The following is a 121,974-nucleotide window of genomic DNA, read 5'->3' on the forward strand; positions in this document are numbered from 1 at the left end:
GTCACTTACTGTCAAATGTCTTTGTGCTGAGGCGTTAAGCCAAGACCCCAAGAAGAACATGGAAGATGCGTGGCATTATTCTGAAGAAGAACACGGCAGATAGTTCAGGTGCCCGGGCCAATACTCCTCACAAGATTACCAGGTCTGATTAGTATCACCTTGCCTTTTCTAGGAGCTAGCTGAGCATAAAACCATCCAGCTACGTTCCTGTAACAATAATCTCCCTCGTTCCCAAACGCCTCATTCCCTGCGGTTTGGGTGGATGATTTGATTCTAAAAGACACTGTGGAAATTCATCTGTTTTTTCTTCCTAATAAAATATGTTCAAATAACTATTTTTGGTCGCGTTTTGTGATTATATTTGACTGCATTGGGCAAGCATTCAACACTACACAAACAAGTAGAACTTACTGCAATCAAGCACTAATTCGCTTCTAGACACAGAGTGCTGGAGTAACTCATCGGGTCAGGCAGCATCTGTGGAGAACATGGATAGGTGACGTTTCACAGAGTGCTGGAGTAACTCAGCGGGTCAGGCAGCATCTGTGGAGAACATGGATAGGTGACGTTTCACAGAGTGCTGGAGTAACTCAGCGGGTCAGGCAGCATCTCTGGAGAACATGGATAGGTGACGTTTGACAGAGTGCTGGAGTAACTCAGCGGGTCAGGCAGCATCTGTGGAGAACATGGATAGGTGACGTTTCACAGAGTGCTGGAGTAACTCAGCGGGTCAGGCAGCATCTCTGGAGAACATGGATAGGTGACGTTTCACAGAGTGCTGGAGTAACTCAGCGGGTCAGGCAGCATTTGTGGAGAACATGGATAGGTGACGTTTCACAGAGTGCTGGAGTAACTCAGCGGGTCAGGCAGCTGGAGAAAAAGCATTGGTGACATTTCGGGTCGGAACCCTTCAGCATCGGAGATACTGCCTGACCCGCTGAGTTACTCCAGCACTAAGTTTCTATCTTTGGTATAAAGCAGTATCTGCAATTCCTTCTGGCACACATTCACTTCTCTCATGCAATCCTATAACTGAGACATTCACCCAATCAGTCACCACTCCTTCAAGCCCTGATCTGCCCAGACCAGCCCAGGTTAGTTAAGCACACTAGTCTATGGGCGACTGTCCTGATGACTGTAATTACTGGGCTGTAATCAACAGTTCTCACACGCTTGCTTAAAATTGCTGTTGATGAATGTTTTCCCCAATCCTTTGGGAAGAAGCATGACAGGGCCTGACACGTTTGGAGAGACATCAAAGACTGAGAGGAGGAGGTGGAGTAACCTACACATTCCTGAACTGTATCTGATGCAACACAACTAACCCACGCGCAACATAAGCAAAGATCTCCAGATGCTTTACAGTGACATTACCGGACAAAACTTGATGCAAGCAGTGCAGTTCGGTGCAGTTTAGTTAGTTTATTGTCACGTGTACCGAGGTACAGTGAAAAGCTTTTGTTGCGTGCTAATCATTCAGCGGAAAGACTATACACAATTAAAATGGGAGTCAAGGGTTATGGGGAGAAGGCAGGAAAATGGGATTAGGAGGCAGAGGTCAGCCATGATTGAATGGCGGAGTAGACTCGATGGGCCGAATGGCCTAATACTACTCCTATAGCTTTGGAACTTGTGAACTTATGATCACAATCGAGCCATTTATATTGGACCAGGAAGAAGAAGCGGGCGTCATTCAACAGTTTAGAGAAAGGACAAGAGTTTCAAGAAAGAATTCAGGAGTTCACATCATAGCATCACAGTCATACAGCAGAGAAACAGGCCTTTCGGCCCAATATGCTCATGCTGATCACAACGCCTCATCTAAGCTAGTTCCGTTTGGCCCACGTCCCTCTAAACCTTTGCTATCATTTACCTGTCCAATGTTGTGGTTATAGTCCCAGCCTCACCTGGAGTACTGTGTGCAGTTTTGGTCTCCAAATTTGAGGAAGGATATTCTTGCTATTGAGGGCGTGCAGCGTAGGTTTACTAGGTTAATTCCCGGAATGGCGGGACTGTCATATGTTGAAAGACTGGAGCGACTAGGCTTGTATACACTGGAATTTAGAAGGATGAGAGGCGATCTTATCGAAACATATAAGATTATTAAGGGGTTGGACACTTTAGAGACAAGAAACATGTTCCCAATGTTGGGGGAGTCCAGAACCAGGGGCTACAGTTTAAGAATAAGGGGTAGGCCATTTAGAACGGAGATGAGGAAAAACTTTTTCAGTCAGAGAGTTGTAAATCTGTGGAATTCACTGCCTCAGAAGGCAGTGGAGGCCAATTCTCTGAATGCATTCAAGAGAGAGCTAGATAAAGCTTTTAAGGATAGCGGAGTCAGGGGGTATGGGGAGAAGGCAGGAATGGGGTACTGATTGAGAATGATCAGCCATGATCACATTGAATGGTGGTGCTGGCTCGAAGGGCCAAATGGCCTACTCCTGCACCTATTGTCTATTGTCTACCTCCTCTGGCAGCTCGTTCCATACACCTACCACCCTCTGTGTGAAAAAGTTGCCCCTCAGTTTCCCATTAAAAAAATTCCCCTTTCACCTTAAACCTATGGCCTCTGGTTCTTGTTTCCCCTACTCTGGGTAAAAGTTTGTGTGCATTCACCCTGTCAACTGTCCTCATGTTCTTCCAGACTCAGTTCACCCCTCAGCCACCATCACTGCAAGAAATAAAGTCCTGGCCTGACCAACCCCCCACCCCCCTGCAGCTCAACCCTTCGAGTCTTGGCAACATCCTCGTAATTCACTGTGGAATGGCCGTCAGCCAGTATAATTCTCCTGCCTTCTCCCCATAGCCCCTGACATCCGTACTAATCAAGAATCTATCTATCTCTGCCTTAAAAATACCCATTGACTTGGCCTCCACAGCCTTCTTTGGCAATGAATTCCACAGAGTCACCACCCTCTGACTAAAAGAACGTCTTTATATCTGAGGCTGTGTCTTCTGGTCCGAGACTCTCCCACTAGTGGACACATCCTCTCCACATCCACTCTATCCAGGCCTTTCACTAAGATCCAGTGAGTACAGGCCCAGTGCTGACAAACGCTCATCATAAGTTAACCCGTTCATTCCTGAGTATAAAATCTGAAGAAGATTGTGTCTCTTAGAAGGTGAAAGCAGTGCATTCAAAAGTCAAAAATTGAAACATTAAAATGTCACATCAATAATTACCCTGAATTTCATGGATGTTTTATTTAACACGCACACTAATGTGACACGATTGCCATGATATAAATGTCAACGTGATCAAGTTTTCGGCTTAGACAAGGTGCAGACCGCCAAGCATTAGATCATTAAATAGTAGATAGCACATTGACATTTCAGGCAGGTCTCTGATGAGAGATGATTTACACCTCGCGCTGCCTCGGCAAGGCCAGCAGCAGAACCAAGGACCAGTCTCACCCTAGGCACTCCCTGTCCCCCCCCACTCCCATCAGGCAAGAGGTACGGAAGTGTTAAAACGCACACCTCCAGATTCAGGGACAGTTTCTTCCCAGCTGTTATCAGGCAACTGAACCATCCTACCACAACCAGAGAGCCGTGCTGAACTACTATCTACCTCATTGGAGACCCTCGGGCTATCTTGTATACACTGGAATTTAGAAGGATGAGAGGGGATCTTATCGAAACGTATAAGATTATTAAGGGGTTGGACACGTTAGAGGCAGGAAACATGTTCCCAATGTTGGGGGAGTCCAGAGCAAGTGGCCACAGTTTAAGAATAAGGGGTAGGCCATTTAGAACTGAGATGAGGAAAAACTTTTTCAGTCAGAGAGTTGTGAATCTGTGGAATTCTCTGCCTCAGAAGGCAGTGGAGGCCAATTCTCTGAATGCATTCAAGAGAGAGCTGGATAGAGCTCTTAAGGATAGCGGAGTCAGGGGTATGGTGAGAAGGCAGGAACGGGGTACTGATTGAGAATGATCAGCCATGATCACATTGAATGGCTCGAAGGGCCGAATGGCCTACTCCTGCACCTATTGTCTATTGTCTTTGATTGGACTTTGACTTTACCTTGCACTGAACGTTATTCCCTTTATCCTGTACACCAGACGGCTCAATTGTAATCGTGTATCGTCTTTCCGCTGACTGGTCAGCACGCAACAAAAAGCCTTTCACTGTACCTCGGTACACGTGACAATAAACTAGACTGAACTGACACTGATTGACCCGAGAGGTTAATTGACCGACTGACCGTGGGGTTCCTTGCTCCAGACCACCGACATCTGCCGTCGATCACAGACTGAGCCCTGACCGGGAACTGCCGAAGGGATAGACGTCCATCCCGAGTGCATTCACGTCAATGACAGCGGCTAGAATCTTGTGCAACCCGTCTGACAGACACTGGAAATATACAATAGACAATAAGAGCCTTGAAGAGGCCATTCGGCCCTTCGAGCCAGCACCACCAACCAATGTGATCATGGCTGATCATTCTCAATCAGTACCCTGTTCCTGCCTTCTCCCCATACCCCCTGACTCCGCTATCCTTAAGAGCTCTATCTAGCTCTCTCTTGAATGCATTCAGAGAATTGGCCTCCACTGCCTTCTGAGGCAGAGAATTCCACAGATTCACAACTCTCTGACTGAAAAAGTTTTTCCTCAACTCCGTTCTAAATGGCCTACTCCTTATTCTTAAACTGTGGCCCCTTGTTCTGGACTCCCCCAACATTGGGAACATGTTTCCTGCCTCTAACGTGTCCAACCCCTTAATAATATTAAATGTTTCAATAAGATCCCCTGTCATCCTTCTAAATTCCAGTGTATACAAGCCTAGTCGCTCCAGTCTTTCAACATATGACAGTCCCGCCATTCCGGGAATTAACCTAGTAAACCTACGCTGCACGCCCTCAATAGCAAGAATATCCTTCCTCAAATTTGGAGACCAATACTGCACACAGTACTCCAGGTGCGGTCTCACTAGGGCCCTGTACAACTGCAGAACGACCTCTTTGCTCCTATACTCAACTCCTCTTGTTACGAAGGCCAACATTCCATTGGCTTTCTTCACTGCCTGCTGTACCTGCATGCTTCCTTTCAGTGACTGATGCACTAGGACACCCAGATCTCGTTGTACGTTGTAAACCATGTACTTTGTGTTTGCAGAAAGTTCCAGAAGAGAGACAATTGCAGCTTCTCCATTAATCAGCCACAGTGTCACATTAAACTCGCATTAGATCACCTTTACCCTTGTGAATGGTGTTTTATATTGGAGCATCATAGGGCAGTGAATAGGGCCAGGAACTGATGTCACAGCTAGTGCCAAGCTGCATCTCCAGAGGTTCTGCACATCATCATCATCAGTGGAACCTCAAGGGCTGGAGGAACTCAACAAGTCAGGCAACATCTGTGGAAGGAATGGACAGGTGGCACCTGATCAGGACACCTTCTTCAGATGAAAGATCAACCTGAAGAAGGGTCATAACCTGAAACGTCACCTGCCCATTTCCTCCACAGATGCTGCCTGACCCTCTGAAGTTCCTCCAGCACTTTGTGCTTTGCTCCAGATTCCAGCATCTGCAGTTCCTTGTGTCATCAGTCAAACCTTGTTCCTATTTCTCCCCTTGCATGTATCTAGCTTCCTCTTCAACACACGTGTACGATTCACCTCGGGTGGGCCCTGAGGTTTGAAGTTCCCTATTTTAGCATGGGGTGAGGAGAGGTTAGGAGAGGAGGGGAGGAGAGTAGAGGAGAAGGGAGGGAGGAGGAGGGGGAGGAGGGAGGGGAGGGGAGGCAATGGGGTTGAGGGGGGCAGTGAGATTTGTAAATAACTTTTCCAACACTTCAGTTCATACTTTGGTTACAAAATCATCTTCAAAGCTCAAATATCCTAAACAATTTTTTTTTAAACTGCCTCAAACTACCAGTCACAAGAGAATCACAAATGTTGAGGAAGGTTATTCAATGCATTTGAGAAATACAATTGGCAATGGCTCACGCGACAGGGTGTGATCCTGGGGTTGGGACTCCCCAGTGTGAGTGTGTGTGTGTACATACATGCGTACATGCGTGTGTGAGTGTGTGTGTGTGTACATGTGTGTGAGTGTGTGTACATACATGTGTACATGCATGTGTGAGTGCGTGTATGCACATGTGTGTGTGAGTGTGTGTGCGTGTGTGTGTACATGTATGTGTGAGCGTGTGTGTGTACGTGTTTGTGAGTGCGTGTATGTGTGTGTACATGCATGTGAGTGCATGTGTGTGTACATGCATGTGTGTGTACATGCATGTGTGAGTGCGTGTGTGTACATGTGTGTGTGAGTGTGTGTGTGTACATGCGTGTGAGTGCATGTGTGTGTACATGCATGTGTGTGTACATGCATGTGTGAGCGTGTGCATGTGTACATGTATGTGTGAGCGTGTGCGTGTGTACATGTGTGTGTGAGTGCGTGTGTGTACATGTGTGTGTGAGTGTCTGTGTGTGTGTACATGTGTGTGTGAGTGTGTGTGTACATGTATGTGTGTACATGTATGTGTGTGCGTGTGTGTGTGTGTACATGCATGTGTGAGTGCGTGTGTGTGTGTGTGTGTGTGTGTGTGTGTACATGCGTGTGAGTGCAGGACTTCAGGCCCACTTAGAAGGGAACGTGGAGTATTTGGTTTGTGTTTCGTTGGCGGGCTCTGCTCATCCCTTCGAGAAATTAATTTGGAGCAAAGGTTTGATTTAGATTTAATGACTAGTTATGTTTGCTCCAACTGTTCTGACATGCAGGTGAGCAATACATTTTACCTCTGGCAATGATAAATGTTCCCCACATGAAATGCTACTGGAGAAAGCGTGAGTTATGTATCTTGAAAGTTAAAAGGTGCTCCAACACTTGGAAGAGATTGCACCATGTTGGCTCGGAGCGCTTGTTGATCCAAAACATTCACCGCCCCTCTCTCTCTCTCTGTCTCTCTCTCTCGTTAGATGCTGCCTGACCTGCTGGACAATTACAACATTCCCTGTTTTTATTTCATATTACGACAGTATCTTCACTGTTTATTTTCTCTCTGGTACTACCTTGATGTACACATATGTAAACATAATATTAAAAAAACATTAAAATAGGTGCAGGAGGAGGCCATTTGGCCCCTCGAGCCAGCACCGCCATTCATTGTGATCATGGCTGATCATCCACAATCAGTAACCCGTGCCTGCCTTCTCCCCATATCCCTTGATTCCACTAGCCTCTCGAGCTCTATCTAACTCTCTTTTAAATTCATCCAGTGAATTGGCCTCCACTGCCCTCTGTGGCAGAGAATTCCACAAATTCACAACTCTCTGGGCGAAAAACTTTTTTCTCACCTCAGTTTTAAATGGCCTCCCCTTTATTCTTAGACTGTGTGGCCCCTGGTTCTGGACTCCCCCAACATTGGGAACATTTTTCCTGCATCAAGCTTGTCCAGTCCTTTCATAATTTTGTAGGTCTCTATAAGATTCCCTCTCATCCTTCTAAACGCCACTGAATACAAGCCCAGTCTTTCCAACCTTTTCTCATATGACAGTCCCGCCATCCCGGGGATTAACCTCGTGAACCTACGCTGCACTGCCTCAACAGCAAGGACGTCCTTCCTCAAATCAATGTAGTATTCTTTTATATTAGTTTTAATGTCGTTTAGTATATTATTGTAACAAGGTACAATGAAAATCGTTTGTTTTCCAGCTATCCATTCGTTTTTTTCCAGCTATTAGTTTATTGTCATGTTCCACATGGATGGGTGATGTTTTGGGTCGGGACCGTACTTCAGATTGATTGGGGGGGGGAGCTGGAAGAGAGGAAGGGCAAGTAATAGGGGGATAAAGGTGAGGAGGGGGGTTGATGGGTGGATGGTTGGACAAAGGCCAGAGATGGAAGAAAAGGATTAGTTTAGCTTAGAGATACAGCTTGGAAACAGGCCCTTCGGCCCACCGAGTCCCCACACATTAACACTATCCTTCACAAGGACCATTTACACTTACACCAAGCCATTAACCTTCAAACCTGCACGTCTTTGGAGTGTGGGAGGAAACCGAAGATCTCGGAGAAAACCCACGCAGGTCACGGGGAGAACGTACAAACTCCATACAGACAGCGCCCGTAGTCGGGATCGAACCCGGGTCTCTGGCGCTGCATTCGCTGTAAGGCAGCAGCTCTACCGCTGTGCCACCCTAAGAGGTGTGAGACGAAAGGATTGAAGTGTTGAGAATTGGGAATCCCGAGGAAAGCATGTCGGGGGAGGGAGGGATAGGCGCCGATGCAGGTGGGGTACATTGGGGGGGGTTTGTTAGAAGTTCGCTAAACTGGGAGTATTCAATGTAGGGTTACAATAAATGCGGCCACTTTAATGCATCGGTCCCCTTCACCCCCACAACTCCCTGTCACCTGGAGCCCCACATTCCCCATGCTCTCTAGGCAAGGAGGGTCCTTGTGAATTTCCTGTTGGATTTCAGATGACGTAAACAGATGAGAGGAGATCTTATCGAAACATATAAGATTATTAAGGGGTTGGACACGTTAGAGGCAGGAAACATGTTCCCAATGTTGGGGGAGTCCAGAACCAGGGGCCACAGTTTAAGAATAAGGGGTAGGCCATTTAGAACTGAGATGAGGAAAAACATTTTCAGTCAGAAAGTTGTGAATCTGTGGAATTCTCTGCCTCAGAAGGCAGTGGAGGCCAATTCTCTGAATGCATTCAAGAGAGAGCTAGATAGAGCTCTTAAGGATAGCGGAGTCAGGGGGTATGGGGAGAAGGCAGGAACGGGGTACTGATTGAGAATGATCAGCCATGATCACATTGAATGGCGGTGTGTACAGGCTCGAAGGGCCGAATGGCCTCCTCCTGCACCTATTGTCTATTGGGATCGCCGGTCGGTGCGGACTCAGTGGGCCGAAGGGCCAGTGGGTGGGTGGAGGGAGGGAGGTTAATTGATCTGCGGGCTCTCTCTCTCTCTCTCTCGTCTGTGCAGTGCTCCAGTTATCTGTTGTTGCTGCTCTGAGCCGAGGCAGATGGGAAACACCAGCAGCTGCAGATGAGTGCGATCGGAGGAAGCAGTGGGAATAAAGGTGGTTGTAAATTAACCCCACGCTGCCCAAACTGCCAGGCATGTTGCCCGATGTTCTCCTGCTCAGTCCCTCCCACCTCTGTCTCTCACACCATCCCTTGTCAGACCTGCTTTGCCAGTTGCAGAGGGTTTAACGTAACCCCAGCCAACAGCGACGCCACTCTCTGGAAACATACAACACAGAGGAGACCCTTCGGCCCATCATGTCTGTGGCTAGATAGACACAAAATACTGGAGCAACTCAGCGGGACAGGCAGCATCTCTGGAGAGAAGGAATGGGTGACGTTTCGGGTGGAGAACCTTCTTCAGACTAGCTTCCATTGATTGCATCTACACCTCACGCTGACTCAGCAAGGCCAACAGTATAATCTAGGGCTGGGCTCACCCTGGCCACTCCCTCGTCACTCCCTCTGTCTGCCTGTCCCGCTCAGTTACTCCAGCATTTTTGTGTCTATCCTCGGTTTAAACCAGTGTCTGCAGTTCCTCCCTACACATTATGTCTGTGGATAGGACAGGTTTGGAAGGATCTGGGCCAAATACAGGCATGTGGGGGGGGGGACCAGTGTGGCTGGGACATGTTGGTGGGACCAGTGTGGCTGGGACATGTTGGTGGGACCAGTGTGGCTGGGACATGTATGTATGACCAGTGTGGCTGGGACATGGTGGTGGGGCCAGTGTGGCTGGGACATGTTGGTGGGGCCAGTGTGGCTGGGACATGTTGGTGGGGCCAGTGTGGCTGGGACATGGTGGTTGGACCAGTGTGGCTGGGACATGTTGATGCGTGTGGGAGCACGGAGCACGGGCCTTTTCCACACTGCATGACTCGATGACACAAGTTGCGAGCAGCTGTACCTTGGTTTGGCGGAGAGAGGACACCACCCTGTGGGAAGCTACACAGGGCGGGCGTGACCTAAACCAGCCCGGAGATAGCTAGCTACCGGCACCATCCAAAGCCAACGTGGTTATTTGCTTGGAATTATTTAAGGCTAGCTGCCATCCGTCAGAGTCACAAAGCACAGAAACAGGCCCTTTGGCCCACTTTGTCTCTGCCGACCAACACGCCCCATCTACACTAGTTCCACCTGCCCACATTTGGCTCATATCCCTCCAAACCTGTCCTATCCATTTACCTGTCCAACTGTGTTGTAATGTTATTCATTTACCTGCCGCAACTACCTCCTCAGGCAATTTGTTCCACAAACCCACCACCCTCTCGGTGAAACCACTTCATGCACAGAAACTGATGGCGGGCAGCCCTGGCCAGTCCACCCTTTGAAGAGGTGAATTGGGGGGCTCAGCCAAAACACGTCCAGAAAAAGACAGTGCTGGAGTAACTCAGCGGGTCAGGCAGCATCTAGAAGGATGAGAGGAGATTGTATCGAAACGTATAAGATTATTAAGGGGTTGGACACGTTAGAGGCAGGAAACATGTTCCCAATGTTGGGGGAGTCCAGAACAAGGGGCCACAGTTTAAGAATACGGGCTAGGCCATTTAGAACAGAGATGAGGAAAAACTTTTTCAGTCAGAGAGTTGTAAATCTGTGGAATTCTCTGCCTCAGAAGGCAGTGGAGGCCAATTCTCTGAATGCATTCAAGAGAGAGCTGGATAGAGCTCAGGGGGTATGGGGAGAAGGCAGGAACGGGGTACTGATTGAGAATGATCAGCCATGATCACATTGAATGGCGGTGCTGGCTCGAAGGGCCGAATGGCCTCCTCCTGCACCTATTGTCTATCTCTGGAGAACATGTATAGGTGACGTTTCACAGAGTGCTGGAGTAACTCAGCGGGTCAGGCAGCATCTCTGGAGAACATGGATAGGTGACGTTTCACAGAGTGCTGGAGTAACTCAGCGGGTCAGGCAGTATCACTGGAGAACGTCTTGTCCAATGGTGAGATATTGCCCCAATCTCTACCCTCGGTGTCCTGACTGATGCAGTCCAGCGAGCTCAGGAAGATGGCGATTAGAAAAATCTGCTTTATGACCAGACGAGATTGTTAAGCGCGTTCCCTTTGCGGAGACAGGGGACAAAGGAGAGGCTGCAGCTGTGCAAACAGCACCCTGGGGAAGAACAAACAGGCTGTTGTGAGTGAGGGGGCATGTCCCACCCGGCCCACCGCCCTCACACACCCCATGGCCACGTTACCCAGTGCCTGCAAACATGGAGCTGAAGATTGGGCAATAAACACAACTACGTCCTTTAAATGAATGAACAATTGAAACAGAGTCATACAGCACCAAAACAGGCCCTTCAGCCCAACTTGCCTATGCCGACCAAGATACCCCATCTACACTAACCTCATCTGCCCCTGTTTGGCCCATATCCCTCGAAACCTTCCCTATCTATATACCTGTCCAAATGTCTTTTATATGTTATTGTACTTGCAACTACCTCTGGCACTTTGTTCCATGTACCCACCCCCCTCAGCGTGGAAAAGGGGTTCCCATTAAATGTTTCCCTTCTCACCTGAAACCCATGTTCTCTGGTTCGTGATTCCCTCAGTGAGGTAAAAAAAAACCCAGTGCATTCACTATCTATTCCCTTCATAACTATCGTTTTCTGAAGCCACACGAGAGACATGATCCACAGAGAGATACTGGAGCTATTCACTAGACTCGGGGCTGGTTTCTGGAATCCAATAACTGAAATCGGGAGTGAAAGATTGGAAAGACTGGGCTTGTATTCACTGGAGTTTAGAAGGATGAGAGGGGATCTTATAGAGACGTATAAAATCATAAAAAGACTAGATAAGCTAGATGCAGGAAAAATGTTCCCAATGTTGGGGGAGTCCAGAACCAGGGGACACAGTCTAAGAATAAAGGGGAGGCCATTTAAAACTGAGGTGAGAAAAAACTTTCACCCAGAGAGTTGTGAATTTGTGGAATTCTCTGCCACAGAGGGCAGTGGAGGCCAATTCACTGGATGAATTTAAAAGAGAGTTAGATAGAGCTATAGGGGCCAGTACCTAGATCAATTTAGTACCCCTGGGTACAATGACAATAAAGATATATTGTATTGTATTGTATTGTAGTGGAATCAAGGGATATGGGGAGAAGGCAGGCACGGGTTACTGATTGTAGATGATCAGCCATGATCACATTGAATGGCGGTGCTGGCTCGAAGGGCCAAATGGCCTCCTCCTGCACCTATTGTCTACGTTTCTATGCAAGACTTCAGCAGCATCTGTGGAGGGAATGAACATACGGCGTTTCGGGTCAGGACCCTGGGACGGCCATGGAGCACGGTTCCAACCTGCAAAGTTCAGCTTGCCTCAGCCTCCACAGATGCTGCCCGACCCGCTGAGTCTCTGCAGCAGAGGGTAACTAATGCTGAACACGAGATTCCCTGGCTGAGAGTTCCATCTAGTGGCATCTTACCCTCATGACAGTTCCACACAGAGCTCTCGCATCAGGTCAAGCGCAGAGGTATCAGAGGTGGTAAAAGAGGTGGAGGAGTTGCTCTCCTAGATCAGAGGAAATGTCACCGCAGCACTCGGACAGGACAACACAGGCGGGTTTATCCACCGGGTAGAACTCCAATTAAAACACGTGCAATGGCACTAATGGTTTACACCCACTCTTTACCTTCTGCATTGATCATTAACAAACCTCAGCCAAACCTGTGTAGACTTTTCTCTGCATAATGCAATTAATTTGCAACAGCAGCAACATCTGCACACATTCACTAATGACCTGGTTTACTGTGGTCACTCAATCACTGACCAGCACCTCCCACTGGTGCAACTCGACACAGTCTGCCAGGAGAAACCACGGAATGAATGCAAATATAAACATCAACGCAGTTGCTTTTTATTGGTGCATGTGGTTTTAGCAGTGAAAACAAGATTCTGACTTGGTCGTTGAGTTTATAAAAACATTCGTTTAAAACTTGAAGATGAAGCTCTGGTTATTTTGTATTAATTCCACAAGGGGGCAGGAGTGTGCAGGCCACCAGTGACAGGCCCACTGTGTTGTGTTTTGGTGGTGATGGATCAGAAGCTACTGAGTTATCCATCAACAACGGTGCCCAGGCCTGGCTTTGGAACCAGGGTGCTGGCAGCTCAGCACTGACAGACACACTGCAGTACAAGCAAGGGGGATCACACAAACCAACCTCCCTTCCATTGAAGATAGACTCAAGATGCTGGAGTAACTCAGCGGGAAAGGCAGCATCTCTGGAGTGAAGGAATGGGTGACGTTTCGGGTCGAGACCCTTCTTCAGACAAGCTTCCATCGACTCCATCTACACCTCACGCTGCCTCGGCAAGGCCAGCAGCATACTCAAGGACCAGTCTCACCCCAGTCACTCCCTCTTCTCCCGTGGGGCAAGAGGTACAGAAGTTTGAAAACACACACCTCCAGATTCAGAGACAGTTTCTTCCCAGCTGTTAACTGAATCATTCTACCACAACCAGAGAGTGGCCCTGACCTCGCATCTACCCCATTGGAGACCCTTGAACTCTAATTGGGAGTTTAAAAGCTAATGCTCAAGGCCAGAGGACCATCTTTGGGTTGAAAGGTGGACTTTCCCACTCCACAGATGCTGCCCGATTTGCCCACAATTTTTGTGGGGATTAAAATTTTAATCCACTTCTGAACAAAGCTGGCAAGTTCCCCTTTATACTTGAGCTTTTCCCTTGTTTGGTGAGCGGTTCTCAAAGTCCACCCTACTCCAGACGTTGTTGGAGCAGAATGCACCACAGCCACAATGTTCAGCCTGAATCCCTTCACATTCTGAGTCACTTTATATTTTAAATTCAGTTCCAGGAACTTGCCCTTGATTCCAGTAAGCAGTGTTGAAATACAGAGCGGAGCCAGAGTTCGCAGTTGAGGCAGAGGAGACAAATTAAGTGTGGATCCCCAGAGATACCGGCAAAGGGACTGTCTTTGAGATTCAATCCAGGAAAGTAGGGCAAGCAGGGCGAGAAACACCTTTAAATAGACAGAGTGCTGGAGTAACTCAGCGGGTCAGGCAGCATCTCTGTGAAACGTCACCTATCCATGGTCTCCACAGTGCTGGAGTAACTCAGCGGGTCAGGCAGTATCTCTGGGGGACATGGATAGGTGACGTTTCACAGAGTGCTGGAGTAACTCAGCGGGTCAGGCAGCATCTCTGTGAAATGTCACCCATCCATGTTCTCCACAGTGCTGGAGTAACTCAGCAGGTCAGGCAGCATCTCAGGACAACATGGATAGGAGACGTTTCACAAAGTGCTGGAGTAACTCAGCAGGTCAGGCAGCATCTCAGGAGAACATGGAGTGGTGATGTTTTGGGTCAGAAGCCTTCTTCAGACAATTTGAAAATCTTTAAATGATAGGTTTATAAAACCATGGTGGTATTAATAGGGTGGATGGTCTTTGTCCCAGGGTAGTGGAGTCTAAAACCAGAGGGCAGAGGTTTAAGGCAAGAGAGGCTATTTAAAGGGGTTCTGAGGAGAAGGTGCTTAGACAGAGGGTGTGGATACATGGAACAAGCTGCAAGAGATTCAGGGATATGGGCCAAATGGGATTTGTGGGGAGAGGCACTTTGGTCAGTGCAGAAGAGTAGGGCTGAAGGTCTTGAATCTAATGAAGATAGGAAGCAGAAACTGCCATGGTTTGATGGAGAACCAACACAGACAGTCAACACAGATATTTTTAGGGTTTGAAATAGTGATGGACGTTGTACCGATACCAGTCTCTTCCTCTGGAAGCTCGTTCCAGATACCCACCACCCTGTGGAAACACCAGACCCTCAGCTACACTATAAATCTTGCCCCTCTCACCTTAAACATGTCCTCTAGTTTTACACCCCAACCCTGGGGAATAAGCTGTCCAACCTCCCTAAGTCCTTCATGGTTTGTTATACCTGCCCAAGAGTGCAACATGTTCCTCACACTGCCTGCTTTGCTCTCCTGGGCTAATCCTGGCTTGGACACAGAACTGCAACTGTTGCATGGGGCCAGATGGTCAGTGTGGGCCAGATGGTCAGTGTGGGCTCGCCCGGCCAGCATGGGTGAGCCTGTCCCCACGCTGTGACCTGATCACGTGCTGCTGAATACCACCTCAGCCAGCAGTTAACACCTTCAGGTTAAGGAACAGAAGTTGTAAGGCCGGTGAGAACGTTCAAGTCCATGGCCATGTCAAGTGAGGCAAGGGTGGTCTGGGCATTTTCCAACCCCCCCCCCCCCAGTAACAGGAGCATTGGGGGAGGTTAAACCTCCTAAAGCACAACGCATTTCCTCGTCACCTTGCCCCCACAGTTGACGTCTGTGATGCAACTCAGCTGAAGGAGGCAAACACCACAGACCATGAGCTCCACACTCCCAACGTCATCATGAAACCTGCCCCCACAGCTCAGCGATGTTGCCATGACTGCACTTTCACCACCCTCGCTCACCCTGTCCTCCTCCTCTCCCCGACCTCAACCCGAATTACTCCGTTTTAACCGCTCTGGCAAAGGCACAGCCCCACAGAATGGATCAGTTTAGTTTAGAGATAAATCGCGGAAACAGGCCCTTCAACCCACCGAGTCCGTGCTGACCAGAGTTAGCTCTTAGGGCAAAGGAAATCAAGGGATTTGGAGAAAAAAACGGAACAGGGCACTGATTTTGGATGATCAGCCATGATCATATCAAATGGCGGTGCTGGCTCGAAGGGCCGAATGGCCTCCTCCTGCACCTGTTTTCTATGTTTCTATATAACTCGTACATGTTTGGAAAGTTGATGGACAAGGTGGGCAAGTCTGATCTTTATTTCTGAGCGAGGGCAGGACATGGTCAAACTACAAACACATTGAGCAATGTATTGGCAGGGTTAGCAGAGTTGCTGCCTCAGCACCATTGACACAGGTTCAATCCTGACCTCGGATGCTGCCTGTGTAGAGTTTGCATGTTCTCCCTGTGTTTATCGGTCGTGGTCAGGTACTCCAATTTCCTCCCATATCCTAGACAGTAGAGTTGTAAAGTTACTGGTTAGACCCACTCTAAACTGGGAATGTGGGGAGCACAAAACTGGGGCTGATGTCACATTAGGTTAAACGGTCAGCATTGGACGATGGTGTTTCTGTGTTGTCTCTAAGGCCATCAGGAGATAGGGGCTCTTTGGGAAATGGTTTCTGCAAATACAGGGGAATACACAAGGTCAACATGAAGCTAAATGCTGCAAATCCTCAGGTCAGACCCACCTGCGGCTGGAGAGGCAGAGTCCGTGCTTTGAATCAATCACCTCCCATTCAATCATCAACAACTGCTTTGATCTGTTTTCACACCTTACCCTTCCATATCTCTGGACTCCCTCTCCTCTGACACTCAGTCCGAAGGGTCTCGACCCAAAACGTCACCCATTCCTTTTCTCCCGAGATGCTGCCTGCCCCGCTGAGTTACTCCAGCATTTTGTGTCTATCTTTACCAAGTTACTCCAGCATTGCATCCATCTTTACTGAGTTACTCCAGCACTTTGTGTCCACCTGTCATGAGAGGTTGAGTGTGTGCGGTGTTGTGTTTAGTTTCAGGTTTCCAGAACCTGCTGCAGTTTACTTTTGGATTATAGTCAAAACTCAACATGTGACATGAATTTTCATAAAGCCTTTGATAAAGGTGCCACACACGAGGCTGCTAAACAAGATAAGACCCCATCGTATCAGAGGCAACGCACGAACATGGATGACTGGCAGAAGGCAAAGAATGGGAATACAGGTGCCCTTTTCTGGTTGGCTGTCAGTGTCTCGTGGTGTTCTGCAGAGGTCGGTGTTGGCTCCACAACTCTGCACGTTACACTTTGATAATCTGGATGAGGGCTTTGTGGCCGAGTTTGCAGAGGATACATACAGCAGAGCAGGTAGCATTGAGGAGGCAGGGAGTCAGCACGAGGGCTTGAACAGGTGGGGAGAGTGGGTAAAGAGGTGACAAACTGAATACAGCACAGCATGCACTTTAGTGGAAGGAATAAAGGCATTGACTATTTTCTAAATAGGGAATGAATTCAGAAATCTGAGATGCAAGGGGATTTGGGAGCGCTGGTGCAGGATTCCCAAAAGCTTAATTTGCAGAGTGACTCGGTGATAAGAAAGGCAAATGCAATGACAGCATTAATTTCAAGAGGACTAGCATATACACGCAAGGATGTAATGCTGAGGCTTTATATGGGGCTGGTCTGACCACATTTGGAATACACATCAGGGGAAGGATGTGCTGGTGTTGGTGGATCCAGAGGTGATTTACAAGAGTCTTCCCAGGGAAGGATTGGTTTAAAGTGCAGGGACCATTTAATAGCTCTGGGGGCTTGGATGAGGGGCATTTTTTAATTTAGTTTAGAGATACTTCGTAGAAACAGGCCCTTTGGCACACCGAGTCCACACCGGCCACCAATTCCCGCACATTAACACTATCCCACACACACTCAGGACAATTTAAACCAAGCCAATTAACTGACAAACCTGTACATCTTTGGATTGTGGGAGGAAACCAAAGATCATTGAGGAAACCCACGCAGTCACGGGGAGAACGTACAAACTCCATACAGCCAGCACCCATAGTTGGGATCGAACCTGGGACCCTGACGCTGTAAGGCAGCAACTCTACCATTGAACCAGCGTGCCAGGATCTCATTGAAAGTTACTGAATAATGAAAGGCATAGAGCGGATGTGGAGAGGATGTTTCCAGTAGTGGGAGAATCTAGGACCAGAGGGCAGTCTCAGAATAAACAGATGCACCTTTAGAAGAGAGAGGAGGAATTTATTCAGCCAGAGGATGGCGAATCTGTGGGATTCATTACCACAGACAGATGTGGAGGCCAAGTCTTTGGATATGTTTAAAGCAGAAATTGACAAGTTCTCGTTTAGCAAGGATGTCAAAGGTTATAGGGAGAAGGCAGGTGGTGAGGGAGAAATAGATTTTTTTAGATTTAAGATTTAGAGATACAACGCAGAAACAGGCCCTTCGGCCCACCGGGTCCGCGCCAACCAACGATCCCCGCACATTAACACTATCCTACACCCACTAGGGACAATTTTGTACATTTGCCCAGCCAATTAACCTACATACCTGTACGTCTTTGGAGTTTGGGAAGAAACCGAAGATCTCGGAGAAAACCCACGCAGGTCACGGGGAGAACGTACAAACTCCGTACAGACGGCGCCCGTAGTCAGGATCGAACCTGAGTCTCCGGCGCTGCATTCGCTGTAAGGCAGCAACTCTACCGCTGCGCCACCGTGCCGCCCGTGATTGAATGGCAGAGTAGAGTTGAGGGGCTGAATGGCCTGTGTCTTTTGAGTTTATGCTGACCCACCTTCAATTTGTGTCATGCTGACTTAGGATAAAAGCTGATTCACTGCAGTTACAAGAGAATGAACAAAACATCCAACAATTTGTCATCTTAATAGGTCTATTTCTCAACAGTGAAACCATTTACAAACTTTAATAAATATTTAACAAAAAATTGAGGATACACTGTACAAAAATCAAGAGCAATGAAACTGACCAGCAGCAGTTCTGTTTATCTCTCCCTACACTGTGCAATACATCAAAAGTTTAAGAATGACAATCTGCTTGCCCACAAAAGAAATTCAAGTACTATATTACACATATTCCATAAATTAAAGGTTTTTAAAATGTTCATCTTAATTTGACAAATAAAATACTATTTACAAAACCATTGTCTTCTTCCCTGAGAATGGGCTCAGTCACAACACACAGGTTTACAATACACACTCGGCTGATCAGAATGGCTTTATCTGTGTCCTTCCTTTTGTTTTTAATTCAAGTTTGGCAGGTTTATGTTGGCAAGCGATAGAGACAAAGTGTTGGCAAGAGGTATACAGCAGGAGATTTGGTATAGCCGGTTACATGTGGTAATCCATCGGGGTCTGTGGGAAGTTTTTGGTCAATGTTGTTCTGGTTATCTTGAGGTTGGCAAGAGAATAGCTCAAAGGAAGAGATGGATCCACTGTGGAGAGTACCCCAAGCTTACACAACAGAATACCAAGCTATGTCACACCAACTGATGCAGTGTTTCTGATACAGTAGGGTTGTTGAGCTTGTCGATAGCATCACTATTTGTAGCAAAGTGTAGATTGCTCCAGACATGTGGAGCTGCAGGACATGCACAAGAAGAAAACAAACCCTTAACCAGTGGGTCGGGCAAGAACAAAAGAAGAAACAGTGCCTGTTCCATTGTATAGTTACTGCACAGTTAGTTACACTTGATCGCACTTCAGGGAGTTATATCGTGAACACTTTAAGGGAACGTGGCCATATTTAGGGAAATGGTGGTTGGGAAGGGGAAAGGCTTCAGTTCACGGGCTCACACGCAGTCTAACAGGAAGCATTACCACAGGACATAACTTGGACATGAGCTGTTCAAACATAAATTCAAGAGAAAGGCAAAGTGGGTTGAACCTCGAGTAAAAATACTGATGAGTGAAACTCCAGCAGAGGTTGCTTGGGAATGGGTCATTGCATTTTGGCACGAAGTGTTGGCGTCGCTACCGAGCTGGATAATGAGGAGATGGATGAGAAGACAGCTTGTGTCACTCACGGTGCACGTTTGTCATCGAAGCCCGTTTAGACGGGCGCTGCCCTGAGCGTGGGCTTCGTGGCGAGGCCTCGGGAGTGGAGACTCAACGCTGCTCCAGCTGTGAAACACAGGCTCTCTGTTGAGGAACAGCAAGGTTTGCGGGAGACATGGAGTGGGGGGAAGGGATGGAGATCACACAGGACTGACCAAGCTCACGTGACACAGGAGAGTAGAGAATATCACAGCACGCCTACACAGTGACAGTCCCCACTTCACACCTTTTGTATAAAACAGGGGCCACATTGTGTTATAAATCATTTAACTTGGCCTCTTCCCACCCTCGCCCATTGAAACAGCAAGCCGGATAGCCCCCCCCAAATAGGGTGTGCAGTAGAAGGTGTCTTTACTAATAACCACACAATTAACTCCTGCCTGGGAAACGATTGGGGACCCTCAGCTGGAGTAACACGTATGTTTAGTATTGACAGTCCAGTCTGACCCCTTCCTCCTCCCCACTCCATTCTCAAGGCCAGAGGCTGGGGAGTCTGGACAGTGCCCATCACGGCTCGGACCAGGACTGAACCAGCTCTTCTCCAACATGTTGCACATGGAATGACTTCAGTTTTGGCTCTTTGCAGAAAGGAGTTCACTGGAACAAAGGAAGACTCAGGACCAGGAGGAAGCCTGGATTTCAGCCAAAACGTTCCCGAACCAGCATCATCAGCTTCTTCTTGCCCTTGTAAGTCTGTTTGAGGTTGTCGATGAACTGTGTGAATTGTATATGTCCGTCCTGAGCCATGAGGAAGGTCTCTCGAGCTTTGCTGAGGAACTCGATGAACTCCCCGTAGTGCCTGGGGCTGATGTGGGTCAGGCGGGAGTGCGTGGTGCTGACATAGGCATCGATGGTTGCGTTCAGCAGTTGGCAGAGGGGGGCCTTCTCGGTGGACATGAGTTTGCCGGAGTTCCTGCGGCCAGGAACGCCGGGCAGTCCAGGCGCGGACATGGTGCATCTGCGTAGGATGTCCGACAACACAGGGGCACACTGCACACTCTTGATGACCAGCGGCACGATGGCGGCCAGCTCGTTCTTGCCCAGCGAGTGGCTGAGAGAGCAGGCCCACAGCACGTCGGTGATGGCTGGGTGTGTGTCCTGGTTGTAGGCCACGCTGAGGTGGGACAGGGCCAGGCTGGCCATCCTGTAGGCGCGGATGGGGAAGCCCCTGTGCTCCATGTAGTGAGCGATGGTGAACAGGTGGGAGTAGCTCATCCCTGTGGAAGCAGAGTCCAGCACAATCTGGTACGCGGTTTCAAAGGCTACGTGGTTCTTCTCACAAAGGTTGAGGGCAGACAAGGCGCAGTTCTGAGGATCCTTCATGGTGCACTGCAGAGCCACAGTGCGGGCACAGCTGTCCAGCTCCTCTCGCTGGCTGTAGTCCAGGGTCAAGCGCAAGACCGTGGCGTGAGACGTGACCGTGGCAGCGACTATCGTAGTGGCCTCCGTCGGAGTGAAGAGCGAATACCAGTTCTGCATAATATTCATCAAGGCACAGACACCTGAAACACAACGTTGGACTCTTCAGGTTTGGACAACTCGTGCGCAGTTAAAGCAGAGGAAGGCTTTGTTACAAAATATTACTGAGTTTAGGTCCCATAGATAACTGGCTGCAACGGTTCACCGCTCTACCGCGGACACAGCAGCAGCTAACAACCCTCTCGCAAACACAGCAAGATCCCACAGAACACCGCATTTCATTCAGTGTTGGCCACCAAACCAAGCAAGCCTCCCATGCTTTGCAAAGTTACATTTGATCTTTTATATTTAGACTGAAAAAAGAGCAGAAGGGGGCTTGACTTTTGCAAATAATCCCCCCCCCCCGACTGCAGCACTCCCTCCCTCCCCCAGTGCTGCACGGAGGTGTCGGCCTGGGTTGGACAGCCCACACACAAACTGCAGCCCATGGGCCACACCTGGAGCTTCAGTGGCTTCTTCCATCCCCAGAGCAAGGCCATCAAGGCGAGTCAGGCTAACTATGGCAGTGGTGCTGGACGAGCAGGTTATACTGCGGCACCCTGAGGAAGCAGGTACTCTCACACGCGAGCTTGTACCAGCTTACCGACTTCTGTAGCACAGCTCACCAGCCAACGAACCATCTCCCGCCGACGCCAATTCATGGTGGACAAGGTCATTCTCATTACCTGCAGAGTAAACACATTCAGTCAAACCCCAGCACCAACATGAATGCAGTACTGACTCAAACAGAATTAAACAGGGTTTCTATTCAACTTGACACAACTGTGCTTTCCTAAGTGGAGCACAATAACAAGGGTTTGTCCAACCACGGTCTGGTCTCCATTCCTCACCAAGGGGACATCTTCTGCTCCTGGCCAGCCAAGGCCTGGAACAATTGTGCAAATTTCATTCCTCTGAACACCAAAGATTGCCAACTCAACCTCTCTCCTCTTAAACAAACAGTCTGCGAATCTTTGTCCCACTCCCTCTCTAGCAAGTATATCCTTTAGGAAGTGTGACCAAAACCGTACACAATAGTCCTGATGTGGAATCACCAGGTTTGTTACGTACAAATACAGTAAAACTTAGTGTTGTGGAATCAGAGTCCTAGTTATGCAGCCTGGACAAGGATGCCAACCCGGAATGTCACGGATCCATGTTCTCCGGAGATGCTGTCCGACCCAGCGAGATATTCCAGCCTCCATTGTGTCTTTCCTTGATAAACCAGCATCTGCAATTCCTCGTTCCTACAGAAGCAGCCTGTCCAGCCCATTCCATGCACTGATCCCATCTACTTGCATTAGGTCTCTAGACCACAATACAGCAGTAATCAAAGCATGATCATCAATGTAAAACATTGGGATTTATTTCCAATGAGGAAAAATTTATGAAATGTTTCAGAAAAATATAACCTCATTGTTTGGCTGCCGAGTTTTAATTTTCCTGAAACGTGACCTTCATTATCCTAGAATGCGCATTTTACTCTCTACACAAATAATTTCCTGCCTGGAGTCCCCACTTTATTCTGTGACTCAAATCTACTACTAACATACCAATTCCCATTTAAGAGTCTGAAGAAGGATCTCGACCAGAAACGTCACCCATTCCTTCTCTCCAGAGATGCTGCCTGTTCCACTGAGTTACTCCAGCATTGTCTATCTCCAATTCCCATCTCACTGTACGCTGCGCCTCACACCCCGACTGATGAAGAGGTTCCTACCTGCAGTCCGAGCTCCAGAGAGACGTTGAGCAGCGTGATGTCGGGTGCACAGTTGGGGGGTGTCGCTGTCTTGCAAGCATCCTGTGCCAGCTTGTAAATGAGGGATGGAGAATGGATGTTCTGTTGAATGGATTCCAACACCACTCGCAGCCACTTTGGGTCTCCTGCAACAATGGGAAGAACCAATCGATTGATGAAGCCACGCGTGTGGAAGTAGGTCGTTGCACACTCAAGCCCATAGATTTTTCACACAGCTCTTCACATCTGTAGCATTTCATACATGGCCTGACTGGAACCACTTGCCTAGTCGGCTCGACTAATCTGTGCCAACCAAGCTGCCCAAATACACCATTACCATTTTCATGCATTTGTGTAGACCATATCCGTTTGTTCCTTTCATATGAACCTCTCCAAGTGCTTGACTATACTCTCATCTACCACCTCCAACTGTGGTCTCAACTTCACATGAATAATTGAAAAATCTAAATAGCCTACCAAGGGGAAAAACTTACTTTTAAGTTTAGTATACTCAGGATATGGCTGGTGCCGAAAAGCAAGAATTATTGCCATCTTGAATATCCCCAACCTGATTTGTTGGGGTACTCCATGGGTGTTAAGAAAATGGTGTTGGCCTTTTAACACACCAAAATATCTGCATTTACTACCCAGAAACAAGGGTTTTTAAACAATTTCAATCACCAAAATGTGGGATTTGAAATTGAGTAACTGGATGAAAAGTACATGAAGGTATTACAAAATGCTGGAGTAACACAGCGGGTCAGGCAGCGTCTCTGGAGAGAAGGAATGGGTGACATTTCGGGTTGAGACCCTTCTTCAGACTGATGTTGGGGGGGGGGGGGGGGGGACGGGGGGGACAAAGAAAGGATATAGGTGGAAAGTACAGGTCAACTTGCATCTCATCCATTTTGCCACCATGACCTTAAATTGAGGTTTCAAGGTTGAGGTTTCATCACATGTACTAGCTAAGGTACAGTAACATTTGAGTTACAAGATGGATTCTAATAACCAGATGCTCTGACAAACGTTAAATGCAATGGTGGAAGTGATGAATAAACATTTACTGAAGGTAGGGAGCAAGTCCCAGAGAACTGGTAGATTGAGCGCGCTGAATTGTCTCCATGTGTTCCAATACTGCAGGATAATTAGAAGCACAACACTTGGACTATAACATGGAGACACTGTGTCACTGCCACACCTTCCTGATTAAGGTAGACACCACCCCAGAGGAAGGTGCCAGGCCATGTCCTGTAACTGGAATGGATTTGGCTGAAGTAACATTTGAAGACCATGAATCGCCTTCCACAGTTCTCTACAATGCAGAACGGTGCAAGGTGAGAACACCAATATTTTCTCAAAATATTAATCCCAAACACCCACAATGCACCTTAGCATTAAAAGCAGATGTTCAACCTTTAAATCATGCTATTAGTTTAAACAACTTCATAAGAGATTTAAATTAAAGGAAAACTATTTTCTTTATATATTGGCTTCTAAAACTGGAATAGGAAAATGGCCTGAACAGAGTGAATGTGGAACACAGCTGACATCACAGCTTTCCCTGCACAAAACCCCATGAATTACACCAACTGTTACAAAAACAAGACATGTACAGCAGGGATCTAGAGCTAGTTATGGTTTAGGGGGGGGACGACTGCTGGGAAAGAGATAGATGCATTAGGAGGACAGCAGATACTAATGAACATAGAACTCAGAACAGTGCAGCAGAAGAACAGGCCATTTGGTCCAGTCTGTGCTGAACAACACTAAGAACACCACTAATCTACCTGCACACAATGCATACCCCTCCATTTTCTGCATATCCATGCGCCTATCCAAAAGTCTTTTAGATGCCACTAACATGTCTGCTTCAATCCCCAGCCCCAGAGCACTCGCCTCCCTCTTAAAAACGTACCCCGCACATCTCCTTTAAACTTTGCCCCTCACCTTAAATATACCCGGTTATGCCTCAATTTCAGACAGTTCTATCAGGTCTCCCTGCAACCTCTGGCGATCCAGAGGAAACAAGCCGAGTCTGCCCAATCTCTCCTTGTAGCTAATATCCTCTAATCCAAGCATCATTCTGGTAAACCTCCTCTGCACCCTTTCCAAAGCCTCCATATCCTTCCTGTAATGGGGTGAGTGGAACAGCACGCAATACTCCAAATGTGGCCTAACCAAAGTCCTCTAAAGCTGCATCATCACTTCTTGACTGTTATACTCAATGACCCAAGCTATGAAAACAAGCATACCATTTGCCTTTACCACTCTCTGCTTGTGTTGCCACTTTCAGGGAGTTGTGAGCTTGGACTCCAATTAATTGCTATAAATATTGAACCATCAACATAATTTAACTGAATTGCTGAGTATCCAGTCTATTAGAGAGATGATTAATATTTTTAGCTAGAAATTACATCAGTTACTTTAAATCTGCATGCTCAATTTTCTTTATGTAAACATAATTGTAAAGTGCTGTTAGCTGATAATTGAACCTTGAGGAAAACTAGCAGCTACATAAGCAGCGTAACAAGTGGATGCGTGTTACTTCAAGCTTCTGCTTTTAAAATGTATCCTCAGCAAAAGCACGAGTCGACTTTCCTGTCAAGCGGTGGAACAGGAAGGAAAGAATCCACGAGACACTCCAGATTTAAAACTTGGTGACTTCATCCAAAAGCAAACTAGATATTAGTTGTGCACATTACCCTGGCTTCTGCTGAGGGTACAACCAGCTGAGCAGCCCATGGATAGGAAAATTAAAAACTAGATCCACCCAAACAAAAACTAACAATGAAAACAAGCACACCATTTGCCTTTACCACTGCTCTGCTTGCGTTGCCACTTTCAGGGAGTTGTGAGCTTGGACTCCAATTAACTGGACTCGGTCTGGGACTGGAAGTGAGTCCCAGACTGAGGGGGGAGGTTCTGCTGGAAGTGCAAGTACACGGTCTACAGCTCGAGCAGCCCTGGAATGTGGTGACAGCCTGGTCACAAGACGGAACAAAACATCATCTCCATAGCTGATGAAGCAAATTCAAACCTTGCCAAAAATGGAGTGGAAGAAAGGTTGGACAGACCGTAGAAACAAAGAGCTGCAGATGCAGGTTTATTCCAAAGGTAGACAGGTCAGACAGCATCTCTGAAGAAAGAGGTTGTGATGTTTCGGGTAAGGGCGGTTCTGATGATTTAGGATTTGAAGGGGTCCGACCTGAAACGTCACCTATCCATGTTCTCCAGAGATGCTGCCTGACCCGCTGAGTTACTCCAGCACTCTGTGAAACGTCACCTATCCATGTTCTCCACAGATGCTGCCTGACCCGCTGAATTACTCCAGCACTCTGTGAAACATCACCAATCCATGTTCCCCAGAGATGCTGCCTGACCCGCTGAGTTACTCCAGCACTCTGTGAAACGTCACCTATCCATGTTCTCCAGAGATGCTGCCTGACCCGCTGAGTTACTCCAGCACTGTGTCTATGAAAGGTTGGACAAGTTTGATTATCGCCCATCAAGCTTGTGAAATTGCAAAATCATGATCAACACGTGATATATTAAACCCCATTTCCCTTTGCCCACTGGTTTTACGCCCCTCTGTTAGGATTTAAAGTAGAATGATTGGAGACATGGAACAATGTTTTTGCCAGTGGATTGTAGGGAGAAATGGGAGGCAGAAATTGGTGACATTTACAAACCTCTTGACATGTACCCTAGAACCATGAGCAGCAGTGACACAAGACTAGTAATGAGCATGGGATTACACTGACAAGCTCTTTCACAACTGGCATGGACCAATGGACCAAATGGTTTCCTTCTGCATTGCAGATTTCCTACAATTCTATGAATTTCACATTGCTAAAACTAGCAGTCAAGGTCCACAAAGTCCTTGGTTATAGGAACTCACATGCATGCAAGAGGTTTGTTTCTACATTCAGCTGACTTGTCTTGGAATGAGATTATCAACGTATTGCATAAGACTACACCAAGACAAGACATAAAATGAGACCGATTTTCCAAAACAAAGGTAATGCTTAGATGAATCAGCATTAGATGGCATGCTAAAACTTTGGATAGGTCTCTACATTAGAAGCATTCAACCAAAAGATATGAACCCGAACACCGATAGAGAATTTAAATTTTCAGCTTCCGTTTCATTCTTCCAAAATTTGGTTTTGTTTTACAAATATTTCCCATTCATGTCCAAACGAATCACTATCATGGGAACGGTTTCTACTGATGTTTGACTTCCAGTGACTGCAGTCACAGTAGCAGCTCACCATTAGCCACAAAGCAGGTGTGGACAGAGGGCTTTAACAAGCCTGTACCTTTTGCAGCTGTTAACATGGTGGACGCCAGCTCACACTGCTGAGTTTCAAGGTGCCCGAGGATGAACCAACGTGGGTAGCGACTAGGATCCACCAACGCCACCAGGTGTGGGTGAGAGCCGTCCACAGCAGGAGCCATCGATTCCAGCACTGGCAACCTGAGGAAAGAACCGTGACATTAGAAGCGGTTGAACTTCCAACACAGGATTCTACATACAACCCAAACTCCATGATCATCAAACATATGGACACCAGCATTCCCTCAAAGCCACCCTGCTAGTCATCCCAAGTGTAACTGTTTCATCCATTTAATATTCTTTCCACGCCAACACCACTCACTCTATATTTTAATGACCTTGTGTAGCTTCTTGGCTGAAAGTCTGAACTCAGAGCAAGTGCTGATCGATCATCTATTCTGCTTGTTACAACTTCAAACAGGATTTGTTTAACATGATTTTCCTTTCATAAATCTAGACTCTCCCCAGTCCTATTACTTTCCATGTACCCTGATGCAACCTAATAATGGCAATTCTTCAAGAGCATTTTCCCCCGACTCCTGATGTCAGGATGACTGGAGTTCCGTGCCAGTTTCCCCTCTCCTGCCTTCCCAAAAACATTACATTTGCTACCTTCCAGTGTATGTGCAATGTTCTACAATCAATGGAATTTTGGAAGATGACCACAAACCCATCATCTCCACAGCCTTTCCTTCACACCCCTCTGATACAGGTCAGCGCTTCCTGACGACTTGTAACTTTGAATTCCGTTAACTCTCCATTTTAAACAATTGCTGCTCTGAGCTGCTCATTCACCCTATAAATGTTCACTACCCACACGAGCTTCACGCAGTGTTCTCAGTTTAATTTATTGTCACATGTATCGAGGTACAGTGAAAAGCTCTTGGTGCCTGCTAACCAGTCAGCCGAAAGACAAGGATTTGATTTCTCCAGTTTCCATCTGCCCCAATTTCCTTTGCTTTATGTCAGGCTACAAGGGAGTTGCATTAATTAAACCAATCCCCCCTCGTATGTACTTCTGGAAGCCCGCACTGTTTTTAGCTCAGTGCTCCTTTGCAGAACAGCAAAGTCCTCCCATCTGCAAGTTGCTACTATTTTTGGCAGCATTACCCTTTAATCTAATACCACCCCAAAACCTTGCGATCGCCACTGCTGAACCATTTTCTTGTTTCTCTCTGCACTACAATGCACTGCCTGCAGACACAATTCAGTTAACAATCTAAAGCACAAACTCAAAATGATTTTTCAATTCCAGCACCGTCCTGAAGCACAAAAGCAGGAGTCAGCTGTGCTGCTTTAGAATATTTTTAAAACTTGAACCTGCACAAATCCATTTCCATGAACTCGCTCGACAGTCTGACAACGCAGGACATGTGGGAGTCGATTTGCACTTTGCAAGGTCCCACAGTGCCAAATAACCAGAAGGATTTGAGTGATTTTGGATAAGGGACAAGATATCACGGCTCTGACAAGGCAGCCCTTCCCAGTACTGTGTGGAAACTTGGGCTGAGGTTAACATGCTCAAGACGGGAGGTCAACAGGGTCGAATCACCAAACTTGGTCTCAAACAAGACCGGGTCATGGCTCGGTGGTAGGACCAAGATTGTACATTTATAATAAAGTCACAACAGAACTATAGCACAACTGGATCAAAGTGCATATTGAGAGAATACATTATTCTCTTATTTTCAGGAATAATATTGGTTGTTATCCTCCAAGGTTAAATGCAGCGTTGTTGGGAGTGCAGTCCACTGTTCAGAGCAGCACATATAAAGCTGTAAGGAACGATCCTGCCCAGACTTAGGAACAGCTCCCCCCCCCATTGCAATCACCTCTTCCACACCCCATTCCCAGAGGTGCTGCCTCACCCGTTTATTCCATTGTTGCACCATGTTTTAAACACTACTTCAGGTTGCACTGCAATCTTACACCTTTAATTGAGATTTGCACAATGTATTTATCATTGTATCTATTGCGATGCATGTTGTTTACTCAAAGCTTCATGCATACAAGGAATTTCATTGCATCCTGGTGTGCCTGACAAACTGATCAAAATCAGAAACACAATGATGCCATCTACACTTCATGTTATGTGATTAAACTTGAGGATGGAAAGAGGGTTGAAAGGCATTTAATTTTTGTGTTGTATAATTTTTAATTCTATTAAATTGAAGTATTTCATGAGAATTCTACAGACCAGTGCACCGATCAATGAAACATTTTGGGGGCAGCTGTGTGGTTTGTTAAGGGAAGCCTCGTGGATTATTTAACTGGGTCTGTGGTCACACAACTTATCTTGCTCAGACAGCCACGCAAGGGAACCCACGCAAGATAAGCAGCATTGTGACGTTCCATTAGAGAAGTTTCCCTCGTCTCAACAGCCCACAACACTTTGGTACGACGCCTCATTCTTGCCACAGTGGATGTCAAACTGTGTCAGAGCGGCCCCTCTACTCACGTCACACCCGGTCCAGGAAAGGTCACCAGCCCTAGCTGTTAGGGTTGCCACGTGGGAAGTGGAGGAGCAACACCTCACTGCCCAAAGTATTTAATTAATGCTCTTAAAAAAAGTATTGCAATGAGTATAAGTACAATGATGGCTTATTATGGAGACCTAGTTTTGTTTTTGAAATGGGGTTAGATGAACCAGCTACGCAACACAGAAATGTTCCAATTCCCCCACCTATGAGAGACATTAACTGCCCTCATGGAAACCAGGCCCACGTGACAGAGATTGCTCCATTTCCTTAGGTGTCATTTTCCAGTCAGCGTAGCAGTTTTATAATCAGCTACAACTTTCAACGTTTGTGAAGTGTAGGGCTTTGTTTTGTCTTAAAATATACTTGTTGGGCACAACGATTGGATGTTTAATGAGTTGAAGGCTTCCCAGAGTATTTCACTCACCTCATGGCTCTCAGAGACACCTTGTAAGCCAGATCAGTATCATGAAGCAGGAGAGCTTTGAACAGGTATCTTGCAAAGGTGTGCATGGGAACACTTTCCCTGTGGACAACTTCTCCTAGACCACTAAACGGACCACCTGGGGAAAACAAAGCAGCCAATGTTTAGTCTACATCTCTGAAGGGAATAGGAAAATTGTCTAATAATTTAACAAATATTGAGATCAGCCTGTAGAGTTGCTACATCACGAGACTATTAGTCAATTCCTGTGCCCCACATAAGATCAAAACCATGACTAGGACATGACTTCCTGGGCTGGAATGGGAAGGGAAGTAATTCCATTGCCATTCCTATCCAATGAACCCAGCTCAAAACAGCAACATGTGAGCACTCGTCCAACAATCTCCACAGCAAAAAATACTGTAGCTGACCAGACTCTCAAATAGAACTGGCTTTTTACACCAAGCATGAAGGCATTTACATTTACAAGAAACAGCCTCTTCAAGAGAAGTATGGTGGGGAAATAATAGCATGGTCAGACTTGCTGGCTCATAGGACGACTTTGAGATAACGCTATAGGAATGAGAGTCATTTTCCAAAAAGATGTCACAATTTAAAGCACCAAATGCCCAGAAACTGCTGGAATTCCACTTGCAGATGGTGGTGGTGACTTTACAATGATCACCTCCAGAGTTACTGACAACGTTTAGTGTTACTTTGTGGACATCTTGCAATATTTTCACTTATTTTCTCCCAATTGCCCAGCTGCACTAATCACACTGCCTAGTGTGCAAAGTGACAATCAACCCAACTCTATATATGAAGGCAGGTTTACAAAATTAGCCTAACTTTGCACCCAACACATCAATACACATGGTAGAGGTCAGACCAAGATTAGATTTTCATCCAGCAAAACAAAATGATGGGCCAAGTAATCTAAATAATGGGATGACATTCTGAAAGCGGTGTAAAGAACGTGTGTAGTAGTACACACATAATGTCATGTGCCCAACCACTGCAGTTTCTGCTCTGCACAAATGTCAGTGCGGTTTGAGCGGGGTTCCTGCTAATGCAATGGAAAGGTCGAGCGAGACTAATCGGGGAAAAGATCTCCTACAACAAGCATGTGCGCCAACTCCATTTTCAGTCGGTAGCAGTTAAGGTTCCAACTCTTAAAAATATCATACACCCTGCCCGTGGAATCAAATTGCACAAAGTTCTGGTCTGGCTTACAGCCGAGTGCCAGATTCTGGGACAAAAACCGCTCTGATTAGCTTCTCAATGTTGAAAGACTTGATGTGATAAAATATCAAAATTGGCTGATGGGAATTTGTCACTTTAATTCTTCACTGAGCCAATACCCATCCATAATATGGACCTACAAACCCTTGTGCTCTTATGTAGAAGTGGAGAACATCCTGCTGCCATGTCCAACTGGCTGGGATGGTTGGACGCCAGTGGTCCCACAGTGTCAGTGCTGAGACAACTGACAACCATCAGGCAACTGAACCATCCTACCATAACCAGAGAGCAGTTCCGAACTTCGATCTACCTCATCGGGGACTATCTGTTCGGACTTTACTGGTTTTACCTTCCACTAAACGTCATTCCCTTATCATGTATCTGTACACTGCAAATGGCTCAATTGTAATCCTGTATTGTCCTTCTGCCGGCTGGTTAGCACGCAACAAAAGCTTTTCACTGTACCTCGGTACACGTGACAATAAACTAAACTAAACTAAACCGAGTAATAGGATATGGCATGGGTGCAGTGAGGGCTGGAGGCAATGGAAGGGAAGCTTTGCCAACATATTATCCACTGTCTGACACGAGGCTTGGAAGACCAGATAGCATTGGAAAGTTAAATCGTCATCCTCAGGACTGTCCAGGTTATTCCTTGCAATGCTCCAAATGAAACACTAAATTGCAAAGACCCATGGCCTGGCATTCACAAATCATGTCAAAGGCACAGAAATAATGCACGTGTGACAACCTGAGTAACAGAAGTGATTGTTACATCTGTGGAAAGAAATGATTCTGAATCACAATGGTGAAAAAGACAACATTATGCAATTGAATTGCAAAGCAGATTTATTAAAAACTGGAAAATGTTAGTCAGCAAGTGAAATAGCTGGAAGAATCAACTCAAAATCTCAATCATTTCTATCTCTACAGAGGATACCATATCTGCCAAATATCTAACACCATTTTTAATTTCAGATTTTTCAGCTATCAGCCTAAGAAAATAAGCTTCTGTGCCTGATCATTAATTTCAAATGACAAGAACTGGAGAAAATAGTTACATCACATGCCAAGCTCAACTCAATGCCAGCAACTGTACCATAACTGGACAATGGAAATCCTGGCTGATCCATTGCAGCAGATTCTGACATCTGTACCACTGATTTCCCCAAAGCACTTGTGCAAGACGCTAAATGTGGAACAAACTAGACCAGAATATAAGCATACAGCATGGAAACAGGCTCTTCAGCCCACCATTCACAAAGTGCTGGAGTAACTCAGCAGGTCGGGCAGCATCTCGGGAGAGAAGGAATGGGTGACGTTTCGGGTCGAGACCCTTCTTCAGCCCACCAACTCCACGCTAACCTGTGATCATCCTTGCACTAGTTCTTTCCTACACACCAGGGACAATTTACAGAACCCAATTTACCTGCACATCTTTGGTATGTGTGAGTAAAAACGAGCACCTGGAGAAAACCCATGTGGTTACCGAAGCTACAAACGTCCTACAGATGGCACCCATAGTCAGGATCAAACCGATGTCACTGGCACTACAAGGCAGCGTCTCTATTGCTGCACCACTGTGCTGCCCATGTAGGAAGGAGAAAAGTAGTGTACTCTAGTTCAAATCAATTTTGACCATAAGGATGCAGAAAAGCAAGGCAATTATATATGTCAATTATTGTGACAGTCAAATTAAATTTCCAACTCATCTACTGGAGTTAACAGCTTGCAATGAATCATATTTCAGTCTCAGCCTCCAGAGCTTCCCCCACAATCAGCCACTCCATTAACAGCAGCCTCAACATCATGAGGTAAGGCAAGAGTGTAGAGAGGCCAGGGTTCAACGTCGTGATCACTAGATCTCCAGATGTCCATGGAGCAGATTTGGGCAAGATCACATCGCTATTCACCAGCACTGAAACAGCTTGCTCATATTGCCCATGCAGATTGAACCTGGCTTGCAGCTAAGACAGAGAACACAACGTGCACAAAGCAGCTCGAGATCAGATTCCAACCTTCAGCAATATGGCGGGGAGCAAATATTAAAACGTCTTTAAAACTTTTTTTACCTTCCAGTAATAAGACAGCTTGCTTTCGCAACACTTGAACAAGTCGTTCATCAAATTCCATTTGCGACAGCATCGACACAAGCTGTTCTTCATTCCGACACACTTTGTCCTGAGCATACAGGCCTTCTGGCATTATCCGCTGCTGGCCTAATCCTATTAGTGCCACTTCAAGTGCTAGTGCATAGTAAGACTCTCCCGTGTTGCTGCTGCCAGGGACTGGAAAGTGCTGATAGATCGGCTTCCGAATATCATTTATTGAATCTGGTAACAGAAAATAGCAATGAGCTCATTTACAGCTGAAAAGTTTAATTATCATTTATTTTTGGATGAAAGTAGAGAAAGCCATTCACACAAATACAATGAAAGACCATCGTGTGTGCGTGGAGGAGTGGATGGGGAAGTAACCTCAGCATAATGTACAGCAGACACCATGTAAAGTGCAGTCAAGGATGCGCAGTCATTTATATCACAGTGAGGGTGCTAGACCACTTGAAACGCAGGACTTCTGCACAGTGCAGACTTCTAGTCAATATGTTATTTAACACAAGCCATCTTTGACTTTCCTGCTGCAAATGTGCTCATCAATTACATCGCATGTGGACACTTGCTGGTAAATATTGCAGAACACAGAAGCTCCATTGAACATCAATACTTTTGCTTCAAACCGTAATCTTGTCATCAACAAGGTTTGCAATAGGAGCATGCCATTCAGGCCTTTGAATTTACCAGGTCTTTCAAAGAGTTCACACTGGTCTCTCAAACACCATTTCTTGCCCCATCTTGTCCTGTATCCTTATTCATATCATATCATCATCATATATATACAGCCGGAAACAGGCCTTTTTTCGGCCCTCCAAGTCCGTGCCGCCCAGTGATCCCCGTACATTAACACTATCCTACACCCACTAGGGACAATTTTTACATTTACCCAGCCAATTAACCTACATACCTGTACGTCTGTACGTCTTATTCTCAAAGCTCCCAAAATCTCAGCTCTCAATGAAATCAATGACTGATGCTCCAGCCCCCAATGTTTCAGAATTCCAATAATTTACCACCCGAACAATTCTTCCCTCATTCTAACCTTAAACCCCAATTTTAAAATTGTAACCTTTGGTTCTAGATTTCAGCCAGGAACCCTGTAAATCCTCCCAGTATAAACCCCAATTAATCCAATTTTGTGCATTTCAGCCATGTCAGCTCATTCTTCTAAACCCTAGTGCCGAGGCCATACCAACTCTTCATATGCTAGGCCTGCTACCCGAGGAAGCAGTCTTCAGATACAAGATCGACACAGAAAGCTGGAGGAACTCAGCGGGTCAGACAGTATTTCGGAAAAAAAGGAATAGGTGGTGTTTCGGGTCGAGACCCTTCTTCAGATCTTCTTGCTCAAATGCACAGATATTCCTTTAAGAGGAATAAAGTCAAAATTGTACCAGTACTCCAGGTGTGTTCTCAGGTCTAATAAAACACAAGTTGTCTCCTTGCATGGAATTGAGAGATGCAGGGAGCGGGACCGTGTTATAGTGGCTGTTATACTAATGAGATTACTATAACAAATAAGCATTAAAACATTCCAAAAATGCCCAAAACATCTCCACTACAAATTAATAAGTGCAGCAAAATATTCACCAACAAAACATTTTTTCCACCAAAAGGAATAGTAATCAGATTTAGATCCCAATTCCTTAAGGCATCATAAAATCTGCTGTACCTATCCCCATGAAATATTCATAGGAAAGCTTTATGCCGATAGATTTTATAATTTACATATTCAGCTTCGCCTTTGTTCCATTAATGCGCTGCAAGGACAATAGTTGACATGGCCACTGGTAACCATCTGATTTATGAAGTGAACAGACGTTACTGCAATTGCAGTGACGATTCCATTTTAATTACTGCAATTCCATTTCAATGTGTGCTACAATGCCAATCCCATTCACTGGGTCTAGCAACATTATGTTGGTTTCAACAGTTATTTGCTATAAAAAACCAATACCTAGTTCTCTGCTTTTGGGAACAATTTGATCAATTAAAGCAGACCTATTGCTGCCCCTCGTACAAGTATAACCTCAACATTGCATTATTCCATGTGGTGCGTTTCTCAGCATGGCTCCACCACAAGCAGGATACACTTGCTCCAGTTCCACACCCCAAGCCTCCCTCCAACCTACAACAGGATCATCTGTGGCATCCCACTTACTGCACAGGTCATGGGCTGAAGCCCACATCTTCAACTCGAGGACTGAGCATTTACCTGTGAATAACATTGAGCTCTCATCATCCATTTTACAAGCCTCGAGCAACGTTCTGCACAAGCACCCTATCGGATCCAGAGGATGTCCAACCCAGCCTTCCTGATTGGCAATGGTGGTTACACCTTTCTGTAATAGCTCTGGAGAAAAATATACCAGCTATTAAAATCAATTATTTTAATGCAATTCTTCATTCCAGAAGAGCAGCTCATTAAAAAACGTATTTTAAGATTATGTTAATAACTTTGGACTTGAATCACACAAAATGGTGCAGGAAATGTGGTGATTTGTGTACTGTCTCAGTATAATCGTCTCTTCTTAACTCTGATTGCACTCATGTAGAGCAAGATCTTTGCTGAATAATATGCAAAGGAATTTCACGGTATCGAGGTACATGTGGCAATAAAGTACAATTGACCCTCAAGTTCCTCATGCTTGTTAAACACAAGATCAGCTATGTAGTCCAGCTTCGAAAAAACCTTAAAGGCATGTTATTCATCTCAATACATTTTCTTTCAGTACAAGGTTTACTCATTTTCTTCAAAAGAAATGCAACAATTTGATGAAATGACCAAACCAAGAATTTTTTCTCCAACAAGCTGGCTGGTGATGATTTTAATCGGTACTCTGAGCCAAGAAAGAAACTGTATTAACTTTGTAGCCTGGGGTCTTTTCACGTATGTTTGCAAATGTGCAACCCATTGCTCTGACCACCTTGTGGCCACCTTACCCTTCTTCTGTTGCTTGTACGTTTCCAATTGACGCCTTTTCTGCAATCGGACGGTATTTACAATTGCCACCGCCAAGCGCAGAGATTCCCTGGGGTATCCATGCGATCTCAGTGCATCAACTCGAGCACAAGCAGTCGGAACATGCTCTGCGGAATCACATTGCCAGCAATGGAATTAATAACATCTCAGAGTTATATATTATTAGACTTACAATACAAACCCAAAACATTTAGCTACACTAAGAATATAAACATTGGGAAAGGGGACAAGGGGATGCAAGATGGAAAGCTAAGCCAGTTTCCACCATGCAATGGAAGCTTGCTTCTGATACGGAATACAGCTGCCATCTGGACAGTCTCCATGCAGAAGACGCCTGCATTAATCATGTGTAAATGGAACTGCAAAGTCAAAAGATGAATGACTGTACCCAACTACAGGGAAGGAGCTGACCACTAAAATCATCATGCCACCGACCTGCTGCACTGCACATCAGGAATGCAGATTGGGAGCTGCAGTGCTGAGGACTCGTGCTACAATAACCCATTGGTAGATAAGACATTTTTAAACAGGCTGCCAATGTGCATTGCCTGGGAACTGCATAAAGGGCATTAGCTGTGACAGAGCTGACCGAGATTCAGGAGAATAAGGAACTAGAAAATACAATAATCTTGCATTTAATTTAATAATTTCCTCAGCCTATCTTAAAAGAGGTAACAGAGTGCTCCGTAAGGTTAAGGCCAATGTAAAGCAACAAACAGAATCTCTGTACAGTCACAGATGGCTTATTTTGCTGATGGGTCGACTACCAATTTGACAGTCCGGCAGATCCTTGCCAAGGGGAGGAGAGAAAGGAACCGGCTGTTTCAGATTCAGCCGACTAACGTATAGGAAGCGGCTTTACGCATGAAGTGACCCTGGTGGTACACAAACTACCCATAGCTGGACCACATTTCTTTACTCAAAGGAATAACCCACAATTCCTTCACCACTTAATTCCCTTTGGAACAAGACAATTATAATTCTATACTCCAACTACCTAGTGCACTCTATCTTGGTTTGATTGCATATGGGTAGACTATTAACAGATTTGATTGGATAGTACACAAAAGTTTTTCACTGTGCCCCAGTACATGTCAGAAGAAACCCAAACACAGTTAACTGTCAACTGCTATTTACTCGGACTTAGCATCAAACATCTTCAGTCGAGTGTAATGCAAGCAATTTAGCCTTTCCAGTGCAACTGCCTTTGTACAAGCCCCAGAGAGGGTTTGACATGGTAAACCTACCATGTAACATAGCATGGTGACGCAGCGGTAGAGTTGCTGTCTTACAACACCAGAGACCCGGTTTCCATCCTGACTACGGCTGTTGCCTGTACAGAGTTTCTACAGTCTCCGTGACCATGTGGGTTTTCCCCGGGTACTTTGGTTTCCTCCCACATTCCAAAGGTGTGTAGGTTAATTGGCTTCAGTAAATTGGCCCTAGTATGAAGGATGGAACTAGTGCATGGGTGATCATTGGCTGGCATGGACTCGGCAGGCCGAAGGGTCTGTTTCCACGTTGTATCTCCAAGCTAAACACCACAGAGAGAGAGCGTAACACAATTTATTGAAAGTCTACAAGTCGTGTACATACCCAGCCAGAGGGGCCGCCCCTGGGTATCAAACAGTGACCTGTCTCCATCACCCCACTGGTTTGTATAGTTGTCACTGCTGATAATTTTGCGAAGATGGCAGTCTTTCCAGTCCAGGCCGCAGGCTTCTATTGCACGCACAAAGACAGTTCGCCGCAACCCTAACAACAAAGAAGGATTCATTTCTCAGGCTGCATTTGTGTGGAATTTCGTTAAACACATGGTGCATGCAAACCAAAAACACTCGACTCCAAAGACAAACACAGGATATTCCAGGTGTAGGAAAAAAAACTGCAGATGCTGGTTAAAATCGAAGGTAGACAGAAAGCGACGGAGTAACTCAGCGGGCCGGGCAACATCTCGGGAGAGAAGGGATGGGTGACGTTTCGGGTCGAGACTGAAATCTCCCGAGATGTTGCCTGACCCGCTGAATTACTCCAGCGTTTTCTGTCTTCCACAGGATTCACCAGATGCATCTGAATCCCTGTGTTCCGGGTACATCTGATTTACTATTTTTCTTCTCCCCTTCACAAAGTCAGATTTTCCTGTTTTATGTCATTCCTTTACTCCAAAGCCTAGTTTGTTAACCGAGCTACAACTAGGCTGTTCCAGTGGCTCATGCACCACTGAGACCACAAGGTTGCCTGAAACAGTGCAGCCCAAGATTCTCTTCTAAACCAAGGATTCAATGCAATTGATGATGCCAGCCCATAGCTTTCTCCAGCTATTACACTGTCCCTCCAACAGCAAATGGACATGGCATAGTAACTTAGTGGCAGCTATCCAGTTCAATTCAGAACCAAAATCTCCATGTGCAAGCCCTCAGGCTCATCCCCAAAGAGTGGCTTTCTTGGGCAAAGCAGGAGGGGGATAGAAATAAGAGTGCCAGGTTGATATTAACACTGCAGCATTCCAGAGTCTGCTTGCTAGGATCCTGGGGAAACTTCAACATTTGCACAGGATTGTTTCTAAGAGCTATCTGCTAATATACTTTGAGGGAGGAGGTGCACATGCTGCTTGGAAACTGGTTTCCAAGTGGAGTTCCGGTTTCCAACCAAGAACTGGATGTTCCTAAATTGAATGCCTAAGCTGATAAAATATTGAAATATTTGATAGATACCAACCTGTGCCCTACCACGCCTTCCTGTGATTCATAAATACGTAAACACTAATTTAACTTGTTCAGTCCAGTCCACTAACAACTGCAGTGAGATTGTATCTTCACCTAACCCTGCAGGTAAGTCACACTGCTGTGGGCCTCAGGCTCCAGTCTGGAGTCGAGACAACCGTCCCACCTGCCTGCTATATGTGGTAGTGCGGTTCCCAAGGAGCTGGCCTGTACGGACCTGCAAGCAGCAGGTATTTGTTCCTGCACTCCAAGCCTATCTTGCAGCGGAGGTGGAGGGCAGAGAGTCATTTCACAAAACCACCTTCACTGGAAGCTGTTCCACAATATCAATCAAGCAGGTTTCGACAGAGCAGAACTAACTACATTTTTATTGTATTTAGCAATCTCAACCATCCACAGCTACGAATCAGGTTACTTTGAGCTCAAACTATAATCATGACAAAGTGGTAGCAAAGTTCAAACATTTTCTCGCAGAGATTATCTTTAAATAAAGAGCCTTCTGTTGCCACTCGAAGATTTAAAGAGCCTTTGCTTTGTGCTAGGAACTTTTTGTTACAAGATTCAACAGCAGTAACTCAGTTTCTTCACAAAACACGCTTCAGTGAAAACGTGGGGTCCTCAAATTCAAGCCAGGCTGAACGCCGGCCGGCCGGCCTTGTGGATGTGCAGGAGCATGAAACTCAGAGAAAGGACACTACCCCATGCAGCAGTTCCCAGCCCAAACCATCTCCCCAGCACTCTTCCAATCTCAACCCAGTAATCCTGTACAAGAACAAAGTTATTTGACCTGCTGCCTCAAAGGTCAGTAACTCAACCACACAGTAATGCACCATGACCTCTTCTGAAAGCATAGCTAGCTCCAAAATGCTCTGAACATGGACACAAGAAGTGGGAGCAACTCAGCGGGACAGGTAGCATCTCTGGAGAGATGGTGACGTTTCAGGTCGAGACCCTTCTTCAGACTGGGTTGTGTGTACTAAAATATCTCTGGGTTCTAAGATGTTCTGTGTACTGTACTTGCACTACTCTGCAGGGGAATCCCAACTTAAAGCTCAAAATGCACTCCATGTTCATTGCCCCGAGTTGCTGTATCCTGCTATCGCTGTTAAACATCACATCTATGAAAGAGTTAGATGTCCAAGCGTTGACGGGGCAGTAAAGTGCACAGATGCAACGCTACACTCGAAACAAATGCAACGCTACACTCGAAACAAATGCAACGCTACACTCGAAACAAATGCAACGCTACACTTGATACAGTGACCACCTCACTACACAGTTCCAGCATCAGAAAGCCCAATGAGCAGTTCATGCAAAGCAAATGAACAGAGAGTGGTGGCATGACCATGGAAGAGTCACGGGGAAACCACCATGACCCAGGTCAATACTAAATTCCACATCAGAACAGCTTACCTTTACCTATTAAAGCTATCTGCACAAAACAAAACCCAATGCACAGCTAAGGCAGACACTGGGGTGGGGAAGGGCAACTTAAAGCCTAGAGTCCAGGGTACTCAGCCCCAACTCGTCCTGGAAGACAGCTGTCATCACCCATGCTCCACCTCACACAAACCCCGCGCCCTAACTCTGGTCAGCAGGTGGAATATCTGATAACTAAAGCCACAACTCAAAGGAACATTTCAACAGCATCCTCGATAACGTCTTGTTTGAGCAAAACAACATTTCAGAGGTGTAAAAGTCATTTTTTCCAATTACTGTTACAATGGAAGGTAAATAGGAAGCTACAACAAACACACTGACGGTATTTTTCTGGAAAGTTCCAATACAGCATGCCAAGTACCTTGGTTTCGATTTGAGTTGTGTTGTAGACCAGCTGTGATACTCAGAGTTTCGTTGACATGATTGCCATAGTTACCATCTTCTTGTGGGCAGACATCCATGTTGTTCCACTTCTTCAGAAGCTCGACCCAGCCTGCTTTCTCCTCCTGCTTACAATGAGGGTTTAGTACGACACACACCCAGAGAGCACCTGAGGGAGAGGGAGAAGCCGCCTATTAAAGTGACTTCCATAAAGCTGAACCACTTTGGTGGTGCTGTGTAAACAATAGATCAAGCACAGTGTGTTACCTCGGGGGAAGTCTGTGCTGGCCTGGAACCTGGCCTGCTGGTTTTCTCAGCTGTTTATTGACATAAGAGAGAAATTTAAACCAGCTAACTACACCAGCACTCACTAACCCCACACGCATTTTCCGGTGACATGCATATTTTAAAAGAGTAATGGAAAGGGGTGTGGGGGGAAGATTTGTCATCCAGTGCAAAAGAACCTGATATGGTTAGTATGGTGTGTGACTGGTGCACTCATACTTCTGCCCCCACACCCAGCAACACATTGCTGCAGTCCAGAATTGTTCAATGACAACACGTGAACTACACTCATTATTGCAACCCAAAGAGACACCAATAGTGCTCTTGTGGTGATTCGAGATCGAACCGGTTGAGAAAGCTGTGATTTGACACTATTTAGAGTTGCCAGAGACCTTAAGCAGAGCCAATTATAATCTGGCTTTGTGTATGCATCAACTTAGATTGTTCACACAAAACAAAACTAGACTTGGACTTTAAAAGCTTCCAGTACTGATGAAAGCTCATTGATGCAAAACATTAACAGTTTTTCTACCGTTTAATTGCTTAAGCTTCACTTGCTTCCGACAATGTTGCCCAAATTTCCCCTTCCAACTATCAACCTCGCACCAAACAGGGGAGTTTCCCAGCTCTGTTTGGTGCAGACTCACACAAGCTCATTCCCCGGCTCACCAATCTGTTCCTAGGAGGCTGAGAATGATGTCTGAACATCAGAATGCCAGGCTCTGTTCAGAGAAACATAGAAACATAGAAAATAGGTGCAGGAGTAGGCCATTCGGCCCTTCGAGCCTGCACCGCCATTCAATATGATCATGGCTGATCATCCAGCTCAGTAACCTGTACCTGCCTTCTCTCCATACCCCCTGATCCCTTTAGCCACAAGGGCCACATCTAACTCCCTCTTAAATATAGCCAATGAACTGGCCTCAACTGCCTTCTGTGGCAGAGAATTCCACAGATTCACAACTCTCTGTGTGAAGAAATGTTTTCTCATCTCGGTCCTAAAAGACTTCCCCCTTATCCTTAAGCTGTGACCCCTGGTTCTGGACTCCCCCAACATCGGGAACAATCTTCCCGCATCTAGCCTCTCCAACCCTTCTTCAACCTCAACAGGGCAGAATCAACCTTCATATTATATCAGATCTGACACAACTAGCTTAGATGCAGCAATAGATTATGCCCAAGATAGCCACAAAAAGCTGAAGTAACTCAGCAGGACAGGCAGCATCTCTGGAGAGAAGGCCTGGGTGACGTTTCAGGTCGAGACCCTTCTTCAGGCATACATTATGCCTGATAAGTACAGTGGTGCATAATACTCAAAGCTGTGATTACACATGAACTATGACTTTAAACCCCCACAATGCATTAGTACAGAAACTTCAAAACAAATCTTTAACAGAATCCATTTTGAAGCAGGTTTCAGATATGTGAAACCTCATTCTGCCTTACAAATAACATTAGCAAAACAACACTTCTATTTAACTCCAATAGAGAATTGGCTTCTTGTAAATTCCCAATTGTCAAATGCAACTTGACTGACATTTTTTGACATTGAGACACAAGGAACTGCAGATGCTGGTCTACAAAAAAGTGCTAGAGTAACTCAGCAGGTCCAGCTGTATCTCTGAAGAATATGGATAGGTGATGTTATGGGCCAGGACACATCTTGGTATTGATGGTAACAGGGGGAGAAAGCTGGAACAGAGGTGGGGGCCAAGCCTGGCAAGTGTTAGTTGGATGCAAGCAAGGCGAGTTGATTGGTAGATGGGTAGACAAAGGCTCGAGGTGAAAATTGAGACAACAGGCAATAAGGTAACTGAAATGTGAAGGAGGAGGTTGGGATGTAGGTAGAAAGAGATGGAGCAAAGGGAAAGGGAGGCAGGATAATGGAAGAAATGAATGCACATCAGAATGGGGCATGGGGATGAGTGTACCACAAGAACCAAACTTTAAAAGTGCTTAAAACAATTTTCTTTCGGTTCCAATCAAGTCTCTTTAACACTGAACCACATTGTTAATTGGAATATACCTTAACAGGAAAAATGCACAGCCACCACCAAATCTAGTATCCGTACATTTACAGATGATTTTTACATTAACTTATCAATGAGATATCATTTTAAAAGATTTCTGAGCTGCACCTACTATCGTAAGTAGGGGCGGGAAGCTGGAGGGAGTTGCACACACAGGAAGTGGGGCAAGTGAATGCCATTATTGGCCTGTTCTGTTCTTGAGACTTTATGTACATTATCCCATATCCCTTGTATTTATTCACAAAATGCTGGAGTAACTCAGGTGAGGCAGCATCTCAGGAGAGAAGGAATGGGTGACGTTTCGGGTCGAGACCCTTCTTCAGACTGATGTCAGGGGGGCGGGACAAAGGAAGGATATAGGTGGAGACAGGAAGTTAGAGGGAGAACTGGGAAGGGGGAGGGGAAGAGAGGGACAGAGGAACTATACTTGGACTATCTCCGACATCCCCCTCCCGTTTCTGGATCTCACCATTTCCATCGCAGGAGATAGACTAGTGACTGTCATCTACTATAAACCCACTGACTCGTACAGCTATCTGGACTACACTTCTTCTCACCCTGTCTCCTGCAAAAAGTCTATCCCCTGCTCCCAATTCCTCCGTCTACGCCGCATCTGCGCCCGGGATGAGGTGTTTCACACTCGGGCATCAGAGATGTTCTCATTCGTCAGCAAACGGGGCTTCCCCTCTTCCATTATAGATGAGGCTCTCACTAGGATCTCTTCTACATCCCACAGCCCCCCCCCCCCATTTGTAACAAGGACAGAATCCCCCTCGTTCTCACCTTCCAGCCAGCGTATCCAACAAATCATCCTCCAACATTTCCGTCACCTACAACGGGACCCCACCACTGGCCATATCTTCCCATCCCCTCCCCTCTCTGCGCTCCGCAGAGACCGTTCCCTCCGTAACTCCCTGGTCCACTCGTCCCTTCCTAACCAAACCACCCCATCCCCGGGCACTTTCCCCTGCAACCACAGGAGATGCAACACCTGTCCCTTTACCTCCCCCCTCAACTCCATCCAAGGACCCAAACAGTCTTTCCAGGTGAGACAGAGGTTCACCTGCACCTCCTCCAACCTCATCTATTGTATCCGCTGCTCTAGATGTCAACTTCTTTACATCGACGAAACCAAAAGCAGGCTCAGCATCGTTTCACTCAACACGCCTTAACCAACCCGATCTCCCGGTGGCTGAGCACTTCAACTCCCCCTCCAACTCTGACCTTTCTGTCATGGGCCTCCTCACGTGCCATAGTGAGGCCCACCGGAAATTGGAGGAACAGCACCTCATATTTGGCTTGGGCAGCTTACAGCCCAGTGGTATGAACATTGACTTCTCCAACTTTAGATAGTTCCTCTGTCCCTCTCTTCCCCCCCCCCCCTCCCCAGTCCTCCCTCTAACTTCCTGTCTCCACTTATATCCTTCCTTTGTCCCGCCCCCCTGACATCAGTCTAAAGAAGGGTCTCGACTCGAAACGTCACCTATTCCTTCTCTCCTGAGATGGTGCCTGACCTGCTGAGTTACTCCAGCATTTTGTAAATAAATACCTTCGATTTGTACCAGCATTTGCAGTTATTTTCTTACATTACTTTATCCAACAGAAATTCATGCAAGATTTAAAAACACTTGTTATAGACTTGTAAACCTTTACTCTCACCCCACCGACCCCAACAAGCCCAATCAAAGGTGAAATATTCACCAACACAATTTCAAATTTGAAAGGAATTCAAAATGGACTACGGTTTGAAGCCAAAGCTTTGAAATCAGGGATGTGTGCTCTCCAAACGCAAGTGATTGACACAGCTCGACAGCAGGCTATGTAAATACGTCTGGTTTACTAATCCCCTGTGTTGGCAGGAGGGCTGGCATTCCCATACTGGGTGCGGACACGAGGAGAAGCACGTCACAGGGCACTGCATATATATCCCATCATCCCTGGTTCAAACTCCACCCAGATAACACTGATTGCAACCACAAAAGCAAATTAGTGTCAGGATAAAGGGAACAAGCTCACTTCATTATTACATTTATTCAAAACTTGACTTTTTATCTCCAGATTTGGCTGCTGAAACTGACACTGTTGGGTATTAATGCAAATATTAGATTTAGCTGTTAATCATCTCAATGGATATTAAAAAATACATATTGTATATTCAAAACTGTAGGATTGTCTCCTTTTCCATTTTGCTTACTTCCAAAACATGCAGGAGTAACGCCAAAATGTAATCATTGCAATAATTATATAATGTCCATTAAATCTATCTCAATTAAATGCTTTGCCCATTAACAGATTTGAATGTTTGTACCAAATTTCTGCGATGGAGTATTTACTGGAGGTTTACCAGTTTATATGCTTTGTCCAATCCACTCAGGTCAACCTACATAGCCCCGTGCTTTGCCTCTACTCTTCCCACCAGAGCACCTATCTTCCTCCCCTCTCCCCCATCAGGATCATTTAGATTTATAGTCTTTGAAATTTACAGCCCCAATTCTTCAATTCACCAGGGCACCAATTCAGACCACCCCAACAGACCAATTATACCAATTCCCCATGAATTGATTGCTATTCCTCCTACACTGATGTCTTCTTTCATCTGCTATCTCATTGACCCTGCACCAATCTACATGCAACTGGTATCCTGTAGATCGAGTTAGAGCAGAATTGGGTCGCAGTCACTCGTGTACATGTATGGCAAGGAGCCGAGAACACGTGACTGCTCACACACAGAAAATGACTAATAGATTTATTTCCCACTTCCTCCAGACTCCCCACATTCCTGTCCTGCTCCTGCTCCTGGATATCACCCTTAACCCACACAGTCAATACAACTTTCAGGATTCATACACCTTGCTGCAGAGAACATTTAAACCACTAGTTACTGTCCTGTAACTATACATTCCTTTTTATTCTCTGTTGGAACTTAGTGGAGGGGGGACAAGTTTAACAAAACCAATGAAATGAGTAAAAGCTGAATCTAATTTTTGTTTTAATACCCGACAGTGCCGGTTTCAGCAGACAATTCTGGACAGAAAAAAGACAGTAGGTCCATGTAAATTAAACATAAAAATGAGACCAGATCGACATGGGGATCACCCAATCACTCCTGCTCTTCTTGAATAACATTGTCACTATATACAGTTAAGTTTTCCTAGTGTAAACCATATACAAACATGATTTCTCCTGCCAGGTATAGCGTTCTCACTGACTTGGCCAGGCCTGCTGGTGGCATCCTTGTGAAAATGAGAACCAGTTTAACATTCAACTTTGAGAAAGATTGGTGACAGCAGCAAACTCGACACATTGTGGCATCTGATCATTCCTGATCAAGAACCCAAGGTGCAATTAATGAAACAGCAACTCACATACTGAGATGCTGCAATGCAGAGGGAGCTTAACACAGGCACAAACTGAAGCTGGTACTCTATTCCCATACACAGAAAACAATCCAGTCTATTACCTACAAGTCTGTTTTGCCTTTAGATTCCTTCACAACTAACTAAATGATTAAAACAGTCTGTTTTGACAGTAATTATTTCATGCCCATTCAAGCATCTGGTTTAATTCTCCTTGCAATTATTGATCAATAAGAAAAAATATTTAAAATCATTGATGGAAGACTTTCAACCCAAAATAATTATTTACCTTTCTGCGGATGCTGCCCAAGCTACCAAATATTTCCAGCATTCTGTTTTTAATTTAATTCTATATCCACATCACATAAATGTGGATATTGGAGGTGCACTGTGTTTTGACACTGGACGCATGTCCATTAGACGTGTTACAATTAACTGAAAAATATTAATTAGACATTACCTTCAACATATTTACACTTGGCTACAGTTGCTATCACACATAAGCACAGGTTTGATTCATATGTTGAAGATGATTGGAGTTACACTTCCCTCAAGGCCCAAGTGATGTGGCCAAACAGTACACTACAGATATCAGGGGCTGCCGCATTGTGACATGTGCTCCATCACTAATGCCACTGATTCAAAATTGTTGATATTGGTAAACCTCAAGACTCCCATGGTATTTGAGAAGTAGGTGCCATACATCAATAATCATTCACTATCATGCCATAGCGCTTAACAATGAAAGATTATTTTTAATCACGATTTGTGCTACAAGGAACCATTTCTCACTTATTTAAGTTTCCCAAATTAATATTTTCATTCTTACACTTCCATCCCCAATTCTGCACACGTTTCCAAAATCCTAATAGTTGGTAGCATGTGTTAACCTAAAAGATCAATTTGAAATATTAGCAATTTTCTTTTTTGCTGCTGGAGCTGCTCGTTCCAAGTTAGTGCTTGCTCAGCCAGTACAGTGGCAGCCAAGTCAAAGAATTAATTGGAAAAACAAAATCTTTGCTAACTGGCTGGCCAAATTTAAAACTCTGTTCACATCCAGTACCTAAAATAATCTCAGGCCTGCTCCAGTTAATCCAATAAAAACAGTCATTCTCAGACAGATTCATCCTCAAAATGCAAAATATATAGAAGCTGTTGAGCAAAATCTTAAACTTATCAAAAAAATTGCAACAAGCCATTGGAAATTGCATTAAAAAGGAGATACAAGAATCTGCAGATGCTGGTTTGACACAAAGTGCTGGATTAACTCAGTGGTTCATCTTTGCCCGGCCTGCTGAGTTACTGCAGCGGTCTTTTTTGGAACAACCTGCATGCTTATTATGAAGTGCAGCCATTACCTAACTCGTCCCACAGTTCTCGGCATTTATCCGTCATGCCCGTCCCCTGTTGTCGCCAGAGAGAGAGCCGTGGGTCTTCCATGAACTGTTCAGTCATCAGCGTTAACATCCGAGCACCGTTGGAGTCCCGCATCCTGAACATCTCCCGCACCTGTGGGACAACAAACGGGCCGCTGAAACATGCACACAGCCACACTGCAAAAAGCCTTCGCCATCAACTACAACAGGCACATGCAATTAACTATATGCTACTGAATCAACAAAATGCCACAGGGGTAAAGTAAACATGTACACGTCATCCTTGCATGGTTGATGTGGAACTTGATAAATGAGGATGTGCCCCAGGTTGATCATCAAAAGTGGGACTGTGATAATGAAGGTTGGAAGATTTGAGGGAGAACCCCACACTTAGATATTCCTAATGGGGATGAAACTCCATCACTCATTGCCTACATCAGCCAAGGTGCCAGGGGCTTGTCAATGCATGTTGGACCGTGCACATCAATGCCTTCAATCAAATAATCTGGCTTCCAAAAGAAAATAAAAACATATTGTAAAATCAAAGGCTTCATTAAATTTCAAAGTCTGCAAATGGCGATGTAAACTTCAGGCATCACATAAAGACACCAGCCTCAATATCACCTCTGCTCTTTCACATCAATCATTTGCATTGCTGAAAAGTACCAAGGGCGTTGAGGAAAAATAACATATAGGGACAAAATCACCAAGTTCTATTCCTGCATACCCATAGTGTTTGGAGATTGGAAGGCCTTACCTTGGCAAACATGGAGTGCAGTTGCTTGCTTGCTCCGTAGTAGCCACTGATGGACAACAGCACCTTCACCTGTTCCTGTACTTGCTGCTCATCCAGGTGCCAGCAGTTCACATCATCAATGCTCGCACCAGCAGTGGGATCAGGAGCACCTGCAATTCAACATGAAAATCCTCACATGTCCTGCTTAGTTTAAACAGATGTATGGCACAGTGGCACAGCGGTAGAGTTGCTGCCTCACAGCGCCAAAGACCCAGGTTTGATCCTGACTCTCGGGTGCTGTCTGTAGGGACTTTGTACGTTCTCCCCGTGACCGTGTGGGTTTTCTCGAGGATCTCTGGTTTCTTTCCACACTTCAAAGGCGTACAGGTTTGTAGGTTAATTGGCTTCGGTAAAAATAGTAAATTGTCCCTCGTGTGTGCAGGATGCCGTTAGTGTGCGGGGATCGCTGGTCGGCGCTGATACAGTGGGCCGAAGGGCCTGTTTCCACGCTGTACCTCTGAACTAAACACTATCAAAAATTAAATCCCATGGAGCAGCAAGCAATGTGGATGGGATGTGTCATTAGCTAGCACAAAACCTCAAGCTGGTAATAAACTACGACGTCTCCTCACAAAATAAACACAAAGCCATGCACATTCACACACAATGAATGCCCAGAATCTATTGCACGAAAACCTACCCTGTCATGAGAACAGGTTTAGGAAGATCCTGTGGAAGAAACTCAACTCTAATAACTATTGCACAACTTCACTCAATGCCCTATAATGCTAGGCTCAGCTTGGCAATCTATTCTGGCCAGGAGCTCTTTTTCCAAGAGCTGTTAGTCAGCTATTGGCCAAAATGAAAGTGGGTAATCAATGTTAATGCCAATTTTGCAATAGTTTTTAAACAGAGGGGTCATACTCATTGCTGATAAATGCAAGATATAAGAGCAATTACAATCTTTGAAGTAAAGAATCAGCTTAAAGATTCAAGATATGAAAACATTTAATATTTTTTGTACAACAATGCCTCAGCCAAGTTCCTACAAGTCTTGCCTACAATTGGGAAGCGTAAGTGGCCAGATGAGGCAATGCAATAAATCACAGCACCTTTGCCCAAAGAGAAGACTGACCATTTGTCATTCCCCATGAAAGTGCATACATTCAACATGGGTAACATTTAGAAATACTACCGAGGACCTGACAATCAAGTGTGCCATCACTCCACATACAGACCAATGCAAGAACAATGATCATTTGGCATTAACCCAGTGATCAGGTGCTGCACAAAATAGCCAGAGTGAAACTAGCCTAATCCAACACATGGGAGGCTGGTACATGTTGCGAGGCAATATACAAGACCCCTGCTTTATTTTATGTTTGAAAAAGCATTAAAAGTAACCAAAGAAAAACTAATAAAATGCTTGGCATGGAATATAATGGAGTCATGCCCGATCATCACACCACCCACCTTCTGTGGGACAATATTGCATCTACCTTTGCACAGAAACCATCTGTTTATACATCACAGCCAGCGTACTATTTAGGATTTCAAAGGGGTCTTTAGGCATTGTTGTACTTGGAGATCAGTATAATTGCCATTTACAATTACAGAGATCATTCCCATCTCCAAATAAATAAAAAATAAAAGGACAGCACGACTTCGAACCCCTTGGCAGAAGATGCACTGAGCTGTCCAAGACCCTGTACCACTGCCCTGCTGAATGCACGGTCATCTTTCATCTGTCCAAGACCCTGTACCACTGCCCTGCTGAATGCACGGTCATCTTTCATCTGTCCAAGACCCTGTACCACTGCCCTGCTGAATGCACGGTCATCTTTCATCTGTCCAAGACCCTGTACCACTGCCCTGCTGAATGCACAGTCATCTTTCATCTGTCCAAGACCCTGTACCACTGCCCTGCTGAATGCACGGTCATCTTTCATCTGTCCAAGACCCTGTACCACTGCCCTGCTGAATGCACGGTCATCTTTCATCTGTCCAAGACCCTGTACCACTGCCCTGCTGAATGCACGGTCATCTTTCATCTGTCCAAGACCCTGTACCACTGCCCTGCTGAATGCACGGTCATCTTTCATCCAGCCCAGGCATATGTCGCCCATGCCTTGGCTCTGAAGCCATCCTATAAGCAAGTTAAACATTCTACATCTTGCTCAATATAACGACAGGCATTGCCAAGAAAATAACGGTTCCAATTGTATTTCAGAAACGAGCAATTTGCAAGTCTCACTGTCAGCACCCGACCAATCCCATATTTTTAACATTGTGTTGATAATTTCATAGGATCCTTTTCACTACAAGCTGTCATTCACGTAGTGCAAATTGATCATGGAGATAATCAGATCAAAATCAGAGAACTGCATGCATGTGGTTTGCTTATGCAATGCTCTGGTTTAGATATAATGTGCATGCAGCAGACAGCTTTGCTGAGTTAGCCGAATGTAAAAGGGAATGTGTATTGTACATGAATAAATGATTTCAGGCCAACAAATCGTGCTGGAGAAAACCAAGTTAAGGTCGCTGGTCCCCAATATGGCATTAAACTAGCACAAAAAGTGTTGGTGGGTCAGGCAGCATTTATGGAGGCAAAGGTTTTAGTGGGGAAGAGTCTGGCCACAACCATCCCTGCACAGATGCTGCCTGACCCATTGTGTTCATAAGTCATAGGCACAGCATCACGCCATTTGGCCGATCAAGCCCACTCCATCATTCGATCTTTCACTCAACCCCTTTCTCCTTATCAAGGAGACGTCAATCTTTGCTTTAAAAATACCAAATGACTTGGCCTACACTTGGCAATGAAGTCCACAGATTCACCACCCTCTGACTAAAATTCTTCCTCATCTCCTTCCTAAAGGTACATCCTTTTATTCTGAGGCTATGCCCTCTGGTTCTAGTCTCTCCCACTAATGCAAACATCCTCTCCACATCCACTCTATCCAGGCCTTTCATTATTCGGTGAGTTTCAATGAGATCCCCCCTCATCCCCAGTGCTGTCAAACGCTCATCACACATTAACCCAATCATCCCCGGGATCATTCTCATAAACCACCTCTGGACCCTCTCCAACACTAGCACATCCCTCCTCAGATATTAGACCCAAACCTGCTCACAATACTCCAGATTTGACCAGTACCTTAAAATCTCAGCATTATCTCTCATATATTCTAGTCCTCTTAAAATAAATGCTAACATTGCATTTGCCTTCCTTACTACTTATTCAACTTGCAGATTAACCTCTTGGAAATCCTGTACCAGCACTCCCAAATCCCCTTGCACCTCCGATTTCTGAATCCTTTCCACATTTAGAAAATAGTCTATGCCTTAATTCCTACTAACAAAGTGCATGACTGCACACTTTGCTATCCATATTCCATCTGCCACTTTGCACTCTCCCAACCTGTCCCGGTCCTTCTGCAGGTACCCAGCTTCCTTCCTGTCCCTCCAACAGTTTGGCTTTTGCTCAATATTCCAGCATCTTATGCCTCCATCAGACATTAAACAAGTCTCTGCTGGCTTAAAAGGTGGGTGATAAAAACTCAAGGGACGATTCAAAATAATATCTCAGTCTGCCATCTAAGTTTCCTCTTAAATATTACCTGAAAATAAAACTGGCTGCCCTGGCTGAGCAAGGATATTCTTGCTATGGAGGGCGTGCAGCGTAGGTTCACTAGGTTAATTCCCGGAATGGCGGGACTGTCGTATGTTGAAAGGCTGGAGCGATTGGGCTTGTATACACTGGAATTTAGAAGGATGAGGGGGGATCTTATTGAAACATATAAGATAATTAGGGGATTGGACACATTAGAGGCAGGAAACATGTTCCCAATGTTGGGGGAGTCCAGAACAAGGGGCCACAGTTTAAGAATAAGGGGTAGGCCATTTAGAACGGAGATGAGGAAGAACTTTTTCAGTCAGAGAGTGGTGAAGGTGTGGAATTCTCTGCCTCAGAAGGCAGTGGAGGCCAGTTCGTTGGATGCTTTCAAGAGAGAGCTGGATAGAGCTCTTAAGGATAGCGGAGTGAGCGGGTATGGGGAGAAGGCAGGAACGGGGTACTGATTGAGAGTGATCAGCCATGATCGCATTGAATGGCGGTGCTGGCTCGAAGGGCTGAATGGCCTACTCCTGCACCTATTGTCTATTGTCTATTGTCTACGGGTTATTGTTCCAGAATCATTGCCACATTCATCTCTTCATTCACTATTGCAATGTAACAATGACATTTTCACAGGGAATTATTTAACTAACTTCCAACAGTACTTAGTACACAGTGAAGCTCAGGCCACTTGGGCCCATCTGTTCTGGACCATGTTTATGCCCATTGCAAGCTATTACATCTTCATTTTATTCTTTATTTCTTATTTATGCAGTGTCCCCAATAATGCATTTATAGACTGTAATTACATGTACTTTAAGTTATGGCATCCATAATAATTCAACAGCATGATCTAAAACAGTTTTGCAAGTGGAATTCCAGTTTACATGGATTTGAGAAAATGTGATACGGAATTGTGTCAGATAGTGTTAATAGTATTAGTGTACAGGGATCGCTGGGCGGCGCCGACTTGGTGGGCCCAAAAGGCCTGTTTCCGCGCTGTATATATATGATATGATATATGAATTGGATTCAACCATTTTCGCTGGAGCCAAGAGACAAACATCCCAAGATGCCCCAAACTTGCAACATCCTGATGTTGAGAGTGTATAGAATAAGACAAAGATGCAGTATTTTGAATTCTTATCCCAGTTCAAAGTAGAAGGGACCTGACCCATAACATGACCTGCTCACTCCCACCAGAGATGCTGCCTGACGTGCCGAGTTCCTCCAGTACATTTATCTTTGTTTTACTTAAGGTAGATTACACTCAGTCTATGCTTTAACCACGAGATTCAAGATCTTAATTTAGAGCATGAAACGAGAAAAAAGTTTAGGTATCCCAATCTGAAAATAAACTTTTGATCTGGAGGAGCAAAGACAGGTAAAGAAACACCTGAGAAGTGAAACAGAGGGTGCATTATAACCACAATGAGCTTATTGTGAAACACAGATGTCTAAAGAGCCTTAACAGCTAAAGATAACCTATAAATTACAGATTTGCATTTAAACAGACTTTGCATGAATACAGTTATGAAATTTTAATCTAAAACTGACCTGGGGTAAAGTAAATGAAACAACACTGCCTTGATCCTTACCATGCACTTGATTAATTTCAGAACAGGAAGATAGAATTTCGTCGGCCAGTTTCTGTGCCGTGGGGAGAACCTCTGTGTGATGGGCCGTGATGAGGTACTGCACAAATTTCTGTAGCTGATCCCGATTCATTTGCGACAACGTCTCTGAGATGGGGAGGCGCAGTTGCACCTGCTGAGCTTTCCGTATACGGTACAGGGAGAGTGCCACGACGTGGCCACAGTAGAAGATGTCCTTGTTGCCACAGCCACATGTCACAGAGGTAATCTTGCAACGGTCAAAGCTGATGGCCACTTTGTAAGTTTTCTCAGGTTCACCCTGGCTGGCCAGCTCTGTCACAGTTCCACTCAAATGAAATCCTGAGGGGAAAAACAAAAAGATTTATTGAAGCAGCTTTCAAATCAGCTCCCTCTCTCTCTTCCATAACCTGCTGAATAGCGGGCTCCAACGGCTTGAAAACCAATGAAGTTAGAAACTGGGGTACCAATGGAAATAGAAGGGAAACTAAACTGACCATTGTCCAACATCAGCTTCAGTGAACACGCATACAAATAGGATGCAAGGATTTTTTGGTAGATTGTCACGTCTCCCTGGCCTCTTGTTGTCAAGTAGTCTGCCAAGAGCGGATGAAGTGAGGTTTGGGCTTGGATCCAGATGGACCCAAGGAGAAAGTCTCCCTTCTTTCATTGCTTAGAGGGAGGAATTTGGAGCAAACGCATGAAAATGTAGCACAAAGAGTGTCTACATTTTGGGCATCTGGTCATTTTCATAACAGCACTATTTTAATTCAGATTTGGGGTAACCAGCATCCAAGAGCAGACCCACATTGCGTGGCTATCCCCTTATCCCAGCAGTCTTGGGCACCAAAAGAGAGAGCTTTAAAAACACTGAAGCCATGCCAGGGAGACAACACTGGAATTTAGAGTCTCAGGCACAGATTTCCCAGAATTAGGGTTAAAAACCTGCCAATGTAATGAATTAAAATAGTAAAAAGCACAACATTCTAAGAGTCGACTCTTCTGGCTAGCTTAAACCCAAACTAAAAATGCTCAAAATCAGCCCAAAATCTCAAGACAGAATCAAAACTATTTAAAAATGGATTCCAGTTTAGACATCTTCCTGAAAATCTAGCATTGAAACAATGATTACTCATGTAACACCGAAGCATAACGTGTCTTTTTGGTTTGGATACCTGTGTTAGATAAGAGTACACAGGACCGTACATGGAGTCAATGCTAAAACTATCCATTTGGGAATTACAAGTAAATTGCAGAGTTGGGGCACACTAGGGTTTAGAAATTCAGTGTAAACGAGGCTTAGTTCAGAAGCCAACAAAAATTTAAAATAGAAATTGCTAAACTGGGTTGGTTTGCTGTAACTTAATTTGAACCGACTCCCAGATAGAGCTGAACAGCACAACCACCAGCAATACTCAACCCATTCCCAGATTGGGCAAATGCATGCAAGTGAAAAACCTCTGGAATAGTTCCAAATTTAACACCTCACACACCAAATTAATAGAACCACAGTAATATTTTGGTCTTTAGCAGACATTAAAAACGTAGCCATTAGAAGATGTTAAGGGGAGAGACAGACGGGGGCTTCTGTGGCTACAAACAGGACTGGAGTGGTGCTGCATCCCTAGTGCCAGGGTCATGGATGTCCGAGTGGTTGCAGGACGTTCAGGGCAGGGCAGACAGCCTGAAGTAGCTGTGCACATCAGTACAAGTGACATGGGTAGAAATAGGGATGCAGTCCTACAAATATATAGAGATTGGCAAAAGATTGAAAAGCAGAACCTTGAGGATAGCAACCTCTGAATTACTCAGTGTCATGTGCCAGTGAGGGTTGGAATAGGATGATGAGACAAAGCATGGAAGCTATAGACCAGTAACCCCAACATCTGCAGCATGTTACTGGAGGGGATCCTGAGGAATAAGATCATGTGTGAAGACAGGGATAGATTTTATTCCCTCTTCATGTATCCCTTGTAGTTATTCCCTTATCATGTATCAAAACATTGAATGGCTCAATTGTAATCATGTATTGTCTTTCCGCTGACTGGTTAGCACGCAAGAAAAATCTAACAGGATTTCCATACGTGTATGGAAAGAGCTCCCAGGACAAGTGGTAGAAACAGGGAGAATAATGACATTAAATAATAACATTTAAAAATCATTTGGACTGGTGCACAAATAGTAATAGTTTAGATGATTATGGGTCAACGCCTGCCAAATGTGACTGGTGTATTTGGTCATCCTGGACAGCATGGACGATTGGGCCAATGGGCCTATTCTCATGATGCATGACTGACTAATACAAATCCTGGAATTAAGCTTTTTCAACCTCCCAACTGAAGCTTTGTCAACTCATTACCACAGCCATAGTGGGTATATTGCAAGGCCAATGAAGTCCAGTCACCAAGTATTAAGGGAAGGCATAAAAATCTTCATTGCAATGAAATTGCCATCCCTGTAAAGCTCTAAAGGTAACTTGTTCCAGGAAAGAAAGGAAGGAGAAAGGGAAAAAAGCACTAATAAGTCATTTTCACAAATGCCTCCCTTGTTGAGGAGGTAATTGATGCTGTCAGCTGTGGAGCTGACTGCACCACATCGCACCTCCATCAGCCTAATTCCCCAGGAGGAACAGACCCATCCCCAGGCTCTGCTGGAAGCTCATTTTTCCTTAATTAGTTTTAATAAATGAATCGATGGCAGACAGATGACACTGGTCTTGAGTTTACTGGACGTCTATTGAGTCGCATTGAGTGCAGTGGGGAGGGAGAGAGAAGCAGGAGTTACACAACCCTTGGGGAGCAATCAATCAGCTGTCTCGGCTCTGTCCAAAGGCAAAAGGTACAATGGAATATTCTCTCCCCTCAGCAGTTGCCAACACACTGAATTATAGATAAACATGTGCAACTCTACCTACATACAAATCCAGCTATTACATTTCAACGCAGCATTAACTTCCTGTATATTGGAAAATACACAGAACTAACAATTGTGGCTTTGGTCTTTAACTATAATACGTTGAAACAAGCCCTCATTTTGTGCACACGTATATTATGTTCCTTGGTCTCAGCTGTTCCAATCAAATTCATAAAGGGGGTCAAAACTCCTATTTTGCACAGTTGTCTGCAATAATGGATTACTTTGAAAATTCAAATTAATGTATTGTACCTCTGGTTAACACTTTGCCAATTATCCAGCCACTTTTTTTTCTGAAGAATTACTGAAGTCGATCTGTACTGTGCAATCAATTTTAAACAGTACACTTCGAATTCTCAGTATAATGTGGAAATGGATACTTTTGGTTTGCTGTAAACGTGAAAGTTTTTTTAATGGGCTTTGTATAAAGTGGAGAAAGTGTTAGCAGGATTGAAATTCATTGTAAGCAGACAAGTGCAATGTAGAAGTGCACTGTGTGATCAAGTTTACAGTACAGTTACTGGCAACAGTGCACATAATCTCCTGCACACATTGCATTACCAGCCGGCAATGAATTCCACTCCTGCCGTCACTCCGTGTAATGCCCACTAAGACAGTGCATCCCCACTTCATCCTAACGGGCTGTTGGAGAAGAAGGGAAATACACTCCCAGCAAAGACTTTCAGACTGCTCATGTAACACTCAGGTCTAATGTTTAGTGCATTGCACAGGATTAGGTTTTGTTGGGGACAATGGTGAAGGGAACTACAGTTCATCTGCAATTATTCTTGGCAGCATGAAAGTCTGAGATGCTGGAATGTCTCGAGCTGCTGCAACTATCCTTCAGCCACTGGACTCAACACCTTAGCAGATCACCAATCTGCTGTTTTTGGACAGTGTAGAGTTGAATCAGTTGCCATTTCACCAAATAATTATGTTTTGCCAAATTGCCATTTGTTTTTAATTATAAGTGCAATTATTATTTTTTTTAACATTTCTGAACAGTAGAATTGTATATATTGCATACGACAGTATTTCAGAATTACTCTCCTTTTGGCTACCTTCATCTTCCTGCAAGTTGTTCCCATGGCCCACAAACTTAGCTTCCTTAACAATCTCAAAGGAATGTACAATGACTGAACTACACTACAATGTGGGCAAGATTGCAGGAGGAAAATGTGTGTGCAAAATGAGAAACAAGGCAAGGAGTTGGAGTATTATTAGACCAGATAGCTGGGTGACTCCCTTATTCCTATTTAGGAGACCATTCAAACCTGAACGGGCTGGGCTGGCTCAGTTGAATAACTCTGCCGTCCAACAATGGTACAATAACAGCAGTTAAAAGACACATGGACAGGAAAGGTTTAGAAGGTGTGAGACCTAATGCTGGCAAATGGGACTCATGGGAGCATCTTGGTCGGCATGGATAAGTTGGGCCAAAAGAGTTTGCTTGCCATAGGACACTGTGAATTGCAACGCTCAACACCAGTCAGTCTGGATTATGCTCAAATCTCTATAGTTGGACTTAAACCCATCACCAACCAGCTCAGGGAGGTTCAGGAACTAATACTCAGCCAAAATAGATCAATGTAGGTTCAGGAAATCTGCACTAATTTTTGAGTGCTGAGGAATGAGGTGATGAAACAGGCAGCACTATAGTTTAACACTTACTTTTCCAATATTTGGATATGCACAACGATGCATTGCTGAAGAACAAAGCTTAATTTAACTTGAGCTGGTGCTTTTGTGGCATGTACAAGTTAAATGTCAACTATTCCATTTGCTTATTAAGTTCATGAAAGATTTGATATACAGCACTTAAAAATACCTTCATAATAGCTTTGGCCTTTTCCAATGAGCATTTCTTTTCCCTTAACTCATCTAACAGCCCATGAGATAGCTGCAGCACAACAGAAGTTTGATTATTTTATCAGGATCACAGTGGCTATTCACAGCTGAGTGGAGATAATGCTGGCTTTGGGAGGGTGGAGACGATGGCAAGTGGGAAGAGGGGGTAAACAAAACCAGCAAAATCAAAGCTATTGCATAACTTAAAACAAGATTCTACAGCTGTACCAAATTACTTTAAAACACAATTCGTACCACTATTCAGGGGAGGAGAGACCAGTGAAACCTACCGCGTTTGATTTTATGGTCTGGCCAGTGTGCTTCTGCAAGCCACCAGTACATACGCTGTTAGCAAGGGCATCTAGGAGTGCTGGTGGAACAGTAGTGATGCGTGGAAATAAATACAGCGCACAGGAACAGGTAAAGCTTTTTAGCGTCCATAAATCAAACTACTGACATTATTGTGGAGCTTCCCAATGGAAAATTTGATAATTTGATGTCTACAAATGATGTACCTTTTCTTAATCCAAATCGGTTACTAGGCATGGATGGGTAAACAATCTCCTGAAGCCGTCACCTTTCAAGCAACCCCTGCGAGCCCACAAACTGCCGGTGCAGTGCACCATCTCATTTTACATCGCCGAACCAGAACGTGATCTATGGCCACAAGATACAGTATTCATGTTTAACAGCAAATATCAGGAGATACTGACTGCCATCAGGTTTCCAAACAAGTCCATGCAATAATATATGGAGATGCAGAGAGCTGTGCACACAAGTGTGTTACAGGGCACTACACACCAAGTCCAAGACGCAAAGGAAACCCAAAGCTTCAGACAAACGCCTCCGAGTCTCGGCCTGTATCCGGGTCAAGATGAAGGGATCAGTAATGTGTCTTCAGTTGCATCCTGATCCTCGCCCAGCAGAGCACCATGAAAAGCTACGATGCTACTTTAGAATCAGACAAAAATTCTGACAGATAGGCTTAAAACAAAGTTGATCCAAATGTATTCCGAACCCATGACCTTGTGTCCTTGGAGAACAGTGCTAGGGCTATCAAAACGACAAGAGCTGATTGCAAAGTGAAACGTCATAAAAATTGGCGCAAGTCATTCATCCAACTGGTTTGTGCCTTTTGCATTCCCATTTCTCACTGATCGCAGTGGCAGCGACTATTCCAATTACCTCATTAAATGTCACTAGCTCCACCTTTTACGTCCTCAAAAGGAGTTTAAATGCACCTATTGAAAACTAATTAGTACTGCAAAGGAGGAAGGCTCCAGTGAGAGTGTGTGCCGGTGCTCTTTTGTAGCCACAAATCAACCTGGAAAACAGGCTGAAGTATTTTGATTTCACATCAAAAGGAGACAAAGGCCCAAAATGATAAACCGACCAAAGTCCTCCCATTTCAGGAGGTGCCTGATGCACAGGGAAGGACATGATCAAATAAAGTCCTCCCGTTTCAGGAGGTGCCTGATGCACAGGGAAGGACATGATCAAATAAAGGAGCTAAACATTCCAACACAAATTTCTTCATTTCCAAAGGACTCAAATGCCAACAAGAACCATATACCTTGTTAATTGGATCTACCAGGTGCTGCAATTAAAACATGAGGAATTAGATACATGCTCACCGCGGTGTAGATAAGGAACTGCAGATGGTTTACAAAAAAGTGCTGGAGTCACTCAGCGGGTCGGGCAGCAATTCTGACCCACTGAGTCTGATGGACCCTGACCTGTAGGGTTCATGTTCTCCAGAGATGCTGCTTGACCCACTGAGTTATTCCAGCACTTTGATGCATATTTAGATGATCATTTTAGACTTGCCAGTGTTGGTCAGTGCAAAGACATCCCAACAAACCTGCAACCAACTGCTCTCCCTCACCTCCTTCAGACCTACTGTCGTACATCCCATACCAGCTTGGCAGAGGTCAGCTAAATCAATCCTGCATCCTCACTGGCTGCTAATTGATTTGCTAAAAAAAAGAACATTACTTATTTTAAGCATGGGCTGGAACCAGATCTGAGAAAATGCACAGATTTTTGCAACATGTAAACGACCAACAAAATCCTTCCAGATTTATTACTGAAAATATTAAAGATCATCTACCACAGCACAGGTTTATGGCTGCTAGCTTATGGGGTTCACAATGTGATGTGAGAAGCACAGTACATGCATTCATCAATAGAAACTCAAGAGGTCAAAGACGGCAGCACCAAAGAACTGGATTAGTTAGCACGTCCCCACTGCATGTCCTTGCATGCAGTCATGTTCTCCAAGGAGTCCAAAATATCCAAATTGCTCCCTGAGGAGTCATAACAGCCTTTAGAACAAAAAGGCATGTCACTGTTGCAAGCCATATGAAATGACATCCTTCCCCCCTCTGGAGGAATGAGTTTTTTCTATCAGAGTTGGGATTCCTTTGTCGGGATTTACTGGAGCTCAACGCCTCACTGTGCGCTGGTAGCTTAATCAATCAAATTACTGGGAAACTTTATCACACTGACAGAAGGGTGGAATTAAATGGACGCACCGCACCTGCCCAACCTTATCATCTGGACAAAGGACAATAAGGAAACAGTACAATTAAATGCAAACCATTAAATGCAAACCAATGACAAAGCAAATCTCCAATAATGTGCTTAAACAAGTGAAATTGAAGATATACTAAAATGATACAGACCTCCAAACCAAATGGCAAGTTTAATTAGTGCAGATGTGAAATTGGTATGGATCAAAACTAAAACAAAGATAACACACATCTATTAGGGAGGAAGACTTCTTAAAATGAAGAACTCTTGGCAACTCTTAAAATATTGGATTCTTTGAGACAAATGCAGAAACGAGAATAGCAAACAGAAGGTCCAGTCACAGGACATGTTTAATCCCAATTCCAGTACAAAAGAGAATGAATTTGGCTCCACTGAAATTAATGGATATGTGTCAGTATTACAGCACAGATTCATAGATGGAGTCCCAGAACAAGTTTAAAATCATTCGCCAATCAACTGGCCAGTCTTCACCAACATCTCACTTTAGTCTAGTGTTCCCATCCGCTTCAAACAAACATCCATCATTCCAGTCTCCAAGAAAAATAAATGGATCTTTCTCATTGACGACTGACTAGTAGCTGCAACATTAACCACAGTGCTTTGGAACATTGGTTTAGACAACATCTGTGCTCGGTTACCAGACAATCAACACCCCTTACAATTTGTATACTGGAGACCAAATCAACAGGTCTGCACAGGGCATCATCTTTCACACGACATTAGTTCAATCACCTTATTAAAAGCACCTAGTGTCAGGGTACTATCCATTGGCGACAGCTCAGAATTCAATACTTTAAATAAGCTCCTCGCTAAACTTCTGCACCTTGTCCTCAGGACATCTACCTGCATCTAGATGACAAACTAATACAAATGGTGTGCCTGCTATAACTATCAAGACAGACTTGATTTTATCCAACAATGGCCAGTGAGACAGAAACAAAGACCAGCTAATCTTCTCAATACAAATCTGTGCCACTCTGCTCAATCTCTAAAATTCTATTTGGTTGGGGGGGGGGGGGGGAGGAATGAAGGAGCACAGAATCCTAAAGACAACTGAACTCAATGTATATTTAAACCTATACTACTCCACACAACATTCTAAGCATATCCTTTCAAAGTTGGGGATGGGGGAAAATAGGATTATAATTGGTTGTTGCTCAAGTAAGGCAGAAAATAATTCTAACACCAGTCAGTTAACAGGTGCAAGCAAGTGGAATGTCACATTTCAATTAAAGTCATGATTGGTTTACCGTTTTCTTCAATTTCTAGTTCTCCAATAAGTGGCCATTCATATTGTAGATTACGGTACACCCCAATACACTGTACACAAACCACCCATCAGCAAGAAAGGAAATACCCAGTGAGAGAGTTTATGCAAGGGTTTTGGAATGATCTCTGGTCTGTTGAGCTGCTGATTTCAACCAAGAAGCTTCAATCTGGTTTGATAGCCTCGGAAGAGGAATGTGAAGATAGCAATGATGTCCTGCAAAGTCAAACTACCAACGTCTACATACGATTGCTTATGAATAGTCAGTCACTTGGTTTTATTTTTAAAAGGCATTCTCTGCAAACTCAACTTTGAGATCAAATGGAGTGTTTGCTAGTTCAAGGAAAGAGAAGAGACAGGCAGGTCCATGAAGGTGGTGGTTAAAACAGCAACAAATAAACTGAGAATATAGGATGTTAACAAAAGTGAGAACAAGGTTGACTATACACAATTCAGGGGAAAGACGAAAAACGACTGGCAGCAAGAAAATTGAACTTTGCAGTCTTCAGAGGAAGATGTTTCTGAAGTGTAACCACAGGAAGAGAAACTGAAGCTTTAAACTGGCTGCAAATTGATAAACAAGGGCCCAGGTAAGGCCAGCAGCGTTGCAGACAAACCACCTACACTCATTCCTGGAGCAGGGGAGCAAATTGTCTTGGTCCTGGTCAACATCTAAAGCTAGATATGCAGGGCCAAGGTCTGAAAACTTGCACATTGTTTAAAATGCTAAATGTGTACTAAATTGTTTCAACCTCCATGGCAGTGAACTTTCTTGGGACAACAATCAGGAGCAGAATGCTATGTAGATGAAGAGTCAAAATAGGTTTAATAAGGCTAAGTCACATCTAACTGGGTAGCAATTTTGAAGGAACAGGGACAGCTGATAAATGTGGACTTAAAAGGCTCGAAAAAGAGCCAGAACATTAATTGAAGTCCATGGAATAAAGAGTACAACTAGAAAACTGCTAAAATAAACAGCGTGACAGTGAGATGAGTTTTCTTTATTAAACCCATATAGGCTTCTCATTCATGGAGTTTATTTTTGGAACCAAAGTGATTATTAATATATTGGTGTATACTCAAGTGCACAGAGGATAACATCAAAACTTGCAGATAAATGAAAACTGAGGCAGAGAACTGACAACAGTAACAAACTTCAAAGGAAGGCTGGCTGTGTACTGGGCTGAATGCAGATGAAATTTAACACCGAGTAATGGACTGTTATATTTTGGTAAGAAAAGCAAACCTAATCCAAAGGGCACATTTCTAAATGTAGTACAAAAAAATCTGGGGATAATCATGCTGGGCTGGAGAAGCTGAGCAAGTGGCTAATAAGAGCCAAGGAAAGCCTGAGCCTTAATGCTGTATCTCTACACAAGGCAGGGGAGGCATCAATTGGTGAGGTGTCTCCAGTTTGATACATTAGGCAAGATGCAAAACCTGTGAGGGCGAAGTTTAGCAAATTGATTTCACAGATGAGGATGTATGGTTATCTAGACAAGCTGGTATTCTCCTTGGTGCCTCAGATTGCAGATGATGGAAGTATTTAAAATCATGAAGGGAAAAAGACAAAACACATTGAACAAAACTGTTTCCGTTGTCAGATTTGTCAATAGCATCAGCAAAAAGACAACTATTGACTTTAAAATGATTGGTTAGGATCAAATTAATTGTTGAGGAAGCAGTACAGGAAGATCGACAAAAAGGGGATTTGCGGGCCTATGGGGAGAGGGCTGAACTAGCTGGATTGTTTGAATGGACTCCTTGTTCCTTAGGAAATCTTTCCTCCATAACATCCAATCTCAATCCCCCAAATATCTCACAGAAGCTGATAGTGGCAGAGTAACTCAGCGGGTCAAGCAGCACCTCAGGAGAACATGGATAGCCATGCTTCAGGTCAGGAACCGTCCTCAGCTGGGTCACATTGCGTATAGCTTCTACCTTCTGTCCAAGGTCCAGAAGCCTCCAGATATAACTAGTTCCTGTCTGAAGAAAAGAAATGGCAGATGGTGGAGAAACTCCATACATCCGGCAGCATCTGGGGAGGGAATGGCTAGGCAAAGCTGTTTTGGGCCGGGACTTGGGTTAGCACCTCACTTTCAAAATAGATTAGCAGCACAGAACTTAACTGCACTTGAACTTTAACCAAATAACTCCACAGCCATAGAACATTGGCAATCATATCTCATTTAGAGATCTTTGGGGCTTCAGCAATCTGGTTGAATCTTGACCACCAATTGTGTTTGTGTGCTCCACAACAATGAATATTCCCCAGATCCTCTAGTTTTCTTCCACTTGCCAAAGATGCGTTGGCTTGTGTTTAATTGGCCATTAGATTGCCCCAATTGTGGCTATGAGCTGCAGACTTCAGTGTCAGGGGTGTCAGTATGATGGGAACTGAGAATAAAATGGGATGAAAGTAAATTAGTGCTTTCTCACTGGGGACTGGGCTGAAGAACAGTTTGTGCTGCATGACTCTTATACAAGAGCCTTTGTTCTTCAAATAAATTATTCCCTGAAACATGGACTGCAGTTTTCTTATAAGTCTACCAATCCCATACTACAAACTCAGAATAAGTGTGTTATTTCTATAGCCCAGCCAAAACCATTAGAGATGGTCAAGCATAACGATGACCTTCAAAAATTAATTCCAAATACTCTCGTCTCCAGCAGAACACTCGTTATACCGAGAACTCCAGCGTTTAAATAAAAACGTGTTCTTGAACAGATAGTTAAAGCAAACCCGTTTTAATAGACAATAGGTGCAGGAGGCGGCCATTCAGCCCTTCGAGCCAGCAATGCCATTCAATGTGATCATGGCTGATCATTCACAATCAGTACCCCGTTCCTGCCTTCTCCCCATACCCCCTAACTCCGTTATCCTTAAGAGCTCTATCTAGCTCTCTCTTGGAAAGCATCCAGAGAATTGGCCTCCACTGCCTTCTGAGGCAGAGAATTCCACAGATTTACAACTCTCTGAAAGAGTTTTTCCTCATCTCCATTCTAAATGGCCTACCCCTTATTCTTAAACTTTGGCCCCTGGTTCTGGACTCCCCCAACATTGGGAACATGTTTCCTGCCTCTAATGTGTCTAATCCCTTAATAATCTTATATGTTTCAATAAGATCCCCCCTCATCCTTCTAAATTCCAGCGTATACAAGCCTATTCGCTCCAGTCTTTCAACATACGACAGTCCCGCCATTCCGGGAATTAACCTGGTGAACCTACGCTGCACGCCCTCAATAGTAAGAATATCCTTCCACAAATTTGGAGACCAAAACTGCACACAGTTCTCCAGGTGCGGTCTCACTAGGGGCCTGTTTTGCTATTCTCGCTGTGACATCTTCATTATGCTAATCCCAATCAATAAACCCATTGTATTAAAAAAGTCATCAAAACTGGGATTGCGTGTGTGCTAAATCAGGGAGATGGGGAAGAGGTCAGGAAAGGAGGGGTGATGAGGTTAGGAGGAGGGGTGATGAGGTTGGGAGAGGAGGGTGATGAGGTAGGGAGAGGAGGGTGATGAGGTAGGGAGGGGAGGGGGACGAGGTAGGGAGGGGAGGGGGATGAGGTAAGGAGGGGAGGGGGATGAGGTAGGGAGGGGAGGGGGATGAGGTAAGAGAGGAGGGGGATGAGGTAAGAGAGGAGGGGGATGAGGTAAGAGAGGAGGGGGATGCAGTAAGAGAGGAGGGGATGAGGTAGGGAGGGCAGGGGGATGAGGTAGGGAGGGCAGGGGGATGAGGTAGGGAGGGCAGGGGGATGAGGTAGGAGAGGAGGCAGGGGGATGAGGTAGGAGAGGAGGCAGGGTGGGGGAAGAGGTTGGGAGGGGAGGCGGGGAAGACATAGGGAGGGGTGGGGGCGGGGAGGAAGTATGGAGGGCGTTTCAAAGCTCCAGTCTCTCCATCTGGCTGGCTTTAATTTCCTCTTTGCCGACTGGCTAGTGCAGCTCGCCTGCTGCCTGTTAGATCAGCAAATCAAGGTATCAGCTGATGACCTTCCAAAATGCTAATTCTGTCTCCATATGGCTACGCATTAATACAGTTATCACCACAGTGATGAACGCAGGGGCCTCCAACTGAAACCTCATACGTACACGTCTCCATCTGAATCGCACTCCCAGCTAAAGGGAACACATGCTGCAAAACATTATCCTTCTCACAAGCATGCAACTTCTTCCCCTGCTCCTATTGCCCTCCACAGCCCCATCCACATAAAAACACCTCGAGCTTGGTGCACTTATGCAAAGCTTAGCAAAGACTCCAGGCACCCTACACATCAGCTCCAGATGTCATGGTGCTTTTTTGATAGCTCTATCTTTTTACGCCATGGTGAATTGCCTATAGTACTAACTGACCAATTTATTCTTTGGGGTAAAATGCATAGTAGTTAAAGTATAATTACTGCCAAAATCATCTGCAGTAATAATGTTTACAAGTCCCATAGCAATAACAGCACCATTCAGTACCAACTCAATCCACCCCCAACATGAAAATAGTCTTGACTTCCGCACACTTTCTGCAGTGCCCAAAATGAAGTGAGCACAGTAATGTCACTTGATAATTCAAAAGATTAAGAAAATCCTACTTTTTTTTTAAAATGTAGAAATTAAATTGGGAGTAAAGTGCAGTAGCAAGTAAAATTCTTTAGGATCCCCAACTATAAAAATAAAAACCCAGCAGTGTTGCAAGATATTGGACCATCGACAGCCCAATACACAGATCCTGTTCATGCAGATACTCACTGCTGGAATGGATATGAAACCTAAACTTATGTACTTGGTGTGAGTTGATCTACTGCATAACATGTTTTTTTCAGTTTAGTTTAATGATACAGTGCAGAACCAGGCCTTTCTGCCCATCAAGTCTATGCTGACCAGCGATCACCCTATACACTAGCATTATCCCTACACACTAGGGATAATTTACAAATCTTACCAAAGCCAATTAGCCTACAAACCTGTATGTCTTGAGTGTGGGGGGAAACTAGAGCACTGGGAGAAAACCCACGCGGTCACAGGGAGAATGTACAAACTCCGTACTGACAGCACCCATGGCCAAGATCTAATCTGGGACTCTGGCACTGCAGGGCAGCAACTCTACCGCTGCCCCACCGTGAGGCCCTCAATCTCAGAGTAATTCAGTATTGTGACACGAATAAAGACTACGGTCATGACACTGACAAGACTTAACTGAAGATAGACACAAAAAAGCCGGAGTAACTCAGCGGGACAGGCAGCATCTCTGGAAAGAAGGAATGGGTGACATTTTCGATCGAGACCCGTCTTCAGACTTAACTGAGCTCATCTCAAGCCCTCTTCAATAAGTGCAGTGTTTGCAAATATCTCGGGCATCTGTCTTGTGAAAAGTGAGATATCAATGCTAAAACGGGGACAGCAGGAAATGCAAGGGATGATCTCAAACCCAAAGTCCAACTTCTCTTCTGAAATGTGTAATAAAACTCTACTTCTGCAGTTCAATTGTCTAAGTTAGCATTTACTTGAACTGATTATCCAGCTTTGCTGAATAAATTTAAAAACAACCGACCAAAAGACATCTACTCCAATTACACAAAATGTCTACGTTTGAACTCCTGATGTTTGTGTGGAAAAACAGAAGAATATGCAGGAAGGGAAGTTAGCAAACAAACAAGGCTTTGAGGGTTCATTTTATGGTTACTATGGAAACTATTACTACAATTACAAACTACCATGGAAGCCAGAAATCAAGTTTTTTTAACAGCTCAAGAAACTGCTTAAACCAGCATGTTAACATCTTTCAAGATCAAAGGCAGTAATTAGTTTACGTAGCATGTAATGCATAGTGCAATGCCTGTGTATGTTCAACATGGTGAGTCTCATCATGCAGCTACTTTAGAGTAAGACTTGCAACAATACCAGCAGCACAAGGAGTCAATGAGAAATGATGCAAACTCAGGATGGTCAGTCTGCCTTTCACATGCTTGGTCAGTAAAGGTAGCCTTTATTTTTAAACAAAAGCATTTTAATGGATCAGTTGTATTATTGCAGCAAGATTGCAAAAGAACAGAACAAGTTCCACAGCTTCAATACAGTTTACTACAATGTTAAAGGTAAATTGGTAAATAAGTACAATTTAGTTTATTGTCACATGTACTGAGTTACGTACGGTGAAAAGCTTTTGTTGCGTACTAACCAGTCAGCGGAAAGACAATACATGACTACAATTGAGGCACTCACAGTGTACAGATACACAAGGGAATGATGTTTAGAGCAAGGTAAAGCCAACAATGTCTGATCAAAGATAGTCCGAGGGTTCACAATGATAGTTGTTCAGACATTGTTGGCTTTACCTTGCTCTAAAAATAATGCACTCTGGGAGGATGGTTCAGTTGCCTGCAGGGACAATAACCAGAACCTTCAGCTAACACTACAAAAGATTACCACATTTAGTGTTAGCATTCATTCACCTCGCAGCAACTTCACTTCAATATCCCTTTCGTCTGGAAGACATCTCAACAGTGAAATAGGTACGGTGTAGAATACATGCTTGTTCAAAAGCTAGACAGATTTGTTGCATCACTGCTAAACACAGGGTTGGAACTCAGCGACTGACAGCGTGGCCTGAGCCAACAGAGCTGACAGGAACGTTCTAATTCCAAACACATGCTACTGTGCAGTGAACAGCAAAGCTTTCTCTCCAATCTAAATCATCAAGTGTACAAGGTTTAGAGTTGATGCAATTTTGTGGATCACTAAATTTGTGTTATACAAATGCACAAAACCCTCTTATAGTTAGATAAAAACAATACATGGATATTGTACACCAACGAGAATAGGCTGCTATAAATACCTTAATCAGGTATTTAATTAGAGGCAGCACAGTGGGGCAGTAGCAGAATTGCTGCCTCATGATGCCAGAGACACATGTTCAATCCTGTCTATGGGTGCTGTCTGTATGGAGTTTGTACACTCTCCCCATGACCACATGGGCTTTCTCTGGGTGCTCCAGTGGCAGCATATTCAGCCTCTCCCAGTAACTCAAGCTTCTACGTCCCAGGGCTATTCTGGCAAATTCCCCTGCACCCTTTCCAACTTAATGACATTCTCCAGAGGCGGGCAAGCAGAACTGCCAAGTACTCTAAGCATGAGTTCACCATAGACTGGTACAGCTGCATCATGTTCCAGCTTTTGTACTCCTACACTTCCCAATAAAGGCAAGCATGCCAGATAGCACCTTCACCCTGTCTACATGACTCGCCACTTTCAGACAACCATGCACTTACACAGCTGATGTCAAGCTCCTAGTACATCAAATGAGTATTGGCTCAAATGATATACCATGTATAACAGGTATATAACAGGTATAAGAGAGCTTTATTTGTCGTTCGGCACCGAAGTACCGAACGAAACTACATAGCAGTCATAGAAAAAAAGAACACAAGACACATAACCCCAACACAAACGTCCATCACAGTGACTCCAAACACCCCCTCACTGTGATGGAGGCAACAAAACTTCCACTCTCTTCCCCACGCCCACGGACAGACAGCTCGTCCCCGACCGACCCGCACAGTCCCCGCGGCCGAACCAGGCGATGAAAGGCCCGCGACCAAGCCTTGCGCAGCTAAGTCCAGTGGCCGAGCCGCACTGGGCGATGTAAAGTCCCGTGGTCGAGCCGCACCAGCGATGTTAAGTCCCGTGGCCGAGCCACACCGGGCGATGTTAAGTCCCGTGGTCGAGCCGCACCGGGCGATGTTAAGTCCCGCAGTCGAGCCGCACCAGCGATGAAAGGACCCGCAGCCGAGCCGCACCGGGCGATGTTAAGTCCCGCAGTCGAGCCGCACCAGCGATGAAAAGACCCGCAGCCGAGCTGCACCGGGCGATGTTAAGTCCCGCAGCCAAGCTGCACCGGGCGATGTTAAGTCCAGCGGCCGAGCCGCACCGGGCACTGTTAAGTCCAGCGGCCAAGCCGCACCGGGCGATGTAAAGTCCAGCGGCCAAGCCGCACCGGGCGATGTTAGGCCCCGCAGCCGAGCCGCACCGTGAGGAAGAGAAAAGTCCCCCCCACCCCCTCCCACACATACACAACCAAAAAAATATATAAAAACCATCCCAACACCGACACACAACAAAAAAAAAAGGAAAAAAGACGAACAGACTGCTAGTGAGCCGCTGCCGTTAGGCGCCGCCATTCCAAGGATGACAAAAGCATGGTATCTATTTTCCACCTCAGATGAGTGTTAAATGTTTCAGAGCTAATGTTTGGAAGGATCACGACAAGGTAAAGAAATATTTGGGAAGAAGAGCAATGTTTTCCATCAGTCTTCCACACTGTGAATGTAACAAAGACAATTAATGTCTGTATCAATTCAGTGTCATTGTTGTGCATCTGTTAACATAAACAAGGACACAAAAACCTTCAGCTAGTTTCATTTAAAATCCTCCAACTCGTGCAGTGTCAGGCCCATGCAAGCAACCATCAACATTGTTACCTCCAAGGAGAGCATCTCACTTCTTCCCAGCCTCCATTGTGTTTGTATGAACCACTAACAAACATCAAAGCAACATGCCCCAATCTCCACTGCACTAAAATTAACCAACACCAGAAACTGGGATTTAAAATACACAGTTCATGAGCTCCCTCTTTGCCTGTATTTGGTAAACAGGCTTGAAGGCATTATCCATGTTGGATTTATTCTCCTCGCCACACATGGATTGCCGACAGGTTTTCTCAGCTTTGGACCACCGAAAGGAAGCTGCACACACAACCAATCCATCAGTGACATCCACGACCAACATGCAGCCCTGGAGGAATGAGGGGACAATATCTTAATGCACCAACTCAAAAAGGAACCTAATCGCATTTACACAATGACCCAGGTGCTGCGACTTGCAAAACAGGCAGTTAAAGCTGATCTGTGCCAAATCTAAACACGCTGTCAAAGCATGTAGGTAATTGCAACACAAGAGGACCACCAGACCCACCAAGCTCTCCATAAACAATTAAAAACTTCATTCTAAGTAGACCCAGCTAAATAAACAGTCAAATCCTATTGCTCCATTTTCATGTGGGTGTTAAGTTAATGTGTTTAGGATTAAACAACCCTGACGCTCGTCTCCACTTCAGTCAGAACGTTTGATGGAGGGAACTTGAGGTGGTCATGATATTGGTCACTTGGGTCCCTACTATTATTATTAAATAAAGGGAGTCATTCAGTAATGCATCCTAGACTTGGCTCAAGGGAAGAACAGCATCTCAGTGTCTCTTTACTGGCAGAGAGTCTGGCAATGCTAGCCAGTGAAAGAAAGCAGAAATAGGAAAGATGGACAAGACTCAAGAGCATTCGACGGTCATGTACACTGGCAAAAAACAATGACATTCTAACTGGCTGCACCTTGACAGGCTCATCAATCAATACAAACAGACATCAATACAATAAATTGTTGAGGTGGAGTGGAGGCAAGAGTCTGATGGAAGCAGCTGTTCTTGAATCAGTTCGGGCTACCGTACCCTTTTCTCGACAGTTGCAGCGAGAGAGCTTGCCTTTGAAATAAGCTGACTCTGAGGCAGCATTTCCTGCAAATCCCTTCAATGGTGGGGAGGTAATTACCTGTGATGGACCAGGGAGCATCCACTACTTTCCACAGCCTTTTTCTTGGGCTTTCAAGTTACCAGACAAGGTTGTAATATGCTGGCCCATGTTAAGAGTATTGGTACAGCAAATCTAATGGGACAAATGATTAAAATTCACATTGGTTGACAACTGCCAGAACGCAAGTAGAGAACAAGTGGCATACAGGCAACTGTGACCATCAGCTTAAGGACAGCTTCTAAGCAACTATTGAGTTCTTAAACAATACATACCTCCAACTATGATCACCTTGGATAGACAAAAAGCTGGAGTAACTCAGTGGGTCAGGCAGCATCTCTGGAGAAAGGGAATAGGTGGTGTTTCGGGTCGAGACCCTTCTTCAGACTTTTCCAGAGATACCGTCTGACCCACTGAGTTACTCCAGCTTTTTGTGTGCATAATCACCTTGGACTGTCTTTGGTTGCACTAAAAATTGGGTTTTGCACCATTATAGTTACACAGCATTATGATTATTAAATTATGAATTGTTGATTACTATATATTTATGTGTGTTAGTATGTTAATGGGACTGTAAAGCTGCTGCATGAAAGAATTTCATTGCAGTTACTTATGGCAATTAAACACGACTACAGTACATTGTGTCAATACAATCCACGATGAGGAACTGAAGCTCAATTTTAAGTACTTTTGGTGTGGCAATATGGTACATTTGACATCTGTTGGGATTTAGTCTTTAAAATTTCTTAAAATAATGGCACTACTCAATTTTAGTTGGGGATTTCTTTCTTCTAATTGAGGAAATTCAACAATTTGAAGCAAATTAGAAAGTTTGCAAAACATAATCAACTACTTAAAACCATCCAATAAACCAGAACATTTTGCCAAATCAACAACTATTGTAGATTGGAGGATTGTAGGGCACATTGTGTAGGAAGGAACTGCAGATGCTGGTTTAAACTGAAGATAGACAAAAAAAAGTTGGAGTAACTCAGCGGGACAGGCAGCATCTCTGGAGAGAAGGAATGGGTCTGATGAAGGATCAAGACCCGAAATGTCACCCATTCCTTCTCTCCAGAGATGCTGCCTGTCCCACTGAGTTACTCCAGCTTTGTGTCTATTGTAGGACACATTGACATGATTTAAACTTTCATCCCAAATTTTGTAGAAATTTGTCTCTGGAACTTTCACTTAGAGTTTTACCGCTAAACAAGTGTAAAAGGCAACAGCTAATCTTTTCAACTTCTTGAACCTTCAAGGCAACTCACCCTCCTCCACTTTACACCAGTGAATGCGTGTTAGTAATAAACAACCTGTAACCACCAGTACCAACAGCTCCACATGCCCTGCAGACTTGCATTAGAAGTTTAATCTCAACTACTGCATATTTTTACATCCATTTGAACAAATATAGAACGGATATTTGTCCTTTGCTGACATTTCTGCTCAATTCTCATACCACTGCATCCCAGAAATTCAATGCACAAGCAAAATAAAAGACCGCAAGCAGGGGACATAAAAGTAGATTAAAGTTAATCGTGAAGCTGAATATATCAAATTAATCAATCAACTTTTACTGAGAAAGGTTCTAAATAGTTCACTTTTTATTCATGACACGATTCCCTGTTCCAAGAACTCCACAGAATGCCCAGCTGCACAAACAAGGACAAAATGCAATATGATACTAATTACAAATACAGGCCTAAACCATCTCCATGCTATCTGTTCTTGTTATGTACCTGACTGTGGAAGTGGAAGGATTAATGTCATTGTTTTGCTTTTTAGAGTCCTTATAATATTTGGTATTTTGAAATTGAACAAAAATCAGAAAACAGGTATAAATCAAGGACAAAGCCAGAGGAGGAAGTCCCACACTGCACAATAGAAGGCTTCTTTTTAGTTTAGTTTGGAGATAGTTTGGAAACAGGTCCTTTGGCCCACAAAGGCAGTGCCGATCAGTAATCACCCATACCACTAGTTCCATGTTAGCCTGGTTTCTCATCTACACACAAGGACCCATTTACAAAAGCCAATTAACTTACAAACCTGCACTTTGGAATATGGTTGGAAACCCAGGGCACCCGGAGAAAACCCACAGGGTTATGGGGAGAACATACAAACTCTATACAGACAGCACCTAGGATCTGGCACTGTAAGGCAGCAATCTACCGCTGCGCCACCATCAATTCACAGCTACAATTTCTGCTACCTTGTCGGACATATAAAGGCTGTGTTATGACCCAGCGCCAAGAGAATAAGCGAGGAACATTTAGAACTGCACACAACCAGGAGATTGGAGGAGAAATCAACCTCAATCTCTTTAAATTAATCTTTAAGAATGGTTAATTAGAAGATAATGCTTCTTGTCTTTGAGGTCCACTCATCTATCATAAATGCGGTTTGTTTCAGAATCCAGTCTTGTACCACAATTAGAAGAATGCACCCATTCCTGCTGCACAACACTTGTCACTAATACAGTCCTACACTAATCCTTGAAAATAAAACTAGCCAAACCAGTGCAAGTACAAACAGAAATGGAGGCACTGGGCATTTATGGACTCCAAACGAATTATTAAAGAGTTGGACAATGGCAGCTTCATAGTACAGTCTGAGCACAAAGCATTACATTACTGGTCAAAGGGAAGAGAATGTTAGCAAAGTGCTTTCAGAACTGATGTAGCGAGGGTCTATCCACATCAGAAGGAGTTGAGGGCCTTCTTCAAGTAGAGGACCAACCAGTTCCACTACATACTCTCTTGAACCTGCTCTGATATCAAACCTCCTTCAATACCACTCACCAGATACAAGGCAGAGCTATGGAAACCCAATGTGCCATTCCAACTATGGTAGAATACATTCAGTACACTTGACCACTTGGACAGTCAATTCCTTTCAAGTTGAAAGTCCTACAGCAATCAAAATTACAAGCAAAAACAGAGTAATTCAACCAGGCAGCATCTATGGAGGGAAATGGACAGTCAACATTTAGTGTAAAGAACCCTTTCACCTGGATTCCACCGGCTGCTGTCTCGAGTATCCAACCCAGTCCAAAACAAATAGTTCTTGCAGTGGGGGCACCTTCCCATCTCAGAATATCGCTGCTCTTGCTCCCCCTCCCCCCATTTGTAACAAGGACAGAATCCCCCTCGTTCTCACCTTTCACCCCACTAGCCAGCGTATCCAACAAATCATCCGCCAACATTTCCATCACCTACAATGGGACCCCACCACTGGCCACATCTTCCCATCCCCTCCCCTTTCTGCATTCCATGGAGACCGCTCCCTCCGTAACTCCCTGTTCTACTCGTCCCTTCCTACCCAAACCACCCCATCCCCGGGCACTTTCCCCTGCAACCGCAGGAGATGCAACACCTGTCCCTTTACCTCCCCCCCCCCTCAACTCCATCCAAGGACCCAAACAGTCTTTCCAGGTGAGACATAGGTTCACCTGCACCTCCTCCAACCTCATCTATTGTACCCGCTGCTCCAGATGTCCACTTCTTTACATCGGCGAAACCAAACGCAGGCTCGGCGATCGTTTCGCTCAACACCTTCGCTCAGTCCACCTTAACCAACCTGATCTCCCGGTGGCTGAGCACGTCAACTCCCCCTCCCACTCCCAGTCTGACCTTTCTGTCATGGGCCTCCTCCAGTGCCATAGTGAGGCCCACCGGAAATTGGAGGAACAGCACCTCATATTTCGCTTGGGCAGCTTGCAGCCCTGCCGTATGAACATTAACTTCTCCAACTTTAGATAGTTCCCCTGTCCCTCTCTTCCCCTCCCCAGTTCTCCCTCTATCTTCCTGTCTCCACCTATATCCTTCCTTTGTCCCGCCCCCCTGACATCAGTCTGAAGAAGGGTCTCGACCCGAAACGTCACCCATTCCTTCTCTCCTGAGATGCTGCCTGACCTGCTGAGTTACTCCAGCATTTTGTGAAATAAATACCTTCGAATGGGATTAACAAAGCAATATGCTCACAACAAAAGCTACACTTTAGGTCTGTGCCCCTGAATGAGTAATCCTGAAGCCACAAGAGTGAATAGGTGCAATACTGCTGTGTTAATCTGCAGAATAAAAACGACCTTGAAAGCTGCCCGACTGTTAACTCTTGTGGTTCAGTGCTGGCCGACAACTGCAGGCCACACTTCACTGCAAATGCTACATGCACAAAACGTAGTAGTTCTGCGGCTGTAGTCTGCAGTTTTAGAAAACAGTATTCCGTAAAGATAACAGATTACCAAGTGCAGAGAATTGCGCATACAAGTTTAACATTAACAAGGTACAAGAGATGCTAGTGATTAAAGTTATCTTATACTGTCGGAGGCCGACAGAAATTTGCAAAGACACATCATTGTAATATGCCCTCTCTTATTCAGACACAGAGTGTAGACAATGAAAGATTAACATCAACCTCAGCAAAGCTTTATTCCAAGAGGAACTGTCTGGATAAATGACCCTGCTTTATTCAATTTTGAGTCAAGTGGACACATTATAAGGGTTTGCCCTGATACAGTGCAGAACTCTGAACAAGACGGAGTGATATGGAAATCAGCTAAAAAGTATAAGTCTGGGCTAGTGGAGAAGCCAGCAAGGACTCATCTCAAGTAAGAGGAAGCTTTGTTGGTTACTCTGAAACATTTACGAAATCTAAACTTGTAAAAATATACAATGCTCATTTCTTCACTAGAGAATCTGCAGCTGTGTAACTTGCTTAGTTCAAAGCTGGTGGAATGCGAGGCTAATGTAACTCATCGCCATTTCCCTAGTCGCATAGCTCATCAGTAACTCACCAGCGGAGGGCTGAGTCAGAGGGGAGGCCGACAGAAACTTGCAAAACTACAAGCTTACGGATTAATTTGTCTATCAGCAGCTACATACTCAGGTACAACAATCAAATAAGCTGCCATTATTAAACTTCTCCCACAACATGCTTACAGGTTGAGATATATACATCAAACCAGTCAGTTGTGAAGATGCTCAATTTGTAAAGACCAAAGTGTGTTCTAATTATTCTTAGTCTGTTATGCAAAATACTTGCATCAAAACTAGAGAAATATAAAACTAAGTTATCAAAGCCTTTTGAAAATTCTCAAATATCAGGCTCTCCATCCAAAGGCTCATAAATATCAGGTTCTCTCCTTCCAAACCGGTTCTACGTACCAATGCACTGTGAAGACTGATTCTTGTCCCAGGCCACACTGTTTTCCAGAGGGGTCAGTATTATTGATTTACCAAACCAGTGGAAGCTAAGGGGGAATGGAGAATCCCACCACTGAATATAAGCCCATTTACCATAAAGCTTGCAGGACAATGGACAAATGTTTATCTCCTAGAAAATTACACAACCACTATTTGAGGAAACCCCCACAACACAAAATTTGCCCTTAGAATTCACACATCAGAACCAAAGAAATGATACAGAAATAAAGTTCACTCACTAATTTTCTGAAATAAACAGGGTTTTTTTTTAAAACTTGGGTTTCTTGGCACAAGCAGATATATTTCATGTTTTGGGTCCAGACCCTTCTTCAGCCTGCTGACCAACTAATTGAACCCAACTTTACCTTCCTGATGAACAAAGTAATGCATGATTCCCTAGCAGTCTGCAGATCTGGCAGCAGTGTTGACCAACATGACCGGGCAAAGAACAAATGGAAGTGTATATCCAGCACTGCTCCCCATCTACACAAGCATAGTTGGCCAGATTTTCAAAGGCGAGACCATCAGGGACAAGGAAGTCATAAATAGCACCAGTTATAGATAATGTCAAATAAATTAAAGAGGGTCAACAGTCCTCCATACTGCTGTCAGCTTGCCAGCCTGTATAACCCACATCTCAAAATGGTTACTGTACAAAAATCAGCTATTGGCTCAGCGTACAGGTTCCACACAGGCCAATGAATTTGTCCCACTCCCCACTGCCTTGATAGTCCTGCAAGTGCTCTTTTATACTACTTATCCAGCTCCCTTTTCAACAATTGAATCTGCCTCTGGTTCTACCTGGCATGCTATCCTGAACCCAAACACCACCTTTAATAAAACAACCCTTGTGTTGCTTTGTTCTCTACCCTCTAGTATTGATCCCTCCAACAATGGAGGTGTCACTCCACGAGATCCCCTCTCCAGGCATTTTAACTTTCCTCTGCACCTTGCTTGAAGCATCACATCTTTTGACACCTAGTGCCCAGAACTATGCACAATACCAATCCACCAAGGAGGACAATAACCATCTCCTTGTAACTGCCTTCAAATGCAATACCTGGTGGTTTCTAAGAATCCTTCCCACCACACTACCCTCTCCTCAATGTCAAGTGATAACAATGGAATAAAGCCTGGCATGGATAAAATACAGTCCAGAATGAGAAGCTCGAGACCCAAAGGCAAGGTTCCATGGGCCTCAGCACCAGATGACAAATGTACAAATGGGGTCAGGATGAACACGTGAACCTGATGCACAAATGAAACGTTCTGCTGTCAACACTATCCCACATGCAAATAGGATGCAAAGGAAAACAGCAAATAGCAGGAGCTAAAGCCAACTGTTAAAGATAAAATGACTAATGTATAAAAATTTTGAATTGTTAAACACATTATGAATGTTCATTGAATGAAACTTTCCTTCATCTCACCATCAGATTTCTTCCCAGTAAATATAATACAACTACTGCTGGAACACAAACAAATCAATTTGCTAAAACTCACAGGAGACACTGTCTAAACTTCAGAAAAGATTGGTTTGAATATGGTGATCTGCAGACGTATGAAGTGGCAAGTCTCAAAAAGCAAAGTGATCTATCATGGCCAGGGATTATAGCAAGACACTTCAACAAAACAAAGTTTAAACTGCCCGCTCAAACACTGCTTTGGGTCAAGGCTGTGTTAACATCTCCAACTGTGCCGTCCCAAAGCTCAGTGGTCACTTCCTTCAGATCTTTTAAGCAAGCAAGGACAAATAGCTTTGAAGCTACAGTGGAAGACAGATACAGCCAAACACTTCACAGAAAAGCTTGTTCACAATCAGAGGACAAAGCCTGTTACTTAGCCAATACACAACCCTCAACAATGAAGGCATTTGAAACTATTTGAACCAGGGCATTGCAGCAATTTTCTATTTCCCACCCTTTGTTTACTTTTATTATTCATTCCCCCCCACTCCACACACCCCAGATGTGGGGAAATGCTGGAAAGACAACACTTAGTACCCATTCATCTCCCCACACCCCACAAACAAAATACATTTATTCATTATATACATAATTGAGACACCTTTCTCTACATTCATTGTATCAATTCAATACATTCTCTTACAACTGCTCCCAAATAGGGTGCCTTGCTTGGCCATTTTAAGGGAGATTTAAAAGACAACTATTCCACCCCGAATCTATAGTCACTTCTGAGCCAGACCTGGCAAGGACAGCAGAATTCTTGTCCTGAGACACTGGTAAATACAGTAGCTTTGCAGTAATCAATGACTTTGAAAAAAGTCCATGTTGCGAAATTTAAATGTCACAGCTGGATTTGAATGTAGGTCTCCAGATTGTTTGCACAGCTCCCTTGGTTACTAGCCCGATACTCCGTATCCTAATGTACCATATTTAAAAGCATTGAAATAAAACAACTTCTAGCATGATCAAGGCTTTCCTGTGCCAATTGCCATTTGGGCATTCATTTTTAGCAAACAGGAACTGGAAGAGGCATGAATAATTACACCATTTCCTGGACAAAATCTGTTTCCAACCTCGTTCAGTTCTACAAATCTCTCCTTCCCTTTCTTGGATATAGCTTCTGATGGCATGTGGGGCAGGAAAAGATGAAGGGCTGTTGCCATACAACAAACTAATCACCTAAACAATTACATTTGGAGAAGAGGTCATACTCATGATTTCACCACAATTTTAATTGAAGTTCTGAAAAACTAACATCTCTTGTTTGGAATGATCAATGGTTTTACTGACAGCAAATGAAAAGATAAGTTTTATTGCCAGGAGCATCACAGTTCCAGCAACGAGTGCATCCACTTTGTAGAACCATTGGTACAATTCTTTTGAAACCATAGAACTGTAATGGCTGTGGGTAGTCTCCAACCCCTTTCCCAGGAGTTTCCTCGCACACACAAGGAGCTTTGTCCATTGGCACATGGTCCAGTTGGCCTACACAGGTAGCAGGTCCAATCAGCCAACCTGTGCAAGCCAACACCTTGCAAGCTTTAGATAGTTAGAAGTCTCATACAAAGCTTGCACAAGTTTATTTTGCTGGAAAGCTGCTCAATTTACAGACTACCTGAAGCAGTCAGCGTGATACAGTGTGGAAACAGGCCCTTCGGCCCAACTTGCCCACACCAGCCTTTGGTCCAGCATTTGGTCCATATCTCTCCAATCCAGTCCTATCCATGTACCTGTCTAACTGTTTCTTAAATGTTGGGATAGTCCCAGCCTCAACTACCTCCTCTGGTAGCTTCTTCCATCCACCCACCACCCTTTGTGTGAAAAACTCCCGTGGTTGAGAAAGCAAGGATTCACAATGATACACCAGCTCGTTTAATATTCACAGAAGCCAAGTACATCCCTCCCAGATGACCACACAGTGGACTCAACCTGGGTTTCCTAGCTTGAAAAAGCAGTCTTAATTTGTCCTTTGAATAAACTAGTTATCCTTTGTAAATAAGGCAGCAAAGAAACATTTAAAATGTAACACTGGGCTCTTGGGAATTTTGTAGAATTCTTTACTAAAACAGCTGTGTGAACAGAATCCTTTAAAATACCTTTTGAAAGGCAAAATTTGAAGAAGAAAAAAGGTAAGATCATCGGGGATAGGAGCTGGCAGACAACACAAGCACAAGTAGAAGTGTCTGCTGCTGAATATTTTACTCATTGTGGTGGGAATAAGACATTTCTTTCTTCCCTTTCCATGTTACAACATACCATCAAATCACCAGTTACTCCATATCATTCAAAAACTAAAAGCATAAAACCGAAACATTCCGACCCAAAACATCACCTATCCATTTCTCCAAAGATGCTGCCTGACCCGCTGAGTTACTCCAGTATGGTCTTCTGCCAAATACATCAGCAATGTTGGATTTAAGTTATTCGGTATTAATTTGCCACACCGATTTACAAAAAACCTCCATCCAAATGCCAGTTTAAAAATCAGTATATCTAAATGTTTGCCTTAAAATAGGCACACAGCATGAAGTTAGAATCGTTCCCATTTATAAAATAAACTACAACTAAGCTACCAGAGGCAATTCTGTTATAAACAGGTCTTCAAAAACTTCCTAAATGGGATAAATCAGCAACTAAAGCATAGTTGGCCAGATTTTCAAAGGCGAGACCATCAGGGACAAGGAAGTCATAAATAGCACCAGTTATAGATAACGTCAAATAAATTAAAGAGGGTCAACAGTCCTCCATACTGCTGTCATATCATATCATATATATACAGCCGGAAACAGGCCTTTTCGGCCCACCAAGTCCGTGCCGCCCAGCGATCCCCGTACATTAACACTATCCTACACCCACTAGGGACAATTTTTACATTTACCCAGCCAATTAACCTACATACCTGTACGTCTTTGGAGTGTGGGAGGAAACCGAAGATCTCGGAGAAAACCCACGCAGGTCACGGGGAGACTGCAGCTTGCTAGCCTGTATAACCCACATCTCAAAATGGTTACCGTACAAAAATCAGCTATTGGCTCAGCGTACAAGTTCCACACAGGCCAATGAATTTGTCCCACTCCCCACTGCCTTGATAGTCCTGCAAGTGCTCTTTTATACTACTTATCCAGCTCCCTTTTCAACAATTGAATCTGCCTCTGGTTCTACCTGGCATGCTATCCTGAACCCAAACACCACCTTTAATAAAACAACCCTTGTGTTGCTTTGTTCTCTACCCTCTAGTATTGATCCCTCCAACAATGGGAGGTGTCACTCCACGAGATCCCCTCTCCAGGCATTTTAACTTTCCTCTGCACCTTGCTTGAAGCATCGCATCTTTTGACACCTAGTGCCCAGAACTATGCACAATACCAATCCACCAAGGAGGACAATAACCATCTCCTTGTAACTGCCTTCAAATGCAATACCTGGTGGTTTCTAAGAATCCTTCCCACCACACTACCCTCACCTCAATGTCAAGTGATAACAATGGAATAAAGCCTGGCATGGATAAAATACAGTCCAGAATGAGAAGCTCGAGACCCAAAGGCAAGGTTCCATGGGCCTCAGCACCAGATGACAAATGTACAAATGGGGTCAGGATGAACACGTGAACCTGATGCACAAATGAAACGTTCTGCTGTCAACACTATCCCAGATCAAATCCTGCTCTCAATCCATAGTAAACAAACATCTATGGTGGCACAGTAGTAGAGTTGCTGCTTTACAACACCAGAGAGCCAGGTTCGATCCTGACTAATGGGTGCTGTCTATACGGAGTTTATACGTTCTCCTTATGACCGTGTGGGTTTTCTCCGGGTGCTCCGGTTTCCTCCCACATTCCAAAGATGTACAGGTTTGTTGGATAATTGGCTTCGGTAAGAATTGTAAAATGTCCCTGTATGTAGGATAGTATCAGTGTGTGGGGATCGCTAGTTGGCATAGACTCTGGGCCGAAGGGCCCGTTTCTGCTCTGTATCTCTAAACTAAACATCCACAATACAATCCTTTCTCCAAAAGAATGCATAGTGACTACCGAACCTCAAATAAATTATGAATATTGGCCGAGCCATACCAAGAGTGATAGAACAACCTAATCTAAAGGTCTGCAATGTTAGCTTTCCACCACTGAGCAGGACAAACAGATTGGAGCCGCAGGTCAGGGATGATGAGGGATGCACACATGGGATGCAACTGTCCCGTCTCCCTTCAAATGAGAAAAGATTCAATTTACATGAAATTATTCTATTTTGTCCTTGAACTTAATTCCAGATTAATTGAAATATAAACAGGACAACCCTGCCCACGACAAACACAAAATGGTTTCCTTTTTTGACAACCAACCATCAGTGGGGCTAAAACAGACCTTTACTGCAGACGACACCTCACTCTGGACTGATGGGGCATTCCCACGCACGTGCTCATTAAACCAGGTCCACAAGGGGCCATTACACACCACCACTTTAATGGCAGGGTGCCAACGTTGCAATGCACCTTGTCAGAGCAAGTGTATTTCACATTGTATACTCAGCAAGTTAGCTAATTATCATGATGTCTTGTTTATTTTTACTCAGATGTACTAAACACATTTTCGCTGGTCAAGGTGTACATACTCAAAATTAGAGGACATAGTTTTAAACAGAGGGCAAGATTTAGTATGAATCCGAGGGGCACCGTTTTCAACTCCTAACCTGGCGGGTATAGGACATATACCATAACATCACCTAAAAGACAATTGGGCGAGTACATAGACAGGAAAGCTTTAGAGGAATATGAGCCACATACAGGCAATCTTAGACAGGGCACCTGGGTCAGCATGGATGAGTTGGGCCAAAGGGCCTATTTCTGTGCTGTATGGCTGCACCTGACTATTAGCCTGCTGGATAGTGCCAAGGAAGGTACCTACACTTAAAGTGAGTCAAAGGCAAAAGATCAGTGTTGGTGAGAGAGGACCCATTGAACAGAGCATTGTTTAAAGGAATTTGGATGCAGTTTAAATAAACCTAGATTGAAAAGTCAAAGCTGTAGTGCACAAACAGCATAATTTACAGAACAGCTGACTTGCATGTCAAGGCTGCAGAAGTCCTTGGTGCTCCAGCAGCATTTTAATGGCTTCCATTTCCATTCCCATTCCACAATTTAGGCCATTATCGGAAACTCCTGGGTACAGCTCACACTTTATTGCCAATGTAACATGTGCGCACTTCTGTCAAAATTATTTTTTCTTGTGCACTGCTGGATTGGCTGAGTGAAATGGCCTTGCAAGTGCAGAATCAGCTTGTTAAACAGACACCTGCTGGTGGTTTCTCGGGGAGTTCTGATATGAATTATACATAATTACACACCCCAAACAAATCAGTTCTGGGAGGCCTGGAGGGCAACCACTCAGACATTGGTGCACCGTTACCATGCGAAGGAAAACTCCATTACTGACACCAAATCAGCTTTTGGAACTGCACACAAGGTTCACCTGTTATGCAACCACTAGAAAAGGATAAGACTTGCAAGACTGATGAGGAACTAGAGTGCAACAAAAGTTAAACAAATGCCTCGAGGTTGTTTAGACACTAATATGAATAATGTCAATCAAAACTTGGCAACTCTACAACGAAAGGAAACAAGAGGCAAAATATCAGTGTAGAATCTGATGCTTTTCTCCAACTTGAAGGAACCAACTCAACCAGATCCACAGGGATAAACACACCTGGAATGAGCACCACTGAGAATGCTTTGTCTCCAATGACAAATGGTCTGTGGAGGCTGAGCAACATTGACCAGAAGGGTGAGTAGCACAGGTCCGAGCTGATCTCCCCAATTGGAACTCCTGAGGCAGAGAGCAAGAACCTCCACCAAGCACATTTCATAACACCAGGCCAACCCATTAAAGCAATATACTCATTTTGCAGCACTTTACTTTAGAGATACAGCAAGGAAACAAACCTTTTGGCGCAACAACTCTGTGCTGACCAGAGGTCACCTCATACACTAGCAATATCTTACACGCTAGACTATTTACAATTTTTGACTGAAGCCAATTAACCTGCAAACCTGTGCGTCTTTGGAAGATGGGAGGAAACAGGAGCACCCAGAGAAAACCCACGCGGTCACAGGAAGAACGTACAAGCTCCGTACAGGCAGCACTCACAGTGAGGATTGAACCAGAGTCCCTGGCGCGGTACAGCAGCAGCTCAACCACGGCGCCGCCCCGTGTAATAAAGTAGCTTATATCCCAGCACACACCAAGCTCACAAGAGCAGTGATAACAGCCCAATCATAATTTAGAGAGAACTGTGTTGAAAGGCAAATATTGGTTAGATCTACAGAGATCTTTCCTGGTCTTTAAACTGAATGTTAGGATCTTCTTTATCCACTTGAGGGAGAGACAAGGTTTCAGTTTTAAACTTGAGAGAAAGCACAAAGTTAAATCATTTTTAACTTCCGCACTCAAATCCCTGCAGTGGGACTTCAATCTGCAACTTTCTTGTACAGAGGCAAGAATGCCAGCAATTGAACTGTGGCTGACACTGCAGGCAACCTATAGCACTGAATGATACTCCCAGCTAATGAATCAGTAGAGAGCTGAGAGAAGGAAAGCATCACATATGGGGGTGGAAGTGTAACTGGAATCTAAAATCCGTCTACACAAACAATTGGCAGTTCGTGCAGCTACGAATACACCACACATCCCCATTCAATTTGTTTTTCAATTGAAGGTTGTGCCCCAAGCCATCTGAAGTTATTTTATTAGGAGTTCACTATTGTGGGAAAATGCTCCATTTCCACTGTCTAGGGACCACATGAGCATCGTAAAAGGAAGTCCATTACTTAACATGCTCTGCTAAAAGCTACTCAATGCCAAGTTAGTAATCTAGATCTTGTTAATGGCTCCTTAAAAATTATACCTGCTTTTCAAACTAGTCGAGTAGCACTAACAGCAACCCAACAAAAACTCCAGTGATTTAAAGTAAAGATTTCAACCCAAACTCATTACAAACGCATATTCAGTTGCAAGTCTCAATATACCCGTCATTCCTCCTACTGCAGGCTGCATCAAGTAAAAGCCTTCTCCAAACAGTCTGAAAACTTCCTGTACTTTTGGTGCACAAAGGTAGGTGCAATCATCACTGTGTGGTGAAGTCCTAAACCAAGCAGTAGCTTTCAGGAGTGCCAACATCTCATACCACCAAACTGCATCAATAATCTACATTTAGCACAGGCCCTTATTCAAGTAGAGAGACAAAATGCTGGAGTAACTCAGCGGGACAGGCAGCATCTCTGGAGCGAAGGAATGGGTGACGTTTCAGGTCGAGACCCTTCTTCAGACCCTTCAGTCTGAAGGGTCTCGACCCAAAACTTCACCCATTCCTTCTCTCCAGAAATGCTGCCTGAGTTACTCCAGCATTGTGTGTCTATCTTCAGTGTAAACCAGCATCTGCAGTTGTTTCCTTCACCTTGTAGTGTACTCACCTACTTGCAGCACACGCTCTATGGCGCCCGTTTCCAACAACCGCAGCCCTTTGTTGAATGGAACTTCACCATCTTTCTCCCCTTCTTGACACTGATAGCTGAGTGATGAGTACATGCAGATTTCACGCTCATTTCTGGGAAAGGACCAGAAAATAATCCTTCTCTGAACAGGCTCGGGAATTCGTGAAAATCGCTCCTCTACCTAAAAATAAATGCACAAATTAAACAACTGTGCCCTGTCATTAGAGAATAAAACATTTCCAAAATGTGGTCTGAGCAATCAGATCAATGCGTTACTGGCCTGTAAAGTGAAAATTCCTGGTTTTCAATAAACCGGTGATGGAAACAACACAGGGCATTAAATCACTAGCGATTGTTAATTTTTCAGCTGCACTGCTTGCTTGAAAAGGATTTCAACAACATGACAGCAAATCTAGCTGTAAATACCAGGCACTCTGCCCCAGAAACCACAGTAGTTAGCTGTAAGCAGTTTACTTGCACAACTAACCATCCCGACTCACGAGAGAACAATTCAAAGTAATTTGGAAAGCATGAAGCCCTTCATTTGGCCAGTCAAGCCCATTCTTCCCACCCATCATGTATAATTTAACCTGTCACGGACTCCACCCAAACCATGAATAGAAGTGGCACAGCTTCTCATTTGCTTACAGATCATACCCAAGGTTTACCAATCGTCATTGCATAAAACACAACCACACGCATTCAAGACAAGCCCTCGGATGGAGCACTCTACCTGACTGCCAGGTTCCCACACGTCACGAACAGCTGCTAAAAGCACAGACCAACAATAGCAAAAAATCAGAATTTCCACTGGAACTAAATTGGTCACAATCTGATCTTCTGATGCCAACGCCGACATTCACACCTGGACTCCAGTTGAAATACTACCTGCGAACACTCACTGTACACGTGCAAATCCCACCTGACCACAAGCTGATGTCTGTAGCCCATTTACTCTAAATTATAACTTTGATGCTGGAATTTGATACAACTACATTGGGAAATCATACATTATCAACAGTCTCAAGTGGTGGCTTGGTGCCAACAAATCACAAAACATTCCATTTCCACTCACAGTCATGCAGTACTCACTACGTGTTACCCCAAATGAGCTCCCGCCCTGACTACTATTAATGACATCATTGGAGCTTAAAATTCTCTGCATATGTAAACATGAAAGGTCACTGCTCTGATCTTGTCTCAGTAAAAGCACAGCATCGTCCCAACAATCCCCCAGAATAACAAGATTCTATATTAAACATTCTATGCTGTTACTGTCAACCAAGTGCGAGTTACACCTTAAACTTTCAAAAGGTGTAATCAAGGCAATTTAAATATCATACAATACAGTCACAAGGTTGGGGTTCAAGGCCAACTCTGAAGTTTTGAGTACAGAGACCATGCTGACACTTCAGTGCGGAACCGAGAGCCCTTGCACTGATGGACGATGTGTTAAAGTGCAGCATTATTTTGGAGATAGTCATGAGAGATGCCCTCATAATCCAATCAATTCTTGTACCTCTGTCATTATCACAGACATAACTGTCCGAGCCATGCTACTGTTTGGAGCCACAAGATACTGCAATCCCACTTCCCTTTCACCCCTTCCACCCAACCCCCCAACTTTACATTTCACTCCTCTTTCTCCCCTTATCTTACACGCTTTTGTCTCCTTTTCACCCCAGCCTTTGTCACTTATTCCACCCATCTCCCAATCACCCCCACACATGTATCCACCTATCACTTGCCAGGATTTCTCCACCCCTGCACCTCTCTTTCCCAGCTTTCTCCCCTTATCTACTCCATCAGTCTGAAGGGTCCTAACCCAAAACCTAATTTGTCCACATCCTCCAGAGATGTTGCCTGAGCCGCTGAGTTCCTCCAATGTTGTGTGTTGCTATTAAGAGGGTGCTGCATTTCCTACAATGCAACAGCACTGTGCTGGGTATGACAGAATATCTCCACATAAACACAGTCTGTCTCGCTGTCCTATTCCACTTACAGCAAATAGAGAGTTACACTACAATAAACCACAAACCACACTGCTTTCCTAGGAAATTTCAGCTTTGAAGTGGAACGGCTTCATTATATTTTTTTGTTAAATGCTACAGCTTCCAGTGCTTTGAGAGGGAGCTCTGTCACAGCCCAGCAGTGGGACTGGGACGTTCAGCGTGGAAGTGGGTGAACGAGGGGAATGTCTGGTGGTACTTGTATTTTCACACCCACTCACATTAACATGGTTAACCCCACTTTCTAGTGCTGATTGTTTGGGACATTTAATAAGCTGCTGTATCTAGTCTCATCACATCGCACCCGACAATATTCAATCATTCTCCAGACGACTGCTGACACCCACAGTAAACATTGCCCCCTCAAACACAAGCCTGTTCCCCCACACCCCCAAAAGATATTCAGTTGACAGTAACAGCATAGAATGTTTAATATAGAACACTCTACAAAACAAGCCTTACAGATCAACGTTTTGGGATCAGTATTTGGACCAAGTTAAAACTGCAACGCATACACAACTAAAACAGTTGGACTGATGAGTTATAGAATTACTATTGGGTGCAACATAGTGCAAAATTAATCGGTTTGATTAAACTGGATAGCCCTGCCAAAGTCTGAGATCATCATGACCCACATTACCCAAGTGTTTGTACAGACCCACTACAGACACAGACAAACAAAAGTCCAGACCAGTATCTTGGGTGAAGACACAACTCATGTGGTCAGTCTCTTTTTCACAATCAATACTTTAAAATTAACTCCAGAAATAAACCTCTGGCAACGTGAATAAAGCAAATAACTTAAGCCTGAATCACGGCTAGCTTGACCAACTTTCAGACCCCATGGGGCAACTGCTTCCACCCACACCCTGGGGGAGATGGAAATGGGGGAAAAAAGAGGGGGTGGATAAAAATAGTCTGACGGAAACAAGAAAACAGACTCCCACCCTTGCTGACACACATCTCTCGAACGTGGTTCCTGTGGAAACAATACTTGTCTTTACGGACAAATCTACACTCTAGTGCAGGCACACAAGACACTTACTGCAACAAGAACCCAGGCACACGGACACAGGCACTCACAACATGCACCAAATAAAAATCAACTTTGATATTTTTTCCATTAGCAACTCTGGAAACAAAAAGACCCTTTTGTCCATGTTACATTCACAGTTCTTAATAAACAAACTTGCAGGCGTCTGCTTTCACCAGCAATCCTATTTGTCAGTTAATTATATTATTTTATCTGCTTCTTGACACTCCTGTACAGAAGAAAGCCCTTCCTTTTCTCAAGTTATGGCCTTCACTGTTTGGAAGGGTCATTGTGCAAATGAAGTCAAAAAAAGAACAAAAACATCAATTACAAAAGTTAACCAAACTATTTTGTAGCAATTTACTGCAAAATAACTGTAGTGGTTGCTTTTATTAAGTTGTCTATTGAACCACAAAAACAAGATTGTAAACTGTCTAAATCTTTCACTAACACTGAATGCCAAAATCAGCCAGAGACCCCAGTCAATGCAGAAAGGGGCTCAACTTCCACTGTGAGCATCAACTGTGGATGTCAATCTTTACATTGGGATGAAGAATGCACAAAGTTTGTACGGGGGGGGGGGGGGGGGGGGGGGGGGGTGATCAGTGAAGGAAGGCTGGAGAAATTGTCATTACAATCACTTTTAAAAAGCAGTTCAAAGTGCTAAGAGTTTGACAAAACCTACCTGGGTTCCCTTTAATTCGATAATTAACTTCTTTTAACTGGTGGTATCTTTTACCACCAACACCCTGAGCAAATCGAAGATAGACACAAAAGCTGGAGTAACTCAGCGAAATTCCTTTTCTCCAGAGATGCTGCCTGTCCTGCAGTCACGTCAGCTGTTTGTCTATATTCAGTTTAAACCAGCATCTGCAGTTCCTTCCTACACATACACTCCAAGCAAATCCCTCAATTTCTTATCCCTTCATTATTTGCCCATCTCTTGTTAATGCTCCAGTTCCTCACTCTCCCCCATTAATTGAATGATGGGGATTTAACAAACACACATTTTGTTTTAATCTCAGTGTAGCTCTGACACAAAATACATGTTAACCAGTTTAATATCAAGCCAGGTGCAGGAGCTCAATAAACGAACTATCAGCAACCAGGACAAATTTCTTCTTTTTATTTAAATACCATTTTACAATCTGAGCCAATATTCATTTTATTTTTAATGTGGAGAAACAATCAACATTTATGTGCAACAAAAGGGACTGAGGAAGAAGAAATTATGAGGGGGGGTGGGGGGGGGAATTAAAAATTAGACGAAGAGAAATTAGGGAAATATATATATAGATTGTGGATGTTTTGTTTGTGGTGTAAAAGTTGAAGGAGGAATTTGTTGGCAGATTGTTGTGGTGGAGCGGCGAGTGACAGCTTGGGGTTTATTGCCTATTGTTCAGCCCCTGCCTGCCTGCCCCGACTGTCTGTCTGTCTGTCTGTCCCCTTGTTTACTGAGGTGATTTATGTGCGAGTTCCCGCAGTTGTTGTGCATCGCCCGCCCGCCCACTCACTCACCCACTCACTCACTCACCCACTCACTCACTCACTCACCTGCTCGAAGGGCCATTTCTCCGCCACCTTCTTGGCGCTGATGTCCAGCAGCGAGTCGGGCTTGTGGAACCTGCCGTGGCCCGGCTTGGTGTGGGCCGCTCTGGCCGGGCCGCAGTGTCCAAAGCACGGCCGCTTGGCCGCCGGCGAGCCGCCCCTCGCGTCCGCCATCGCCGCGTCTCTCTCTCTCTCTCTCTCTCTCGCCCTCGCCGCCGCTGTCTGTCCGCCAGCCGCCCCGCTACTGACCGCTCGCCGGCTGCCGGCGCCGCTTATATAGGCGGCCGCTGTTCCCGCCCCCCCGCGCGCTCCCATTGGTCCCGACTCGCCGCCTCCCCGATGCCCATTGGTCCGGGCCCATGTCTCTCATCACGCAGAGCCCCACCCCTCGACCTTCCCCTGCTTCCATTGGCTGTCGCTCTCCCGTTGTCCCGCCCTCGTTCTCCTCCATTGGCTGACGCCCTGCCAGTCTCGCAAAGGTCCCGCCCTCCACTACATCGATTGGCTGTTGACCCGTCAATCTGCCACAGGTCCCGCTCTCCCCTACCTCCATTGGCCATGGCCCCTGTCAGTCCCCCAACGGTCCCGCCCTCCCCCAGTTGCAGCAGAATTAATAATGTCTATTATTGCAGACTGACTCAATCATACTCCTGTCTGGCATTGGACATTTTAAATCATTAGCAGACAGGATCTGCATCTCGGGATAATCCCTTCAAAAAGTTATCTGAACTAAAGAACAGGACTAACGCAGCCAGATTCAAGAGGAGACTTGAGATGGGTATTAGACAGAGAGGGCAGTGGGGATTTGCTAATACCCTCAATACTCTGGGCAAGAGTGCAATAAATTAACGACAATGCAGGCTGGGTTTCCAACTGCAATCAATATGCAAGGAACCCCAGCTGGAACACTGCCGTGGTTTAGTTTAGTTTAGTTTATTTATTGTCTGTCATGTGTACCGAGGTACATTAAAAAGCTTTTGTTGCGTGCTACCCAGCCAGTAGAAAGACAATACATGATGACAATCAAGCTGTCCACAGTGTACAGATACATGATAAAGGTAAAGAGGGAAGGAGCAGTTTCAGGTGCGGGTTACGCTGGAGAAAAAGGCAAACTGCTCGAAGAACTCAACGGGTCAGGCAGCATCTGTGGAGACAAAGGAATGGATGATGTTTCGGGTCGATACCCTGCATCAGGACTGTGGTGTTAAACGTTGCTTCGAGACATCAGTGGTCATGCATCTCACAAAGTTGGCAGGCTTGCAATAGAAAATCAAAAGAGAGTGGAAATCTAAAATGCAAACCGAAAATGCTGGAAATACTCAGCAGATCAGGGCATGTCTCAGAGGAAAGAAACAGCATTAATGTTTCAGGTTGAACCTTAACAGAACAAGTCAAAGCCTTTGACAAGTGGAAGAGGAAAAATTGACAAGAGCAAAAATATATCCCATCTAGTGCTTAAGGCAGTCTAACACCATGCAGCATCTGAAGGGAACTCAAAGTTTGCAACTTTGACTGTTAACTTATGATGTTCTATGGTACAGCCTGCTTTTATTAAATTAATATGATTCTGTGCACCATTTCAGGATAGCACAGATTTTCACCATGTATATTCTAACTTTTCCATTTTCCCTGGCATTTTTTCAATAGTACGAGTCAAAATGTGGACAAGTTGCATGGACTATGGTGCAAACCTCAGCCTGGCAACTTCACAGAGCAGAGACCGGTGTGGAAAGTTAAGAACATAGCACATGTGATGCTGCAGATTAAGAGAAAGTTCCTTATCCCATATCTCGTACTTGGTATATTGTGCAGGAGGGAACTGCAGATGCTGGTTTACACTGAAGATAGACACAAAATGCTGGAGTAACTCAGCAGGAATGGCAGCATCTCTGGAGAGAAGGAATGGGTGTCGTTTCAGGTTTTTTAAAAAAGGGTCTCGACCCGAAACGTCACCCATTTCTTCTATCCAGAGATGCTACCTGTCCCGCTGAGTTACTCCAGCATCTTGTGTCTATCTTGGAGTATTATGTTTAGTTTTACTCACCCTGCTATAGGAAAGATGCCATAAGAGCACAGAGAAGATTTATAAGGATGTTGCCAGGACTAGAGGGCCTGAGCTCTAGGGAGAGGTTGGGCAGGCCAGGACTATTCCTTGGAACACAGGAGGCTGAAGGATGATCTTGGAGGGCAGGGATGAGTTGGGCTGAAGGGCCTATTTCAATGCTGTATAACTCTATGACTCCTTATTCTACTGTAACTCAACCTATACCCTTTTGTGAGGAACACACATTCCAAAGTAATACCTTTTGTCAAAAACCCACCCAAAATTGATATGGGAATAGGTGGTTTTCAATCAGACCCTGAAGCCCCTCTGACATTCACTTGGCGTGTGGTTTTCCAGTTCCATTATCCCACCTCTCTTCCACACCTTGCCTACAACAACCTGGCACTTTCAGCCATGAAGGCAAGACCCGAGCACCCACAAGCATTTGAGGGGGATAGTGCCAGACTTTCATCACACTTGTCTGCAAATGTACTTCCCAATTTCATGTCGAGGTGATCCAATTTGGAACTGGAGATTATCTGCCCTTCTCCTGGAGTTCCTCAATGACAGGAAATAACTGCTCCTTCCGCTGAATCCTTCGAGTCTGTGAAGGGTCTCGACCTGAAACGTCACCCATTCCATTCTCTCCAGAGATGCTGCCTGTCCCGCTGAGTTACTCCAGCTTTTTGTGTCTACCTTCACTGAATCCTTTAGTCATTCAAGTACTTTGATGAGATCACCCCTCAATGTCCTGAAGGGAATATGAATCAGGTTTCTGCAACCACATACTTCGGCCCTTTTAAGCCTTGGTTCCATTCTTCTGAAACTGAACCCTTTCCAAGGTCATCCTTCCTGCACAAAGATGAATGCACTTGGGATTGGTTTTAGATACTCAGGCTTTGACTAGAACTCTGCACACTAAAGCATAACCTTATCACTTCAACATCTAAACTGTGCCGAGAACCAACCAAGATTTCATTAAACCATGTCTGCTGTTCTTTGTTTCTCCAAGATTTCATTAGCTTTCCTGATTGTTTGCTCTACCATTTAATGACGCGGACATCCAAATCCAATGCCTGAGAAAACACTGCAGCAGATAGAGCATGCAGTCCTGTCACCACACTGCAGGAAGGACGTGATGCACTGTAGAGGCAGGAGGGGAAGTTCACCAGGAAGTTTCATGGGATGTTTCCGTGAGGAGGAGAGACTGGGAAGGCTGGGTTTGGTGCTCTGGAATGGAGGAGGCTGAGGGAGGAACAAGTGATGTCGGAGATATACAGAGTTAATTACAGGGGTAACATGTTTAGAGACAATCTGAGGAAGGACCTTTCCACCCAGATGGTGGTTGGCACCTGGAGCTCACCGCCTGAAGGAGTAGATTCTTGATTAGCATGGGTGTCAGAGGTTATGGGGAGAAAGCAGGAGAATAGGGTTAGGAGGGAAAGATAGATCAGACAGATTGATCAACCATCACTTCGAGGGTTGGTATATGGAACTAGCTGCCAGTAATGTGTGGAACAGTACAACAGCCCGTTTCCTTTATCATCGTTACTTTTTTTGCATGTTTTTCATTCATTTGTTCTATATCTCTCTACATCACGGTCTAGTACAAGAAAATAACTGCAGATGCTGGTACAAATCGAAGGTATTTATTCACAAAAAGCTGGAGTAACTCAGCAGGTCAGGCAGCATCTCAGGAGAGAAGGAATGGGTGACGTTTCGGGTCGAGACCCTTCTTCAGACTATATCTCTCATTTCTCTTTCCCCTGACTCTCAGTCTGAAGAAGGGTCTCAACCAGAAACGTCACCTATTCCTTTTCTCCAGGGAGGCTGCCTGTCCCACTGATCCATGTGTAATCTTTCTGCTAACTGGATAGGACACAACAAAAAGCTTTTCACTGTACCTCGGTTCACAACGAGTATTCGGCACACACTTAACTAGAACAAACTAAACTATAAAACACCTTCGCTTCATAAACATTTCAATTGCAAATTTGGAAATGAGATGTTTATATTCCTTTCATGCCAGTCATATGGAGGAAGCAAAGCTGAGGCCTGAATACATAGAAAATAGAACATAAAACATGGATCAGTACAGCACAATAAAAACCCTCTGGACCCACTACGTATGCTGAACAGTGCTGAAACAGGCCCTCCGGCCCAACATGCCCACAACAGCCAACATATCCCTGATACACTAGTGGCGTTTGGCCCATATCCCTCCAAACCTGTGCTATCCCTGTACTGTACCTGTCTAACTGTGTCTTAAACGTTAGGATAGTCCCAGCCTCAACTACCTCCTCTGGCAGCTCGTTCCATAAACCCACCACCCTTTGTGTGGAAAACTTACGCCTCAGATTCCTATTAAATCTTTTCCCCTTCACCTTAAACCTATAAAGATCAGTCTGAAGAAGGGTCTCGACCCGAAACGTCACCCATTCCTTCTCTCCTGAGATGCTGCCCGACCTGCTGAGTTACTCCAGCATTTTGTGAATAAATCGATTTGTACCAGCATCTGCAGTTATTTTCTTATATATAAGATTTATACAGTATATAAAACACATATATATATATATATTGTTTTATATACTGTATAAATCTTATATAGAGCACATGGTCGAAACCCCTTAATTCCATGCCTCTTCATGTGCCTGTCTAAATACTTCACTGTTGTATCTACTTCCAACACCACCCGGAGCAACACATTCCAAGCACCCACTACTTTCTGTGTAAGAAACCTGCCTCCCAAATCTATCCTCTCTTTCACCCTTTCACATTATAGCCATGCCTTCTAGTGTTTGACAGTTCCACCTGAGTAAAATAAGGTTCTGATTGTCTACCCTATCTATGCATCTCATAATTTTATAAACTTCCATCAGGTCAAGCCTTAGCCTCCGAGGCTCCAGAGAAAATATTCCATGTTTGTCCAAAGTGTAGGAAGGAACTGCAGATGCTGGTGTGGAAGAGAGACTCGACCCGAAACGTCACCCATTTCTTCTCTACAGAAATGCTGCCTGTGCTGCTGAATTACTCCAGCATTTTGTGTCTATCCATGTTTGTCCAACCTTCCCTGCAGTTGTTACCCTCTATGTGAGAATGTGAGAATCTCACATCATACCCCAACATTCAGAAACCAAATATCCTGACCCCACTCTCGATTTCCAAAGTTCCAAAAAAATTATGAAAAGATGTTGCAAAGTACCCCGCAGTTCCTCAGTAGAAACATAAACCAGGTGCTAGTTTATTTTTAAAAAGGCACAAAGTGCTGGAGTAACTCAGCGGGTCAGGCAGCATCTCTGGAGAACATGGATAGGTGGCATTTCTGGTCAGGGCCCTTCTTCAGACTGATTGTAGAGGGAGAGGGGGAAGAACGCTGGGAGAGAAGAGAGGGAAGACAAATCATGGCAATCCAGTCAGCTCGACCCGAAACGTCACCTATCCATGTTCTCCAGAGATGCTGCCTGACCCGCTGAGTTACTCCAGCACTCTGTGAAACGTCACCTATCCATGTTCTCCAGAGATGCTGCCTGACCCGCTGAGTTACTCCAGCACTCTGTGAAACGTCACCTATCCATGTTCTCCAGAGATGCTGCCTGACCCGCTGAGTTACTCCAGCACTCTGTGAAACGTCACCGTTTTGAGTCCATCTTCCTCCTTTTGAAGATCCCTCACAGTTCACGTTCTGTTTTACCAACCATTTGAAATGAGCCTTTCACCGGGCGTATAGGAGCGGCTCAGTGGTCATCCCATTTTCCTAATCAAGTTAATTAATTTATCAAGTATCTGTCACAATCTATTCCAAACAGACAGCACCAACGTTTCCACGGTCATTGTGTAGGAAAGAACTGCAGGTGCTGGTTGAAACCGAAGAGAAACACAAAATGCTGGAGTAACTCAGCGGTTCAGGCAGTATCTCTGGAGAGAAGGAATGGGTGCCACTGAGTTACCTATCCATGTTCTGTGAAACGTCACCTATCCATGTTCTCCAGAGATGCTGCCTGACCCGCTGAGTTACTCCAGCACTCTGTGAAACATCACCTATCCTTGTTCTCCACAGATGCTGCCTGACCCGCTGAATTACTCCAGCACTCTGTGAAACGTCACCTATCCTTGTTCTCCACAGATGCTGCCTGACCCGCTGAGTTACTCCAGCACTCTGTGAAACGTCACCTATCCTTGTTCTCCACAGATGCTGCCTGACCCATTGATTTACTCCAGCACTTTTTGTCCTTTTAACAGTTGCTGACAGTTGCGACCTCTCTCCTCAGTGGGATGTGAAATGTTTCTTGGAGGCCCAGAGGATGCTCCTGTGCCCGATGTCCCTGTGACCCCAGGCTTCAATGAGGAGCTGGCCCAGCAAGGCTGTCTCTGATGCTATTTCCATTTCCAAGCGACAGGGTCATTGTCCGCAGGCAGACACTTCTACAAAGACTTCAAATGCAAATTGTGTCCACAATGTGGACACTTTAGCTCCACCATCCACCAATCCACTTCCTCTGATGAATGATTGCTCACTCTGGAAATGGAGTTCATGTTTTGTTTGGAACAGGAGATTGGAGAAAGATTTAATCAAGGAGCAAAAAACAATGAAATACTCCCAAAGAAAAGACAAATTTCTCTTTGAATGATTAGTAACCGTGGGATGTAGATTTAATGTGATTATTAGAAAGGTTAGGGAGTTAAAGGAATTTCTTTTCACCCATAAGTTTCAGTTTAGTTTATTGTCACGTGTACCGAGGTACAGTGAAAAGCTTTTGTCGCGTGCTAACGGAAAGACAACTCATGATTACAATCGAGCCTTTTACAGTATACAGATACATGATAAAGGGATAAGGTAAAGCCAGCAAAGTCCGATCAAAGGTAAGGGGATCTGGCTCGGCCTAGACTGACTGGAGGGGGTGGATACAGGAAAAAGCACTGAATCTCTTCTTTAAAAAAAACTTTAATTTGCAAGGACCAGAGTCCAAAAAGTGGCAATTGGGATGAACCTAAATAACACTTGTCTGGGCCAATGTGGGTGCTGTGGACTGAATGCCCTTCTGTGAGTTTATTTGAATGATTCTAACTGAAGAGAGGAAGTTGTGCTTTTGTTGCATAAAAGCCCACGGCGTGAAGCTCTGCTCCAGCTGTCTCGCTGATGTCATGCTTCCTGACAGTGGATAACATGTGCAACTCCGCTGTTGCAGGCCCTGGAGACAGCCTCTCTTCCACCCTGCCCCTTGCACTTCAGAGCCAACTCCATGAGGTCCCCACTACCTCTCTTATCATACCAGCAGATTAATACATCTACAGCCTCTGTTGCTTCCCAGAACCTAGATTTCAGTCTGAAGAAGGGTATCGACCCGAAACGTCACCCATTCCCTCTCTCCAGAGATGCTGCCTGTCCCAGTGAGTTACTCCAGCATTCTGTGTCTATCTAGATGTTTAATCTCTACTAGACCAAGTGGACCCGTTGGGCCCAAACCTCTCCTGCATTGGTGCAGCAACCTGCCCTCCCCTCCCCTCTCTCCTCAACCCCCCCCCCCTCTGCCTTCTCCCCCACTCCCCTCTTCTCCCCTCCCTCCCTCCCTCCCTCCCCTCCTTCTCCCCCACTCCCCCCTTCTCCCCTCCCTCCCTCCCTCCCCTCCTTTTAAACTTTAAAATGTGAATAACTTAAAAAATATAAGACCAATTTCAATAAAACTACTTGTATTATCACTAAAGTGACAATGGTGAGTAAGGTGGGCTTAAAATTGTCACGCTATCGTGCACCGTTTTGGCTGAAGTTCAGTCACAAACAAGATATCAAATGAGAGTTTTAGTATATACATATTACAGAGAGCAACAATGTGAGTGTCACAGTGGCACAGCAGTACAGTTGCTGCCTCACCCGCCAGAGACCCAGGTTTGATCCTGACCTCGGGTGCTGTCTGTATGGAGTTTGCTTGTTCTCCCTGAGACCGTGTGAGTTTATTCCGGGTGCTCCGGTTTCCTCTCACACTACAAATAGGGGCAGGTTTTTAGATTAATTGGCTTCTGTAAATTGTCTCTAGTGTGCAGGATAGTTCTAGTGTATGGATGATCATTGGTCAGCGTGGACTCGGTGGGCCGAAGGTCCTGTTTCCACGTGGATCTATGAACTAAACTATGCATGCGCAGAAGCATTGATGCTGTAAAGTGACGAAGGACGTCACATGGAACTCAACATCAGCCCCCAAGCCTCCTCCGTCCTTCAGTAAGATCACCCATGGTCCTGGGGCCGATGTCTTCAGGAACACGAGGGTGGACTGCAGAGTTGAGGAGCATTGCCAACTGCTCACCTGCTCACCTGCCCTGGCTCCTGCAACACACCAGGTGGCTGTACTTAAACAGGCCTGGTCTCACAGGAACTGTCTCAAGTACTTCAATGCACTTGAGGAACTTGGGAACGAGGTGTGAACCAGCACCACAGATGATTCAGGAGCAGAGCTGCTGATGAAAGCTGGGGTACACAAAAGACTATTCCTCACGCCCACCAGAACTACGTGCAAAGTGCCATCAGGAAGCCGACATTGAAGAGAAGGTTTGTTCTCCTTCCTTCTCAGAAAGTCGCTGAGCACCCGTTGGGTGAATGCAATACACTACAGCCTGAATATTCACAAACAGGTCAGTGCAACCTAAAGTAAACCAGTCTCTGACCATCTCCTTTTACCGAGAGCAACAATGTCTGGCAATAGAAAGTGAAGGAGGGATGGAAAGTAAACAAGAACATAATGAGAGACAATTACAACAACCAGCGCAGTTAAACATTTAGCAAACCTCCGTGGACAGGATCAGCAATACTTTGGTTGGCTGCACAATATCCCAAGCAGTCTCCCTCTCGCCCTTCCTCTCCCGCCCTCTCCCTCTCCCTCTCCCTCTCCCTCTCCCTCTCCCTCTCCCTCTCCCTCTCCCTCTCCCTCTCCCTCTCCCTCTCCCTCTCCCTCTCCCTCTCCCTCTCCCTCTCCCTCTCCCTCTCCCTCTCCCTCTCCCTCTCCCTCTCCCTCTCCCTCTCCCTCTCCCTCTCCCTCTCCCTCTCCCTCTCCCTCTCCCTCTCCCTCTCCCTCTCCCTCTCCCTCTCCCTCTCCCCCTCCCTCTGTCCCTCTCGCCCTCTCTCTCGCCCCCCACTCGCACTCGCACTCGCCCTCCCCCTCCCCCTCCCACTCCCCCTCCCCCTCCCCCTCCCACTCCCCCTCCCCCTCCCCCTCGCAGTCTTTGGGATGTGAAGAGGGAACAGCAATAGTTTAGTTTAGAGATACAGCGCGGAAACAGGCCCTTCGGCCCACCGAGTCCGTGCTGACCAGTGATCCCCGCACACTAACTCTACCCAACACACACTAGAGACAATTGACATTTACACCAAGCCAATTAAGCTACAAACCTGCACGTCTTTGGAGTGTGGGAGGAAACCGAAGATCTTGGAGAAACCCAAGCAGGTTACAGAGAGACTGTACAAACTCCGTACAGACAGCACCCGTAGTCAGGATCGAACCCAGGAGTCTGGCGCTACAAGGAAGCAACGCGACCGCTGCACCACCGTGCCGCCCAGAATAGCTGGGAGAAACCCACGCGGTCACAGGGCGAACGTGCAAACTCCACACTATCAGCACGAGAAATAAGGTATCTGGATCTGTGAGGCAGCAACTCCACTAGCTACTGTGTGGCATGTCTGCTTCCAGCATACCAGCAGTACGCATGCTGGCCTTACCCCTGGGTAACTGTCCACCTGTTAGCTACAGTGGCCATGTAGGTTGTGGGTCACTTGGAGCCAAGGCCAGTGTCCAGTTGTTATCTATCCCGTTGCAGGTGAGCAGTGTCCCTCATGAAGGGACAGCAAAGCCAACTGACCCACAGCTCAGAACAAAGGGACATGAATGTCCGACATTTGCCTCTTGTCTCTGAGGGAACAGAATTGCTGAAATACAAGAGAGACACAAAATTCTGGAGGGTTCTTCACGCTGCAGTATGGGTTTGCTGAAGAGCTACAATGTGAACATGAATCTGTGCTTCCCTCTGGGCTGGCATTCTACACCAGCTGCTAAAGGCCATTCGGCCCAACGGGGATTCCCACAATGTAACAGTTTCTCCTGGAACTTCCAGCCTTCCAATATTCCAGAGATCCTGTCCCGCTTCTTCCAATCCCTAGCCGATAAAGATGGCAGCATCCGATCCCCCTCCTCAGGGACCACTGTGGGCTCCTGCTCCCCACACCCCTGCAGTAATAACATCAACGCTGCAGGTCCTGCAGTCTCTCAGCTACATCTACAATCATTGCACAGCACAGGAGACAATTCAGCCCCCGTCGGCCACAGTAGAGCCCCTCACACCAACGCCACTATCCAGCCTTTCCTTCATTACCTTGCGGATCTCAACGTGCCAATTGGTGTTCAGAAAAAGGGTCTCACCCGAAACGCCACCCATTCCATTCCTCCATACGTGTTCCTCCATATATGTTCCTCCAAGTATGTTCCTCCAGGCGCGTCCCTCCGCGCGCGTTCCATCACGCGTGTCTCACCACACGTGTTCCATCACACGCGTTCCACCACACATGTTCCTTCACACTTGGACCTTCCATTCCTCGATTCTCCGCATGAACTGTTTTTGGTGCAGGAACCGTTCCAGAGCTGTGAAAACGTTGCTTCATTTACATGGACCCAGGGGAGCTGTGGACCCAGCAAACATCATCCAACGATGCTAACGTTTGCTTCATATCATGCCAAAAAACAACAATAACAAACATTGTGCCTTTGAAAAGAAAATCCCAAGCTGCTTCACAGAATGAATTATTGCTCGAAAACTCACCTATAAACTCACTGGCATGTCCCATCATCCAACCAGTGTGTGTGTGTGTGAGAATATGATGGAATTAAATACACAACAGATTCCAAGTGGAGTCGACACAAATGATCAAAAATAGTCTGCAATTGACAACAGATGATGAGGAAGTACCCACAGCGCTAACAATCCCTACATCTAAAAACCCAACCACTCTATTGACTTTAGCAGCAGTAACCAAAGAGGCTGCAGGAATGTTGGCTTTTATCTCAAAGAGTCTGGATTACAAAGTGGAGGAAGTTTGTGGGACCCCATCTGGAAGGGGGCTGATTGTGGGACCAAGTCCCAGAGACAGTACCGATCCACAAAACACACCAACACCCAGAGCTCAACGCCAGAGACTCAGCTCCTCCTCCCTTCACTTTACTGGGAAACATTTGCATTTATCTAGCACCTCGATGCTCCTCAGCCATGCATTCATCTGCCCTATCTTCCTGTTCCCACCCTCACTAGCACGTGGCATGGGAGGAACCTGGAGAGGACTGTCCTCAAGGTCCTGCTTTTTCACCTATTGCCTGAGCCCCTATATTGACTTTGCAGGACCTCATCCCTACCCTGGTCATTTGTGCTGATGAGCACGACGACTTCTAGCCGCTCCCCCTCCCCCTTGAGAATGTTCTGCAGCCGCTCCCAGACATTGTGGACCATCGAGACAACACAGCACCATGGAAGTGAGATGTTGTCCACGACTAAGCAGATGAGATGTTGTCCACGACTGACCCATGCTTCCAAGATGTGCCAACCAGCGGACGTTTCATGTTGATGAGGGTCTTGACCCGAAACGTCACCCATTCCTTCTCTCCAGAGATGCTGCCTGTCCCGCTGAGTTACTCCAGCATTTATCTATCATATTGAAGAGAGCCAGGCGAGTCCAACATCTAATCCCATCACCAGCACCTCTGACAATGCAGCACTGACATATCAGGCAGATGCTATTTATTTTCTCTGCCTTTGTTCTCTTGCCTATCCTTGCAATTTAGTCTCAAGTATTTTTCTGGATTAACCTGTTCAATTTCATTTGCCACTTTTGATACCATAATCTGATCTCAGCTATCTCTGAGTTGCTAGAACGATCAGGTTTCTCCAGTCTTTCCTCATACTTCAGATCACGGCTGAACAAATGTCCCTCTGTCCTCTCCAGTTTCCAGTCATAGAGCGATAGAGGCCCTTCAGCCCATCGAGCCCACACTGACCATCGACCAAAGTTCAGTCCCATTTAGTTCCACTCCCTTGCTGCAGTTATTTTGGGCACTGTTGTGAGCGCACATTCTTGGTCTCCTGACCCAAGGAGGGATATTAATGATAGACACAAAATTCTGGAGTAACTCAGTGGGTCAGGCAGAACATGGACAGGAGATGTTTTGGGTTGGGACCCTTCTTCAGACTGATTGTGTGGGGGGTGGGGTGGGGGGGGGGTGGGGGTTGAACTGGAAGCAAGAAGAGACCAAAACCAGGACAGTTCCAGCAAGAAATGGCAGGGTGGCTCCCTGATAGGCCAGTTGTTGGCTAGGGATGGAGGGATCCCAAGAGGGACACGTCGCTGGATATCACTGCATTGGAGGCCATCATGAGAAGGTTTACTCCACTCATGCTTAGAATGGGCAGGCTGTGTCACGAGGAATGGTTGGAGAATCCCAGCCTGTATCCATTGGAGTTTACGGGAATGAGGAAGGAATCGATTGCAACAGATAAGATCCCAAAGAGACCTTGAGAGGGCGGATGTTAGGAGGATGTTTCCTCTTGGGGGAGATTCTAGAACCCCGGCATCCACGTGTGGCAGAGATAAGGTGAGCTACTTGTCCCTCCCATGCTCTGTGATATCCCTGTCCTCCAAGGTCTGTGGAGGCAGAGTCTCTGAATATTTTTAAGGCGGAGGTGGGCAGATTAGCCCATGATCACATTGAATGGTGGTGCTGGCTCGAAGGGCCGAATGGCCTACTCCTGCACCTATTGTCTATTAGAAGGAGGGGGGGAGATACCGGGGGGGGGGGGGGGTAATTGGGGAAGTGGAGTTGGGCTTCGAATCTCTGGCTCTCTTCTTCTGACACGACTTGACTACTTGGAGTGAGCTGACTCAGAGTGGAGGGAGCGGGCAGCGATGGGCCCAGGCCATAGTTGTGCCTCCCAGGGACCAGTCATCAAGCACCAAGGCGGCTTAGCCCTTGGGAGAGAAGTGGGCAAACACGGAGACTAAGCCATGTCCCAGCGGGATCTTAATCAAACAAATTAATGTACAGAGAGATAACCAAATAAGTTCATCAGTGATAGGAGCAGAATTAGGCCATTCGGCCCATCGTCTACTCCACCATTCAATCATGGCTGATCTAACTCTCCATCCTAACCCTATTCTCCTGCCTTCTCCCCATAATTCCCTCTCACCAGACGCTCCAATCAACATCAGATGAATCAGGGAGTCAATATCACAACGCCTCTCATTTGCTGCCCCATTCACGAAGATCTGAAGAAGGGTCTCGACTTCAAACGTCACCTTTTCCTTGCGTCAAGAGATGCTGTCTGACCCGCTGAGTTACTCCAGCTCTTTGCGTGTCGGCCTTCAGTAAGATCATGGCTGCTCTGACCCGGCCCGGCTCCATTCCCACAGGTTTCCTGTGAACACTGATTGCCCCGCAGACCAAAGAGCTGCCTGAGTCAGAATATATTCAATGGCTCCACCTCTGCACCTCTCTGGGCCAGAGATCCACAGCCACCTCAAGGAAGAAGTTCCTCCTCATCACTGTCTGAAACGGTGAAGCACGATTCAGAAACAATGCCCCCTTGTTCTCAACTCTCTCTCCTAGTTTCACAAACGCCATGTTTTACAGGGATGGTGTAGCCCTACACTTGTCAGCTGTTGAGAGGGCTGTGGCAGAGAGGTCCACTGGTGTTTGTATCTGTCACACAGGGATGTGGGGAGATCTCAGACACATCAACAGCAGCGACTGCTGGGTGCTCCCAGCTTTCAACAAACCTCCTTCTTCGCCCCTCTCTGCTGAACCCCATGTTGGGACGTTTCCCAGTTAGTTCAGTGGCAGGTGGCAAGTCCAGAACAATCATCTCTTACTGAATCTTACCGAATAGTGAAAGGCCTGGATAGAGTGGATGTGGAGAGGTTGTTTCCACTAGTAGGAGAGTCTAGGACTAGAGGGCACAAACGCAGAATTAAAGGATATTCCTTTAGGAAGGAGATGAGGAGGAATTTCTTTAGTCAGAGGGTGGTGAATCTGTGGAATTCTTTGCCACAGAGGGCTGTGGAGGCCAAGTCAATGGATATTTTTAAGGCAGAGATAGATAGATTCTCGATTAATACGGGTGTCAGGGGTTACGGGGAGAAGGCAGGAGAATTGTGTTAGGTGGGAGAGATAGATCAGCCATGTTTGAATGGTGGAGTAGACTTGATGGGCCGAATGGCCTAATTCTGCTCCTATCACTTATAACCTTATGAACATCCCAGGCAGTTTCCTTATGCTTTGGCTGCCAATAACTAGTGAAGTTCCACATGGGTCGGTGCTGGGGCTGCTACTGTTCCTGGTAAATATCAATGATTTGGATGAAGGAATTGATGCAATTTGCCCCTTACTTCCCGGCTACTGTTGGGAGTTCTGTGAATGACTCCCATCAGGGTATATTTTACCCTTGCAGTTTCTCAGCTCTCCCCTGTGTCGGGGGTTAGGGGTGGGGATGAGAATCTGCCCTTCCCATTTTGCAAAGCAGCCATGCTCAAATGCTAATCTGTCTGTGTCACACTTTGTGGGAGCCAGCCTTTGATGCCACCGTTCGGACGTCTCGCGGCTTGTCTCTCCTCATCACCTTTGCTTCGTGTCCCCACTTCTGCTTGACCACACCACTGATCTTTGACACGGGTCTTTAATCTCTCCAAACAAGGGCAAGTGACAGGAAAAAAAGCCCATTTAAAATCAAAGCCCTTCAAATCCTTAATAAAAGATAACAAGATTAGTGTGGACATGGGAGGGGGAGTGGGGGGGTTTGGGGTTGGGAGGATGGGGGGAGTGTAAAGAGTTGGCACGAGTACGAAGAACCCTACAGCAGACACGAGGTCCGGTCTGGATAGACACCAAGTGCTGGAGTAACTCAGTGAAGATAGACACAGAATGCTGGAGTAACTCAGTGATGATAGACACCAAGTGCTGGAGTAACTCAGCGGGACAGGCAGCATCACTGGAGAGAAGGAATGGGTGCACTCTCAGTCTGGTTACCTCTCCCGTCCAAACACATCAACTACTTTTTCCAAAGAGCCCGACTTGTAAAACTGTGCTGGAAATTAAAATCAAGCATTCAGCAGAGCCGATGCTAATTCCCACCACAGCCTAATTATTGCAGCGCCAGATCTTTTGGAAAATATTTGGCACAGACTACAAAACAAACTATAAAAAATAAAAGTTGCAGAGGCACCAAATCGCTTTATACAAGATATTCAGCAGTACAATACAACTTCCTTCCTGCTGATCATTAGAACATAGAACAGTACAGCAGGAGGACAGGCCCTTCGGCCCACAACGTCTGTGCTGAAGAAAGGTTTCGACCCAAATAATGCCAATGTCTATAATACCAAGAAAAACTCCTGCCAGCCTGCATGTGATCCATATCCCTCCATTCCTTTGAGTGAGTGTTTGAGTGCCGGACGGGCAAAGCACATACCTTCAAGCTCAACAGAGAAAGGAAGGTTAGGGGTGAGTGTGGGGATTGGCTGAACAATTAGATTGGAAGATCGGTACATTGGACGATTAGTCAATTTAGCATCTGATATAAGCAAGGCTTGCCCAAGGGGCATGGCCCTGTTAAGGGAAATGCCCAGTGAGAAAAGTGCGAGTCTTTGACACTTGTTTTTGAGCCTGATTTGTTTTTTAGACACTAAAGTAATGGCAGATAAGTTGGTGCTGTGTGTTTCCTGCAGGATGTGGGAAGGTAAGGATACTGCTGGAGCTTCTGGGAGCTACACCTGCAAGAACTGTGTCCAGGTGCGGCTCCTGAATGGACGGGTGGTGGAGTTGGAAAAGCAGCTGGATGACCTCAGGGCCATCTGGGAACGCGAGAGTTTCCTGGACAGGACCTACTGTGAGGCTGTCACGCCAAGGGTCCAGGTCGAGCGAAGGTGGGAGACCGTTTCAAAGGGGAGTGAACGTGGACTACAGGAGACCCCGGTGGCTGTGCCTATTGCAAACAGGTACACCCTATTGGGAGCTGTCGGAGCAGAAGACGCTTCCAGTCCAAGCGGCGGACGGGTTGGCAGATCTAACCCAGGCAAGGAAACTCGCTCGACCTGGGAGACTGAAGTCAGGAAGAGCCATAGTAGTGGGTGACTCCATTGTCCGAGGTACGGACAGTAGATTCTGTGGCGACAGGCGGGACTCGAGGATGGTCTGTTGCCTCCCTGGTGCCAGGGTTCAAGACATCACGGGGCGGCTTCAGAACATCCTAGCGAGGGAAGGCGATCAACCGGAAGTAGTTGTGCACGTGGGCACGAACGACATCGGGAGGAAGAGGAAGGAGATACTGCGAAATGAGTTTAGAGAGTTAGGAAGACGACTGAGAAGTAGGACGTCGAGGGTGGTTATCTCTGGACTGCTACCTGTACCTCGTGCTGGTGAGGGCAGGAACAGAGAGATCGGGGATATGAATGTATGGCTGAGGGGCTGGTGCAGGGAGCAGGGATTTAGATTTCTAGACCACTGGGATCTCTTCTGGGGTAGGGGTGACCTGTACAAAAGGGACGGGTTTCACCTTAACAGCAGGGGGACCAACATTCTGGCAGGCAGGTTTGCTAGTGCTACACGTGTGGGTTTAAACTAAGTAGTGGGGGGGAGGGGTTGACAAACTGGGAATATGAAGATGGAGTTAAAGGGGAAGCGAATACAGGAGAAATTGCAAACGACGCTCGAATAAATGGGAAGGGAAGTTCTAGATGGGTTAAGAGAGTAAGGTCAGGGCCAATTGTGACCGGTGTGAGAGAGGAGGTGAATACCGAAGTTAAAGTGTTGTATTTAAATGCGCGAAGTATAAAAAATAAAGTGGATGAGCTTGAGGCTCAGTTAGACATTGGCAAGTATGATGTTGTGGGAATCACTGAGACATGGCTACAAGAGGACCAGGGCTGGGAACTGAATATTCAGGGGTACACAACGTATAGAAAAGACAGACAGGTGGGCAGAGGGGGTGGGGTTGCTCTGTTGGTAAAGAATGATATTCACTCCCTTGCAAGGGGTGACATAGAATCAGGAGATGTAGAATCAGTATGGATAGAAATGAGGAATTGTAAGGGTAAAAAGACCCTAATGGGAGTTATCTATAGGCCCCCAAACAGTAGCCTCGACATAGGGTGCAAGTTGAATCAGGAGATAAAATTGGCATGTCGCAAAGGTAATGCTACGGTGGTTATGGGAGATTTCAACATGCAGGTAGACTGGGAAAATCAGGTTGGTAATCGAACCCAGGAAAGGGAGTTTGTGGAGTGTCTCCGAGATGGATTCTTAGAACAGCTTGTACTGGAGCTTACCAGGGAGAAGGCAATTCTGGATTTAGTGTTGGGTAATGAACCTGATCTGATAAGGGAACTCAAGTTAAAAGAGCCATTAGGATGCAGTGATCACAATATGATAAGTTTTACTCTACAAATTGAGAGGGAGAAGGGAAAATTAGAAGTGTCAGTACTACAGTATAGCAAAGGGGATTACAGAGGCATGAGGCAGGAGCTGGCCAGATTTGACTGGAAGGAGGCCCTAGCAGGGAAGATGGTGGAACAGTAATGGCAGGTATTCCTGGGAATAATGCAGAAGTTGCAGGATCAATTTATCCCAAAGAGGAGGAAAGATTCTAAGGGGAGTAAGAGGCATCCGTGGCTGACAAGGGAAGTCAAGGACAGCATAAAAATAAAAGGGAAGAAGTATAACATAGCAAAGAAGAGTGGGAAGACAGAGGATTGGGACTCTTTTAAAGAGCAACAGAAGATAACTAAAAAGGCAATACGGGGAGAAAAGATGAGATACGAGGGTAAACTAGCCAATAATATAAAGGAGGATAGTAAAAGCTTCTTTAGGTATGTGAAGAGGAAAAAAATAGTCAAGGCAAATGTGGGTCCCTTGAAGACAGAAGCAGGGGAATTTATTATGGGGAACAAGGAAATGGCAGACGAGTTGAACCGGTACTTTGGATCTGTCTTCACTAAGGAAGATACAAACAATCTCCCAGATGTTCTAGTGGCCAGAGATCCTAGGATGACGGAGGAACTGAAGGAAATCCACATTAGGCAGGAAATGGTGTTGGGTAGACTGATGGGACGGAAGGCTGATAAATCCCCAGTGCCTGATGGTCTGCATCCCAGGGTACTTAAGGAGGTGGCGCTAGAAATTGTGGACGCATTGGTGATCATTTTCCAATGTTCTATAGATTCAGGATCAGTTCCTGTGGATTGGAGGGTAGCTAATGTCCCACTTTTTAAGAAACGGCAAATTATAGACCAGTTAGTCTGATATCAGTGGTGGGGAAGATGCTGGAGTCAATTATAAAAGACGAAATTGCGGAGCATTTGGATAGTAGTAACACGATCGTTCCGAGTCAGCATGGATTTACGAAGGGGAAATCATGCTTGACTAATCTTCTGGAATTTTTTGAGGATGTAACTTGGATTTGACAGGGAGAGCTAGTGGATGTGGTGTGCCTCGACTTTCAGAAAGCCTTCGACAAGGTCCCACGTAGGAGATTAGTGGGCAAAATTAGAGAACATGGTATTGGGGGTAGGGTACTGACATGGATAGAAAATTGGTTGGCAGACAGAAAGCAAAGAGTGGGGATAAATGGGTCCCTTTCGGAATGGCAGGCAGTGACTAGTGGGGTACCGCAAGGCTCGGTGCTGGGACCGCAGCTATTTACAATATACATTAATGACTTGGATGAAGGGATTAAAAGTACCATTAGCAAATTTGCAGATGATACAAAGCTGGGTGGTAGTGTGAACTGTGAGGAAGATGCTATGAGGTTGCAGGGTGACTTGGACAGGTTGTGTGAGTGGGCGGTTGCATGGCAGATGCAGTTTAATGTGGATAAGTGTGAGGTTATCTACTTTGGTGGTAAGAATAGGAAGGCAGATTATTATCTGAATGGTGTCAAGTTCGGAAAAGGGGACGTACAATGAGATCTGGGTGTCCTAGTGCATCAGTCACTGAAAGTAAGCATGCAGGTACAGCAGGCAGTGAAGAAAGCCAATGGAATTCTTGGCCTTCATAACAAGAGGAGTTGAGTAAAGGAGCAAAAAGATCCTTCTGCAGTTGTACAGGGCCCTAGTGAGACCGCACCTGGAGTACTGTGTGCAGTTTTGGTCTCCAAACTTGAGGAAGGATATTCTTGCTATTGAGGGCATGCAGTGTAGGTTTACTAGGTTAATTCCCGGAATGGCGGGACTGTCATATGTTGAAAGACTGGAGCGACTAGGCTTGTATACACTGGAATTTAGGATGAGAGGGGATCTTATCGAAACATATAAGATTATTAAGGGGTTGGACACGTTAGAGGCAGGAAACATGTTCCCAATGTTGGGGGAGTCCAGAACCAGGGGCCACAGTTTAAGAATAAGGGGTAGGCCATTTAGAACGGAGATGAGGAAAAACTTTTTCAGTCAGAGAGTTGTAAATCTGTGGAATTCTCTGCCTCAGAAGGCAGTGGAGGCCAATTCTCTGAATGCATTCAAGAGGGAGCTAGATAGAGCTCTTAAGGATAGCGGAGTCAGGGGGTATGGGGAGAAGGCAGGAACGGGGTACTGATTGAGAATGATCAGCCATGATCACATTGAATGGCGGTGCGTACAGGTTCGAAGGGCCGAATGGCCTCCTCCTGCACCTATTGTCTGTTGTCTATTCCCTGCATATCCATGTGCCTATCTAAAAGCCCCTTAAACACCACTATGGTATCTGCCTCCACCACCACCCCTGGCAGCATGTTCCAGGTAGCCACCGCCCTCTGTGTAAAGAAATTGTCCGCACATCTCCTTTAAACTTTGCCCCTCTCACCTTGGAGTTATGCCCTCTGGTATTTGATATTTCAACATTGGGGAAAGGTTTCTGGTTGTCTATTGGTTGGAACTGATGTCGTTGTGCAGGCTTTACTGACATTCACTGCCTTCTCCAACTGCCTGGGTCTCAGGAGGCTGTGAAGGGTTAACCACTTACTCCCTGTCATCGGTTCCCACGCCTACATTTACACTGAACCAATCTGTGCAAATAGTTCACAGCCTGCCCCCCTCCCACCCTCACCAGGGCCCTCCAGCAGTTTATTGTCAGATGGTGCACTGAAATTCCTTGTTCACATCAAGCTTACAGAGTAAACAGTGTATATAAATAATAAATACAATGAGCGCAAAACACTGGAATGGTGCAAGATGGTCAGGCAAAAAACTAGCAGTGCAAACGATTAGTTTAGATTAGTTTAGATTAGCTTAATTTAGTTTAGTATTGTCATGAGTACCGGGGTACAATGAAAAGATTTTGTTTGCATGCTAACCAGTCGAAGAAAAGACCAGACATGAACATAATCAAGCCGTCCACAATGCACAAAGCATAAACAATAGACAATAGACAATAGGTGCAGGAGGAGGCCATTCGGCCCTTCGAGCCAACACCGCCATTCAATGTGATCATGGCTGATCATTCTCAATCAGTACCCCGTTCCTGCCTTCTCCCCATACCCCCTGACTCCGCTATCTTTAAGAGCTCTATCCAACTCTCTCTTGAATGCATTCAGAGAATTGGCCTCCACTGCCTTCTGAGGCAGAGAATTCCACAGATTCACAACTCTCTGACAGAAAAAGTTTTTCCTCATCTCAGTTCTAAATGGCGTACCCCTTATTCTTAAACTGTGGCCCCTTGTTCTGGACTCCCCCAACATTGGGAACATGTTTCCTGCCTCTAACGTGTCCAACCCCTTAATAATCTTATACGTTTCGAGGATACATTTAGCGCAATATAAAGTCTGATTTAAGAAAGATCAGGTCTCCAGTGAGGTAAATGGGAGGTCAGCTGATTATTAATGTTCATTAATGGATTAACTGAAGGAGGTAGAGTTCAGAGTAAGAGTGTATGGCAGCATAGTCCGTGAATGCGGTGTGAAAACTAACATCCAGGTTCAGGAACAGCTTCATCCCTACAGTCAGTCAGCTATTCAACACTACAACCTCAAATAACCTCCGAACTACATAGACCATTATTGTTATTATTGCCCTATTATTATTTATTTTTGTGTGTGTGTACATAATCTGTATATGTGTGTATTTGTGAGTGTGTGTATATGAACACACACTGAACTGTTCTTTTCTCTCTCGTTTATTATATTGTTTACAGTGCACTATGTTTACATTTTGTGTTCTGCTGTCATTGTCAAGAATGTCATTGTTCCATCTGGGACATACGACAATAAAACACTCTTGACTCTTGAAAGAGGTGATTGGTTCAGGAGTCTGATAGCAGTGGGGAAGAAACTGTTCTTAAGTCTTGATGTCCAGGCTTTCAAGCTCCTGTATCTTCTCCCAGAAGGTAGAAGAGAGAAAGAGAACGACCAGTGTGGCAGCATCCATGATGGTGATCCCAGCCTTCCTGATGCAACACTCCATAAAGATGGACTGGACGGAAAGGAAGTGACCAGCCTGTGATGGACTGGGCTGTGTTCATCGATCTCTGTAGGTTCAGGCAGCCAAGAGCAGAACAGTGGCCAAACCAGACTGAGATGCATCCACTCAGAATACTTTCTGTTGCGTATCTGTAGAAGATTGAGTATAAGAAAATAACTGCAGATGCTGGTACAAATCGAAGGTATTTATTCACAAAATGCTGGAGTAACTCAGCAGGTCAGGCAGCATCTCAGGAGAGAAGGAATGGGTGACGTTTCGGGTCGAGACCCTTCTTCAGACTGATGGAGATTCTTCAGACTGATGAAGATTGAGAGAATCCTCGTGAATCTTCTCAGAAGCCTGGGAAAGTAAATAGGCTAAAGAGTATTTTTTGATCGCCATATCAGTGTGAAGGGCCCAGGTTAGGTTGCTGTGATACGGATGGCCAGGAACAAGAAACTGTTGACCATCTCTACAGCAGCTCTGTTGGTGAGGACAGCCTCTCACTGCCTTGGGTCACAACCAAGTCTGTCATCTTGCCGATGTAAGGGCTAGGTTGTTCTTGCACCATCACACAAGGCTCTAGATCTTCTTCCTGTACTCTGTCTCATCGTTGTTGCAGTTCCTGTCAACAACAGTCATATCATCAACAAATTCAAAGATCAAGTTGGCACTTTACTTAGCCCAATAGTCCCAGATGTACAAGGAGCAGAGCAGGGGACTGGGCACACAGCCCTGAGGAACGTTGGTGTTGAGGGTCAGGGTGGAGGAAATGTTGTGGCCAGCTCTGACCGACTGAGGTCTGCCGGTCAGGAAGCAGTGTGGGTCCCATGGACAAGGTCCAGGGGCTGAGCGATCAACTTATTCTGCACCATTGGCGGCAATCACAGCGTAAAGTTGCATGACTGTGCCTTTATAAATATGAGTCAAGGAATTAATAATGAGCAAAATAAGGGAAGTACGTGACTTTATAATGAAGGCTAAATTATGCCACTGTGTTAATTTATTCTCATGTTCCTGAACCTGCTGCTCCAGAATTGTACACGTACTTTTATATTTCCTGAGTGTACTGAGGTGGTGTGATCGTTCTAGGTTGACAGGGAGCTAGTCTGAAACACAGAGTGCTGGAGTAACTCAGCGGGTCAGGCAGCATCTGTGGAGAACATGGATAGGTGACGTTCAAGGTTTGGACCCTTCAGGTGCCTGGAATAGGTCAGCCATGATCACGTTGAGTGACGGGGCAGGCTCAATGGGCCGAGTGGCCTCACCCTGCTCCTACCTTTGGGTTCTTGAGTCCATTCCACTTCCAGAACATTCCAAAGCACTGCCCCGCCAATCATTATCATGTATCTGTACACTGTGCACGGCTCGATTGTAATCATGTACTGTCTTTTCGCTGACTGGTTAGCACGCAACAAAAGCTTTTCACTGTACCTCGGTACACGTGACAATACACTGAACTAAACGTAATCAGTCTGAAGAAGGGTCTCGACCCAAAACATCACCTATTCCTTCCCTCCAGAGATGCTGCCTGTCCTGCTGAGTTACTCCAGCTTTTTGTGTCTATTTTCGGTTTAAACCAGCATCTGCAGTTCCTTCCACACATCCTTCCTCAGATATGGGGCCCAGAACTGCTCACAATATTAGTCAGAAACACCAGGGATATGTCCACAGCCCATCCTGCAACCAGAGCAGCTGAGGATCAGGCACTGGACGGCTGGTGACCAGAAACTCAGCTCAGAATCACGCACTGGACAGCTGAGCCAGGCTGCTGCCTGCCAGGGAGACAGCGGAGAGCAGCAGAGATGGGGGAGCTAAGGAAGGGTTCCGACCCAGAGATGCTGCCTGACCCACTGAGTTACTCCAGCACTCTGTGAAACGTCACCTACCCATGTTCTCCACAGATGCTGCCTGACCCACTGAGTTACTCCAGCACTCTGTGAAACGTCACCTATCCATGTTCTCCACAGATGCTGCCTGACCCGCTGAGTTACTCCAGCACTCTGTGAAACGTTACCTATCCATGTTCTCCACAGATGCTGCCTGACCCGCTGAGTTACTCCAGCACTCTGTGAAACGTTACCTATCCATGTTCTCCACAGATGCTGCCTGACCCACTGAGTTACTCCAGCACTCTGTGAAACGTCACCTATCCATGTTCTCCACAGATGCTGCCTGACCCGCTGAGTTACTCCAGCACTCTGTGAAACGTTACCTATCCATGTTCTCCACAGATGCTGCCTGACCCGCTGAGTTACTCCAGCACTCTGTGAAACGTTACCTATCCATGTTCTCCAGAGATGCTGCCTGACCCACTGAGTTACTCCAGCACTCTGTGTCCAGCTGCTGTCAGTGTCTGGGCAAAAGCCATGGATTCGAGCTCTGCATTATAATTCCTAAAGAAACTATTGTGCACCATGACTTGGTAATTGAAGGGAACTGCAAACACATCTCTCCGCTTCAGTTTATTTTGAGAAATACTTTAGAATTAAACCAAATTGAGGGCCTCCACAGTTTTTACATTTTAATTAGAGTTTCATGTTGTTGTTAACTTTCAATTACCTCATTAAATCCACTCAAAAGTTACTGCAGATTTAATTCCATACATGTTTGAATGCCAGAAGAATTAAAAGCAGAGTGAAATTAAAGGATTATGCCCTGCATAGATTTGCACATTAAAAAGCCACAAGAAAGGTATTTAGGGTGGGAAGATGGTGCAGGGAGCCTTGAGAAATACAAAAAGGGAACTGTGTCTCTCTCATTCCAGTTAATAAACGTCACAGAGACCGCAGAGGGGAGACCACAACGATAATCAGTGATTATTGTTATTTTAGTTGAGTTTAGTTTATTGTCATGTGTAACGAGGTACATTGAAAAGCTTTTGTTGCGTGCTAACCAGTCAGCAGAAAGACAATGCATAATTACAGTCGAGCCGTCCGCAGTGTGCAGATACAGGATAAAGGGAATTACATGAATAACGTTCAGTACAAAATAATGTCCAGTACAGTCTGATAGACAATAGACAATAGGTGCAGGAATAGGCCATTCAGCCCTTCGAGCCAGCACCGCCATTCAATGCGATCATGGCTGATCACTCTCCATCAGTACCCCGTTCCTGCCTTCTCCCCATACCCCCTCACTCCGCTATCCTTAAGAGCTCTATCCAGCTCTCTCTTGAAAGCATCCAACGAACTGGCCTCCACTGCCTTCTGAGGCAGAGAATTCCACACCTTCACCACTCTCTGACTGAAAAAGTTCTTCCTCATCTCCGTTCTAAATGGCCTACCCCTTATTCTTAAACTGTGGCCCCTTGTTCTGGACTCCCCCAACATTGGGAACATGTTTCCTGCCTCTAATGTGTCCAATCCCCTAATTATCTTATATGTTTCAATAAGATCCCCCCTCATCCTTCTAAATTCCAGTGTATACAAGCCCAATCGCTCCAGCCTTTCAACATACGACAGTCCCGCCATTCCGGGAATTAACCTAGTGAACCTACGCTGCACGCCCTCCATAGCAAGAATATCCTTCCTCAAATTTGGAGACCAAAACTGCACACAGTACTCCAGGTGCGGTGATCAAAGATAGTCCAAGGGTCACCAATGGGATAGATGGTAGTTTAGGAAGGAACTACAGAGGCTGGTTTAAACCAAAGATAGACACAAAAAGCTGGAGTAATAGCAGGACTCAATAGCAATTCATTCTTCCCTTGCACAATTATAGCATGGAATAGTCTTCACCCTACTATAGTTATTCAACCAGACGCCACTACATTTAAGGCAGCTCTTCTCCAAGAAGCCCTTCTTGCTTAAGTCCATACTCCGCCACCTCCAGTTTAAATTCCATTTGGAATATTTTGGAGAACCAAGTACCAAAAACCAAGGACAGGCAGTATCTCTGGAGAGAAGGAATGGATGACGTTTCAGGTCGAGACCCTTCTTCAAATGGTAGATGGTAGGTCAGGACTGCTCTCTAGTTGGTGAGAGGATGGTGCAGTTGCCTTTAACAGCTGAAACTGTCCCTGAACCTGGAGGTGAGTGTTTGGCGGAGGTGGTGGAACCTGGGCTCCACTCTTGCATCTCGAGGATCTGTGATTGCCTCATGATGCCTCCCCCATCGATCACACCTGTCCTACTCACTTGTGCAAGTCGCCAATACTGAGAGAGTGCACAGTTTCAGGGGACATCATCCTTTAGGCTAGACTTCATTTCAATCTGCCTCCCAAGCAGGAACCATTATAAAACATTTGGAGAGTGACATTTGCAGGACAGATTCAGAGGGATACGGGCCAAACACAGACAGGTGGGACTGGTGTAGATGGGGCATGTTGGTCGGCGTGGACATGTTTGGCCAAAGGGTCTGTTTCCATGGTGATGCGAGGGGTAGTCTGTGGTGTTCTGTTGCCGTGGTGGGATGAGGGCCATGCGGGTCGGCTAGCAAGCTGATAATGCGTTCACATTTGTGGAGCTCTCAGCATGTTGCCTGTACCTCACGGGGCAAGCACTATGTTCTGGGATGTCGTGAGCCTGTGAAAGGCCTCTCTCATTCCTTGGCCAGAGTTAAATTGTAGTTTTTGGTGAGCACAAGAGGGGCACATGACTTTGTTCTGAAGTCTACACTATAATGTGCTTGCTAATCATTGCACAGTTCACGGCAGTCAACATCTGCCTCTTATTACAGCCTGCATTCAATATTATCCATCATTAGCCAATGCAAAGTAGTCACTAATGGCAGTTTGCACTGCTTGTTTAGATACAAATAACTGCCTCATCATCCAGCAGAATTGCTCCAACAGCCCAGGATTTATTGAGGTGGGAGAGGAAGGGAGCAGGTGAAAGTGCCAAACACACTACGCTAGCAATTTTAGATTTTTTTTTTTTTTAGATTTAGAGATACAGCGCGGAAACAGGCCCTTCGGCCCACTGAGTCCGCTCCACCCAGCGATCCCCGCACATTAACACTATCCTACACACACTAGGGACAATTTTTACATTTACCCAGTCAATTAACCTACATACCTGTACGTCTTTGGAGTGTGGGAGGAAACCGAAGATCTCGGAGAAAACCCACGCAGGTCACGGGGAGAACGTACAAACTCCGTACAGACGGCGCCCGTAGTCAGGATCGAAACTGAGTCTCCGGTGCTGCATTCGCTGTAAGGCAGCAACTCTACCGCTGCGCCACCGTGCCGCCCACTTCAGAGCTACAGAGCTAAACACGTGAAGGAACGAGAAATGGGGCCGTGCATATGATGCCTGGACTGGATGTTTACAGAGAGGCTGAGAGAGGCAGGGATGAGCAAGGACATGGGAAGCCTGAAGTCCCACACCACCAGGTTCAGAGACAGATACTTCCCATCAGATAGTACTGCAGATACTACCATTGGGCAGGAGGTACAGAATGCTGAAGTCACACACCACCAGGTTCAGAGACAGATACTTCCCATCAGATAGTACTGTAGATACTACCATTGGGCAGGAGGTACAGAATGCTGAAGTCCCACACCACCAGGTTCAGAGACAGATACTTCCCATCAGATAGTACTGTAGATACTACCATTGGGCAGGAGGTACAGAAGGCTGAAGTCCCACACCACCAGGTTCAGGAATAGCGACTTGCCTACAACCATCAGGTTTTTGAACCGACCGGCACACCCCTGAATAAGAGTTGGTCTTGGCATGATGCTCGGCACAGACATTGTGGGCTGCACTGTTCTATGTTCTATGAATGGTTTGGACAGAAATTCCCAGAATGTGATCAGACAGAAACTAGAAGGCAATTTAAACAAAGACTTGCCTTTTATTTGGGGATGCAAATCACAGCCATGTGGATGTAGAGAGTGGTTTAATGTTTGGGTGTGGAGCTGACTTTGTCAGGCAGTAGTATCACCGCACCCCAACTGCTGCTGGATGTAATGACTCTGGAACCTGACTCGGCATGCCTGCATGGGTTCAGTAATACATCTCAGCAGCTCCCTTGTCCCAGAGACAGAGGTTTGTGGGTTCACATCGCACTCCGGAGCCTACAGGTTGACATTGCAGTTAGACACAAAGAGCTGGAGTAACTCAGCGGGACAGGCAGCATCTATGGAGAGAAGGAATGGGTGACGTTTCAGGTCGAGACCCTTCTTCAGACAAGGTCCTGACATTGCAGTGATGGTGTTAGAGGGACTGCTTCATTCAGCTGTAAAACCAAGGTTCAGCGGGCCCTCTAAAGAAGGTGTCCACATTGGGGCAACACGGTCATGCAGCAGGTAGAGCTGCTGTCTCACAGCGCCAGACACCCGGGATTGATCCTGACCTCGGGTACTGTCTATGCGGAGTTTGTACCCGTGACCACGTGGGTTTTCTCCAGGTGCTCCAGTTTCTTCCCACATTGTAAAGATTTGTAGGTTAATTGGCTTCTGTAAATTGCCCCTCGTGTGTAGGGAGTGGATGAGAAAGTGGGATAACGTAGAACTGGTGTGAGCGGGTGACCGCTGGTCTGGCAGGAACTGCAGATGCTGGTTTATACCAAAGATGGACACAAAATGCTGGACCAACTCAGCGGGACAGGCAGCATCTCTGGAGAGGAATGGGTCACTAGACCCTGGACTGAAGAAGGGTGTCGATCCGAAACGTCACCCATTCCTTCTCTCCAGATGCTGCCTGTCCCACTGAGTTACTCCAGCATTTTGTGTCTATGATCGATGGTTGGCATGGACTCGGTGGGCCGAAGGGCCAGTTTCCATGCTGGATCGCTAAGTAAACTAAGATCCGTGGCCACTCCTTTGAAGTGCAGTAATCTCCAGTGTCATTGTCTTATTGTGGGATCTTGATACGTGACATTAACTGCTTTGATTCCTCAAATAAAACAGTAAAATGACCTCAAATGTACCTTGTTTTCTGTAATAAAATGCGTTGGTATATCCTGAGAGTGAAAGTTGCTGCCCAAACTAAACCCCTTTTGGAATAATAACTATTTCTCTGCCCTCTCTGTAGACCTGTAAACTATTTATGTTCATTTCCTTTTGTAACGTTGCTACTGAATCTCTGATATTGCACTCCAAGTGGCAACATCCTTCAATGCAGAGTTCTCCTCATTTCCACCTCACTCTCTCCCGTTTGTTGATGATTTACTACCATTGTACCATATGGATGTCATGGGTTATGGGGAGAAGGCAAGAGAATAGGGTTAGGAAGGAGAGATGGATCAGCCATGATTGAATGGTGTAGTAACTTGATGGGCCAAATGGCCTAATTCTGCTCCTATCACTTATGACCTTACGACCATAAAGTACCGTACCGATTATTTTGAGGTCGAGGTTTCAAGGTCAGTTTATTGTCACATGTACCAATTAAGGTAGTGAAATTCAAAGTCTATCTTCTGATCTGGTCCGGGTCTGCCAGCAAAAGGTTTCTGCTTCCAGCAAAATCCCTCGAACATTTGAATATTAAATCTCAACACCTTCTTTACACTGAAGATAGACTCAAAATGCTGGATTTAACCAGCATCTGCAGCTCCTTCCTATACCTTCTCACTGCTCTCCCCCTCTATACCAGTCTGCAGAGTGTTTTAATGCTGACTTTGTCTGTGATGTGGACATTCAATTGTTCTGGAGCGTTGCTGTGTTTAATTCATTTGTTGGCAACATAACTTCACGACAGCTTTACAAATACACATTTTCCAGGGACTGCAATGTGTTAGACCAAAGAGAAAACACTGCCCTCAACAGCTCTCCTGCAATGCTTTTGTCCTTTTGTGTTTATCTGGGGAGGTTTCCTGCCTTTTGTCCCAATTATGCATCGACAGACAGTGATTCTGTGGATCGTGGTGTCAGTGCAGCCTCTGGGACTTTGCAGAGATTGATGTGGACCATACATGCACTGCCTCGTTACTGCAGTGGGAGAGTCACAGGAGCACCTCACACAGTGCGCACACATACGTGCACATACACATACGTGCACATTCACACATACGCGCGCACATACACACATATGTACATACACATGCGCACACACGTGCACATATACACACACACGTACGTGCACACACACACATGCACATATACGTGCACATACACATACACACATACGCGCATTCACACATGCACATACATAGGCGCACATGCACACATACACATATGTACTCATACACATGCACACACTCACACACGTGCGCACATACATACTCACACATGTGCGCACATACATACACTCACACACATACACACGCACTCACAGGCATACACACACATGCACGCATAGGCATACACACACACACACATCCTCACACACACTCACGTAAACACACTCACACTCACACATGCACACAGACACAAACGCACGCATCCCCAAACACACACACAAACGGATAGCTGACGCTGAACCACAGGAGACTTAGTGAACACAGCCACACGATTACAATGGGAAGATTTACGGAACCTCCAAAGAGATGTTAATGTCCTGGGAGTTAAAGTTAAGAGAGGGTTTTGCAGACCTGAGTACTTTGGCAGTTCACGGCCGAGCTTAAATTGGTGAAGTGATTAAATGGGGACAAGACTCTAAAGAACTCATAGCACAAGAGGTGTAAATTGTGGGGTCAATTCATTCATAATCATAAGTAGGCTTGATATTTTTGTGTACATGACACTTGGATTGTGCTCTCCTAAGAAACCCTGGTTATGCCATTCACAGCAAAAGCATTTTCAGAAACCTGGAACAGATTGTATCAGATCCTCTGAGGAGGGGATGGGTGGGGGAAATGGGGAAGGGATGGGATGGGGTTTGGAGGATGGGGTGAGGGGCTGGGATGGAGGGGATGGGGTGGGGTGGGATGGAGGGGATGGGGTGGAGGGGGTGGGGAGGAGGGGATGGGGTGGGGTGGACGGGGTGGGGTGGACGGGATGGGATGGAGGGGATGGGATTGGGGGTTGGGGTGGAGGGGATGGGATGAGATGGGATGGAGGGGATGGGATGGGGTGGGGTGGAGGGGATGGGGTGGAGGGGCTGGGGCTGGGGTGGATACGACAGCCCAGAAGAATCCACCAACATCTCCTGGCACATATTACCAATGGAGACACAAGAGGCTGCAGATGCTGGATTCTTCAGCAAAACACAAACTGGTGCAGGAACTCAAGAAGTCAGGCAACATCTGTGGAGGGTATGACCAGGCAATGTTTCAGGTCAGGACCCTTCTTCAGACATCTATTAAGGTTCTGACTAACCGAGTAAGCCATTGGCGAGGCTGTAGGATGAGCCACCAGTGAGACGGGGCTACAACAAGATACACTCGGATTGCAATTGCCCTCCAGAAACATTTGTGAATGTTAACTGATCACCAGGCGGCTTTACGAAGCTGTCTGAAAGGTCCCTACACGAGTCATCATCTGACCATTCCCTCCACAGATGCTGTGTAGATGAAGTGTGTCGCTCTGTCCCTCCCCCACACAAGTCGTTGTTCCAGCTTCAAAGCCGTCTTGTTGAGTCTCATTGCCTGTAACTCGTTTTCACCTAACCCACACCAAACAATGGCCTGTTTCCTTTATCATTACATTTTTGCACATCTTTCATTCATTTGTTCTATATCTCTCTACTTCACCGTCTACAGTATATCTCTCGTTTTCCTTTCCCCTGACTCAGTCTGAAGAAGGGTCTCGACCCGAATCGTCACCCATTCCTTCTCTCCAGAGATGCTGCATGTCCCGCTGA

General features: G+C 45.4%; 1 protein-coding gene across 1 annotated transcript; it reads right to left on the minus strand.

Annotated features, from left to right (window-relative positions):
• Window positions 1–18,402: 18,402 nt before the first annotated feature.
• LOC144610641 (zinc finger SWIM domain-containing protein 5-like) lies at window positions 18,403–90,992 on the minus strand. The gene is made up of 15 exons (XM_078429498.1): window positions 90,807–90,992; window positions 86,190–86,391; window positions 53,898–54,254; window positions 48,702–48,850; window positions 47,927–48,077; window positions 40,878–41,066; window positions 37,950–38,108; window positions 36,314–36,460; window positions 35,586–35,723; window positions 33,329–33,589; window positions 30,018–30,153; window positions 27,097–27,254; window positions 22,760–22,923; window positions 21,644–21,725; window positions 18,403–21,083 (listed from the first exon to the last, which is right to left on the minus strand). Exons 1-15 carry the CDS (start codon window positions 90,972–90,974, stop codon window positions 20,221–20,223), a joined length of 3,324 nt encoding a protein of 1,107 aa, XP_078285624.1. The 5' UTR covers window positions 90,975–90,992; the 3' UTR covers window positions 18,403–20,220.
• Window positions 90,993–121,974: the final 30,982 nt, after the last annotated feature.

The sequence above is a fragment of the Rhinoraja longicauda genome, chromosome 37 (genome assembly GCF_053455715.1).
Source record: "Rhinoraja longicauda isolate Sanriku21f chromosome 37, sRhiLon1.1, whole genome shotgun sequence".
NCBI classification, from domain to species: Eukaryota; Metazoa; Chordata; class Chondrichthyes; order Rajiformes; family Arhynchobatidae; genus Rhinoraja; species Rhinoraja longicauda.

Excerpts from the sequence above, each read along its gene's own strand:
- LOC144610641 (XM_078429498.1), bottom strand. The coding sequence starts at position 90,974 with ATGGCGGACGCGAGGGGCGGCTCGCCGGCGGCCAAGCGGCCGTGCTTT. Across the intron at positions 33,590-35,585 it reads GAGCTCAATGTTATTCACAG|ATTCAATAAATGATATTCGG; the intron begins GTAAATGCTCAG and ends TTCTGTTACCAG. Across the intron at positions 30,154-33,328 it reads AGCTGTCTTATTACTGGAAG|GTGGTCCGTTTAGTGGTCTA; the intron begins GTAAAAAAAGTT and ends TGTTTTCCCCAG.